The sequence below is a fragment of the Ammospiza nelsoni genome, chromosome 32, assembly GCF_027579445.1.
Source record: "Ammospiza nelsoni isolate bAmmNel1 chromosome 32, bAmmNel1.pri, whole genome shotgun sequence".
Classification (NCBI taxonomy): domain Eukaryota; kingdom Metazoa; phylum Chordata; class Aves; order Passeriformes; family Passerellidae; genus Ammospiza; species Ammospiza nelsoni.
In genome coordinates, this window is record NC_080664.1 from 522668 (window position 1) to 658501 (window position 135834).

Here is a 135834-nt window from a genome sequence, read left to right on the forward strand (position 1 = left end):
GGGACAGAACAGGGACAGGCTGTCCCCAAGCCCCTTCGGGTGCGGGGGCGAGGCTGCGGGGCCTTCCCGGGCTGCGGGGCGGGAATTGGGCCGAAAACACCGGGAAATGGCAAGGTCACGGACGGGGGGGGGGCGGTTCTGACGCTGGAAAGCGAAACGAACGCCACTGCGTGTCCCTTGCTGTCCCCTCCCTGGAGTGTCGCTGGCCGCGGTCCCCGTTCGCCCCCAAACCGCTTGTTTTGATGTGAAATGAAGGATTTGGCCCCAAACCCGCAAATCCCGCAACGCCCCCAAACTCCCCAAGCCGCGTTCCCGGGGCAAGGGCGGTCCGAGCTCCTCGCTGTGGCGCCCGCCGTGGCGGGACAGGGCTGGGCGATGTCGTGACAGGCTCTGGGGTGTTCACACAGCGCCGCGGACCCGCGAGGACGTGTCGCACCACCATGGCGGCTGTCGTGACACGGCCGAGCCGGCTTGCGGCATGGAGCGGGGACTCAGGGAGGGAAGAGGCCGCACGTAACCCGCGGTACCGAGGCCGAGGGGAGCCCCGGGAGTGCCCGGGGGAGCCCGGCCGGCTCGGAGGGAGTCGAACGCAACATGGCGCCGGCTCCGCCATTCGCCGCGCCGTCCCCCCAAGGGCGCAGCCCGGCCGCTGGCCCCGCCTCCCCGCGGCGCCCATTGGCTCGTTTGAGACCGACCGGCGCGCTGATTGGCACCGAGCCGCGCCGCGGCTGCCGCCTCCGCACTGGGATTAGTCGGCGCTACCATCAATATCCGCTCCTCTCCCGCCCCGCGGCGCGGCCCGCGCTGCCGGTTGGTGCTGGGCGCTGCCAGTTTCCGCCACGCCCCGCCTCCCGCGCTCCATTGGCGGCGGCGCACGTTCATCACGCCGCGGCCCGCGCCGCCGCGGCCGCGCCCATACGGGGTCTCCCTGCGAGCCCGCGCGGGCGCCGATTGGCTGAGCCGCCGCCCGCCCCCTCCCCCCCGCGCCCCCATTGGCCACCGCCCCGCCGCGCTCCCCCTCCCCCACGGGGCGGGGCGCCGGGGGCGGGGCCCGCCCGCCTTCCTCTCCCCCCGCGCCGCGCCGCCCTCTCTTCCTATTGGCCGCGCTGCCCGTCGCTCCGCGGCCCGCGCGGCTCCCATTGGCTGCGGGGGCGGAGGGGGCGGGGCGCGGGGCTGCGGCCGCGGCGCGCGGCCCCTCCCTCGGCAGCCCCTCGGCGGCACCGGCGGGTTCGGCCGCTCGCCCGCCCGCGCCCCCGCCCCGCCCCGCGCGCCCGGCCCGGCCCCGGCACCATGAGCGGTAAGGACGGGGCCGGGGCCGAGCGCCGCGCGGGGCTCCGGGCACACGCAGAGGCGGCGGCGCCCGCCCGCTCGGAGGGGCCAGAGGCGGCCCCGCCCCGCCGGGCCGGGCCCCGCCGGGCCGGGCCTCGCCGCGCCGCGCCGGGGGGACCTGCCGGGGGAGGGACCCGGGGGAGGGGGGAAGGCCTCGGGGGAGGGACCGGCGGCCGCGCCGGGCAGGGCTGGAGCGGAGGAGGGGGCGGCGGGGAGTGATGGGGAGGCCCCGGGAATCGGGGCTGGGGGCGGCGGGGGGGGGGGCGAGCTCCCGGGGGATCGGGCACGGAGATGGCGGGGGAGGCCGGGGGGGTGCGCGGCTGCGAGCGCAGGCACCGGGGGGCTTTCCCCCGTTCCCGGGCACGGCGCCCTGCGGGGGCGGATGCGGGGCCCGGGAGCGGAGGGGGCCGTGCGAAGGAGCGAGCGGGCGGGGGGCGCTCCGCGTCCCCTGCCCGGGGCAGCCCCCGGCCCGGTGCGGGGCGCTGGGGGCGAGGGCAGGAGCGTGGGGCGCTGCCCCGTTGGCCGGCGGAGGATGAGGAGGCTCCTGAGCGCTGGGAGAGGAAGGACTCGGTGGGAGCGGGGACCCCCGCGCCGGGGGTGGCGGGAGGGGCAGCCCCGGGCAGGGCGTCCCGCGGGCCGGACCCGCGCGGGGGAATCCCGGGGTGGATCCGCGGGAGGTGCGTGCCCCGGGCCGCGGGCAGGGCGAGGGGGAGGCCCGGGGAGCGCCTCGGCGGGGGCCAGGGAGTGTCCCGGGCGGCCGGGGAGGAGCCGCGCCTGGAGCAGGGCCGGGTCCTGCCGCCCTGTCCCGCTGCCAGTTCCTCCTTGGCAGCTCCCCGCTCCTCGCAGCCCCTTCCCGGCCGCGCCAGCAGCGCACGGGCCCCCCGGAGCCAGCCCGCCGTGTCCCCTCCGGGCCTGCCGAGCCTCGTGCCGCTGCCCTGCCCCAAAATGTCCCTAACCGGTGCTGTCACTTCCCTCCCGCGCAGACCAAGAGAGCACCGAGGAGATGTCGGCTGTGAAGCCCGACAAGGGCGAAGGCGACGCCAGCAGCACGAGCAGCGCCGGCGGTGGGGAGGCCCAGGTGAGCGGGAGAAGGATCGGCCCCGCTGGCCCCTGGGATCCCGTGGCAAAGTCCAGGCCCGGGCCGAGCTGTTTGCTGGGCCCAGGCAAGCGTTTCAGCAGGGCAGGAAGAGGAGGGTGAGCGCTGCCAAGCAGCGCCCGTGGCTTCCCCGGCTCTCCTCGGAAACACGCAGTTCGCCTGCTCCCCTGACACCACGGGCCCCTGGCCCTCCTCCAGCTCGGGGAGCCCAGGAATGAGCCTCCTTCCTGGGGGTTTGTCCTGCCTCAAGGGGATTCCCCGCCTTGGGGGTGGAGGAGGCCTCTTCTCTCTTGGCTTTCCCAGGCAGGCTGCCTCCCAAAACACTTTTCCGTGTGGGTTCAGGCTGTCCCGGCCTGACAGCCTTGTGCCTGGCAGTTGTATTTTTCCGGCTGTGGGTGGGTTTGTTCAGGAAGGAGTGTTTATCTTTTCCGAGTACGCTCCTCCCTGTTTTCTCTTATTAAGTTATTCTTTTTTTTTTGTTTGTTTCCCCGTTTGGTTTTTTTTTTTTTTTTCACTCCGGGCCTGCCCCTCGGGCCTCCTCCCACCTCCGTAACTCCTCCTCTCTCGTCCCCAGGAGTCACAGCCGTCCCCGCTGGCCCTGCTGGCAGCCACCTGCAGCCGCATCGAGTCTCCCAATGAGAACTCCAACAGCTCCCAGGGCCAGCAGGGCGGGAGTGGCGAGCTGGACCTGAACGCGGCCGCCGCCCAGCTCACCCAGTCGGCCAACGGCTGGCAGATCATCTCGGCGGGCTCCAGCACCCCCACGGGCTCCAAGGAGCCGGGCAGCAACGGCAGCAACGGCGGCGACGCCTCCAAGAGCCGCCCGGTCAGCACCGGGCCCTACGTGGTCACCTCGGCGTCCGGCCTGCAGAACCAGCAGGTGCTGACGGGCCTGCCGGGCGTCATCCCCAACATCCAGTACCAGGTGATCCCCCAGTTTCAGACCATCGATGGGCAGCAGCTGCAGTTTGCCACCACCCCGGCGCAGGTGAACGTGCAGCAGGATGCCTCGGGGCAGCTGCAGATCATCCCCGGCTCCAACCAGCAGATCATCACCAGCCGCGCGGGCGGCAGCAACCTCATCGCCATGCCCAACCTGCTGCAGCAGGCCGTGCCCATCCAGGGCGTGGGGCTGGCCAACAACAGCCTCTCCGGGCAGACCCAGTACGTGGCCAACGTGCCCGTGGCCCTGAACGGCAACATCACCCTGCTGCCGGTCAACAGCGTGGCTGCCAGCCTGGCCCCCACGTCCCAGACGGGCACCCTGAGCAGCTCGGGCTCGCCGGACAGCAGCTCCCAGCCGGCCACCTCGGGGGCTGCCAGCAGCTCGGCCAGCACGGCCACGTCCCAGGCCAGCTCGGGCGCCTTCTTCACCAACGCCAACAGCTACTCCACCACCACCACCACCAGTAACGTGGGCGTCATGAATTTCTCCACCAGCGCCACGGTGGGCACCAACGTGCAGGCGCAGACCCCCCAGAGGGCCAGCAGCGTCCCCAGCTCGGACTCTCTGCAGACCCCGGTGTCGGGGGTGGCCCTGCAGCCGGGCCAGCAGAAGGAGGGCGATCAGAGTCAGCAGTCACAGCAGCAGCAGCAGCAGCAGCAGCAGCAGATCCTGATCCAGCCACAGCTGGTCCAAGGAGGGCAGACAATCCAAGCCCTCCAGACCACCCCGCTGTCCGGCCAGACCTTTGCCACTCAAGCCATCTCCCAAGACACCTTGCAGAACCTGCAGCTCCAAGCCGTGCCCAACTCCGGGCCCATCATCATCCGCACGCCCACGGTGGGCCCCAACGGGCAGGTGAGCTGGCAGACCATCCAGCTGCAGAACCTGCAGGTGCAGAACCCGCAGGCGCAGACAATCACGCTGGCCCCCATGCAGGGCGTGTCGCTGGGCCAGACGGGCAGCACCAGCACCACGCTGACCCCCATCGCCTCCCTGCCCAGCGGCACCGTCACCGTCAACGCCGCCCAGCTCTCCTCCGTGCCGGGCCTCCAGACTATTAACCTCAGTGCCTTGGGAGCGTCCGGGATCCAGGTGCACCAGCTGCAGGGGCTGCCCCTGACCATCGCCAACGCCCCCGGTGAGTGCTCGGCTGCCCTCCAAGGAGAAACGCTGGACTCGGCCCGGCCGGGCTGGGCGTGGTTGGTGTCAAATGGTGTTGGTGGCCGGGGTGGGGCTTCTGCTGGCCCTGGGGATGGAGTATGTCGATCACCAGGAGACACTAAAGGCCTTTTTGGGGAGTTTAAGTATTGGAAATAAAGGGAGGAGGTGGCAGTGGGGGCAAAGTGGAGAAGAAAGGGGAAAGAACATCCTGGTTCTGTGCCACTGTCCTGCTCTGGAGGCCACCCAGGAGCCTCGGGTCAGGGCTGGGCTGAGGACCCGAGTGCAGCTCGGCTCCTTGGCTGAGCCTGCAGGGAGTCATGGCCATAAAACACAGTGATTAACTGAAAAGCCCGAGAAAACAAACACAGTCACGGAGCCGGAGCCGCGGGGAATTTCCTCCCAGGGGCGGAAGAAAGGGCTCATTAAGTGTCTGGGTGCGGGACAGCGTGACCTCAGCGTGGCCCAGCCGGTCCCGTGGGCACGGGCACCCTGCTCGGATCCCCAGGGATCCACCCCACCGTGTCCCACACCTGGGAAAAGCAGGATATGGAGTGTGGGAGCTGAGCTGGAGCCTGCTCGGCCGCTGCCGCAGAAGGGATTGGCTCTGGGAACGCTCTCCACTTGCCTTTCCACTGTTTTCCTTGGGGGTTTTTTTCCGGGTTTTTTTTGTGTTCTGGCTCTGGCTAAAAGGGGCTGTTGCTGGATTTAGTCACAGTTGAGAGGCAGCAGAAAATGTTGCTCAATCCAGCCCGAGCTTCCCTCTCGCGAGAGGCGGCTGCTGCTCCCCCGGGCTTGTTTTGCAGCATTATTTTGGGCTGTTGCTACAGCAGCTTGGCTCGCAGGCAGGCCACGGGTCACTCTAGCCTGGGGATTAGCCTGATCCTTGGATTTCCCGGAGCGCAGGGACCCGCGGGGGCTCCCACAGGCGGGGCTGGCACCGGGGGGACACACGGGTGACCTGTAGGGTCCCCTCGGTGCCATCCCCGCACCAGGGGCGGCTCCTGCCCGGCCGGGGCTCGTTCCTCGGGGCTCCCGGGCTCCTTCCTTGTTTTGAAGGTGCTGCAGAAAGGCATGGGCGAGCCCAGTTCCTGTATTCGTGCCTGGCTCTGCCCTCGGAGGTGGAACAGGGAGGAACGTTCTAGAGACCACCCATGCAACCGCCTCCTCCTCCTCCTCTTTCTCCTCCTCCTTCTTCTCTCCTTTTTTTTTAGCTCAGCAGCTCTCAGCCCTTGATCTGCCGTGGAGAATTCCCCAGCAGCAGCAGCAGCAGCAGCAGGGCCTCGTGGCTCTGTCCCCAGCCCCGAGTGGCACTGGCACTGTCGCTGTGACATGGGGACGTTTTTAAAGAAAAGCCCGAGCAGGGTTCAGAGCGGTTGTTTGGGGAGCCCCAGCTCGGTGGGATGGTCCAGGAGGCTCCTGGGTTGGAATGGGGAGAGCTGAGGCCAGCACGGAGTGTCCTGGCGCCCGTCCAGGGGCAGGGTTTGCCTCCAGCTTTTCCCTGGCCGTGTCCCTCAGACGTGGCAATGGGTCCCTTTGTCCCCCAGGCACCACCAGCCCCTCTCCAGGGGGTGCTGAGCCCCCCAGGCCTGAGTCCCTCCGTATCCGAGCTCTGCCATGGGAATTTGAGGGAGGGATTTGTTCCCAACGCTCCCCAAATCTCTGAGAGCTTTCCAAGCCTCCATGTGCGCTGGAATTTTCTGCTCCAGGCAAGAAGTTGGGAAGGGTTTTTGGAGCAGGAAAAGCTCCTCTGCTTCCGGGGGAGGCAGATGGAAAATGAGCCCTGGCTGGGGAGGGACTGGGGCTGCTTTTCCTTGGGTTTGTGCTCCTGGGGAAGGAGGAGGTGCCCAGGCAGTGCCATCTGGGCTGGCAGCACTGCGTGTCCTGCCCCTTCCAGAGGGTTCTGTGTCCCCTCCTGAGCCCCAGGGATGGGGGGCTGTGCCTCCCAGCCCCTCAGCTCTGTTGCCAATGAGGTTTTCTCCTGGTTTTTGACAGGGGAAAAATCCCTCAGGAAGAAAACAACACCTGAAAAGGTCTTTAAAGCTCGGATTTTTTTCTTCCTTGGTGGGATGCAGAGCCCAGCTCTGTGCAGGTGTGACTCTGTGTTAATGGGGTGGCTCAGGGGCTGTTTCCTCCTCCTCCCTGGCCGGGCTGGGAAGGAGCAGAGGCAGGGGCAGGTCTGTGGCCGCCAGCGGTGGCATGTGGGCAAACAGGCTCTGCCTCCACTGGCTGTGCCCCTGGGGAGGGCACCCAGAGCCAGGCAGGGGGGATTTCCTCAGCTGGCAGCACCCCAAAACCCTCCTGGGGTGGGATGGGGTCTGGGGCTCAGCCAGGGGCTGGGACACCTCAGAGGGGTCCAAGAGCCACCTCAGTGTCACCCCAGCCCGCCCAGGGAGGGGACATCCTGTGTGAGGGGGATGATGGTGGCGACTTTGTGACATCGCAGTTTCTCTTCCTCTTTTGCCCTAGGGAGGGGCTGTTCTGAGCTCGGTGTCCTTATAGTGGCTCTGTCCCCATGTCCTTGTCCCTGGCAGAGCCCTGCTGTCCCCACGTCCCTGTCCCAGCCCTACCTGGCTGAGGAATGTGCTGTGTAAACAGGTGACCACCAGGGGGGTCAGCACTGGAATTAAACCCCCTTGTTTTGGGGGCACTCAAGGGATATCCCTCCTTTTGGGATGTTTGATTCCAGGGCTGGATGAAGCTGTTGGGTGGGGTTGGGATTTTCTGGGCAGCACGAGCTCCCTTCCAGCTCCTTGGGTGAGGATGTGGGGGAGTTGGGCCGTCAGGACCATCCCTGGTGGGCACAGGAGCCCTCGGCAGCGTGTGCCACGATCCCCTCGTGGCTCCCTGCTCCAGGGCCCTTCCCACAAAGCCCCGATTGTGTGCTGTTTGCTGGTTTTTAAGGGCAGCCTTGTGGCAGGGCCTGGGTGAGGCATCGCCATGGCACGGGGAGGGGAGGAGGGAGCCGAGCCTGCCGTGACGCGCGGCCCTTGTTGGTCTCACCGCAGCCGTGACATCACGGCACAAACCGGCGCATTGTGAAACTTCCTGCTCTGAATCCCGGCCAGGCTGGACTTTACATCCCCTCTGGCTTCCTGGGCTGACCGCCATCCGTGTCCTTCCCTGGGGGCTGACACGAACCCCCAGAGAGCCCCGGGTTTGCGTGGGAGGAAGGGGAGCGCTCCCGGCAGAGCTTGCCTTGTGCCGGCTTTGTCTGGCTGAGGTTGTGCCCCACACACGGGCCCCATGGAGGGGGACAGCCTGTGGGTGCTGTGCCCCATGGGGCAGCCCTGCTGCTGCTCCTTTTGCTGTCCCTGCTGCTGCTCCGGGCCCGGCTCGGCGGGGCTGGGAAGGGCTGGCGGCCGCGCCGGCCGGTCGGACGGGTCGGGCGTGCGGCACCCACCCCGTGACTCCTCCCGGGAGAGGTCCCGGCTCCAGGCCCGTCTGCTGGGCCCTGATCTGCCTTTTCCTTTTATCCGGGCCAGCCCCAGCCCTGCTGGAGCCCCGTGCTTATCGCCCCACACAGCAGGCCCGGCCTGGCTCCCGGCTTTGGGGGAGTTTCCGCGTGGCTCCTCGCCAGAGCGTGGGCTCCCACCTCAGCCCGGCCGGCAGCCTCCAGACGGCTCCTCATCCCCTCCCACCCCGTCCCGGCAGGCCTGGGTTAGATCCTGGGGCTGATACAGGCGTCAGTTCCTCCTTGGGATCAAAAACTTGGGATTTGTGGCCCAGGAAAGCTCCCACTCCTGGTTGCTGTGAGGGAGAGGTGCACAGAGGCTCGGGTGAGGTGGGAGCCGCCTGCTGGGGTTCCCCACCTGGGGAATTACCTTTGCCTTGGAAATTAATTGGAATTACCTTGGAAAAAGCCATGCATTTTCCTCCTGCCACAGGGATTTCTGCCTGGCTGGCAGGGGTGCTGTGGTGGGAGCTGCCTGTGCTGCAGGGTGAGCTGCTCTGGGTGCTTTCAGCCCAGCCAAGGCAGGACTGGAGGCTTCATCCCAGTTTTGTGACCATTCGGGCAGGGATTTGAAGGACAGAGGGGCTCTGTCTGTCAGTCTGCAGCACAACAGAGGCATTTGGCAAATCCCGGGGGGTTCAGGGATCTGGCAAGGTGGATGATGAGGTGATTCCCTGCCTCAGCTCTGTCCCCTCCCTCACTCCATCGGCTCCATCCCAATTTATCCCCTCTCCAAAGGAAGGGTCGCTCATGCTGATGCACAGAAACCTCCAGCAATTACAGGAGCTGCCCAAGGAGTGGCCTCTGGAGTCATCAGAGTCCAAATTAAAGCCCAATTACTCACTGGGCTGCAGCTTCCAGCCTGCCCCATCCCCTGGTTCCCTCTCCACGGCCCCGATCTCCAAGGAATTGCTGAGCTGGAGCTGGGCTCATTTACATGGATGAGCTCCTGGTGCAGGTTAACTCGTTTGGCAAACCAGGGAGGGAATCAGATGGGAAAAAACCAAGGGGACATCGTTCCAAAGCCACTTTGTCCCTTTGTGCAGCTCTTTGGTGTGTCTGGAGCAGCTGGGGTTTGTTCTGGGCAGGGCAGTGACCCCAAAAACCAGGCAGGAAATGGGGAGAACTCGAGTTGTGAGCTAGAAAATGTGGATTTTGGAGGTGTTTTCAGGAACACACCCGTAGAGGTTGGGGCTACGTGTCCCCGGGTTTTGCTTTTCTTTATTTTCACCCGAAAACTTCCTCGTGCCAGGAAGCCATGTCGTGCCTGGTGCCAGCTCTCCCCCCTCGCCCTCTGCCCAGGCACAGCTGCCAGAGGTGCACAGTTTGCACAATCAGCCCCGGTCTGTCGGTTTTGGGTTTTATTTCCTGCTCTTCCCCTAAAAATGAACACGGGGTCTGTTCCCCTGCCTGAGGCTGGCCGGGGTGGGTGTGAGAGCTGCTCCCTCCTCCCTGCCGGGCATTTCTCACCTCCTGGTAGTTTGCTAAATAAAGCAAACAAGCCCCAGCTTTTTCCTGCACAAGGAGCACTTTGTCTGCAGAGAATCCCCCAGCCAAGATTCCGGGGTTTGGGGTTTTTTAGTGGGACACCAGAAACTGCCCCGTTCCTGGGGGGTCTCAGAGGTGGAGCTGGGCCAGGGGCAGCTCCCCTCGCCTGCCTTCCCAAAATCCCTCTTTTTCTCCAGGCTTTTTCCAGGGATTAAACCTCCTCTTGCTCTATTAATAATGTATTTTTGAGGGCTTTGCTGACCCGAGTGTGGAGCCTCCGGGGAAGCTTTAGTCTTAGTAGGGATGTGCATTAGGGGGGATAATAAACGTGAATTATCCTCTCTGCCCACTTTTCCCCTGAACCTGTCGTATCCCAGGGATTTCAGAGCTCCTGCTTGGGGTGGGATGATCCCTGCAGGTCCAGGATTTGCTGCCCTGGGTTTATGCCTCACTGAGAGGCAGCCACAGATCTCCAGCAGCACGATTTGGGTTTGTTCTGGCCAAAAGGCCAGAAAACACCATGTAGGCTTTTGCCTCTTGGAGGATTGAAGCCATTCCAAGGCATCCTAGCTGGGTTCTCCCCTGCTGTATTTTTGGGGAAAGAACTTGTGTTTCTCCTGGTTTGGGATTATTGCGGGGGAGAGAAGTTGTGGGGTTTTTTTTTTTTTTTTCCTTTTATTTTTTCTTGCTTTTATTTTTTTTTAATTTCCCCAGCAGCTCTTCCCATCCAGGGAAGTCTCTAATCCGTGGCTGGAGCACAAAGCTGTCGGTGCTGGCTTAGGGAGCTTACAAACCCCTCCCAGGCCGGCTGCGTGCAGGGCTGTGCCTGCAGACACGTCACGGAGCTGCAGGGAGGGCCTGGGGAGCTCCTGGGATCCTGGGGAGCGTGGCACCGAGGGCCAGCCTTCAAGCCGTGTCACCTTTGCAGGGGACATTTCCTGCCCAGCACTGCCGTGCTGCCCGGGCTGAGGGCAGGGCCCAGGGGCTGGGTGAAGGGACAGTCCTGGGGATGCCTGGGCTGTATGTGCCAGGCGACATCCTGGCCGCTCCTGCCCTTCCCCGGTGTGTGACAGGGCCGGGCTCTGCTCCTGGGGCTCTTTGGAGCTCTGGGTGTCCCCGGCAGGCCAGCTCTGCCTTTCCCAGGGCATCCGGACCCCTGCGGGCTGGGGGCAGCCAACCTCCCACTGCCTCTTCTCCCCGGTGATGGAGGAGCCTCAGGCTGTGCTGGGAAGCTTCAGCTTGGATTTTAGGGAAGGTTTCTTCACTTTCCTGGTGGCTCCTGTCCCTCCTGAGCCCCAGGGACCTGTTCTGGTGGCTCCTGAGCCCCAGGGACCTGTTCTGGTGGCTCCTGAGCCCCGGGGACCTGTTCTGGTGGCTCCTGAGCCCCAGGGACCCGTTCTGGTGGCTCCTGAGCCCCGCGGATCTGCTCTGGTGGCTCCTGAGCCCCAGGGACCCGTTCTGGTGGCTCCTGAGCCCCGCGGATCTGCTCTGGTGGCTCCTGAGCCCCAGGGACCCGTTCTGGTGGCTCCTGAGCCCCAGGGACCCGTTCTGGTGGCTGCTGAGCCCCGGGGATCTGCTCTGGTGGCTGCTGAGCCCCAGGGACCCGTTCTGGTGGCTGCTGAGCCCCGGGGATCTGCTCTGGTGGCTCCTGAGCCCCAGGGACCCGTTCTGGTGGCTCCTGTCCCTCGTGGAGCTTTGCCCAGGCGCCACCAACGCCTGCTGGCACTGGCACCAGCAGGGACTGGGGAGGTTGCTCCTGCCAGGAATTCTTTCTCATTCCCAGCGCTGTCTCTGGGTTGTGAAACTCCCTCCTGGCACCTCCAGGCGTGCCCAGCCTGTGCCTCATGGGGCATTTCAAATTTGTCCCTCTCCAACCCCCCTGGGCTCCTGCCTTGGAGCTCCTGTGGGGAAAACCAGGATGGTAAAGGAAATTTCCCTGCCTGGCCGAGGTGCTGCTCCCAGCAGGGCTGCCCAGAAGGATCGTGGGCTGGGGTTTGGGAGTGCCAGCTTTGGAAAGGGCAGCGAGTGACCAGCAGCCCCAGGACAGCCCCACTGGCCTTCCTGCCGCCTCCTCCTCACTGAGCTGCTGGACACAGCACCAGGAAAAGCCCCAGATGGGATTTTTGGGAATAATTCCTGCCTGGAGCTTCATTTCCCGGCCTTGGGAGAGCAACCCTGGAATGAGATAAAACCCCAGGTGTGCTTGTCTCAAACCTGCCACGTTCAGTGACAGCATGTCCTTCCTGTGAGGAAATTGGGGTGAAAAAGGTGGATTTGGGGCTGGAATCACAGCCCCTGGAAATAAATTGAAGACCTGGGCCAAAATGGGGGAAATGCAGAGGTCCAGGGGAGGCCAGGGAGAGCCCCAGGCCGGGGAATGTCAGGAAAGCCGAGGGAAAAGGGTGGGATTCACCTTTGGCAGAGGAGAGCCTGGTTCCCAGTGAGGAGCTGCTGTAACGTGCCTGTCCCTTGCCTTGCAGGTGAGCACGGGGCCCAGCTGGGGCTGCACGGCGGCAGCGGGGACGGGCTGGGCGACGAGAGCACGGCCGTGGAGGAGGGCGAGACCAGCCCCGACCCCCAGCCCCAGCAGGGCCGCAAAACGCGGAGGGAAGCCTGCACCTGTCCCTACTGCAAGGAAGGAGAGGGCAGGTGAGGCTGTGCCACCAGGAGCGCCCCATCCGCCCCGAAGGGCCTCGTTTTATGGGGTTATTTGTGTTGGGAAGGGTCCCTCAGATCATCAGCTCCAGCTGTTCCCCCAGCCCTGGCAAGGCCACCCGTGTCCCCAAGTGCCACATGCACGTGGCCTTCTGGCTCCCTCAGGTCCTTTCCCAGCTTTCCAGCCCCAATTCCCCGTGTCCCATGGGGCTGTTGTCAGCCAAGGACAGCACCTGGCTCTCCCCAAACCCATCAGTCCCACAGGTCTGATCCTAGTCCAGCAGCTCCACCCCGTATCCCTTGAAATTCCCCCAGGTTTAACCTTTCCCTTCCCGCAGGAGCTCTGGGGATCCAGGCAAGAAGAAGCAGCACATCTGCCACGTGCCGGGCTGTGGGAAGGTGTACGGCAAGACGTCTCACCTGCGGGCGCACCTGCGGTGGCACACAGGGGAGAGGCCCTTCATCTGCACGTGGGTGCTGTGCGGGAAGCGCTTCACCCGCTCCGACGAGCTGCAGCGGCACAAGCGCACGCACACAGGTGGGGCGGGGGGCTCTGGGGGGCTGGGCTGGCTGCTCTGGCTCGTGGGGCAGCCTCAGGGATCTGTGGAGCTGAAATTGCCGTGTTGGCCTTGAGCTCTTGGGGCTGAGCCCCTCCAGAGCCTGAGCATTCTCACAGGGAGGAACTTTTTCTCAAGGTCCCAGCCTTTTCCCAAAATTTCAACATCCTGGAGTGTTGGCTTTGATCTCTTGGGGCTGAGAGCCCCTCCAAAGCCTGAGCATTCTTGTGGGGAGGAATCTTTTCCCAAAATTCGAGCATCCTGCAGCGTTGTCCTTCATGTCTTCACTCCGGGGCCTGACCCCTCTCTCAGAGGGCAGGACCCCCTCCCCAATCCCAACCTTTTCCCAAAATTCGAGCGTCCTGTAGCGTTGTCCTTCATGTCTTCGCTCCGGGGCCTGACCCCTCTCTCAGAGGGCAGGACCCCCTCCCCAGTCCCAGCCTTCTCCCCTCCGTCCCTCACGGCGCTGTCCCTCCCCGCAGGAGAGAAGAAGTTTGCCTGCCCAGAGTGCCCCAAACGCTTCATGCGCAGCGACCACCTCTCCAAGCACATCAAGACCCACCAGAACAAGAAGGGAGGCGCCGCCAGCGTGGCCATGAACGTCTCGGCCGTCCCCATGGACACGGCAGCCTCGGCCGAGGGCAACGGCGGCGCCACGCCCTCGGCGCTGATCGCCACCAACATGGTGGCCATGGAGGCCATCTGCCCCGAGGGCATCGCCCGCCTGGCCAGCAGCGGCATCAACGTCATGCAGGTGGCCGACCTGCAGTCCATCAACATCAGCGGCAACGGCTTCTGAGGCTTCTGAGCGGCACCTCCAGCACTGCCCGGCCGCCTCCTCCACCTGAAGGCCAGAGCTATATATATATTTTTTTTTAATTTTGGCTTGATTTCCCCCCCCTTTTTTTGTCCCTTTTTCCTCCCCTCCTCCTGCCTCTCCCCCCAACCCGAGGTCCCTTGGTGTCATCATGCCTTGGTCCTTTTAGCAAAAAAAAACAAAAAAAAAGCAAACAAAAAAAGAACCCAACGACAGAAATACCAACAAAACAATACAAAAAAAAAAAAAAAACAAACACAAAAAAAAAACCAAAAAAGAAAAAAAAAAAAAAAGAAGAGAAAAGATTCTATATTATTATTATATATATAAAAATATAAAATGTGTTCGTTTGAGAGAGGAGAGATGTTGCTGTGACCATGGCGTGGTCCCTTTGATGCCTTATCCTGGAGCAGGTCGGCCCCTCTGGGGCGCGCCGGGCGAGCCCGAGCTCCCCTTCCCTCCCCGACCCCCTTTCCCACCAGAGCCCCCGACCCCTCCCGGGCTGTCGGCGCTTTGCTTTGAGGTGACTCTGTAATTCCTTTGGCATTCTCGGGGGGAGATCCCGCTGGATGTTTCGCCCTTGGACTCCCACTGCCCTCCCCTGCCTTGGCAGGTGTTGTTTTATTTTTTTTCTTGGATCTTGGTTTTTTCCAGCCGTTTTCTTGGCAAGGCTCCCTGTCCCGTGGGAGTGGAGTTGCTCCATGGGAAGGTCGTGCACAGAGGGGCTGGGACGCAGCCCTGGGGGGACAACTGGAGCCTCCTCGGGGGAGAAAAGTTGATTTTTTTTATTACAGCCAGCATTGGAATTAATAATAATTATAGTAATAATCGGGAAAAAGGAGCGTCTGCGGAGCTCAGCCGGTCTGGAGCGAGGGGGAAGCACCGCAGGGACACGAGGGACACTCGAGGGTTTTGTTGTGGCACCGCTGGAGGTGGCTCCTGACAAAAAAAAAGGGAGCTGGAAACAGGGACAGTTTGGAGAAAAACCCCCAAAAAGGGTTTTGCAGGATCCTGCTCCTCCCGCCGGGGGAGGGCTCGGTCCTTTCCGTTCTTCCTCCCACACCCTCCTCTTCCTGCCCCAGCCCCGTCCCGGCTGCCCTGCCCGGGCTCGTCCCCAGCGGGGCTGTGGGTGCAGGGGTGGATCCCCAAAAGGAAATCTGGGATTGTTCCCAGCAGCAGCTCTGGGGCGAGCCCAGCAGGGCCTGAGCGGGGCAGGGGCCCAGGAGGGGACCCACAACTTCCCTGCTCCTGTTTTGGGGTCGGGGCAGAGGGGAGCCCCCGGCATGGAGCTGGTCCATGAATGCCACCTGCCCGGGCCATCCATCCCCACCTGCCCGGGCTGTTCTCACCTGCCCGGGCCATCCATCCCCACCTGCCCCGGGCTGTTCTCGCCCGTCCCCCCAGGGCAGGTGCAGAGCAGCCACCCCATGCCCCCTCGGTGCTTCCCAGCCCGGCCCGTGTCCCGCTGCCCACGGCTGTCCCGGGAGAAGCTCCAGCCGTGCCAGGAGCCCGGGGAGGAGCCGCGGTCCCTCGGGACAGCAGGAGCTGCCCCATCTCCATCCCGAGCTTCGCTCCGCTCGCTCGGCAGCTCCGGGAGCCGGCGGGAAGCAGGAATCTTGTTTTGATTTGGGGTTGTTTTTTTTTTGTAAAAAACACGCAAAAAAAGGAAAGGCAGCAGAAGCTCCCCGGGGAGGGGGCGCAGGGCCCGGCCCCCCCAGCCCCCCCCGGCTCTCTCTCTTGATATCTATTTTTGCATTTGTATATTTTTATATAGGAAACTTTAAGCATTTGTATTTTAATAACCCTGTGAAGCACTATGAGCTCCCCCCGACCCCCCCAGCCCGAAATCCACAAAGGATTGAGACAAACAACAGGAGGTTTCTTAATTTAATGGTCAATTTGGTGATTTTACCGCCACCCCGATGCCCCTCGAGCCCAGCTCTGTCCCGGAGGGGATCAGGTGCCAAAGCCCAGCCCGGCTCCGGCGCTGGGATGTCCCGGGTGGTGTCCCCGGTGTCCCCTCCCTCCCCGTGGACTGTTCCCAAGGAGCTCGGCTGTCCTATGGAAAGGGACCCCGGGGAGGGAGGGGGCCCCAGGGACCCCCGGGGGGCCCTCTCAGAGCCTGGGCTGCTGCCCTGCGGTTTTTGGGGGGATCAGAGCATTTTGGTGGGGGGGGGGGGGGGTCCACACCACCAGCGCTGCTCCCAGTGCCGGGGGGTGGGGGGGCAGCTGGATCCCACCGCCCCCATTTTGGCTCTGTTGGCACGGGGTCCCCTCCCTGCTCCCGGCACCCCAAAGCCCCCAGCAGCCCCCAGACCCCCCCAGCCATTCCCGGGACACAAAACACAAACGTGCCTTGACAAGGGGGTGTCAGGCTGGGGTGAGCCCCCCCTGCTCCGCTCCCACGCCCTTCAGAGGGGCTGGGGGGCTCTGGGGGCTGCCCCCTCCCCCAGCTTTAATCCACTGTCACCCCTTCATTCCGGGGGGCCGGGGCCGGTTCTCTATGCAGCGGGGGGGTCCTGGGGGGTCCAGCCCCCCCAAACTGGCAATAATTCTCTCCCTGTTTGATCTCGTCCCGTCTCTGTTGTTTTAATTTGGGGAAGGGGAGGGGCGGGGGGGTTGGTTTTCACAAATCCGGTGGCTGATGTCATAAACCTGCCCCCCAAAAGGCGATTTTTTTTGGGGGGAGGGGGTGGTGGATGATTTTTTTTTTTGGGTCCCAAAGTGCTATTTTTTTGTACAAAAAGACTTAGATGAAACTGTTAGTTTTGGGGGGCTCCTTTGTAAATGGGGAACGACGAGTTCTTTTTGTAATAAACACGAGTCGCTGGCGTTGTCTGGAAATCTGAGGGGGTCCCTTGGTGGGCACGGCCGATTTTGGGGGTGGCAGGGGGTACAGGGGACACGGAGCTCCGTTTGGGTGATGCAGGGCAGGGGGCCAGGCCTGGCTGCCCCCTCCCCAGACACCCTGGCTCTCTCCTCCCTGATGCGGGGGCAGCACCTTCCTCCTCCTCCTCCTCCTCCTCCTCCTTCTCCTTTTCTTCCTCCTCCTCCTCCTCCTCCTCCTGCTGCTCCCGCTCGCTCCTCTTCCCACCGGCCCCGCGGAGGCTCCCATGGGGCGCCCAGGTGGGTGCTGGGGGGCTCAGCCGGGGCTGGGGGTCCCTTTTGGGGGTTCAGAGCCCCCCCTGGTGCGAGGTGTCCCCTGGCAGGTCCCCAGAACCTGACCTGCGTGTCCTACAAGCACCCGAGCGTGCGGGGCGCGCTGGGGGACGCGGGGGGGGCGGCGGCCGGAGCCGTGCGCTGCCCCCCCGGGCAGTGCTGCGTGGGCATCTGGAACCGCAGCCACGCTCTGGTGCAGGGTGAGACCCCCGGGACCCCCGGCCTGGGCAGGGGAAAGGGGGAGACCCCCGGGACCCCCGCTCAGGGCAGGGGGAAAGGGGGAGACCCCCGGGACCCCTGGCCTGGGCAGGGGGAAAGGTGGCTGCGCTTTGAGCCTGCTCCGGGAGGGGTTGGAGGGGCAGAAGGGGATGGGGGAGGCTGGAGGGGCTGGTCCTGCCCCAGGGGGGGATTTGAAGGGATAGAAGGGGCTGGGGCAGGACCGAGGGCTTTGGTGCTGCCCTGGGGGGGTCTTGGGGAGGCAAAAGGGGTCCGACCCGGGCCGGGCAGGAGCGGGGGCTGCTCCGGGCCGGGGGGATTGGGGAGGTTCTGGTCCCTGCCAGCGGCTCCCTTGGCCTTGGCCTTGAGCAGCGGCTGCGGCGGCGCTGGGGAGGAGCCGCTGGGGGGGGGACCCGCACGGGGGTCCCACCTGTCCCCCGCCCCCCCCCGGGGGTCCCACGGGGGTCCCACCTGTCCCCCGCCCCCCCCCCGGGGGTCCCACGGGGGTCCCACCTGTCCCCTGCCCCGCACGGGGGTCCCACCTGTCCCCTGGCCCGGGTGACCGTGCCGCTGTCCCCAGGCTGCTGGGGGGGCCGGGGAGACGCCTGTCCCTCGGCCACCTGCGCCCCCAGCCCCGCGGGCCACCCGGGCAGCTCCGTGCTGCTGTGCCTGTGCCACGGCCACCTCTGCAACGGCAACGCCACCGGCACCGCGGCGACCACCGGCGGGCTGGAGGGGCCCCGCCAGGGCCCAGGTACGGGGCTGGGGGGCACTCGGGGCTGGGGACACACAGGGGACACACAGGGGACCACAGGGCACCCTGGCACCTTCGGGGGACCCACGGGGGATCCTGAGACCTTTAGGGGACCCACGGGGGATCCTGAGACCTTTAGGGGACCCACGGGGCACCCCGGCACCTTCAGGGGACCCACGGGGGATCCTGAGACCTTTAGGGGACCCACGGGGGCACCCCGGCACCTTCAGGGGACCCATGGCGGGGTGGGGCGGGTGTTGCCGCCGCTGGGGCCCCGGCGTCCCGGCTCGAGCACGGCTCGGTGGCAGCAGCCCTGCCCCACGGACCGAGCACACGCACACACCAATGTGCTGGACGGGGAAATGGCGTTTATCAGCGGCGGAACAGGGTGATTTATAACGGGGGGTAACGGTACGGTACCGGTAAGAGGAGAAGGGTTCTGCCTGAGCGTAACATCGCGATATCTTGAGCGTGACATCGCGATATCTCCCCGCAGGGGGATCCATGGGGGAGCCGGGGGTTCTGAGGGCGCTGTGGGGGAAGCTGCAGGGGAAGCTGCAGGGTCCCCTAAAGCTGCAGGATCCCCTAAAGCTGCAGGGGAAGCTGCAGGGTCCCCTAAAGCTGTAGGGTCCCCTAAAGCTGCAGGGTCCCCCTGAAGCTGCAGGATCCCCTAAAGCTGCAGGGTCCCTAAAGCTGCAGGATCCCCTAAAGCTGCAGGATCCCCTAAAGCTGCAGGGTCCCTAAAGCTGCAGGATCCCCTAAAGCTGCAGGATCCCCTAAAGCTGCAGGGTCCCCTGAAGCTGCAGGATCCCCTAAAGCTGCAGGGTCCCTAAAGCTGCAGGGTCCCTAAAGCTGCAGGATCCCCTAAAGCTGCAGGATCCCCTAAAGCTGCAGGATCCCCTAAAGCTGCAGGGTCCCTAAAGCTGCAGGATCCCCTAAAGCTGCAGGATCCCCTAAAGCTGTAGGGTCCCCTAAAGCTGCAGGGTCCCCTAAAGCTGTAGGGTCCCCTAAAGCTGCAGGGTCCCCTGAAGCTGCAGGGTCCCCTAAAGCTGCAGGGTCCCTAAAGCTGTAGGGGAAGCTGCAGGATCCCCTGAAGCTGCAGGGTCCCCTAAAGCTGCAGGATCCCCTAAAGCTGCGGGATCCCCTAAAGCTGCGGGGTCCCCTGAAGCTGCAGGATCCCCCAAAGTGTCCCCCACCACCACCCCGGACACCCGGGGGTCGAGGGGCTTTGTGTCACCTCGGTCTCTGTCCCCAGTGCCCGGCCGGGGCGGGTCCTCGGGGACCCTGTGGCTGCTGGGTGCCAGCCCCCTCCTCATCCTCCTCATCTGTCTCGGTGTCCTCGGTAGGGACGGGGACACGGGGGGACCCCCGGGCACAGCCAGCCCCTACCCCATGTCCCCTGGGTGTCCCCAAAGGCCACATCTCTGGTGTTCCCAGAGTGGGTGAAGGTGGGGGGGACTGCAGGTGTGGTGTCACACACTGTCCCTGGGGCGGGGGGTCCCCGGTGTCCTTGTGACTCCCTTGGGGGGGGTGTCCCGGGTGGGGTGTCCCGGGTGCGGTGTCCCGGGTGCGGTGTCCCGGGTGGGGTGTCCCGGGTGCGGTGTCCCGGGTGGGGTGTCCCGGGTGCATGTCCCGGGTGGGATGTCCCGGGTGGGATGTCCCGGGTGGGGTGTCCCGGCTGGGATGTCCCGGGAGGGGTGTCCCGGCTGGGATGTCCCGGGTGGGGTGTCCCGGGTGGGGTGTCCCGGGTGGGGTGTCCCGGCTGGGATGTCCCGGGTGGGATGTCCCGGGAGGGGTGTCCCGGGTGGGGTGTCCCGGGTGGGATGTCCCGGGTGGGGTGTCCCGGCTGGGATGTCCCGGGTGGGATGTCCCGGGTGGGGTGTCCCGGCTGGGATGTCCCGGGAGGGGTGTCCCGGCTGGGATGTCCCGGGTGGGGTGTCCCGGGTGGGGTGTCCCGGGTGGGGTGTCCCGGCTGGGATGTCCCGGGTGGGGTGTCCCGGGTGGGGTGTCCCCCGGGGACCCCGGGATGCCACATTCCCCACATCCCCTCCCTGGCGAGGCGACGGGGGGCTGTTGGTCCCTGGTGCCCCCCGGTGCTGTGTCCCTGATTTGGGGGGTTCCTGTGGGGGGGTCCCCGGATCGGGGTGTCCTTGGTGTCCCCCATCCAGGACTGCGCTGGACGAGGGCCCGCACGGGGCAGCCACCGCGGGGGGGGGCGCAGAATCGGGGTCCCCCCGCCGGAGCCCCCCAGCCCGGACCTGCCTGCGCTGCGCTTCCTGCAGGTGCGGGGCACCCCGGGGCGGGGCACAGCCATAGAGGGACCCCCACGGGAGGAGGGACACCCATAGAGGGACACCCATGGGGTGAGTGACACCCATGGGCCAAAGGACACCCAACTGGGCAAGGGACACCCAACGGGGGCACCCAAGTGGGAGGGCAGGGAAGGAGGCGATGCTGGGAGGGGATGTGGGGACACCCACGGCAGAGGGGGCATCAGTCCGGGGGGCACACAGCGCTGAGGGACCCCCAGAGGTGGTCCCCGTGTGGGGGTGCCGGGTGCTGGGGACGCCCGGTGCCAGCCGCGTCCCCCGTGTGTCCCCGCCGCGGGGCAGGTGCTGCAGTCCGGGCGCTTCTCGGCCGTGTGGCGGGGCACGCTGCGCCAGCGGCCCGTGGCCATCAAGGCGTTCGCGGCCGGGGCCCGCCGGAGGTTCGCGGCCGAGCGCGCCGTGCACTCGCTGCCGCTGATGGAGCACGAGAACGTGGCCAGGCTGCTGCACACCCGGGCGGCCGCGCCCCGGGCCCGCGGGGGGCTCCTGGTGCTGCAGCTCTACCCCGGCCGTGCGTCACCCCGGGGGCTGGGGGGGACTGGGGAGGGGGTTTGGGGGGTACTGGGGGAGGATAACAGGATTTTGCGGGGCTCGGGAGATATAGGGGGCAACGGGGGTGGTGTAACAGGAGTTTGGGGGGCTTGGGGGGTACTGGGCCGGGGGGGGGATAACAGGAGTTTGGGGGGCTCGAGGGGTACTGGAGTAGTGGGGGCTCAGGGGCCTCGGTTGTAACGGGGGTTTGGGGGGCTCAGGGTGTGTGCAAGGGATTGAGGGGGCTCGGGGGGTGCGTGGGACGGTCGGGGAGCACAGCGGTGGGGACGGGGGCCCGGTGGGGGGACATGTGCGGGAGATTCTGGGGGGCGTCCCACGTCCCCTCCCGTGTCCCTCGCTGTCCCCAGGGCTCCCTGCGCCACTTCCTGGGGCAGCACGTGGGCACCTGGGCGGGCAGCGTGCGCCTGGCGCTGTCCCTGGCCCGCGGGCTGGCCTTCCTGCACCAGGAGCTGTGGCGTGACGGTGAGGGTGGCACCCCTGCTGTCCCCTGTCCCCCTGCCCGGGGCTCCCCTGCACTGTCCCACTCTGGGCTCTGCTCTGGGTTCCCCCTGCCCTGTCCCTGCCCCGTGCCCCCGTGACCCCCGGTGTCCCCAGGGCTGTACAAGCCCAGTGTGGTGCACCGGGACCTGAGCAGCCAGAACGTGCTGGTGCGGGAGGACGGCACCTGTGCCATCGGCGACTTCGGGCTGGCGCTGGCGCTGCCACCGCGTGCCCAGGACAGCGCCGGGAGCCGGCACAGCGTGGCCATCCGCAAGGTGACAGGGGGGACATGGATGGGATGGGATGGGATGGGATGGGATGGGATGGGATGGGATGGGGAGGTGACAGCCCTGGGTTGGGGATGGCACGCACCCTAGATGTCACTGGCAGTGTGGGCTGTGGCTGCCAGCTGAGCCCGTCCCTGGCCCTGGTGGCCCCGGTGGCCCCGGTGGCCCCGAGCCCCACGCTCAGGGCCCGGTGTGGCGCAGGCGGGCACCCAGCGGTACCTGGCACCCGAGATCCTGGACGAGAGCCTGGACCTGCGGGCCTGGGGCCGGGCGCTGCGCCAGGCCGACGTCTACGCGCTGGGGCTGCTGCTCTGGGAGATCCTGTCCCGCTGCCAGGCCCTGAGCCCCGGTGAGCCCCGCGCTGCCCCCGCGCTGCCCCCCGCGCTGCCCGCGGCCCCCCGGCCCCGCTGACCCCTCTGGCCGCCCCGTCCCGCCCCGCAGGAGCCCCGGTGCCGCCGTTCCGCCTGGCCTACGAGGCCGAGCTGGGCTCCAGCCCCAGCGGGGCTCAGCTGCGCCGCTTGGCCGCGGACGAGAGGCGGCGGCCGCTCATTCCCCCGGCCTGGCACCGCACCCCGCAGGTCAGAGCCCCGCGACCCCGGCACCCCCCCGGGTGGGCGCGGGCAGGGGTGACCCCCGGGGGACGGGGGGTCCGAGGGGGGGGTCCCAGCCTGGGTGCCCGGGGATGCTGAGGGTGCCCGGGGTGCCGTGCCCGTGCTTTGGGTGTCACCGCGGGGGTCTCAGGGGGGTGCGGAGTGGTTCAGGACACCCGAGGGGGGTCCCAGGGGTGTTTGGGGGGGGGTCCCTGCCCTGGGGTCCCCTCCCCGCTGGAGCGATGGTGCCGAGGGCACCGGGGGCTGTCCCCCTTCGGGGGTGACATCCCCGGGTGACCCGGGGTCGTTGGGGTCCCACAGGCCGGGGGGGCTCTGCCGGAGCTGCTGGAGGATTGCTGGGACCCGGACCCCGAGGCGCGGCTCTCGGCCGAGCGGGCGCTGCAGCGGCTCCAGCGCTTGGCCGCGGGGCCCGCACCGGCCCCGGGGGACCCCGGCCCGGGGGCCGCCCCCCGCCAGGTGCGTGCGGGGAAACTGAGGCACGGGCAGGGCAGGGGGACACCGGGAACCCACCGGGGATCTGCGGGGAAACTGAGGCACGGGCAGGGCAGGGGGACACCGGGAACCCATCGGGGATCTGCGGGGAAACTGAGGCATGAGCAGGGCAGGGGGACACGGGGAACGGGGCTGGAGGGGGCAGGACGAGACTCCGCCCCTGGGAGGAGCCCGAGCCAAGCCCCGCCCCTGGTGAAGCCCCGCCCTCCTTCCTTCCGGGAGGGGCCGCGGCCGGAGCGAAGGTGGGAGCGAAGTCCCAGGACCCCCCCCCGCACCCCAAACCCCAAATCCCCCCCGCACCCCAAACCCTCCGACTCCCGCGCAGCCCCCCCGCCGCCCGGCCCCATGCAGTCCCGGGGGGCGCCCCAAAAACCCTGACTCAGTTTCCCCTGGGTGCCGGCGGGGTTCGGGGGGTCCCCGCTCACCGCCCGTGCCCCCCCTCAGGTCCTGGAGTCTCCCCCCATGTGGAACCCTGGTGCAGGTACGGGGGGACACCCCAAACTGGGGGGGGCTGCCTTGACCCCTCCGGGGTCAGACTCCCCCCTCAATCTCCTCCTTTTCCCCCCCAGGACAGCCGCCCCCCCCCAACCCCGCGTACCCCCCGAACCCCACGTACCCCCCCCAGGTCCCACCCCCCAACCCCGTGTACCCCCCGCCCGCGGCGCCTCCCACCCCGCTGGGGGGGCCGGGGCAGCCCCCGTACCCCGCTGGGCCCCCCCCGTACCCCCCGGGGCCGCCTCTGGCCCTCTCGGGCCCCCCCTTGGGTCCCCCCCTGCCGCAGCCCCCCCACCCGGGGGTGCTCCCGCACCCGGGGGTGCTCCCCTCGCTCCCCCCCGGGCTGGACAAGAAGGCGGCCAAGAAGATGAAGAAGAGGATGAAGAAGGCTCACAAGAGGCACAAGGTGGGGGGACCCGGGGGGGGGCACGGGGGGTCACCCCCAGACCCTCGGTGCAGAGCTCATGGCTCTGCTGTCCCCCCCAGCGCTCTTCGTCCTCGTCCTCCTCCTCCTCGTCCAGCAGCTCCGACTGAGGCACCCCCAGGACCCCCCAGGACCCCCCAGAATCACCTGGGACCCGCCAGGACCTCCTGGAACCTCTGGGACCACCAGGAACCGCCTGGGACCACTTGGGGACCCCCATCCTGTCCCCATGTCCCCCATCCCCTGCTGCCGAGGGGGTCCCGGGGTGTCCCCGCTGTCCCCCAATAAAGCTCTGGGACACCCCAATGTGCGTCAGCGTCTCCTTCGCGCCGAGGGGGGCTGGGCTTGGGGGGGTCACAAACCCCAATGCTCCCAGGGAGGGGGGCTGCCCTGTGCCCCCTGTGCCCCTATTGCCCCCAGCCCTTCCTATTGCCCCCCGTTGCCCCATGTCTCCCATACACAATTCTATCACACCTTTATTCGCTCACCTTTACCCTCATTTCCCCCAGAGCTGCCCCAGTGCCCCCATTACTCCCTCATTGCCCCCCATTGCCCCCCCAGTTCTCCCCCAGCGCCCCCAGTCCGCTCCCGGACCTCCCCGCCGCCAGGGGGCGCTGTGTGGGGCGGCGGCCGCTCCGTCCCGCCCCGCACGCGCGGTGCGTTTCCGGGTCGGGGCGGGTGTAAATCGGGCCGCGCCCGCCGCCCCCTCCCAGACCCGCGGCCGCCGCAGTCGGAGCAGCCGCGCCCGCGCCGCCGCCGCCGCCATCCCGCGCGCCCGCCCGCCGCGCTCCCTCCCCGCCTCCCCCCCCCCTCCCTCCCGCCCTCCCTCCTCCCGCTCCGCCCGGAGCGCCCTTCGCCCAACGCCGTTACCGGCGCCGACACAGGTAGGCCCGACCCCCTGCCCCCCCCCCCCCCCCATCGCCCCCCCACCGCCGCCCCCCGGCCCTCCCCGCGGGCCCCCCGCGCCCCCCCCGGCCGCCATCCGGGTCCGATCCCCCCCGGGCCGGGCCCTCAGCGCGGCCCCCCCACCGCCCCCCCGCCGGCCGCGCCCTCACGGCGCCCGCGGCCTGCGCGGCCTGTGCGGCCTGTGCGGCCCGCGCGCCCCGCGCCGCCGGCCGGGGGCACAAACGGCCCCGGGGGGCTCGGGGGCCGCCGCTGCCGCCTCCCGCCGGCCCCCCCCGGCTCCCCCCCCCGGCGGAACCGGGCCGGGGGGGTTCGGGGCGCCGCGTGCGTCACATGGCGCCGCCGCCCCCCGCCCGGGCCGGCTGCGGGGGGGCCCGAGGGGCGTGGGGAGATTTTTTTTTTCTTTATTTCTACTCCGCTTTTTTGGAGTTTAATTTTTTTTTTTTTTTTTTTTTTTTTTAATTCCGGTAGTTTTTCTTTTCCCGCCCGGGCCCGGTTTTTCCGCCATCCCGCGCTGTTGTTTTTCCCCCGCCGGAGCGGGAAGAGGGCGCACGGCCGGGCCCGCGCGGGGCCGCCGCCCCCCCCGGGGGATCCGGGAGCTTCCACCCGGGCCTGCCCGGAGCCGAACGGTGATCCCCGGTCTAGAGTGGGTTCGGAGCCCCGGGCCGGTGCCTCCCGACCCGGGATCCCCCTCACCCGCCTTGTGATCGGGCCCCTCCGGGCGCTCCATCGCGCCTCGGGGTCGCTCCGGGACAGCCGCTCCGCTCCCCCCGGCCCAGCTCGGAGCCGGGACCCCCGGCCCGGTTCCCCTCCCCCCCGTCCCTCCCGCAGGGCTGAGCTGGCTCTGGTGCCGCGTCCCCGCCTCAGGGACGGGCTCGTTTCAGAACCGCGTCCCCGCCGCAGCAGCCGCGGCCCCGGCTTTGGGACGCAGCTCCCGGGGACGGCGGGATCCGGCGCGGCGCCGAGCTCGGGGAAGTTTCCCTGCGGAAGGGCCTCACCGGGAGCGCGGCCCGGGCCCGCCTCACCCCCGGCGGGGCCGCTCGGCCCCTTTTTCCCCGGAACGGGCCGCGGCGGGCGGGCTCGGGGCCCGTCCTGCCCTCGCCCCGCGGCCGGGGCTGCGATCCCGGGCTCCGCTCCCCGGACCGGGTTGGTTGCGGGGGGGAGGCCGGACCGGGCTCACGGAGGCCGCGGCAGAGCCCTCCGGTGCCAGCGAGGCAGCGCGGCCCCGGGCCTGCCTCGGCCGTGGTTAAACTTTGATGGGGCACAAGCGGGGGCCGAAATGGGAGTTTATTTACCGGATTCCTATGAAAAGCTCGGCTGAGGCCGGGCGGGCTGTTTTGCAACGCTGCCGACTCAGGTGGTTTGAAACCTGATCGTGCGCTCATGTGGCCTTATCTGGGTCTGAGGGAATCGCCTCGGAACCTGCTCCGAGGGGCCCCGCGCGGGCTCGGGAACGCCGATGCCGTTTATTTTCTCCACAATCCCGGCTGCCCAGAGGGCCAAACCCCCGCGACTGGGGTGCCCGCTCCCATCGGGCAGCTGCAGGAAGACTTGGGCTGGGAAAAGCGTGGGGCTCGCGGGGAGTGGTGGCTTCCCCGGACCTGTAGGGACCACGATTAGTCCTCAGTGCCCCCTCGGCATCCCTGGTTGTGTCCAGGAACCGTTTGTGTCCCCAGTGCTACCGGGGGTCACCCTGGGGTATTCAGCTGTCCCTCAGAGAAGGCCCTGCAAGGAGCAGGGCTGGGACGAGGCAGGGGCTGAGCAGGACCCTCATGACCGCAAGAGTTGCTGGATCCAGGTGGGATTGGGCCAGTTCAGCACTGGACATTCATAGGAATGGAGCCAAACCACCACGGATCATCCCAACGTTTCAGGGGGCGATTTGAGGGGTGAAGCAGCTCAGGGAGGCTGGAATCCTGCCTGGACAGGCTGGGGGGATTGGCAGAGCCCCTCAGGTAACAGCCCCCCTCTGACGCAGCCCCTCTCCCCCCAGCCGAGGCCCGAGCGCTGCCACAGCCTGAGCCGACCCCGCGCTCCCACCATGGACACCGGAGTCATCGAAGGGGGTCTCAATGTCACGCTCACCATCCGGCTACTCATGCACGGCAAGGTTCGTGTCCCCAGCCCCCTGCCTGGAGCCCTGGCCTGGCACGGGGTGGGCTGGAAGCTTCCGTGGGGTCTCCTGAAGCTGCTGTGGGGCCAGGAATGTGCTGCTGGTGCCTGGGCAGATCCTGGGGTGCAGCCAGCAAAGGAAATCATTATTGGGGTGGAGCAGAATGTCCCGATGGGAGTTTAGGTGGGAACAAGATCAGCACAATTGGGATAAACCCCAGTTATCTGAGGGGCAGAGCTTAAGTGCTCCGGAGCTTGTTTTGACTGTGAAAAGAGCCGAGTTTAGGCTTGGGGCTCCAGGAGTTTTTAAAACGCTGACTAACGGTGCTTTTGTTTCCATCCCAGGAGGTGGGAAGCATCATTGGGAAGGTAAGTGAGGAACAAACTCCCCTAGCCCTCCCTTTCCCCTTGTCCCCGTCCCCCTCCCTCCCTGCCTGCCACCGCGGCGCTGACGCCTCTCTCCCTTCTCTGTTCCACACAGAAAGGGGAGTCTGTGAAGAAGATGCGTGAGGAGGTGAGTGCAGGGAGCGGGGTAGGATCAGGATGGCGGGGAGCGGGGCAGGGCGGCGAGGAGCAGGGCAGGATGGCGGGGAGCAGGGCAGGATGGCGGGCCTGGCGCGGCTCCGCAGGCAGCGCGGCGGCGGCATGGCGCGGGGAATGCCGGGAGCTGTGGGCAGGCGCGGCAGGAAGCCGAGGAGGAGAAGATGGCTGCCCGAGCCGAGGGAGGGGAGGAGGAGGAGGAGGAGGAGGGAGGGCTCTGTCCCCGGCGGGGGATCCGCAGGAATCCCGGAGCACTGAGGTGGCGTTTGCCTCCCTGCAGAGCGGAGCTCGCATCAACATCTCGGAAGGGAACTGCCCCGAGCGGATCATCACCCTGGCGGGACCCACCAACGCCATCTTCAAAGCTTTTGCGATGATCATTGACAAACTGGAAGAGGTGTGTCCGTGGCCCCCTGCAGTCGCTGCTCTGGTTGTCCTTTCTCTCTGGCAGAGCTGACCCCGGGACAGGCCCCTGGGGGCCCAGGGCCGCTGTTCCGCACGGGCAGCCGGCGTCTCCCTGCCTGGACCCGATGTTTGTCCAGTGCTGTGCTGGGGCAAGGTCCAGGCACTGCTGGAGCTGGGGCCCCACGGGGACTTCCTGCCCACAGCGTGGGGCAGAGCAGGGCTTGGAATCCCCCTGACTCTGCTGGTGCTGGTGTCACTTCCCCCCAGCACACCCCAGGGCTCAACTCCCCCCAGCCCTGCCAAGGAGGAAATGGGGCTGGAGGAGCTGCATTGTGTCCCTGGTCCTGTAAATCAGTAACTTCCAGGGCAGATTTTGCCGCTACATGACGTAGATCTTGTAGGTGTTAGAGCCTGCTCTTGAGCTGCGGTGTTGATATTTCTGCATTGGAGGTAGCAGGAGTTGGGAGTGCTCCTCACCTGCTGTGGGGCAGAGCTCTGTGGCCCTCACCCTGCCTGTGGGGGCACAAATTGTATTGCCCTTTAGATTTGGGACACTACTCAGGGAGAAACAAGCCTGTGCTGGCAGCTCTGACCCAAACTCCCCTGCCCTCACTGCAGTGTTAAAGGCTGCAGGGCTTGGAGCTGTTTGTGCCGAATGCAGGGAGCCGGAGTCCTCCCCGGGCTCTGCAGCGCTCTGGGCACCGGCCTTGGAGCTGAAGCTTTGCTTTTAGTAGGTCAGTTGAGCCCTGGCCTTGTGCCTCCCCTCCCCCTGCCAGCACATGACCGCTGTAATCGGCGCCGGGATTGTTTTTCCCGGAGCTGCTGCCTTGATCCCTGGTGCAGTGGGAGGCTCCGCACTGACCCTGGAGCCGCGGCGTCCCCGAGCCCCCCTGTCCCGTCCTTGTCCCCCTCCAGCGCCGGTTCCTGCTTGGCTGAGGTGACACCCAGCCTGGGCCGGTACCTAAACCCATTTCCAGTGAGGCAGCAGAGTTTGGCTGCTGCTTCCCCAAAATACATCTGTGTTTTATCTGGGCTGCTGAGGAAGTCCTGGGAAAGCCCCGAGGTCACCTTGGCCTTGGCCACCGGTGCCAGCGTCACCTCCCTGTCCCTGTGCCGGGCACGGCCCCAGCGCGTGCCGTCCCAGCAGGGCTGAGCCCTCAACACCTCCTCTTCCTCGCAGGACATCAGCAGCTCCATGACCAACAGCACAGCTGCCAGCCGGCCCCCGGTCACCCTCCGGCTCGTGGTGCCCGCCAGCCAGTGCGGGTCCCTCATTGGCAAAGGAGGCTGCAAGATCAAGGAGATCCGAGAGGTGCGTGCTGCCCAGCCCAGGGGACCCACGGGGGGTTCAGGTGGCCCCAAGGACAAATCCCTGTGTTGTCCCTGCCCTAGGGATGTGGCATCACTGGGAGGTTTTGGTGCTCCCTGTATTTTAGTGCTTGGCACACTGAGACTCAGGCCAGACCCTTCTCTGCCTGCTGCTGTCTCTCACAGCCTGGGTTCCTGCTCCCCCCTTTCCATGGCTCCTGATCGCCCTCTCCCCAGCCTTTCCCAGATTTTGGAGAGGGAGATGGGCTCCAGGCCAGCACTGCCCTTGGCCATGCCATTTAGCACTGGGTGCTGTTGGATTAACTCTGCTGGCATGGAGACTGGCTTGGCTTGGGTTACAGGGACAGGCTGAGGCCAGGTCCCCTCTGCTGCCTCAGGCTCCTGGTGACTGAATTGTATCCAGCTGGGATTAAAGGACTTTATTTTGGGGGACAGGAGGAGCTGGGGGGGCAGGTTTGGCTCTGTATAACCATGCACGGCGTTCATCGCTGAGGTCTCAGCCCTGCCCGGGGTCTGACGGGCTATTTTTACCCCTCGACTTGGCAGAGCACGGGGGCACAGGTCCAGGTGGCAGGGGACATGCTGCCCAACTCGACTGAGCGAGCCATCACCATCGCTGGGATCCCACAGTCCATCATCGAGTGCGTCAAACAGATCTGCGTCGTCATGCTTGAGGTAGGGCCCCTCCCTGGGCCCGTGCCCGGGGACACGGGTGCTGCAGTGGATCCCGCTGCCCTTGGAGGGGTGGAAGTGCTGAGGAGGGACGAGAAGGGAGCTGCTGGGGGATAAAGGGATAGCTGGGGATTACAGCCTCATCCAGGTGAGGCTCGGAGCGGCTTAAAGCCAGGGTCGAGCAGGGCCTCGAGAGCAGCTCATGGTGTCACCCATGGCCCTGCCGTGCTGCTGGGTGTCCTCCCTCGGCCCTGTGCCCAGGGTGAGGAACAAGTCGCGCTGCCCTGGCTCACCAGAGGGCCAGCTGGAAGTGCAGAGCAGGGCCCCGGGGCTGTGGGCTGTGGGGAGGGGGCTGTCGGTGCCAGCGGCCTCGGTGTTGACCTGTCCTCCCTGCCTGTCACAGTCTCCCCCGAAGGGTGTCACCATCCCGTACCGACCCAAGCCATCCAGCTCTCCCGTCATCTTTGCAGGCGGCCAGGTAAGGCCTCTCCTCTGCTCCTGGGGTGCGGGGTGGGCAGGGAGGGCGGGCAGGGTCGTTCCGAGCTGCCAGCGCGCCCCGGCCGCTCCGCGTGCCCGTCACCCACGCTGTGCCCTCGGCCCCTCCCCTGCTGAGGGACGGCAGCAGGGAACAGAAAACGGCTGATTTGGGAGGAGAGGGTGTTGGAAAACACTCCTGGAATTTACCAGCCAAAAAAAATCGGTTTGGCAGTGTGGTGGCGGCAGTGGGGGTTTGAACGGGGCCGAGCTGCCTAACCCAGGCTCTGCCCCCCTGCCTCGGGCTGGCTCCAAGGACTCGCCGTGACCTCTGTGGGTGACTGGCCCGGAGGCTGGCGGTTCTCTGCTCTCTGCCACCGGTTCTCGGGGTGCAAAGGCTCAGCCTGTGCCGTGGGTAGGGTTGGGGTGCGCAAAGGCTTCGTCTCTCAGGAGGGGAGGGTGCCAGATAGGAGTAGTGCCAGGTGACTGGGCTTTAGTCCCTCCTGCGCTGAGCTGGGCAGTGGCCCGAGCCCTGCCCCGAGCCACCTTACGGGGGACGGGTGTCCCTTGGGATCCTGTCCCGCCCTAACGGGCCCGGGTGCGGGTCAGCTGCTCCCGCCCTGCGCCCCCGGGGCTGCCCCAACGCTCGGAGAGACCATGGCGACAACGCATCCGCTGCCTTCCTGCTGCCAGGGACGCCCCTCGGGGTGGGCAGGGCCTGGCTTTGTCAGTGGGGGCCTCAGTAGGCAGGGAAAGGGGGTCAGGGAAGGGCTGTAGCTGCCGCCGGCCTCCCCGAGAGCCAGGCCTGACTCTGCTCTGCCCCCTCCCAGCCCCGCCACGCTTGTTGTGGGGACGGACCTGCCGCCGTCCCCTTCCTCCCCGCCCCTGCCCCGCTCCCTGCCTCTTCCTCCCCGCCTGAACCCGGTCAGCCCCCCCTCCCGCCTCCCCGACAGCTTCTCCCGCCGCTCTGCTCCCGGGGCAGCGCAAGGCCCACCGGGGCGGGAGCCGGCCGCCTTCCCCGTTAGAGCAGTGAGGAGCAGGCTTCCACAGCCACGCATCTCTTCCCTCCCCTTGCCCCTCTTCTCCCCTCCCTTCCTTCTTTCCGCCCCCGGCCCCGGCCCAGGCCCGCAGCAGCCCCCGGGCCCCGCTCCCGGTGGGCCTTGCGCTCTCTGTCTGCAGCTCAGAGTCACGCGTAGAGCAGGGCGAGCCCTCGATCAGCACTGAGCTAATGTGGATGTTGAGTTTGGTGTTAGCGAAAGGTTTCGGATTGACAGCCCTGGAGACTGAAGTCCTCTAATTTATCCACAGGACAGGTACAGCAGCGGCAGTGCGAGCTACCCCCACACCGCCCCATCCATGTGCCTCAACTCTGACTTGGAGGGACCACCTCAGGAGGTGAGAGGGGAGTTCAGTCTCCACGGCCCGTTCAATCCTTGGCCTCTCTGAGACTGCCAACAAGGGTGGCATCCCTGTCCCCGTCCCCCAAAACCGACAACGGTGGCTTTTTGTGCTGTGGACTCCTGTCCACTGGGAACTGGACTCTGAGCCCACCAACCTCTCCTCACGCAGGCCACCCGGCAGCCACTGCATGGCAACGAACTTGGGCCAATTCCAGCCTGGGCTGCAGTTCTTCCGGTGACCTGGAAGTGAGGCTGTGTACCCCCCTCTCCCCCTCCTCTCCCACCCGCCCCCACCTGCCCGGCCCCCCCAGACCTTCCCGAACCTTAGCCAGCCAGGCCCCAGCCAGTGCCTCGCCCTTCCTGGGTAGCTTCAGGAGGAGTCTGAAGTGTGTGGCTGTCCCCTGTAACCTGGGGACACGGAGTTGTGGCAGGTCAGGCCCTCGCCTCGTTCCCCTCCGAGCACTGGGCCGTGTGAGCAGTGGTAGCCAGCGCCAGCACTGACCTGTAGCTTGCCCGGCGACGTTGTCCTAGGCGTGTGGAGTGACGAGAGGACTCGAAACGGGGCAAAACTTTTTTTTGGGGGATGGGAGGGGAGGCGGGGGAGCTGCCGGGCCGGGGCAGAGAGGGGCCAGGAGCAGCAGCAGGGCCGGCGGGGGCGTTGGATCCTCCCTGCCTGCGCGGGGGCGCAGGGATAGCAGCATTGTCGGACTCACCACACCATAACATCTTCATCAAGATCCCAGCCGTTCTCTTGTTGGTTTTTATTTTTTTCCTTTTTTATTAATTTTTTTTTCCTTATTTTTTGTCTGCCACCTTTTTTTTTTGGGGGGGGGACGGCACCGATTCTGCCCACCCCCTCCCCGTACCCGCCACGTCAGGCCAATTCGAGTAACCGCCAGCCTAGAAACTGCTTGTGACAGCATTTATCCGTCCCCGCCTCTCCTGCCCCACTTCCCTCGCCCCGGAGAACTCTCCACCTTGGCTCTCTGACTTCCTGGCTAGTTGAAATCTGTCTGTCCCTGGGTGGCTGTCCGATGGTTGTTAATAGGACTGTTTTCCTCCTTTTGTAGGCCTATACCATTCAAGGACAGTATGCCATTCCACAGCCAGATGTAAGTTTTTATTTACAACTTCTTGTCTTGAAATCCACCCTTTTCCTCCCCCACCTTCCAAAAAATTTTCTCCGTGCTTTCTCCACTCGAGCTGGCTCAGCTTGGGGCTGAATACTCGATCTGATCTGAGCTCCCCAGAACCTCCCCCCCCAAAAAAAAACCACTCACCCCCCTCAGCTGGCCCTCCTGCAGCCAGCTCCATCCGGCCTCAGATCTCTCCTTGGATCCTCCCCCACTCCTCTCTGGCACTTCCCTCCTCCTTATATTATATTATATTTTTTTTCCAAACCCACCTCTCCCTGGCTTGGCATTTCACACCAGCTCTGGCTTTTCCTTTGCCCCCCCGCCCCCCCCTCAATTTGGCACGAGAACGCCCCCCCCCAGCCAGCACACGGCGGCGGTGTCACCGCGGCGGCTCTCCCGGGGCAGGGGACAGCTGGCCCGGCGGGCGGGCGCAGGTGGCAGTCGGGGAGGGGGGCTGGCCCCGGCCCAGCCCGGGAGCGGAGGGGCCATCCCGGCAGCGGCCGGCGCCGTCGGACACCTCCATCCTCTGGCACCCATCCTCATCCCGTAGGGGCTGCTCTCTGCTCCTGGCACCCGTAGGGCAGCGAGGGGGGTCCGGCGCGGGGGTCGGGGGCTCCGCGGCGGCCGGGCCGGCGCGGCAGAGCCGAGCACGCTCCGTGCCCGGGCCCTGCGCTCCCCGCCGTGCCACGGGCACCTGCTCCCTCCTCCCGCTCCTCTCTGCTTCTGTTCCTGCGCTGCTCCAGCCCTCGCTGCACCGGGGGGGTGGGCACAGCCCCCAGCCCGCGGTGGCCGGGCCGGAGGGGCCGGGGCGGGCGCGGGGCCGCGTCCGTGCGGGTGCGCGCGGCCAGTGCTGCCCCCGGCCCCGGGAAATGGCTAACGCCAGCCTCTCTCTCTCTCTCTCTCTTTCTCCCTCTCCCTGTCTTCCCCTGTCCCTCCTTTAGCTGACCAAGCTGCACCAGTTGGCAATGCAACAGTCACACTTTCCAATGTCTCATGGCAACACTGGATTCAGTGGTATGGAAACTCCTCCTCTCCGTGTGCGTTCGCGCGCGGCCGCAGCCCAGCCCCGCGTGGGGCCGAGCTCACACAAACCTAACCCCAAACGCTGCCCGGGCCCGGCCAGGTAACCTCTGCTCTTGGGACGTGTCTGGGGCCGCAGGGACAGGGCTCCGTCCGTCTGCCCACCCACGCTGCTGCCCTCCCTCCCTCCCTGCCTGGTGCCCGCAGCACCCGCTCTCTCCCCTCCGGCTGCTCCAGGCCCACTGCAGGCCACCGCTGACTGTACCAAATTCACTGCAGATTTCCTAAGATGGCTGGAAAAAAACCAAGCCACCTAAAAAAAAAAAAAAAAAAAGAAAATCAAAATTACCCATTTGGGGCTCTAAACTAAACTTGAGACAGCCAAACTCATTGTGACTTGTATCTTAACAGGCGTTGACTCCAGCTCTGCAGAGGTGAAAGGCTATTGGGGTAATGATCCAAACACACCATCTGTAGTTACTCTGTTGTGTATTGATGCTGCCCGGGGTCTCATTCTCCCTGATAGATGCTGCCCGGATGGGGGGAAGGAAAGGGGGTTGAGGGGAGCCCAGAAAGACGGGCTGGAGGTGCAGCCTGGCTCAGCTGCCTGGCCCTGGAGCACAGCTGGATAGTGGAGAGCAGCAGGACTGGGTGGAGGCTCGGCTGTCCCAGCGAGCTGTGGGCCCCGAGCTGTGACCCCCACACCCAAAAACCACACAGAGGGGAGCAGCCCCTGGCCCAGGAGGTGCTGGAGCTGCCCCAGGAGTTTGGGGACAGCCCTGGGTGTGTCCCCCTGCCACAGCCCCGGTGTGAGGGCTCGAGGCCACCACCGCTGCTCCCTCTGACAGGGAGCGAGCTGGGGAAGGGGGGAGAGCTGGAAAGGTGTGTTCAGAACGCCCCAGGCACACGAGCTCAGCCCCGTGTGGGGTGTGAGCAGCCTCCCAGCCAGTGCCTGCCTTAGCACAGCCCTGCAGGGTGGCAGGGAGGAGGAGGAGGATGAGGGGAGCTGTGGCCTTTGGAAGCTGGGCCCGGAGTGGGAGTGGAGGCGAGTGCCCGGCTGGAGCCCCCCGGTGCCAGCCCCTGCTCTGGGGCTGTCCCGCCGTGAGGGGGGACGCAGGGAGAGCCCTGGGGTGACGGAGGGAGGCAGGGCAGGGCAGGGGAGCAGCGGGGGCTGGAGAGCCCTCCCAGCCTGCTGTGCCCCCCGCCGGCTCGGAGCCCTCCCAGGCACCTGACCCTGGCAGCACTTGGGGTGCTGCACCCCCTGGCCGCCCCCGCCTCACCTGGGCCCCTCTCTCTGTCTCCGAGCAGGTTTGGATGCCTCTGCCCAAACCACCTCCCATGAACTCACCATTCCAAACGATGTGAGTATCCCGGGCCGTGGGCTGGGGGGTGGCTGCCCCCAGGCTCTGCCCCCACTGTCCTTCCCTTTGAGGCTGTGCTGGGCTCGTGGCTGCGTCCCAAACCCCCTCCTCAGGCCGCTCTGGCTGCCGCCACGTCCCTTGTCCCCATTCCAGTGATCTTCAAGGCAAAAAAGCCTTTTTTCAATCCCTTAACTCCCTCTTTGCCAACTAACACCCCACTCCCAGGAATCCCATAATCCTGGAGCTGTCAAGGTTGGAGGAGGCCTTCAAGGCCACCAAGTCCAGCTGTCCCCCACCACTGACCTGTGTCCCCAAGGGGATGTCCCCAGGGGCCACATCCTCACCATTCCTTTTGGACACCTCCAAGGACGGTGTCGTCCCCCCCTGCCCTGGGCAGCCTGTGGGGCCGGGACAGCAATTTCCCCAGTGTCCCCCGGAGGTGGCAGGGCAGGATGAGGCCGAGCTGACGTGGTTTGCTGTCCCTCCCCAGCTGATTGGCTGCATCATCGGGCGTCAGGGCGCCAAGATCAACGAGATCCGCCAGATGTCCGGGGCTCAGATCAAGATTGCCAACCCCGTGGAAGGCTCTACTGACAGGCAGGTGACCATAACTGGATCTGCAGCGAGCATCAGCCTGGCCCAGTATCTAATTAATGTCAGGTGAGTCCCGCTGCTCTTGCCGTGCCCTCCCTCCCTCCCTGCCCGTGCCCCGCATGAGGGGAACGCCTGTCCCCTCTCCCTCCCTGTGCCCTCCCTGTCCCCTCCCCTGCCTGCTGTCCCCTCCCCGCTCCTCCCAGGGGTGCTGCAGGGTGAGGAAGGGGCTGGGGGGAGCCTGGCTCTGCTGTGCCACCCTCAGGGGTGCCAGGAGGGGCTGCCCAGCCCTGTCCCCGCTGCCGTCCCAGAGCTGCTGGTGCTGCTGGCAGCGCCTGCTCCGCTCTGCTCTGGGCTGTCCTGTTGGTGTCCCCTGTCCCTGCTCCCTGCCTGGAGCCGGCAGCGGCATCTCCTGCCTGTTGGGCTTGGGGCTCCCTGGGCTGTGTCCCCGCTCCCTCAGCAGCAGCAGCTGCTGGAGGTTCCTCTGCACTTTGGCTCCTTCCTGGGGGATCCTCTGGGGGGTGTGGGGGTCCCGTGTGCAGCTGGGCCAGGCCTGGCAGCGCCATCCCTTCCTCCCTGCCTCCTTCCCTCCCTCCTCCTCCTCCCCAGCTCGGCTCCTGCGCCGTTTTTGCTGTTTGTCCTGTGCTTTTTTTTCGCATTTTGTGCTGTTCCTTCCCTCCCACCCACACCCGTGTTTTGTTTTTTTTTTTTTTTCTTTTTTATTTTTCTTTTTTTTCTTTTTTTTTGTTGTTGTTTTTCCTTTTCTCCTCTGTTACAGTTTAGAAAGCGCTAAACCCTCCTCCCAGGCAGCCTCCGTCACGATCCCTGACCACCTCAGCATCAACCTCTCTCAACCCTCCACCCCTTCTTCTTCTTCCTCCTCCACCACCACCCCCTCGCTCGCCACCGCGGGGGCCTCCGACGCGCCCTCCAGCCTCCCCAACCCTCTTCCGACCGCCCCTTGTGTCTCCAGTCTGCTTGGCATGAAACCTGTCCCTCTCCTGGCGCTAAATGTCGTGTCTGCGGCCAAAGGCGCCGCGGCGCCCGCCGTGCCCTGTGTCACTAACAAACTCAAAGCCGAGAAGCAAAGGTTTTCCCCGTACTGAGCCTGCTCCAGGGGGTGGCAGCACCAGGACCCCGGAGAGGAGACTTGGAACACCAGTTTTTTCCTCTTTTTTCCTTTTTTTTTTTTAATTCTTTTTGGGGTTTTTTTAGTTTTCCTTTGTACCGAGCTCGCGCTGCTGTGGCAGCAGCAGAGCTGTTCTTGCCGGCCGAGAGACTGTGTCCCCTTGTCCTGTGAGCGGTCACAACTCCTTCTCTGCCTGCCTCCAGTTGTTGCTTGTTATTTTTTAAATTTTTTTTTTTTCCATTTCTCCTCCTTTTCCCATTTTTTCTTTTTTGAGTAGTTTGGGTGCAGCTGTGGGGTTTGGGGTGGGATAGGGGGTGGAGGGAGGGAAGGGACTCTGTGATTTTTTTTGGGGGAGGGGGAACTGCATCCCCGGTGCCCTGGGGGCCTCACCTGTCCTCTCTTAACTGTCTGTACCTGTAATAAAGTTGCCACGGTGAGAATCTGCTCTGGTAGATGTGTGCCGCAGCGGGGCCCGGCCCGGGGGTCCCCTCTGCCCGCCCGGGGGTCTCCACCCCCACCCACGCCCCCATTAAACCTCAGCGAGGGCCGAGCCCACGGCAGGGCTGGGGGGTGGGCTGCCCCGGGGGTCCCTGCTGGCCCAGGGACCCCGCGCAGTGTCTGTGTGTCCCCTGCACCCCGCCCGCCCGGGGGTCCCTGCTGGAGGTGCTCCCCCTTTCCCTGCACCCCCCTCCTGTGCTGCCTCCTCCCTGCCCCGCCCGGGGGGTCCCGTGGATCTCCCCCTCCCCAGCCCTCGCAGCAGAGCCCACCACGCTCGGCCCAGACCCCCAGGACCCCCCAGACCGTTCCAGGGCGGGGGGCTCCTCCCTTCCCCGGCTGCTTCTGCGACCCCCCCGGAGCCCTCGCGAGGGGGTCCCCGTGGGCCCCTCCTGCCCCCCGAGGGCGTCCCTCCCGCCCCGTCTCGGAGCTGGGGGGTCCCTCTGACGCCCTTTTCTCGTTGCAGGCTCTCCTCGGAGACCGGGGGCATGGGCAGCAGTTAGGGGGGCCCCGGACCCCCCCGCCTCGCCATCCATCTGCGGCCCCTTAGCACCGACCCAGGTTTTAAACTAGTTTGTACATTTTCGGTTCCTCCAGCCTCGCGCCACTCACCAGGTTCAGTTTGTTTCGATTTTTTTGTTTTTTCGTTTTTGTTCTGTTTTTCGGGGTTATAATTTTTTTCCCCCCTTCTCAAATTAAAAGCATTTTAATTCCTTCGTTCAGCTCTTAAAATTGCTGAACCCCAAATCTTAGTTTTATAAAGCTTCTCTCTCTCCTCTCCCCACCCCTCCTGGCACCTTCTCCCCTCCTTTCCCCGTTTTTTCGGCTCATGAAGTTTCTGTTTTTGTCATGACATGTAAGAGTGGAAGAAAAACGAAAAAAAAGCAAAAAAAAACCAAAAACAAAAAAAAAAAAAAAACATTTCAGTTTAGTTCTGTAACGTCAGGAAATTTTTCAAAAAAAAAACTGAATAAAAAGATGGACTGGAGCTTTTCCTTGTGAATAGAACCTGCAGGATATTTTGGTTAATGGATCTGCCTGTCTCAGTCTTTATTTGAAATCCCCCTGGCTCTTCCCAGTGCTCCCAGTATGGTCCAGTTTGGTTCTGGAGAGGGACGAACCACCCCAGCTGGTGTTTGGGATCCTTCCCGAGGGTGGAGGACCAACCCAGTGCTCCCAGTATGGCCCAGTTGGGTCTTGGAGTCCCACTGGACTGGGACAAACCAGTCCTGGGGAGGGAGCTCTGCCCCTCCAGGTGAATTTTTGGGGGATCTTTCCCATTTCCCTCCAGACTGGTTTGAAATGGGAACCTGCTGTTGGTTCTGTTCCCTCTCTGCTCTTCCCCCCAACTCCCCTGGCACCTCCAGGAGTGTCAAACCCCCCTCCCCATTTTCCCCAGTCTGAACTGGGGCAACTCCAGTAGGGCCTGCACAGATGGGGGGCTCCAGGACCCCCCTGCCCCTCTCCCCCGTTCCCCCAAGGCAGCAGCCGCAGTAGAGAGCGATAGATATTTATATAAATATTTGGGGCTGTACAAGTGAGGAGGGGGAGTGCAGGGGGGGCTGTGGGGGCACGCAGGTCACAGGCCGGGGGGGGCTGTGGGCCGGGGGGGCCCCTCGCCGCTGCCTGAGTGATCGAGCTCCGCGCTGTCGCAGTCCGAGTCCTCGGAGACCTGGGGACACATGGCAGGGGACAGCCTGGGGACAGGGACCCCGACCCACCCCATGGGGGCCACGCCTGGGGACAGGGACCCTGACCCACCCCACGGGGGCCATGCCTGGGGACAGGGACCCTGACCCACCCCACGGGGGCCATGCCTGGGGACAGGGACCCTGACCCACCCCACGGGGGCCATGCCTGGGGACAGGGACCCTGACCCACCCCACGGGGGCCATGCCTGGGGACAGGGACCCTGACCCACCCCACGGGGGCCATGCCTGGGGACAGGGACCCTGACCCACTCCACGGGGGCCATGCCTGGGGACAGGGACCCTGACCCACCCCACGGGGGCCATGCCTGGGGACAGGGACCCTGACCCATCCCACGGGGGCCATGCCTGGGGACAGGGACCCCCAACCCACCCCATGGGGGCCACGCGTGGGGACAGGGACCCCCAACCCACCCCACGGGGGCCATGCCTGGGGACAGGGACCCTGACCCATCCCACGGGGGCCACGCGTGGGGACAGGGACCCTGACCCATCCCACCGGGGCCATGCCTGGGGACAGGGACCCTGACCCACTCCACGGGGGCCACGCCTGGGGACAGGGACCCTGACCCATCCCACCGGGGCCACGCCTGGGGACAGGGACCCCCAACCCACCCCATGGGGGCCACGCGTGGGGACAGGGACCCCCAACCCATCCCACCGGGGCCATGCCTGAGGCAGAGGTACCCCCAACCCACCCCACCGGGGCCATGCCTGGGGACAGGGACCCCCCACCCATGGGGGCCATTGCTGGGAGGCCCTACAGACCCCCTTCTCTTTGCCAATCCCACCCCATAGGGTCCATTCCTGGGGGAGAGGGGTCCCCCCTTCCCTTTGCCAATCCCACCCCACAGGGGCCATTCCGGGGCGAACAGGGACCTCCTTCCCTTTGCCACCCCACTGTGGGGGCTTGGGGACCCCCACCCCATGGGCACCATTCCTGGGGCCCTGTGGATCCTCTTCCCCTTGCCAGCCCCATCTGGGGCGCTCAGGGGACCCCCACCCCATGGGGATCATTCTCGTGGGAAAGGGACCTCCTTCCCTTTGCCACCCCACCCCATAGGGTCCATTCTTGGGGGCCCTGTGGACCCCCTTCCCTTCGCCAACCCCATCTGGGGGGCTCGGGGGACTCCCACTCCCCGGTGCCCGCCCCTGGGTGGGGGTCTCACCTTGGTGGGGCTGAGCCCCCCGTGCCGGCGGCCGGGCCCGTCGGGCGGGGCCGCGTCCAGCGGGATCTCGGAGCCCTGGGACAGCAGATCCTCGGAGCGGTCATCGGGGCGCTCGTCCGTGTTGGTGCTGCCCACGTCGGGCGTGGCGCTGTGCGACGGCTCGCTCGTGTGGCCCTCGTCGCCGTCGCCGTCCGAGAAGTTCTCCGAGCTGAAGGTGGACAGCGACTGGCGCTTGCTCATCCCCGGGGGCCACCTGGGCAGGGGGCGGGCGGTGAGCGCGGGGGGCTCCAGCGCCCGCAGCGCTCCCCGTGTGCCCGGGCGGGGGTCGCACCCACCTCTGCCGCAGCGGCAGCTCCACCTCGCTGTCCACCTCGCCCTCCTCTTCCTCCGACGAGACCCCCCGTTTCTGGGGGCGCAGGGAGGGGGTCCTGGGGTCCTCCTGAGGCCCCTCGGGAAGGACCCCCAATCCTGACCCGCCCCCACCCCGCCAGGGACCCGGCAGTGCTGACGCCCCCTCCCCCAAGGATCCATCCCCCCTCCCACTTTGGGACGGCCCTGGGGTCTCCTCGCCCCCCCCCCAAAAGGGCCGCGGGGTCGGGGGTCTCACCTGCCCGCGGGTGACGGCCGCCCGGTACAGCAGGGCCGCGGGGGTCAGGTGCTGCCCGGCCGCGCCTCTGCCCCCCCGGCCGGCGCCGCTCTCCCGCTCGGGCTCCCCGGGCGTGGGGGGCTGCGCCGGGGGCGACCCCTGGCTGCCCGAGGCGCCCTCGGGCCCCGCGTCGGGCTCGGCGGCCGGGGGCGCGCCCGCGGCCTCCAGGGTGCCCCCGAGGATGTCGGGGCTGGCGGCGGCGGCGGGGGCGCCCCGCGGGGTCCCGGCCTCGGGCCCCGGCTCCGCGCAGCCCCCCCGCGGCCCCGCCTTGCGGTGGCGGCCCTTGGCGCGGCGGCTGCGCCCGGGGGACGGGGGGCCCTTGGGACACCCCGGCAGCGCCACCTGCGCCATGGCCGCGTCCAGCTTGGGCAGCAGCACCTCCGGCTTGAGGATGTCGGGGCTGGCACGGGAGGGACAGGGGCGAGGCTGTGGGAGGGGATCCAGCACCGCCGCCCCGGGACAGCCGCGGCCCCGCAGAGCCCCCCTCCCTCCCCGGGACACCGGGGTCTGCAGGACCGGAGCTCCCCCAAAGGACCCCGACCCCCACTCCGAGGTCCCAAATGCGCACCCGGAGCATTTCTCCCCTCAAGAACCCAGACACCCCCAGTCCCCTAAACGACCCCAAATCCAGATTTCCCAACATCTGCACACCCAGAGCATCTCCCCCCTCCCCAAAGAGCCCACACACCCCCACCCCAAAGAACGCCGTCCTCCCAGTCCCCTCAACGACCCCACAGCCAGGTCCCCAGACCCCCCCCACCTGCTGGACCCACACATCCGTGCCCCCCAACCCAAATCCCCGGCACCCCCATTTACCCCCATCTCCCCCCGCCCCAAACGCCCCAAGGTGCCCCCCCGAGGGACCCCCGCCCCCGCTCACCGCTTGCCGTGGGGCGAGAGCTTCTGGGGGACGTTTCGCTTCTTGATGAGGGTCTCGACAGCGTTGCCGTGCAGGAGCCCCCGCGGCACCCGCGGCTTGAAGAGCCCGGGGTAGCGCTTCTCCAGCGCCTGCTCCCGCCTGCACGGGCCACGCGTGGGCACCCGCGCCCCTGCCCGGGGCAAGCGGGGCCCGGGGGGCGGCCACGGCCGGGGGGGAGCGGCCACGGGGTACGGGATCGCCGTGGGGGGCACAAAGAGCTGGCCATGGGCGGGGAGTGACCACGGCATGGGCACAGAGGGTGCTGAGGGTGCCGTTTGGGGGTGTCATTTGTGGAGGGTTATGATTGGGGGTGTCATTTCAGGGATTCTGTTTGGGGGTGTTCTTTGGGAGGAGTGAAGTTTGGGGCTGTTATTTAGGGGAGTTTCTGTTTGGGGGTGTTCTTTGGGGGTGTTCTTTGGGAGGAGTGAAGTTTGGGGCTGTTGTCTGTGGGGGCAGCTGTTTGGGGGGGCTGTTCGGGCGCTGCCCACCCACCTGAGCAGCTCCTTCTCCTTGAGCTCCAGCTGCAGCATGAGGGCGCTCAGCTCCATGTACAGGTTGTTGGCGCGCTCCAGTTTCCGCTCGTAGTGCTCCCGGATGTCCAGAGCGTGCCTGGGGACACGCGTGGCGTCAGCACCGCGAGGGGGACAGGGACAGCAGGGACAGGGACAGCAGGGACAGGGACAGCGACCCAGCGCCCTCCCTGTGCCCCGCCAGCCCCTGCTGCCCCCGGTCCCTTCCCAGCGCTCCCAGCACGGCCCCACCGCAGCTCCTCGCGCCGGCGGTTGATCAGCTCCTCCTCCAGCCGGTGCAGACACGTCCCCTCCGACTTGATCTTCTCGAAGTGCAGCTTCACCTCCTCCCGCCACTCGGCCTGCGGCACAGGGACAGCGCCGCCGTGACACCGGGCTGCGGCCACACCGGGCTGCGGCCACACCGGGCTCTGGTCACCACCGGGCTCTGGTCACCACCAGGCTCCGGCCACACCGGGCTGCGGCCACACCGGGCTCTGGCCACACCGGGCTGCGGCCACACCGGGCTCTGGCCACACCGGGCTCTGGTCACCACCGGGCTCTGGTCAACACCGGGCTGCGGCCACACCGGGCTGCGGCCACACCGGGCTGCGGCCACACCGGGCTCCGGCCACACCGGGCTCTGGTCAACACCGGGCTGCGGCCACACCGGGCTCTGGCCACACCGGGCTGCGGCCACACCGGGCTCTGGCCACACCGGGCTCTGGTCACCACCGGGCTCTGGTCACCACCGGGCTCTGGTCAACACCGGGCTGCGGCCACACCGGGCTCCGGCCACACCGGGCTCCGGCCACCCCGCACATCCAGGGCGGCGGGCACTGCGGGCACTGCGGGCACTGCCCAGCCGGAGGAAGGGGGTCCATGCTGCCGGGGTCGGTACCTGGGATTTGAAGTAGGTCTCCTGCGGGGTGGAGAGGACGTCGGCCGAGGCGATGTCGAGGTGCAGCAGGATCTGGCGGAAGGATGGGCGGTTCCGGGGTTTGCTGTTCCTGGGGGGAGGACACGGCGCTCAGGGGGGCTGGGGGGTCTCGGGGGGGTTCTGGGGGTGCTGAAGGTTTTGGGGACCAGGGGCAGAGAAGGGTGCACAGGGGTCCCCCCCTGCCCTGCCCACCCTGTCTGTGGCGGGGTCCCCAGTGGCACGGGTGCCCACAGAGGTGCCCAGGGTGTCCCTCGGGGTGGCCCCGCGGGCACTCACCAGCACTGGCGCAGCAGCACCTTGAAGCCGTCGGGGCAGCTGGAGGGCACGGGCAGGTGCAGGCTGTTGCTGCCCACGCCCCAGATGATGGCCGACGAGTCCACGTCCTTGTAGGGGATCTCGCCCGTCAGCAGCTCCCACAGCACCACCCCGAAGGACCTGTGGGCACCCGCGGCCCCCGTCACCCACGGAGGCCTCCTGCTGTCCCCTCACCTCTTCCCCCTCTGGTGTCCCCAGCGTCCCCACTCCTGCAGTCCCTGATGTCCCCTGGCCCTGCCACGTCACTCCCATTGTCCCGTGTCCCAATCTCTGCCCCCCCATGTTCCCTGGTGTCCCTCAGTGTCCCCAGTGTGCCTCAGTGTCCCTCAGTGTCCCCGGTGTCCCTCAGTGTCCCCAGTGTCCCTGGTGTCCCTCAGTGTCCCTGGTGTCCCTCAGTGTCCCCAGTGTGCCTCAGTGTCCCCAGTGTCCCCGGTGTCCCTCAGTGTCCCTCAGTGTCCCCAGTGTCCCCAGTGTGCCTCAGTGTCCCTAGTGTCCCTCAGTGTCCCCAGTGTGCCTCAGTGTCCCTCAGTGTCCCCGGTGTCCCTCAGTGTCCCCAGTGTCCCTGGTGTCCCTCAGTGTCCCTGGTGTCCCTCAGTGTCCCCAGTGTGCCTCAGTGTCCCCAGTGTCCCTGGTGTCCCTCAGTGTCCCCAGTGTGCCTCAGTGTCCCCAGTGTCCCCGGTGTCCCTCAGTGTCCCCAGTGTCCCCAGTGTCCCCAGGGTCCCCAGTGTCCCCGGTGTCCCTCAGTGTCCCCAGTGTCCCTGGTGTCCCCGGTGTCCCCGTGGCCTCACCAGATGTCCACCTTCTCGGAGACGGGCTCGTTGCGGATGACCTCGGGGGCCATCCAGGCCACGGTGCCGGCGAAGGACATCTTGGTGCTCTTGTCAATGAGCTCCTTGGAGGTGCCGAAGTCCGAGATCTTCACCACGTCGTCGTAGGTGATGAGCATGCTGGGGACACGCGCTCAGCGCCACGCCAATGACACGCCAATGACACGCCAACGGCACGGGCACGGCGCCGCCGCGGGCATGCAACTGCTGCGGGCGCCAGCGGGTCACGGCACGGCGGGCACGGGCAGGGCAGGGGATGGCAGGCATGGACAGGGGACAGCCAGCATGGGCAGGGACAGCGGTGACATAGACAGGGGACAGCACGGACACAGACACAGAACGGGACAACACCCACACGGACACGGCACTAGCGTGGGAAACCAATCAGATGGAACAATGCCACCATGGACGTGGCACCAGCACGGATGTGATTCCAAAACGGACATGGCACTACCATGGGCACAATGCCAGCATGGACACTGCCCCACCACGGGCACGGGTCTGTCCCATGCCAGCACCGCTGTGCCATGCACCCACCCCACGCGCAGCCCCACGCCCGGGGGTGCCCGGGTGCCCCTTTCCCTGTCCCCGGCTCACTTGGGCGATTTGAGGTCGCGGTGGATGATCTTGTGCAGGTGCAGGTAGTTCATGCCGCCGGCGATGCCCATGGACCAGTCGACCAGCAGCGAGGGGGTGACCTTGCGGCCGGCGCGCAGCACCTCGTAGAGCTGGCCCTGGGCGCAGAACTCCATGATGATGCAGTAGCAGGGCGCCTGGGTGCACACGCCCCTGCGGGCACAGCGCCGCCTCAGCGCCCGCGGGGCCACCGGGGCCACCGGGGCCACCGGGGTCACAGGGGACACCCAGCGCCGTGCCCCAGGCCGCGGTGGCCGTGACTTCTGTGGCCGTGCCCATGCTGGGCACCGTGTCCATGCCGTGCCCATTCCATGTGCATGCCATGCCTGTGCCATGTGCATTCCATGTCCATGCCGCGTCCATTCCATGTCCATGCCATGTCCATGCCGTGTCCATGCTGTGTCCATGCCATGTGTATGCTGTGTCCATGCCATGTGCATTCCATGTCCATGCCGTGTCCATTCCATGCCTGTTCCATGTCCATGCCGTGCCCATGCCGTGCCCATTCCATGTCCACGCCATATCCATGCTGTGCCCATTCCATGTCCATGCAGTGCCCATGCTGTGCCCATGCCCTGTCCATGCCACGTCCATTCCATGCCCATGCCATGCCCATGCCATGCCCATGTTCTAGCGTGCTCCGTGCCCCATGCCATGCCCATGTCCCATTCCTGCAGTGTCCCCCTGCCCATGCTGTCCCTTCCCTTGCTGTCCCCCTGCCCGCAGTGTCCCCGTGCCCACGGTGTCCCCCTGCCCATGCCGTCCCCGTGCCACGGTGCCAGCAGCCCCTCTCACTTGAAGGTGATGATGTTGGGGTGCTTGAGCTTGCGCAGGTGTTTGATGTCGGTCTCCTTGAGGTCCCGCACCTTCTTCACGGCCACCTCCTCGCCGTGGAAGCGGCCCAGGAACACGGCGCCCTGCGCGCCGCTGCCCACCCACTGCAGGTCCAGGATCTCCTCGAACGGCACCTCCCAGGGGTCTGCGGGCACGGGGGGCAGGCACCCACAGCTCAGCAGGACCCCCACCATGGCACCCACGGGTCAGCACATGGCACCCACGGCTCAGCGCATGGCACCCACAGCCCCCTGGAAGCCCCACACATGGCACCCACAGCTCTGCACATGGCACCCCCACCATGGCACCCAGAGCCCCCCGGTACCCCCCGCCCTGGCACCCCCACACCCACACCCCTCCTTTGCCCCCCACACCCCTGGTTTTGCCCTTCACCCCCTCTTTTCTCCTCACACCCTCCCTTTGCCCCCTTGGGCCCTGCTTTGAAGCTCCTTTGCCCCCTCACCCCCGTTTACCCCTTTCCCCCATTCTTTACCCGTTTAGCCCTTTCTCCCGGTGCCCCCGGTGCCCCCGGTGCCCCTCGGTGCCCCCTGCTCTCCCGGTGCCCCGGCGCTCACCCTCGGGCGGGTGCTTGTGCTCGGCCGCGTACGCTTTGCCGATCATGGTCCACACGGGCTTGAGGCAGCCGAAGAGCCCCTCGAGGAAGCCGCCCCCGGCCTGGCAGCGCAGGTGGGCGGCGTCGGCCGCCAGCGGCCCCGCGGCCTCGGGGCCGAGCTCGGGGCCCCGGGCGCCCCCCCGGCGGGGCCAGGCCTCGGGGGGCGCGCTGGGCGCCGGCAGCACATCCCGCAGCACGCACTGCGTGGGGGTCAGCTCCTGCTCGGGGGTCCCGTCCGACGGCAGCGCCAGCGACGGCGACGGGGTGCGGGTCTCGTGCAGGCAGGCCATGGGGCTGGGGGCGAGGGGCGGCGGGGATGGAGACCCCCAAATTGGGGCGAGCGGGCAGCGGGGACGGGGCAGGCAGGCCATGGGGCTGGGGGCGAGGGGCGGCGGGGATGGAGACCCCCAAATTGGGGCGAGCGGGCAGCGGGGACGGGGCAGGCAGGCCATGGGGCTGGGGGCGAGGGGCGGCGGGGATGGAGACCCCCAAATTGGGGCGAGCGGGCAGCGGGGACGGGGCAGGCAGGCCATGGGGCTGGGGGCGAGGGGGCAGCGGGGCACCCCCAGAATTGGGGCCCTGGGCACCCCCGGAAATGGCGGTGACCCCCACACGCGCGTGTGACCCCCCCCGTGCCCACGGGACCCCCAAACACGCGTGTGACCCCTCTGCCCCCCCCACCGCCCCTCCCGCCGGGTCACCCCCGGGCACGCTCGGGGTAAACTGAGGCACGAGGGGTCCCCGGGGGGGGAGGGGGAGACGGTCGCCATGGCAACAGCGCGGCCGGCGATGATGTCATCACTGGAATTGGGGGGGTTGGGGCGGGGGAGGGGCCGAGCGTCACCCCGAGGGACCCGCGGGGGAGGGGGCGCCTCCCGCCCCTCCAGGTGTCGCGCGTGTCCCCCCGCGGTGACATCACGTCACACGGTGACGTCATCCCGGTAAGGGATGGGGCCTCCCCCCTCCCCACCCCGGGGAAACTGAGGCAGGAGCGGGGGGCGCGACCCGGGGGGGGCCGGGACAGAGCGGGGGGGGCGGCACTGGCGACAGGCGACAGCGCCGGGCCCGTGTCGCGACAGCGCAGCGCGGGAGGAGGGAGCGGGGGCGGAACAGCGCCCCCGCCGGCGCGTCGTGTCGGGACATGGCGCCCTGTCGCGACATGGGGGGGGGGGTGACAGGGGCAGGGGGGGCTGGGGGGGGCACGCGCGTGCACAGGGGGGTTGCGCGCTCCGGGGGAACCCGCGGGCACGCGCAGGGCCCGGCGGGCGCGCGCACACGCACCTCCGCCGTTTGCACGCGCGCGTGCAAGGGGTCACGAGCGCGCGCACGGCCGGGGGGGGGATGGGAATGGGGGGGGGGGGTCAGGCGCGTGCACGCGCGCGTGCAAGGGGGGGTCACGCGCGTGCAAGAGGCCGCGCGCATCCCCTCCCCCCCCCCCCCCCCCCGGTCCCCCCAGCCCCCCCGCGCCCAGGGGGGAGGGGAGGGCGCGGCCCCCCCGGCCTGGGGGGGTCCCGGTGATTGATGGGGGGGTCCCGAGCGCCCCCCGAGCCCCCCCGGCCCCGCCGCCCCCTCCCCATCCCGCGCATCCCGGCCCTGCCCCCTCCCCATCCCGGTACCTGGGGGGCTCCGGGCCCTGCCCGGGGGCGCCGCTGCTGCCGGGGGTCCCGGCGGGTCCCGGGGCCGGGGGGGCCCGGCGCTGCCGGTGCTGCGGGGCTGGGCCCGGCGGGCGGGGCCGGTACCGGGGCCGGGGCCGCGGTCGGGGCGAGCGGCGAGAACGGCCCCGCCCGACGGGAACGGCCCCGCCCCGGCCCCGCCCCGCGCACCGGAGAGACCGGCACGGGCACCGGGAGCCCCCCCGGCTGCGCCCCGGCACCGCGATGCTGCACCGGGACCCGGCCGGGACCGCACCGGAACCCCGGTACCGCCCCGGGAACCGCCGCAGCGGAGAGACCGGCACCGGGACCCCGATACCGCACCGGGACCCGGATACCGAACCGGGACCCGGATACCGAACTAGGCCGAGATACTGAGCGGGACCTGCGCTCTGACACCGGCATCGCTCCCGGGCCTGCACCGGCACCGGCACCTCCCGGCGTCAGCACCGGGACTCCAGCCCCGGCCCTGCCGGTGCCGCCGTGACCCCGCCGGTACCGACACCAGCACCGGGCACAGCAGCGCACGGGGCACCGGGGCCAGCCCAGTGCTCCCAGTGCGGTGTCCCAGTGCTCCCAGTGCGGTGTCCCAGTGCTCCCAGTGCCGTGTCCCAGTGCTGCCAGTGCCAGCCCAGTGCTCCCAGTGCCGTGTCCCAGTGCTGCCAGTGCCAGCCCAGTGCTCCCAGTGCCAGCCCAGTGCTGCCAGTGCCAGCCCAGTGCTGCCAGTGCCGTGTCCCTCCACCCCCAGCGCTCCCGGTGTGATCTCAGCGCTCCCACTCTGACCCGTGCCACCTCTGCCCCACTGTCCCCACTGTCCCCATGTCCCAACTGTCCCCCATGGTCCTCATTGTCCCCATTATCCCCCACTGTCTCCACTGTTCGCACTGTCCCCATTGTCCCCATTACCCCCACTGTCCCCATTATCCCCCATTACCCCCATTATCCCCCACTGTCTCCACTGTTCGCACTGTCCTCATTGTCCCCACAGTCCCCACTGCCTCCATTGTCCCCATTATCCCCCACTGTCCCTCACTGTCCCCATTATCCCCCACTGTTTCCACCGTCCCCATTGTCCCCTGACCCCTCTCGGGGGAAACTGAGGCACGGCCCCCTTCCCGCCCCTCCAGCACCACGTGATCCCGCTTCCCGCCTCCTCCGCGCTCCCGCCCTCCCCTTGGCGCGGGGGGTTATGGGAAGCGTAGTCCTCCGGCGGGTTGACGGGGGCTGAGCGCGCTGCGGGCGGACTACAGTTCCCATCGGCCCCCGCGCGGCGCGGCGCTCCCGTGATGCCGCGCGCCCCCTGGCGGCGCGGGCGGCGGCCGGAGCGGCGGGGATGAGCGAGGAGGGGGCGGGCGGGGCCCGGCGGAGCGGCGGCGCCTTCCCCAGGTAGCGGGACCCCCGGGGCGGCCCGGGGCCCTGCGGCACCGCCCGGCACCGCCGGGGCCCTCCGGGGCTGCCCGGCACCGCCCGGGCCCCGCGCTGGCGGCGGCGGGCGGGGGGCGGCGGCGGCCTAGGCCGGGCTCGGGCGGGGAAGGGAGAGGGAGGGGGGACAGGGCTGTCCCGGCGGTGTGGGACGGTGCCACCCCTGCCCGTGTCCCCGCGGTGTGTGAGAGGGCCATCCCCTGCCCGTGTCCCCGCGGTGTGTGAGAGGGCCATCCCTGTCCCCGTGTCCCCGCGGTGTGTGGTACTGCCATCCCCTGCCCGTGTCCCGGCCGTGTGGGACGGTGCCATCCCTTTCCCCGTGTCCCCGCGGTGTGTGGCACTGCCATCCCTGTCCCCGTGTCCCCGCGGTGTGTGGCACTGCCATCCCTGTCCCCGTGTCCCCGCGGTGTGTGGCACTGCCATCCCTGTCCCCGTGTCCCCGCGGTGTGTGGCACTGCCATCCCCTGCCCGTGTCCCCGCGGTGTGTGGCACTGCCATCCCTTTCCCCGTGTCCCCGCGGTGTGTGGCACTGCCATCCCTGTCCCCGTGTCCCCGCGGTGTGTGGCACTGCCATCCCTTTCCCCGTGTCCCCGCGGTGTGTGGCACTGCCATCCCTGTCCCCGTGTCCCCGCGGTGTGTGGCACTGCCATCCCCTGCCCGTGTCCCCGCGGTGTGTGGCACTGCCATCCCCTGCCCGTGTCCCGGCCGTGGCTCGCGTGTGTCCCAGCTGGCAGTGCCACACCCCGACGCCGTGCCGGGGTTCCATCCGTGTCCCTGTGTCCCCAGGCTGTGTGGCAGTGCCACCGCTTCCCCTCACACTGCTGGGGCTCCATCCCCGTCCCCGTGTCACCGCATCACGCACAAATGCCACCCCAGTCGCCCCTGTGTCCGTGTCCCCGCCGTGCCCCCGTGCCCCCGTGCCCGTGCCCCCGTGCCCGTGTCGCTGACGGCGCGGTGTCCCCGCAGCCTGGAGCAGATGGTGGCGGCCAGCCCCGGCAAGACGCCCATCAGCCTCCTGCAGGAGTATGGCACTCGCCTAGGCCGCACCCCGGGCTACGACCTGCTCAAGGCCGAGGGCCAGGCGCACCAGCCCAACTTCACCTTCCGCGTCACGCTCGGGGACATCAGCTGCACCGGTGGGACCCCCGGGACCCCGCAGACACCCTGTCCCTGCTGTCCCCTCCCTGTCCCTCTTGTCCCCTCGGGGACATCACCAGTGGGTCCCTTGACCCACAGGACACTTGGGGGGCCCCCACAACTGTCCTGGGCCTCCCTGTCCCTCTTGTCCCCTTGGGGACATCACTGTGCCACTGACCCCAAACCTCCCAGTGTCCCCTGTGTGTCCCTGCTGTCCCTGAGTGTCCCCAGTGTCCCCTGTGTGTCCCTGATGTCCCCGTGTCCCCTGAGTGTCCCCAGTGTCCCTGCTGTCCCCAGTGTCCCCAGTGTCCCCTGCTGTCCCTGCTGTCCCTGATGTCCCCGTGTCCACTGAGTGTCCCCAGTGTCCCCTGCTGTCCCTGATGTCCCCTGAGTGTCCCCAGTGTCCCCAGTGTCCCCTGCTGTCCCTGATGTCCCCTGAGTGTCCCCAGTGTCCCTGCTGTCCCTGATGTCCCCTGTGTGTCCCCCAGGGCAGGGTCCCAGCAAGAAGGCGGCCAAGCACAAGGCGGCCGAGGTGGCCCTGAGGCTGCTCAGAGGGGGGGGGGGCCATGCTGGAGCCCCTGGAGCACAGGTGGGGCTGGGGGCGCTGGGGGGGGCACTGGGGGGCTCTGGGGGTACCCGGGTTTGGGGGCTCTGTGGGGAGGGGGTACCCAAAGGGGGCTGGGGGGGGGATCCTGCGGGGTGTGAGGGCTCTGCTGAGCTCGGGGGGGGCTGGGGGCTCCCAGGGGAGTCCGGGGGGGTCTGGGCAGTCTGGGGGTTATGGGGGGTCCGAGGAATTTGGGGTTCCGGGGGGTCTGGGGGCTCCCAGGGGAGTTTGGGGGTCCCTGGAGGGGTCTGGGCAGTCTGGCGGTGCCTGGGGGGCTCTGGGGGGGTCCCCGCAATGCCTGGGGGGGTCTCTGGGTTCCCAATGGGGCTGGGGGTCCCTGCAGTGCCTGGGGGGGTCTCTGGGTTCCAGGGGGGGCTGGGGGTGTCCCCATAATGCCTGGGGGGGGTCTCTGGGTTCCGGGGGGGGCTGGGGGTGTCCCCATAATGCCTGGGGGGGTCTCTGGGTTCCAGGGGGGGCTGGGGGGGTCCCCATAATGCCTGGGGGGGGTCTCTGGGTTCCGGGGGGGGCTGGGGGGGTCCCCGCAGTGCCTGGGGGTGTCTCTGACCCCTGCCCCCCCCAGCTCTCCGTTCCCCCTGGAGCCCCCCGCAGAGCCCGGCCCCGCCGCGCCCCCCCGGCCCCCGCCGCGCCCCCGCCCGCGCCCAGGTAAGGGGGGCCCCATGTGCCCCCCCCCCAGTGCCCCCTGACCCCCCAGTGCCCCCAATGGGGCCGTGGGTGCCCCCTGACCCCCCAGTGCCCCCAATGGGGCCGTGGGTGCCCCCTGACCCCCCTGTGCCCCCAATGGGGCCGTGGGTGCCCCCTGACCCCCCTGTGCCCCCAATGGGGCCGTGGGTGCCCCCTGACCCCCCTGTGCCCCCAATGGGGCCGTGGGTGCCCCCTGACCCCCCTGTGCCCCCAATGGGGCCGTGGGTGCCCCTGACCCCCCAGTGCCCCCAATGGGGCCGTGGGTGCCCCCTGACCCCTCTGTGCCCATAATGGGGCCGTGGGTGCCCCCTGTGCCCCCTGTGCCCCCCCAATGGGGCCGTGGGTGCCCCCTGACCCCTCTGTGCCCCCTGTGCCCCCCACAGGGGTCGTGGGTGCCCCCGGACCCCCCTGTGCCCCCCCCAATGGGGCCGTGGGTGCCCCCTGTGCCCCCTGACCCCCCTGTGCCCCACAGGGGCCCCCCCCTGGAGATGAAGCCGCCGGTGTCCCCCCCCCAGGCCGAGTGTAACCCTGTGGGGGCTCTGCAGGTGGGTGCCACCCCCGGGAGGGGACGCAGGGGACACAGGGGACACCAACCCGCCCCCCTGCACCTGGCCGGGGTGGGGGGACACGGCCCTGGGGGGGACCTCCCCCATTGTGGGGTGGGGGGAACACGATGGGCTTTGGGGACGTTGTTCCTGTTGTGGGGACGGTCGCCTCCTTTTTGGGGCCAATTGTCCCCTTTTAGGGACAGTCATTCCATTTAGGGGCTGATTATCCCCATTTAGGGACAGTCATTCCTGCTCTGGGTGGGTTATCCCTCTTTTGGGGACAGTTATGCCTGTTTTGGGGCTGATTATCCCCATTTTGAGGACAGTTATCCCCTTTTGGAGCCATTATTCCATTTTGGGCCGGTTATCCCCTTTTGGAGACATTATTCCCATCTTGGGGCCGGTTATCCCCGTGTTGGGGCCGGTTATCCCCGTTTGGGGCCGGTTATCCCCGTTTGGGGCCGGTTATCCCCTTTTGGGGCCGGTTATCCCCGTGTTGGGGCCGGTTATCCCCATTTTGGGCCGGTTATCCCCATGTTGGGCCGGTTATCCCCTTTTGGGGCCGGTTATCCCCGTGTTGGGGCCGGTTATCCCCGTTTGGGGCCGGTTATCCCCGTTTGGGGCCGGTTATCCCCTTTTGGGGCCATTATCCCCTTTTGGGGCCATTATCCCCATTTTGGGGCCATTATCCCCGTGTTGGGCCGGCTGTCTCAGGTTTGGAGCGCATTGCCCGGCCGCTGGTGGCTCGGGGCTGTCCCCTGGTGGCGCGGCCGTGTCCCCAGGGCCGGCCCTGTGCCCGTGTCCCCTCAGGAGCTGGTGGTGCAGAAGGGCTGGCGCCTGCCCGAGTACACGGTGACGCAGGAGTCGGGGCCGGCGCACCGCAAGGAGTTCACCATGACGTGCCGGGTGGAGCGCTTCGTGGAGATCGGTGAGGGCAGCGCAGGGGCCCGGGGGTCCCGGGCAGGGCTCCGGGGGTCCCGGCTCACCCCCGGCCCCTCGCAGGCAGCGGCACCTCCAAGAAGCTGGCCAAGCGCAACGCGGGCCGCCAAGATGCTGGTGAGGATCCACAACGTGCCCATGGAGCCGCGCGACGGCAGCGAGGCTGAGGGCGAGGAGGACCAGTTCAATGTGGTACTGGGGGCACTGGGGGGGAAACGGCCACCCAGAGACACCCCTGGGTCACCCAGAGACACCCAGAGACACCCAGAGACACCCAGAGCCACCCCAGAGACACCCTGGGTCACCCAGAGACACCCAGAGACACCCAGAGACACCCAGAGCCACCCCAGAGACACCCAGAGACACCCTGGGTCACCCAGAGACACCCCAGAGACACCCTGGGTCACCCAGAGACACCCAGAGACACCCTGGGTCACCCAGAGACACCCAGAGTCACCCAGAGACACCCTGGGTCACCCAGAGTCCCCAGAGTCCCCTCTGCCCCCCTGCTCCAGGCCGTGGGGAGGGCACCCCCTGTGTTTGGGTTCCGGGTGGTTCTGGGGGTGTCCCGCCGTTCCCGGGGGGTTCCCACACCTCGGGGGGCTCGGGACAGAGCCCGGGGCTGGGCGGGTCCCCGAGCCCCCCGTGCCCCTCCCCAGACGTGCCCGCGGCTGGAGGGGCTGCGGGGCCGCGCCCCCGGCTGCACGTGGGACGCGCTGCGCAACTCGGCGGGCGAGAAGCTGGGCCAGCTGCGGGGCCGGGGCGGCGGCACCGCCACCGCGGGGGGCGCCTGCGCGCTGCTGCAGGAGCTCTCGGAGGAGCAGAGCTTCGCCATCAGCTACCTGGACATCGGTGAGCCCCGGAGCCCCTCAGCCCTGCCCGGTGCCCCTCAGCCCAGCCTGGTGCCCCTCAGCCCTGCCCTGTGCCCCTCAGCCCTGCCCTGGCCCCTCCAGCCCTGCCCTGGCCCCTCCAGCCCAGCCCGGTGCCCCTCAGCCCAGCCCGGTGCCCCTCCAGCCCTGCCCTGTGCCCCTCCAGCCCTGCCCTGTGCCCCTCAGCCCTGCCCTGTGCCCCTCCAGCCCAGCCTGGTGCCCCTCAGCCCAGCCCGGTGCCCCTCAGCCCTGCCCTGGCCCCTCCAGCCCAGCCCGGTGCCCCTCAGCCCAGCCCGGTGCCCCTCCAGCCCTGCCCTGTGCCCCTCCAGCCCTGCCCTGTGCCCCTCAGCCCTGCCCGGTTCTCTCCAGCTCCACCCTGGCCCCTCAGCCCTGCCCGGTGCCCCTCCAGCCCTGCCCTGGCCCCTCCAGCCCCGCCCTGGCCCCTCCAGCCCTGCCCTGGCCCCTCCAGCCCTGCCCTGTGCCCCTCCAGCCCTGCCCGGTGCCCCTCAGCCCTGCCCTGTGCCCCTCAGCCCTGCCCCCTGCCCCTCAGCCCAGCCCGGTGCCCCTCAGCCCTGCCCCCTGCCCCTCCAGCCCCACCCTGGCCCCTCCAGCCCTGCCCGGTGCCCTCCAGCCCTGCCCGGTGCCCCTCCAGCCCCACCCTTGCCCCTCCAGCCCTGCCCGGTGCCCTCCAGCCCTGCCCGGTGCCCCGCGGGTGCCCTGGGGTGACCCCCTGTGCCCCCAGACGCGCTGAGCCTCAGCGGGCTGCACCAGTGCCTGGTGGAGCTCTCCACGCAGCCGACCACGGTGTGCCACGGCTCGGCCCCGTCCCGCGACGGCGCCCGCGCCCAGGCGGCCCGGAACGCGCTGCAGTACCTGCGCATCATGGCCGGGGGCAAGTGAGCCCCGCCGGGGGCAGCGAGTGCTGCCCGGGGCAGTCCAGCCCTGCCCGGGGCAATCGAGCCCCGCCGGGCCCGGGCACTGCCCCCGGAGCCGCCCCCGGGCAGCGCTCGGACCCCCGGACTCCGTCCCACCCGCGGCCACCGCCCCGACCCCGCTGCGGGTGCACGGACAGACGGACAGACAGACGGACAGACGGACCTCAGGGCCCGGGGCCCCCCTCCGTCCTGGCCCCCCGTTCTGGAGGGCCCCGGGTGCCATCGGCCCCCCAGAATAAAGCTGGGGGGGTTTGTACGCCCCGTGTCGGTGTCTGCTTGGGGCCGGGGGGCCCAGGGAGGGGCAGAAACAGAGCGAGGGCTCGGGTGGGGGCACGAATCCTTTATTGGGGAGCGGATGGAGCCCCCGAGGGCTCGGGTGGGGGCACGAATCCTTTATTGGGGAGCGGATGGAGCCCCCGAGGGCTCGGGTGGGGGCACGAATCCTTTATTGGGGGGCAGACGGAGCCCCCGCGGGGCCGGGCCGGGGTCGGGCTCAGCGGCGGCGGCCGAAGCGCTGCGGGGTCGCCATGGTCCAGAACGGGGCCGCCGGGGGGTCCCAGCTGCGGGGGCTGAGCCGGGCCTGGGGACCCCCCTGCAGCCCCCAGCCCCACCTGCCGGGGGACACGGCACCGTTCATCGGCACCGGGGACCCCAAACCCCCCCGGTCCCTCCCCACCTCCCGCTGTCCCCCGGACCCCCCGACCGGGCCCCGTCCCCGCTCACCTCGGCCGGGGGGCCTCGGGGGCGCGGCCGGGGCGCCGCAGGGACCGGAGCAGCGCTCCCAGGGCGGCGGCGGCGGCGGCGGCGGGGGGCGGCCCCGGGGCGGCGGCGGCGGCGGCCTGAGGCGGGGGAGCAGCGGGGCTCACAGCGGCCCTGGAACCGCGCAGCGACCCCCGACCCAGCCCCGAGCACCCCCCACAAACCGGAGCCGGCGGCGCGGCCGGGCCGGGGCTCACCGGGGCCGGGCCGGGGGTCCCGGGACAGGCGCGGGCGGAGCGCGGGGTCCCCGCCAGCAGCAGCAGCAGCAGCAGCAGCAGCAGCACCGGGCGCCCCGCCATCGCCATCGCCATCGCCCCCGCCCCGCCGCCGCCGCCGCCGCCGCCTCTTATAGCCGGGCCGGGGGTCCCGGGGGAGCGGGGGGCGGCGGGAGCGGCCCCGGCCCCGCCGCCGTTAATGAAACCCATTTAGCAGCCGCGACAGCCGCCGCCGGGGACGGACGGCCGGACGGATGGATGGGCGGACGGGGGAGCCCCGCACCTCCCGCCCCGCCCGGGCCCCGCAACCGGCACCGCCGCGGCTGCGGAGCGAGACCCCCGGGACCCCCGACCTGCCAGGAGCCCCTGAGACGGGGGCGCCTCCCCTGCTCCCCACCCAGCCCATCGCTCCCAGACCGGGACCCCCCTCCCCTGTCCCCCAATCACCCCCAGACCGGGACCCCCCCCGGTTCCCCACCACCCCCCGACTCCCCCCGGGTCCCCCCGCGCCCCCCGCCCTCGGCCCGGCCTCGCTGCCGCCCCCCGGTGGCCGCTGCGCGCTCCTGCAGCCCCGACGGCGCGGCCGCGGCTCCGCCGACCCCAAACCAGCCGAAATCGCCCCAAAAACGCACCCGAGGGCGCCCCGGGACACTGCGCTGTCCCCGCAAGCAGCTCCCCCGCGGCAGGGTGACAGTCCCACGCCGTCCCGGGTCCAGCCGGTGTCACCCTCGGTCCGGTGCCACCCACACCACGAACCCCGGGGACACCAGGGGTGTCCGAGGGACAGAGTGAGTGACCCCGGGGTGTCCGAGGGACAGAGTGAGTGACCCCGGGATGTCCGAGGGACAGAGTGACCCCGGGGGTGTCCGAGGGACAGAGTGAGTGACCCCGGGATGTCCGAGGGACAGAGTGACCCCGAGGTTGTCCGAGGGACAGAGTGAGTGACCCCGGGGTGTCCGAGGGACAGAGTGACCCCGGGGGTGTCCGAGGGACAGAGTGAGTGACCCCGGGGTGTCCGAGGGACAGAGTGACCCCGGGGGTGACCGAGGGACAGAGTGAGTGACCCCGGGGTGTCCGAGGGACAGAGTGACCCCGGGGGTGTCCCCCGCCCGCCCCCCCACAACGGGCAGCAGCCGGCGGCTCCTGGGTAATATTTAATGTTATATTTGCAGCATAAATAAAAGGCACGTTACATGTTTGGTACGACACGGCCGAGGGCGGGCGGGCTGGGACGCGCCCCCGGTGCCCCCGCGGCCCCGGGCCCCGCGGGGCTGTGAGGACCCGCTCACAGGAGCCCGGGCGGGCCGGGGGTCCCTCGGGGGCGGCGGGGGTCGGGGCAGACCCGCGGCGGCCGCTCTACGATACATGGGTGCGTATACGCGTCGATATGGACTGGTAAGATACTACACAGGTACTCGGGGTCCTTTTTGGCTTCTTCCATTATTGATCGTCAAAGCTCGTGGCACAAAGCAGCTGGGGGGTGGGGGGCGCGCCCAGGACCCTCCTGCCGTGTCCCTTCGGCACCTCCGGGCTCGTTCTGGGGCCAACAGAGCGGGAACGGGTCCAGGAGCCCCAAAATGTCACAATTCCCAGCCGGGCCAAGAATCCCGGACCAAACACCGGGGCGGGGGGAAACGGGACCAACTCTTCCCGATCCGCGGGGTTTGGAGGCTGAAGAGGGAGGAGGAGGAAGGAGGGAGCAGCAGCTGCCCCGCCGCGGGGCTCCCCGGGGTCTGCAGGCATCCGTTCCTATTCCGTAACCCCGGTAAAATCCACAAAGCCCGGACCCCGCAGCCGATCCCGCCCCAGCCCGGAGCCCTTCGCAGGGAGGGGACAGGAGAGGGGACAGGAGAGGGGACAGGAGAGGGGACAGGAGGAAGGGACAGGAGGAAGGCTCGGCCCCCCGGGATTCCCGGAGCCCGGGCAGAGCACAGTGCAGGCGCCCGGCGCTGCCACCCCTCGGCTCTGAGCAGAATCGGGGGGGTTTGCCCCAAAACCGGTCACAAAGCGAGGAGGGGCTGCTGCTTTTGGGGTGAAACACACGGGGAATGGGCACGGGAAGCTCCAACGCTGCGAGTGACCCAGGCACAGCCGAGCCCGGACTCCGCTCGCTCCCGCCCGTCCCTGAGCCCCTTTGGCGCTCTCCTTTTCCGGGTCTGCAGAATTCTCAAGGCACTGGCGATGGGGATGCGGGCACGGGGAGCTCGGGGCATGGAGGGGGAGCGGCTCCTGCCCCCCATCCCGAGGGGCCAGGAGGGCTCCGGGGAAGAGCAGCGAGGCACAACAAGCCCGTCAGACCGAACCCAGCGCCCCGAGGGGCAAATGAGGGGCTGGGGGAGCTGCTGCCCCCCAGCCAAACTCTGCCCCGCATTTTCCAGCCTCTGCTCGTTCCTGGCGCTGCCAGCGAGGCCCCAGAGCAAAGGGGGAACCAGAGGGAACCAGAGCTCAGCTCCCCCTCCCCTGCCCCGGATGGGCACCGCGGCTCCCCCACAGCACAGGAGGAGCTGCAGGACCCCCAGGGATCCCCCAAAAGGGCCCCGAGCCCTCCCCGGCCTCACCTGGGCCCTCCCTGGTCGGGACGGGGAGTGCTGGAGACACCCGGGAGCCCCGGCTGGGCTTTAGGGACAGCTTTAGGGGGGAAAAGGGGTCTGGGGGATCTGAGGGACCCCAACAAGAGACCCCCGAGGCTGCAGCACGGAGAGGAGCTGGGATGAGCAAGAGGAAAAAGGGGAGAGCAGGAGCAGCAACACAAACCCACCCTGACCCGGCCCCAGGTGAGGAAGAGCTGCACAGCGGGGAGGGAGGGGAGAAGCTGAATTCCATGGCTGGGAAAACCCCAAACCTCAGCACTTCCCATCAGTGCCGAGATCCCAGGCCCTGCTCAGCCCTGGCTTTGGGTTTCGCTGTCCCTGGGAACCTTCCAAGGACGGAGGAACCGACCAAAATCACCTGGACCGACCAACCAACCTGGCTCCAAAGTGGCGAGTGCGACCTGAGGGGGGCTTGGCTGAGGAGGGACTGAGGGGCAGCAGTTCCAGGGGCTGGAGCAGGGCCATGGACCGGGACAAGGTTCCTTCCACATCCCAAAAACGCACAGCAGCCCTTCCCATTCCCATTCCCCATTCCTCATTATTCCCCATTCCCCATTTCCCATCCCCATTCCCCATTCCCCATTCCCATCCCCATGTCCCATTCCCCATTATTTCCCATTCCCAGCTCCATCTGCAGCACTGCAGAAGCTCCGGAGCCCCCAGGCACACACGGGACAGAGCCCCGTGCCCACCCAGCAGGACAGGGACCCGACCCCAGCTCCTCCTCTGTCTGCTCCGGCCGGGCCCCGAACCCCGGCCCCGTTCTGCTCCCATCCTCGGGACAATCCCATCATTTAAGGCCATTTCTGAGGGCATCGGGGTCCCTGAGGGGCAGCTGCTCCCGGGGCTGGGGCTGGGTTTGGGGAGCCAGGGCTGGGTTTGCCCAGGGAGGAGCCCTCGGTGCCAGAGCTCAGAGCTCCGGGAGGCTCCTGGTGAAGGTGCAACGATTTGGGGAGTGGGAACAAACCTGGGAGCAGCACGGGGACAGCAGGGAGCGTCACCGGAGGGTCACAGCCCCCAGCCCAGGGACAGCAGGGAGTGTCACAGCCCCCAGCCGGGGCACAGGGCCACCACTGGGGCTCCCCAGATTTAGTGTTTGCCACAGGAGCCCCTGAACCCGCTCTCCCTGGGGGCTCCATTGAGGGGAAAGCGCCAGAGCCGCCCTTAAACCAAACCAGAACAAGAAGAACGAAACCCCAGAAGGGACAGGGAAGGTCCCACACCCCCCAGAACAGACCCCAGGCAGGACAGGGAGGGTCCCGGCGGTGCTCAGAACTCGCTCCAGAAGGGACAGGGAGGGCCCGGCGCCCCGCGGCCGGGCGGGCTGCGCTCAGTCCATGCAGGTGCCCCGGCCCGGGGCCATCATCTGCCCGCAGAGTGTCCCTGTGGGGCCATGATGACGGGCGCGGCCGCGGGCACGGCCAGCTCTGTCCTTTGCCCGGCCATGTGGGCCAGCACCGAGCTGGCCACGGCCTCGGCGGCCGAGCGGAGCCCGTTGGGGGCGGCCGAGGCCGAGCTGTGCTGGATGACGGGCGCGGGCGAGCCCGAGGGCTCCGAGCTCTCCTTGGGGCTCTCTGCGGGACAGGAGCGGGACAGAGCGGGTCAGGGACGGGGGCAGCACCGGGGGGAACGGGGCTGGTTTGGGGGGAACGGGGCTGGTTTGGATTTGGGAACACTGCTGACCCATGTGGGAACGGGGCTGGTTTGGGGGGGAACGGGGCTGGTTTGGGAATGGGGCTGGTTTGGGTTTGGGAACGGGGCTGGTTTGGGTTTGGGAACGGGGCTGGTTTGGGTTTGGGAACGGGGCTGGTTTGGGTTTGGGAACGGGGCTGGCCCAGAGGGGGATCAGGGAGCAGCAGGAACGGGCTGGGCACTCAGCCTGGAGCAGCGAGAAGCCAAGCCCAGGGAATGTGGAACCCCCTCCCCTTGGGCAGGACACGGGGACCCTCCCCACCGCTGCCCCCTCCCCAGAGCAGCAGACCCTGCTGATCCTGCCCAGTTCCAGCCCAGCTTCCCGAGGAGGGCAGCACTGGCACAGCCTCCAGCCCACGCTCATTCCCAGCCCATCCATCCCTCATTAGCAGGAGTTAATGAATTTCCCCCAGGTCCTGGAGCCGAGGCTGAGCAGCCCCTTCCCCACCTGCCAGCGGGAGGAGATGCCCTGGAGCTGCGATTTGGGGGGGTTTTATCCCTAAATCACCTGCTCTGCTCTTTACTGCTCCCCCGCCACTGAAATCAATCAGAGCCCATCACGAGGCTCTGCCTGCTCGGGTTTTGGGGAATTTGCAGCCCCAGACAAAGGCAGAGCCTCCTTCCCTTCGTTCTTCGGGAATTTGGGGAATTTGGCAGAGCTCAGAGCTCCTGAGCCTGGCGATCACCTGGGAGCCCTCAGGTACCCCAGAGGCGCCGGCAGGGAATTCCATCTCCCTTTGCAGGGGCAAACAAGGGCACAGCTGGGCACAGGAAACCCCAATAAAAACCCAGAACCCCAGCGCCCAGGGCTCTGCACCCAGAGGTGCCGGCAGGGAATTCCATCTCCCTTTGCAGGGGCAAACAAGGGCACAGCTGGGATGTTTGTGGCACAGGAAACCCCAACAAAGGTCAGGTGTGGGGCTCAGCCCCTCGCTGGGCTCCCTGTCCTGGCTGGGGAGGTCGAGCAGAGCCGTCCCCGCCCCGCACCCCAAGGCTGCAGACTCACAATAACGCTCCCAATGAAGCCCAGAGCAGCTGCAATGCCCTCGGGGACCCGGGCTCTGCGCAGGACCTGCCTGGCCGCAAATCCCGGCCATAAAAGGGGCACAGGGGAGGGGAGAATCTCATTTTCAGCCTTCAGATGTGCAATGAATTCCTGCTGCTGCTGAGGGGGATTGGGATGAGCAGGGACGAGCGGGGATTTGGGGATTTGGGGACATCTGAGGGGCTCGGAGCCACCCAGGGGTGGCAGCGGCTGTGCCAGGCCCCTCGAGCTCATCCCTGTGCCCCACCAGGCAGGGCAGAACCCCACAGACCCTGACAAGGCACAAGGCACAGCCTTGAACACCGAATTTTCTTTTTTTAGGTATTTTTTCCAGGGGTGCCAGGATCCCTGTGCCCCACCAGGCAAGGCAGAACCCCACAGACCCTGACAAGGCACAAGGCACAGCCTTGAACACCGAATTTTCATTTTTAGGTATTTTTTCCCCTTTTTCTGCCCGTGTTCCTGCTCTCTCAGCCCGTGCTCCCGTTTTTCCAAGGAACACTAGAGGACTCCAGCGTCCTCCCAAAGCCTCTCAGCAGCCTGAACTGCACTGCAGGCAGGGCAGCAGGACCCAGATCCCGCCAGCTCCCGGCTCGGTGATAATGAAACAGCCAGCATTAAAAAAAGAAAATTATGGGAAGAAAAGGAGATAAAACCCAGCCTTTTCCTTTTTTTTTTTTTTTGGTTTAACTGCCAAGCCGAGGGAATGGCAAAGAATGAGCAATGGAGCTCCAGGATGTCATGGGGGGGGTCTGGCCTTGGCGTGGGGCAGCAAATTTGGAATTTCCAAGGGACATGGGGGGCACAGGGACCCTGCCCTGGGGGCACAGGGGTGCACGGGGACACCCACCCTGCCCTGGCACTGCCCTCGTGCCAGCAGGTGCCACCCCAAGGTCACAGGGACACTCGGGGATGCCCCTCAGTGGCATGGGCAGGAATGTCCTGGGGGGCTCCGAGGGGATGTTGGGGTGTCCTGGGCCCGGCCCGGGCGCTCTGCACTCCCTGCTGGCGCTGCGCTGTGCCAGCCCTGCCCTGCAGGGACCCCGAGGGACAGCGGGGGCACAGAGGTGACAGGGGGTGACAGGCACGGCCTGAGGGGACAGTCCCCTCCCGCCCAGCCCAGCCCGGCCCACGTGTGCCATCACTCACCCAGGTAGCCCTGGCTCTTCTTCTGCAGGGCCGTGACGGGACAGTCCTTGTGGGCCAGCAGCAGCTGCTTCAGCTGCGCCACCTCGTTCCTGAGCAGCGTCACCTCGTTCTGAGGGGACACAGGCACACCTGAGTCACTCCGCAGAGCGTCCCAAAACCCTCGGTGTCACAAAAACCCTCAGAGTGTCCCAAAAACCCCTCAGAGCTTCCCAAAAACCTTCAGAGCTTCCCCAAAACCCTCAGTGTCCCAAAAACCCCTCAGAGCGTCCCAAAAACTCCTCGGAGCTTCCAAAAAACCCAGGGCCATGCCAGGGCCACACCAGGGCTGCACCAGGACTGTGCCAGCCCGTGCCACACTCACGCTGAGCTGGATGTTCTGGCTGGTGAGCTCCTCGGCTTTCTTCTCCAGCGAGGACACCCAGAGCTTGCGTTTCTGCCGGCAGCGCGAGGCGGCCGCGCGGTTCCGCTCCAGGAAGCGCTGCCGGCGCTCGTCCGGGTCCTCGTCAGCCGCGCGCCGGCGCCGGCCCCCGGAGCTGGGCGTGGGCTGGGCCGGGGACACCTGCGGGGACAGCGACAGGGACATGGCACACCTGGGGACAGGGACGTGGCACACCTGGGGACAGGGACAGGGACATGGGCACACCTGGGGACAGCGACAGGGACATGGGCACACCTGGGGACAGGGACAGGGACGTGGCACACCTGGGGACAGTGACAGGGACATGGGCACACCTGGCGACAGGGACATGGCACACCTGGGGACAGGGACAGGGACATGGGCACACCTGGGGACAGGGACATGGGCACACCTGGGGACAGGGACATGGCACACCTGGGGACAGCGACATGGGCACACCTGGGGACAGGGAGAGATGGGCACACCTGGGGATAGGGACAGGGACATGGCACACCTGGGGACAGCGACATGGCACACCTGGGGACAGCGACAGGGACATGGGCACACCTGGGGACAGCGACATGGCACACCTGGGGACAGCGACAGGGACATGGGCACACCTGGGGATAGGGACATGGACATGGGCACACCTGGGGACAGGGACATGGGCACACCTGGGGACAGGGAGAGATGGGCACACCTGGGGACAGCGACAGGGAGAGATGGGTGTGGGCTGCACCGGGGACACCTGCGGGGACAGGGACAGGGACAGGGGACAGGGACAGGGACAGGGACAGGGACAGGCTCAGCAGCGGCTCTGGGACAGGCAGGACACGGCGCTGGCAGCGCAGAGTGAGCGGAGCTCGGTCCTGCTGCCACTGCCAGGCACGGCCACTGCTCAGGGCACCAGATAATCCCGGCTTTCAAGAATGCAATTTGCTTTAAAAATTAATTTTCCCCTCAAAACCTGCAGCCAAACAAGCCCTGGGAGGCGACAGGGAACGGGAGGGTTTGTAGGGCCTTGGTTTTATTGGGGAGAAAAAGGGAGAGCAGCCAGGGCTGGCAGCAGAGCAGCTCCAGCCCCACACAATGAGGGGCCGGCCCAGCCCCAGTGCAGCGTTTGGAGATCAAACCCTGCACAGCCGCTGAGCGAGCAGGTGGCCACGCTGATGGAGCTGCTGCAGAGCCAGCCCGGCTGATTGCCCGAGCGGGGAGCGTTTAACCCGGATTGGGCAGGGACAGGAGGGGAAATGCTCCTTGCCAGCCCACGCCGGGGCTGCCAGGCAGGTGAAGCAGGGCTGGAGCCCCTGCCTGGTGCGCTGGGGGTGCCTCAGTGCTGAGCAGCCCTGGAACGGACAGGGTTTAACCCCTTCTGCAGTGTGGGGGGGGCGCTGGGAGGGTTTGTGCTCCTTGCCAAGGCCTGGGAGCCCCAGTGCAGCAGGAGCAGCCCCAGGGCAGCCCCAGCTGCAGCTCCAGTGCAGCATTACCAGCAGCCGCAGCAGCACACACACACACACACACACACACACACACACACCTGTGGCTGGGCCGGGGACGGCGTGTCGGGGTGCTGTCCCCCCTGGCTCTGCTCCGGCCGCGCGGTCACCAGGGTGCTGGCCGAGCCCACGGCCAGGCTGCTGCCGTTCAGCGAGGAGGAGGCTGCCAGGCTGGCCTTCAGCCTCTGGGAGGGGCACAAAGGGACATCAGAGGAGCTGCCAGGGCCCCGGCAGCCCCTGCCACACTGCAGCCACCCTGCAGCCACCCTGCAGCCACCCTGCAGCCACCCCGCTGGACACGGCCACCAGCTGTGTCCAGTCCAGCCCAGCGGGCAGTGCCCAGCCCAGCCCTGCCCAGGGGCCGGGCAGGCTGCAGGGCCCAGGTGTCCCCGAGTGCCCACAGCGGGATCTGAGGGTGCAGAGCGACCCAGGGGTGCCCAGTGACGATGGCGCCCAATCCCCTCCCTGGCTCTGTGGGGAGGGGAGCAGCCCCTGAGGGACCCAGGGGTGACAATGGTGACAACGGCGCCCAGTCCCCTCCCTGGGCAGGGGAGCTGCCCCAGCCAGGAGCTGCTGGAGCCTGGGGACCCCCTGACAGTGCCACCACTCACCAGTTTGGCTTCCGAGTGCACCGGGAGTGCTGAGGGCGACAGGGACCCGCTGCTGCTGCTGCTGCTGCTGCTGCCGGGGGGCCCGGGGATGCCAGGGATGTTGGGCACCATGGCCACGGGCCGGGCCAGCTGCGGGCAGCGGGACAGAGGCATTGGCACCGGAGCAGCTCCTGACAGGGCAGGGCTGCCAACCCTGACAGAGTGCCACAATCACCCAGCACGGAGCACAGGGCAGGGCTGCCAGTCCTGCTCAGCCCCTGCCACCCCGAGTGCCACAATCACCCAGCACGGAGCACAGGGCAGGTTCTGGAAGGTTCTCTCACCGAGATGACAGACGGCATCTGCACGGGGGGCCCGGGCAGCACGGGCACGGTCTGGCCGTTGGCGAGCTGCACGACGAGAGGGAGGGAGGAGCTGGGAGAGCTGGAAAACACAATGACAGCAGCCCTGCAAAACTGCAAAACACAACAACAGCCCTGAAAAACTGCCCTGGGAGAGCCGCAAAATAACCCTGCACCACTGCACCACTGCACCACTGCCCTATGAAAGCTGCAAAACACAACAGCAGCAGCTCTGCACCACTGCAAAACACAACAGCAGCAGCTCTGCAAAACTGCCCTGGGAGAGCTGCAAAACACAACAGCAGCCCTGCACCACTGCCTGGGCCATGGCAGCGCCAGCCGTGCCAGCTGTGCCAGCCGTGCCAGCTGTGCCAGCCCAGCAGCCCCACTGTGGCAGCTCCCCCTGGCTCCCAGGGAATTCCCGGATGGAATTCCTGCCCCTGGATCTCTCCCTGCCATACTCACCCAGCTGTCTGTCAGTCTGTCTGTCTGTCTGTCAGTCACAATCCCTGCCCATACTCACCCGAGGTGCCGGCTGGCGGGCGGTGCCCGTACTCACCCAGCTGTGTCTGTCAGTCTGTCTGTCAGTCAGTCAGTCTGTCAGTCAGTCAGTCTGTCAGTCAGTCTGTCAGAATGCCCTGGACACTCACCCGTGGTGCCGGCTGGCAGGCGGTGCCCGTACTCACCCAGCTGTGTCTGTCAGTCTGTCAGTATGTCAGTCTGTCAGTCTGTCAGAATCCCCTGGACACTCACCCCAGGTGCCGGCTGGCGGGCGGTGCCCGTACTCACCCAGCTGTGTCAGTCAGTCAGTCTGTCAGTCAGTCAGTCAGTCTGTCAGTCTGTCAGAATGCCCTGGACACTCACCCCAGGTGCCGGCTGGCGGGCGGTGCCTGCGTGATGACCGAGGTTGGCGAGGGCAGCGTGGCCGCGGCGTGCAGGCTGTCGTAGCCCAGGTGCAGCGGCAGCGAGCCCGGCCGCACGATGGTGGGCGTGGGGGTGGACAGGACCACGGCCTTGGGGGGGCCCGCCTGGGGGGCAGAGAGCACAAACAGGGGCTGCTCAATGCCAGATCCTCAGCCTCCAGAAACCCCCATCACAGAAACCCAGGGGAATGCATCACCCACACGGTGAGGGGCGCGAAGCTCCAGCCACTGGACTCGGCGTGTTTGGGAGGGAGCTGAAACTCCAGCCCCTCCATTCAGGATGTTTTAGAAGCTCAAGCCCCTCCATTTGGGGTGTTTGGGATGGAGATGAAGTTTCAGCCCCCCAGTATTCAGGATGTTTTAGAAGTTCCAGCCCCTCACTATTCAGGACGTTTTAGGAGCTCCAGCCCCTCCATTTGGGGTGCTTTAGGAAGGGGTGAATCTCCAGCCCCTCTGTCCCTTCAGAGGCCCAACTCAGGCCCCAGAAAAGCCCAAATCCGGCCCTGAGGAGCCCAGCCGGGTTCCCAGGGCACAGCCGCACCTTGTCCCTGTCCCTGTCCCTGTCCCGGTCCCTGTCCCGGTCCCGCTGGGGCGAGCGGGGCCGCGCCGCCGCGGGGCTCTCGGGCGGGGACGAGTCCACGTCCAGCGGCTCCTCCTCCTTGATCCGCACGTCCGGCGTGGAGGGCAGCGACATGTCCAGGGCGCCCGAGCCCTGCGGGGAGGAGGGATGGTCAGACTGGCAGCGACAGACAGACAGATCTAGGGCAGACAGACAGACTGGGAGCGACAGACAGACAGATCTAGGGCAGACAGACAGACTGGGAGCGACAGACAGACAGATCTAGGGCAGACAGCCTGGGGAGGGACAGCTTGGCAGGGACAGACAGCCTGGGAGCGACAGCCTGGGACGGACAGACAGCTCTGTAAGGACAGACAGCTCTGGGAGGGACAGACAGCTCTGGGAGGACAGACAGACACCCTGGAAGGACAGACACCCAGGAAGGAGCCCCCAATTCGCACTGCCTGCGAAACGCTCTCTGCTCCCCGAGTTGGAGGCTCAGGCCCCCAGCCTTGCCCATTTATTATCATTATCATCATCATTATTATTATTACAATTGTTATTTATTTGCACTGCAGCAGCCCCTGTGAGCGCGTGGGGCGGCTCCAGCCCGGCCCAGAGGGAGCTGCAGCCCCAGCAGCCCCCGATGGCAGCACCGTGTGGGGCCCCGTGACAGACAGCACTGCCCCACGGGCTGTTATGGGGATTTTCAGCATGAAAAGGGCCCTGCGAAGGAGAACAGGCACCCCAGCCAAACGCCTGTGAGTTACAGGAGGCGCTTTCACTCACACAACAGCTGTAAAACATTGTATAAATCAGCCTGAATTATTTTATTACCCGATTATCAAAAGCAAACAAAGGGCCATGCAAGTTATTAAATATCTATGAGCGCCCCATTAAAATAAAACCCAACCATATGCCTGGAGTTGGCCCCTTGCCACCACCCTGGGATCCAGCAGAGCCACGTGGCCCGGAGGAACCAGCCAGGGACGTGCAGGGGACACCAGGGCCAGGGCTCAGCTGAATTCGGGGTCCCAGACCTGCAGGGAGGCCGTGGCAGGGCAGGGATGCTGCTCCAGGGCTGGCAAATCACCTGGGCCCTGCTCCTGCCCGGGCAGGGGAAACTGTCCCTAAAGCAGCCCTGGCTTTGTCCAGCCTGTGCTCCGCCCCTGCCTGCTCCCTGTCCGTCTGTCTGTCTGTCCATCCATCCATCCATCCCTCCCTCCATCCCTGCTCCATCCGTCCATCCATCCATCCATCCATCCATCCATCCATCCCTCCCTCCCTCCCTCCATCCCTGCTCCATCCGTCCATCCATCCATCCATCCATCCATCCATCCATCCATCATCCATCCATCCATCATCCATCCATCCCTCCCTCCCTCCCTCCATCCCTGCTCCATCCATCCATCCATCCATCCATCCATCCATCCATCCATCCATCCATCCATCCCTCCATCCCTGCTCCATCCATCCGTCCGTCCATCCATCCATCCATCCATCCATCCATCCATCCATCCATCATCCATCCAGCCCCTCATTTTGGGGTGTTTTAGGGGGGGACACAGCTCCAGCCCCTTGGTTTGGGCTATTTTAGAGCTCCAGCCCCTCCTTTTGGGGTATTTCACAGAGGACACAGCTCCAGTCCCCTGGGCAGCTCCCCTGGGCGGTTCTGCCCGCGGTAGGTGCAGCAATAACCAAACTGCCTGCCCTTATACGCATTCACCTGCCCTTATACCCATTTACCTGCCCTTACAACCATGTTTTTCCTGCCCTTTCAGAGCCCAGCCCCGCCGCAGGTGCAGCAGTTCGCGTTTCCCGGCCCGCCCGGGGGATCACACAGAGCCGGGACTGACGCCCAGCCTCGCTCGAGCCGCTCCCCGGGGACGCGCCCGCCGCGCCCGCGGTTCGATCAGCGGCGCTGGAGCGGCACCGCCGCGCAAGGGGAGGGCAAGCACGAACCGGGATGGACGCGGGGAGCGCGGCCCGGCCCCGGAGCCACCACTGGCCTGGCCGGACAGGGCCTGGGCAGGGACAACCCCTCCCTAAAACCCCAGCTCCGTGCGGGGAATAGTTCGGAATCGTTTCTCAGGAGTGTTTAGGTTGATCCCCGCCTGTTCCTGCCCCCCATCCTGGGCTGTTCCTGCCCCCCATCCTGGGCTGTTCCTGCCCCCCATCTCTGCCTGTTCCTGCCCCCCATCCCTGCCCGTTCCTGCCCCCCATCCCTGCCTGTTCCTGCCCCCCATCCCTGCCTGTTTCTGCCCCCCATCCTGGGCTGTTCCTGCCCCCCATCTCTGCCTGTTCCTGCCCCCCATCTCTGCCTGTTCCTGCCCCCCATCTCTGCCTGTTCCTGCCCCCCATCCCTGCCCGTTCCTGCCCCCCATCCTGGGCTGTTCCTGCCCCCCATCCCCGCCTGTTCCTGCCCCCCATCTCTGCCCATTTCTGCCCCCCATCCTGGGCTGTTCCTGCCCCCCATCCCCGCCTGTTCCTGCCCCCCATCCCCAGGTGTTCCTGCCCTCCATCCCTGTCCCCATTCCCTGCCTGTTCCTGCCTCCCTTCCCCGCTCCAGAACAAAGGGCAGGAGCCTTTGCCGCAGCCGCATACCAATGAGAGAGATCAATTTCGGTTTAAAGAGCCTGTTATTGGCGAGCGGGGGGAGCGGCTGGGAAGGCAGGTTTCAGTTTTAATTCTGAATTCCTCCGTTCCCCATCTCGGCAAGATTTACGCGGCTCGGCTCCCGCAGTTTATTTCCGAGCAGCGCCGCTGACTGCGAGCGTATGCGCGGCCATACATCAATTTAGTAAATGTATGTGCCAGGCTGCGCGCCCGGCACGCATCTGCTGCCGCTCCCGCCCGGCCGGCGGGCGGGGCGGGGGCTGCAAATGTCCTTAATTAGCTGCTTTCTGATGAGATCCCCGCGTCCTTCAGCCGCCGGCGCTCGCCGGGCTGCGGGGGCAGCCGGGATCGATGGCGCTGGCGGAGCGCGGAGCTCTTTGTTAGCGAATCTGCTCCTTCCCACCGAGCTGCGACGGAGCCCCGGTGCCCCCATCCCATCCATGCCAGCCCCTCCAAGGCGCCATCCCGCCGGGCCTCGGCCCCGAGGGCGTTCTGCTCCCAACCCGGGCCCTGCAGCTCCTTCCCTGTCGTTATTATGGGTACTCCCCCTCTCCATTTCTGCAGCTCCTTCCCTGTCGTTATTATGGGTACTCCCCCTCTCCATTTCTGCAGCTCCTTCCCTGTCATTATTTTGGATATCCCCCCTCTCTGTTTCTGCAGTTCCTTCCCTGTCAGGTGTTTTGGGCTCTCCCCCTCTCTATTTCCCCCCTTTTTCCGAAGTGCAAAGCCAAAGGAATAATAAGCCATTAAATCAGCTCTCGGCAGGCCAGGATCGGTGGGAACGGCGCCAAAGTCACCCGAGTGACACCAACAAGGCCCCACACGGCAGCAGATCCCGCCAGGGCCGTGCCTCGCACAGGAGCCGCCCCAGTCCCTCCCAGTGCTCCCAGTCCCTCCCAGTGCTCCCAGTGCTCCCAGTGCCCCCAGTGCCCCCCAGTGCCCCCCAGTACCTCCCAGTGCCCCCAGTGCTCCCAGTGCCCCCAGTGCTCCCAGTGCCCCCAGTGCCCCCCAGTACCTCCCAGTGCTCCCAGTCCCTCCCAGTGCTCCCAGTCCCTCCAGCGCTCCCAGTGCCCCCAGTCCCTCCAGTGCTCCCAGTGCCCCCAGTCCCTCCCAGTGCTCTCAGTGCCCCCAGTCCCTCCCAGTGCTCCCAGTGCCCCCAGTCCCTCCCAGTGCTCCCAGTGCCCCCAGTCCCTCCCAGTGCTCCCAGTGCTCCCAGTCCCTCCCAGTGCCCCCAGTCCCTCCCAGTCCCTCCCAGTGCCCCCAGTCCCTCCCAGTGCTCCCAGTGCCCCCAGTGCTCCCAGTGCTCCCAGTGCTCCCAGTGCTCCCAGTCCCTCCCAGTGCCCCCAGTCCCTCCCAGTGCTCCCAGTGCCCCCAGTCCCTCCAGTGCCCCCAGTCCCTCCCAGTGCCCCCAGTGCCCCTCTTGCCTTTTTCTCGTCATCCTCGGCCGCTTTCTTGAACTCGTGCTCGAAGGAGCTGGCCAGCTCGTTGAACAGCCCCACCTCCTCACAGTTCTTCAGGAACCGCGTCGGGGTCGGGGTCTGATCTGGGTCGGAACACCGGGAATTGGTCAGGGAGAGCAAAACCAAAAATCCCCATTTTACCACCCCAGTCCCTCAATGGGAGCCCCGGCACCGTGGGTGTCACCCCGGGGACAGCCAGTGACACTCCGGAACGGGGACAGTCATTGTGAGCTGGGTTTGTTTCTCTGGTGTTTAGTTTTGTTTTGTTTTGTTTTCCCCAAAACCCCTCCAGGGTGTCCCCTCTGTCACCCAGCAGGGACACAGAGGGACAGGAGGGACCCTGGGGTCTCTCTGCTCTGAGATTTGTGGGGTTTGGGTTCCCCCATTTTACAGAGGCTGTGGGAGCTCTGGCTGGGGCTCTGCAGAGCTCGTGGGGCTCTAATTTATTTTATTTATTTAATTTATTAACTGCAGGTTCCTAAAAGCTCAGGGAAAACTGACACCTGGGCTGAGAGGGGAAGCTGCTCTGTCAGGGCTGGCTCATCGTGCTCAAAGCACACGCAGAGACGTGAAAGCCCTTCTGGCCATAAATCCTCCAGCCTTTAATAAAAAACGGCGAGAACTTAAAAAAAAAATTAAAAAAAAAAAAACCAACCCAAACCCCACAAAACCTGATACCACCATAAAAAATAAAGGAAAAACGTGGAAGGCTGATGAAATGCAGATCAGGGGTTTATGGGGCGCAGCTGTGCCTGGCGCCCAGCCCGCCGTACCTGCGATGATGACGGAGTCGGTGCGAGCGGGGCCGAACTTGAGCGTCAGCTCGTGCTTGTGCTTGTGCACGGCCAGGTGGTCCTCGTTGGTGAACCTCTGCAAGGGAACGGGCACAGGGCGGGCGATCAATGCTCGGGGTATGGGCACAGGACGGGCACAGGACGGGCGATCAGCGCTCGGGGTATGGGCACAGGACGGGCACAGGGCGGCGATAAACGCTCGGGGTATGGGCACAGGACGGGCACAGGGCGGGCGATCAATGCTCGGGGTATGGGCACAGAATGGGCAATGAATGCTCGGGGTCATGGGCTCGTCCTATGGAGGGGGAGAGGGGCTGGAGACAATGGAGGGGGGATCTGGGGCTGTGGGAGAAGGGACAGAGGGGGACAGGGGGTGGGACAAGGGGACAGAAGGGGACAGGCTGTGGGAGCAGGGTAAGGGTTAGGGGTAAATGCAAGCAAATTCTGAACTCCAAAATGCCCACTCTGTTGCTGGCTGAGGAAGAGGCGAATTTGGCGCAATTTGGGCAACTTTTCCTGCATGGGGTGAGGGCAGAGCCGGGCCCTGCCTGCAGGTTCAGCTCCTGAGGTTTTATGGAGTGAGGGCGGGGCAGCATGTGCCCCCACCCGAACCCCAACGCCGGGGGGAGCTGCAGGATGGACCCCATCTTCAGGGAGGGCAAAACCCCATGGAGCGCTGTGGGGCTGGCTGTGGGGCCGGCTGTGGGGCTGGCTGTGGGGCAGGCTGTGGTCCGGCTGTGGGGCCGGCTCTGGGCCCGGCTCTGGGCCCGGCTCTGGGCCCGGCTGTGGGGCTGGCTCTGGGGCCGGCTCTGGGGCCGGCTCTGGGGCCGGCTGTGGGGCTGGCTGTGGTCCGGCTGTGGGGCCGGCTGTGGGGCCGGCTGTGGGGCTGGCTGTGGGGCAGGCTGTGGGGCCGGCTGTGGGGCCGGCTGTGGGGCAGGCTCTGGGCCCGGCTCTGTGGCCGGCTCTGGGCCCGGCTCTGGGCCCGGCTGTGGGGCCGGCTGTGGGGCCGGCTGTGGGGCTGGCTGTGGGGCCGGCTGTGGGGCCGGCTGTGGGGCCGGCTGTGGGGCCGGCTCTGGGGCCGGCTGTGGGGCCGGCTGTGGGGCTGGCTGTGGGGCAGGCTCTGGGGCCGGCTGTGGGGCCGGCTCTGGGCCCGGCTGTGGGGCTGGCTGTGGGGCAGGCTCTGGGCCCGGCTCTGGGCCCGGCTGTGGGGCAGGCTGTGGGGCCGGCTGTGGGGCCGGCTGTGGGGCCGGCTGTGGGGCCGGCTGTGGGGCTGCAGAGGCAGACAAAGGCTGAGCAGGGGAGCTCGGCGCGGACGGGGTTAAAGCGCAGCCCCGTAAGGCGCAGGATGGATTGCAGCTCTCCGAACAGACTGCGACAAAGCCAACGCGCCCTCCGCGCTCCGCAGCGCCCCGCGCACCGCAACAAACGTGCAGCAAACAAACGTGCAGCAGCAGAGCAGCAGCAGCAGAGCAGCAGCAGCAAAGCAGCAGCAAAGCAGCAGCAGAGCAGCAGCAGAGCAGCAACAAAGCAGCAGCACATTCCTCCCTTTCCCCTTCCCTCCCTCCCAGGCATCCCAGTCCCACCCAGAGCCACCTGCTCCTGGGGGGCTGCCCCACGGGGACACCCACCGCGGGCCTGTCCATGGCTTTATTTATGGCTCTGAGCAAATAAATCTGGGTTTTGAGCTGAGCACAGGGGGGACAATCCCTCGGTGACAGGGGACAATCCATTGGTTGCACGGGACAATCCTGTCCCTCGATGGCAGGGGACAATCCCTCGGTGACAGGGAACAATCCTGCCCCTCAATGGCAGGGGACAATTCTGCCCCTCGATAGGAGGGGACAATCCCTCAATGGCAGAGGACAATTCCTTGATGGCATGGGACACCCAGACCTTGGGGACACCCAGACTTTGGGGACACCCAGCCCTTGGGGACACCCAGACCTGGGGACACCCAGACCTGGGGACACCCAGCCCTTGGGGACACCCAGACCGTGGGGACACCCATACCTGGGGACACCCAGCCCTTGGGGACACCCAGACCGTGGGGACAGCCAGCCCTGGGCCCAGCCCCTGTCCCCAAGCTCAAGGACAAGGGGTCACACACACGCACACCGCGCGTCCTCCGGAGCTCTCCAGGTGCTCTGCCGGCCGCCCGCGATTTGGGCTCAGATTCAGAGAAATCGGAGCTGGTGGCAGAAGCGCCAGGAGGTTTTTGCCAGGCTCAGAGCCCCTCCATCTCCCCTGGCTCTGTTCCGTAACCCAACCCTAAATAAACCCCGAATCAAATTCTCGGCAGCTCGGCCAAAATCTGCCTGATCTGGGCTTGTTTTCCCTCCCCGCTGCTCTGCCCCAGCCTCCCACAAACGCTTTTTGTCCGAGCAGATTTCACGGATCCCCGAAACCTCCGAACAAAGGAGCAGGAGAGGGGGGATGCGGGAATTATTCCAGAATTCAGTAATTCGGGAACTCGGGAATCGCCCTGCCGAGGGGCCCTGCAGGGGAAGGGACACCCACGTTTCTCCGTGGTTTTGGCCCCAAAATCCCCCGGTTTTATGGAATTTGGCTGGGACGGGGCGAAGGGAGGGAAATGAACCCGGCTTTTGTGCGGGGCTGGGATGAATATTTGAATACTGAGCGGGCGGGCGGCCTCGGAAACCCGAGCACCTGAGCCGGGGGCGGGGGGAAATGAAAAAGAAGAAAATCCCCAATTCTGCCGCTCCGCTTTGCGCTGAATAAATGTGATTTTCGGGCCAGGGAGGGAAGCGCGGGAGGCGCAGCGCGGGGTTGTGTCTCCCCCAGCAGCCCCAGCCCGGCCTCGCCAACGCCAGGTTTATTTTAATCTTTCATTTTCCTTCATTGCCGGATTTTTTTTTTTTTCCCTAATTTTTTTTTTTTTTCCCCGGCACTTTGGGTGCGCCGGGCGCGTGTTACAGCTCTATTTAACATCTTTATGTGGGCTCGCAGCTCGGGAGCTCTCTCCTTCCCTGCGCAGAAATGCTCACAGACACAATATATCTTCCCGCACGCATTTCCAAACGCCCAACGCCAGAGGCTGAGTCTGGCGCTCGGGCTCTAAATCATGTCATTTTACACAGAGAGGGGGAGAGCAGGGGGGGAACGAGGGGAAAAAAATGGAATGAGTTAAAGCCACAGCGCTGGCTTTAATATTTAATCTCCTTCCATCAGCAGCTGACATGCAGCAGGGTTATTTCAGCTGCTATTTTGCGGGTGTCGGAATTAAAAAGAAGATGTTGGCTGTAAAGTCTTTGGGGCGAGGGACAGCAGCAGGGCGAGCGCTGCCAGCGGCCCTCGGGCTTTCCTGCAGCCCCAAATTCGGCGTTTTCCGCACGGAAAATGGACGGAACCGGGCCGGGCCGGGCGGGACGAACCCGCGGCGCCCCCGGGCTGTGACAGCTCCGGGATGGACGCGCTGGTCCCGAGCCGGGCCGAGCCGGGCCGAGCCGTGTGTAGCACAATGCGGGAGGGATTTGCGCCGCCGTTTAACGAGCGCGACACGAGCGACAAGGGCTCGCTCGGCTGCTCGGGGCCTTCCTGCCTTCCGAGAGCCGGGGCTGTGCGGGGCACCGGGGCATGGGGGAGCCGGGGCAGGGCTTGGCCTCGCCGGGCCCGCTCCGAGCGGATCCAGGGCCGCAATTCCCGGTGGAACCCGGCGGTACCGGGCCGCAGTTCCCGGTGGAACCCGGCGGTACCGGGCTCGGCAGGGCCAGGGAGCTGCGGGGCCGCTCAGGGCGGAATTAACGGGATTAATTAACGAGCTGTCAGCGGCGCGGGGAGGCCGAGCCCTGCTCCGAGCGTGACTCGGCGCTGGAGCCACCCTGGCCACGGGCATGGGTGACAGGGTGACACTGCCATGGTGACAGCACTGGGGCCACCCTGGTGACAACACTGAAGCCACCCCGGCCACGGGGATGGGGCTGCCATGGTGACACGGCTGGGGCCACCACCCTGGTGACAGGGCTGGGGCCACTGTGGAGACAGCGCTGGAGCCACCGCGGCCATAGGGCTGAAGCCACCCTGGTGACAGGGCTGGGGCCACTACCGTGGTGACAGGGCTGGAGCCACTGTGCTCACAGCCCCGGGGCCACCCTGGTGACAGCGCTGGGGCCGCCGAGCCCTTGGGGACACGGCCCTGAGCCACCCGAGCACGGAGGGACGGCGGGCAGCAGCGGCAGCGGAGACTGCACTGCGGAGCGGGAGGGAAACGATGCAGGGCGAGCGCGGGCTGAGCTCAAAGTCACCGCCTGGAAACGCCGCCACCCTCTGCGCTCGGGGCTGCACAGACGCTCCTGCTCATTGCCATTCCGGGCGCACGGTGGGGTCAGGGTGACCCCATGGGCAAGGGGGCCCCGCGTGGCTGTCCCGGGTGTGCTGTGACCCCGCGTGGCTGTCCCGGGTGTGCCGTGGCCAGGATGACAGTCCCGGGTGTGCCGTGACCCCGGCTCCATCTCCCATCTCCCATCTGAGCAATGCCCGGTAATTCCCTCCTCCCCGGCCGCGCGGATTAATGAATTAATTCACTAATGTGCCCCAAGTGCCCCAATCTCGGTGATTCACGGCAGGGGGGACAGCGGCAATCCCCGAGCCTCGTTCCACCGGAGGGAAGGAGCACGGCAATGACCGAGCCCCGTTCCACCGGAGGGAAGGAGCACGGCAATGACCGAGCCCCGTTCCACCGGAGGGAAGGAGCACGGCAGTCACCGAGCCCCGTTCCACCGGAGGGAAGGAGGTGTCGGTGCGGGGCCAGCGCCGCGCACACGCTCGGCACGGTACAGCCCAGCCCCGCACGGACAAACGGAGCCGTCTGTCCGTCTGCCTCTTCCAAAGGGACCCAACCTCACAAGGACAAACGGAGCCGTCTGTCCGTCTGCCTTTTCCAACCGGACCCGTGCCGCCGCCCACAGAGGCTCCGATTTTGGGGGCCGGGGGTGCTCGGGGCCGCTCCCCACGGCCGGAGCAGGGACGGGAAGCGGCTCCGATCCCGGTGCTGCCGGGGGATGGAGGAGCAGGAGGAGGAGGAGGGAGGAAGGAGCAGCTCAGGAAGGAAAACCAGGCCGGGAAAGGCGCGGGGAGAGCTCGGGCTCCACGGCGGGGCCGCGTTTTTCCAGGGAAAAGCGGGAGGGGAGGAAGAGCCGGGGCCATGGAAGGGAGGAAGAGCCGGGTCCATGGGGAGCAGAAAGGGAGGAAGAGCCGGGTCCATGGAGAGCGGGAGGGGAGGAAGAGCCGGGTCCATGGGGAGCAGAAAGGGAGGAAGAGCCAGGTCCATGGAGAGCGGGAGGGGAGGAAGAGCCGGGGCCATGGAAGGGAGGAAGAGCCGGGTCCATGGAGAGCGGAAAGGGAGGAAGAGCCGGGTCCATGGGGAGCAGAAAGGGAGGAAGAGCCGGGTCCATGGAGAGCGGGAAGGCTCCAGCAGCTCCCGGGGTGCATTTGGAGCCATTCCCACCCTGCAGCTGCCCCCAGCTAAAACCGCAGCGAGATTTAAACCCTGAGATGGCGATTTTGGCTCTGGCGGCTCCAGGGACGCTGCTGTGTCTCTGCCTTTCCCTTTAAAACGCTGCTCCCTCCTGCCCCGTGATTGATGCCGGGTCCTTCCTTGTGCGGAAAAAAAAAGAGAGGAATAACAATAATAATCACGCTGTGGGCAGCGCTGGGTGAGGAATCCCCGGCCCAGCAGCCCCACGGAGCATTGTGCAAAGCACCACAATTGAGATTTTCCCCCTTTTTTCCCCTGTTTGTTCAAATATTTTTTTTTTTCCTTTTTTCGGTAGGTTACTGCCCAAAGTTCCCCGCAATTTCACACAAAGAGCCGAGCGGGTTCCGGAGCCCACCCCATCCCACCGCCATCCTCCTTGGCCAGAAGGGCAGAGCGTTTAGCGGGGAGGAGGTAAATAATTTAATTTACATTTCTATGGCTTCGCTCATCCCCAAGGGCTCCTCCGGCACGGCCCCCTCCTGGATGCAGGTGTTGGGCAGGGGGAGGAAGCATCTGGCGCGGTGCGTGAGGAGCCAAGGACGGCCGGGGCGAAATCCTCCGCCCGCTCCGCACCCCGCGCCCTTCTCCCTTCTCATTCTCCCCCTGAATTTCAGCGGGATCGCCCCGGGCAGAGCCGGGCGCAGGGAGCGGAGCCGGGACGGGGCACGGGGCGATGCCGAGGGACCCCTCACACCAAACCCAGGGAACCTCCGGGCTTTGGGGAGGAGCGGATGGGCGGGCTGGGCTGGGGAGCACCTGGGCAGGAGCAGCGCCGTGGTTCGCACACCTGGGCACAGCTGGGCACAGCTGGGCACAGCTGGCCCCACGGAGCGGATCCCCAAAACCCCACTGGATGGGTTATTTTAAATCCCCAAATCCCCGCGGGATGGGGATTTTTGGATTCCTAAAACCTCACGCATTGGGGTTTTTAAATCCCCCAAACCTCACGGATTGGGTTTTTTTGTACCCCCAAAACCCTTCGGGATTGGGGTTTTTTGTACACCCAAACCCCGCGCGATGGGATTTTTTAAATCCCCAAAACCCTTCGCGATTGGGGATTTTTGTACCCCAAAACCCCGCGCGATAGGATTTTTTAAATCCCCAAAACCCTTCAGGACTGGGGTTTTTTTGTACCCCAAACCCCGCGGGCACGCCGCGCTGCCCGAGCCCGGCGGAGCGCTCTGAGGCGCCGCTCTCCCGTCCGCCCGAGCGCGGTGATTAACAGATTAACCGCCGGTTGTTAATTACGGCAGCCCCGAGCCGGGGGAGCGGGCCCGTGCGCACCGGGCTGAGCCGGGCTGAGCCGGGCCCGCTCCCCCGGGAGCCGCTCGGGTGTGAATGGCGGGGCCGCGGGGAGCGCCGGCACCGGGGAGGCCCCGGGCGACCTCGGGGGAGCCGTGGATCCCCGGGTGGGTGCGGAGGGCCCCGGGGAGGGGGCTCGGACCCCCAGCGCCCCGGCGGCTGCGGGGCCGCGCGCGGAACCAGGCGGGGAACAAAGGGAACTTTGTCACGGCCCGGTAACAAAGGCACTCACGGCCCCTTCCCCAAGCGTCGGCTCCACGACCCCAAAATGAATTTTAACCCAAATGACGACGCCAAAACAAACCCTAAGCCAAACAAACCCTAACCCAGACAAACCCTGACCCAAATGTGGGCTCTGCGACCCCAAAACAACCCCTAACCCAAATGCCATGGCCCCAAAACAACCCCTAACCCAAACAACCCCTAACCCAAATGTGGGCTCCATGACCCCAAACGAGCCCCTAACCCAAACCAACCCCTAACCCAAACCGGGCTCCATGACCCCAAAGGAGCCCCTGACCCAAACGTGGGCTCCGCGGGCCCGGCCGTGCCCGAGCACCGCCGTGGCTCAGCCCCGACCTTGGCACTCTCCCCGAGCACCCGGAGCACGCCCGGCCCCGTTCGGCTTTCCAGGCCCTGCGATGGCGATTTCCTTCAATTGAGAGCGACATTGGGAATGCGCCCACCCATTCACGGCGCGCAGCCGCCGCTGCTGATGGCTTTATGGCCTGGAAAGGGTTTGTGCGGGGATTTGTGTGGGGATTTATCTCCTGGGGAAGCTGCAGCACAGCAGCAGCTGCCTGGGAAGGGCAGCGGGTCAGACACAAAGAGAATTCCAGTCACTCAGGGCTTCGGGGTTTGTCCCCTCTAAAGGAGTTTCCATTCCTGTACAAACCTCACTTCTGCGCCTCCATTCCTGTACAAACCTCACTTTTGTGCCTCCATTCCTGTACAAACCTCACTTTTGTGCCTCCATTCCTGTATAAACCCTCGTTTTTGTGCCTCAACTCCTGTATATAACCTCATTTTTGTGCCTCCATTCCTGTATAAACCTCATTTTTGTGCCTCCATTCCTGTATGAAAACCCATGTTGTGCCTCCATTCTTGTATAAAATCTCGTTTTTGTGCCTCTGTTCCTGTACAAACCCTCGTTTTTGTGCCTTTTCCTGGCTGTTCTGGCCATCCCGCAGCTCCCCTCCCTGCCGCTGTTCCCATCCCGCCGCATTCCCGGCCCGGAGCTCAGCGCTGCGGTAATTAACGCTTTAGAAAGGAGATGGGCAGCAGCAGCAGAGCAGCAGCAGCAGCATCAAACCCCGGCGCTCGCTCCTGTGCCTCTCGGAGGAGCCACCTGTTCTGCGGAGCGGGGATTTATGGGCCATTACCGCGGAGCTGCTGCTGCCTCCCTGATGAGGCTCTCGGTGACCTCCTCTCCCCGCAGATTTACGGTTTATCCCGGCACACGGCTCCATCCTGCAGCTCCCGACCCCTCTTTATTCCCCAAAACTGTTTGTTTCCAGGAGGTGCTGGGTGTTCCCGGCCAGGGCTCACGTTTTCCTTGCCTTTCGGGGCTCTCGGTGGCCTCCTCTCCCCACAGATCTACGGTTCAGCTCCCCGACCCCTCTTTATTCCCCAAAACCGTCTGTGCTCAGGAGGCGCTGGGTGTTCCAGGTTTTCCTTGCCTTTCGGGGCTCTCGGTGACCTCCTCTCCCCGCAGATTCACGGTTCCTCCGGCACCCTCCCGTGCCTGCCTCCATCCTGCAGCTCCCAGCCCCTCTTTATTCCCCAAAACTGTCTGTTTTCAGGAGGTGCTGCGTGTTCCCGGCTTCCCTTGCCTTTCTCCATTCCCCCACCAGGAGGGCTGAGCCCACAATTGCTTGTTTCAGCAAACCCCGACCCGATCCCGCACCATTCCCATTCCCATTCCCTCCCGGCTGCTCTCGGCTCCCCAGTCACGTCCCGGCCGCCCCAAGCCCTCCCTCCTGCCGCAGACACAGCCCCGAACCCTCCCCGCAGCTTCCCCCGCAGCCACGGCGAGGAGCCGCCGGTGCAGCCGTGCGGAAACACAAAGCCAAGGTCAGCAGAGCCACCCCTGGGGAGCCCGAGCCGCTCCCGCTGCCCCCGCTCGGGCTGCAGGCAGCGAAACCTCGCAGGAGCGCTGCAACTGCGCTCGGCAGCGCTGCAACTGCGCTGGGATGGGAGCTGCACACACCCAGGCTGGGCAGGGAGCGCTGGAATTGTGCTGGGATGGGAGCTGCACACCCGGGCTGGGCAGGGAGCGCTGCAACTGTGCTGGGATGGGAGCTGCACACCCAGGCTGGGCAGGGAGCGCTGCAACTGTGCTGGGATGGGAGCTCTGACACCCAGGCTGGGCAGGGAGCGCTGCAACTGTGCTGGGATGGGAGCTGCACACCCGGGCTGGGTAGGGAGCGCTGGAATTGTGCTGGGATGGGAGCTGCACACACCCAGGCTGGGCAGGGAGCGCTGGAATTGTGCTGGGATGGGAGCTGCACACCCGGGCTGGGCAGGGAGCGCTGCAACTGCGCTCTGGAGCTCGGCGGATGGGAGCTCTGACACCCAGGCTGGGCAGGAGGAACTGCAGGGGTGCTGCAGGGCAGGGAGAGCTCAGGGCTGAGCCCTGGGCACTGCAGGGCATCGGGAAAGGCTCATTCCTGAATTCTGAGCACTGCAGGGCACTGGGATAAACCGAATTACCAAATTCCCGGCGCTGCAGGACACAGGGAAAGGCTCACCCTGAATTCCCAGCACTGCAGGGAAAGGCTCACCCCGAATTGCCGGCACCGGGAAAGGCTCATTCCCGAATTGCCGGCACCGGGAAAGGCTCACCCCGAATTGCCGGCACCGGGAAAGGCTCATTCCCGAATTGCCGGCACCGGGATCACCTCCGGGTGACTCCGCAGGCTCTCTGGAAGGGCCGGAGCCGCACAACAAAAGGGACGGGGAGGGAAAAGCGCTCGCGGAGCCACCGCAGCAGCGCTGCCCTCCAAGCAAGCCTGGCTGGGGCCTCATTCCCTCCTCATTCCCTCCAACCAAGCCGGGATGCGGCTTCATTCCCCAAACGAGGGGGTTGAGACCTGGCTCTGTCCCCTTGTCTGTAGCCGGGGGATGCTCTGGTGACCACCAAACCCTCCCTGCCTGCAGACATTCCGGCTCACAAACACCCCCAGGACAAACACCCCAAACCCCAAACCCTTGCAGACATTCCCTTTTACAAATACCCCCAGGAAAAACACCCCAATCCCCTCCCGGCTCCTTGTGCACTGCCACAAAACCAGCCCAGCCCAGCCCAGCCCAGCTCCTCTCGCACAAATCTTTATTGTCTGCATCTCTATTCCCTGCGGGGATTTTAGGACTGTAATGTTTTTATTGTTTTAATCCGGCATATAAAAATTAAAAAAAAAGAAAACCGCTCGAGCGGAGCAGCTGGGCCGGGCGCGGGCAGGGCGGCCGCGGCGCTGCAGCATCAAGCAGGTGTCGGTGCTAAAGTGGCGCTGGGGCTCGGGCTCTGGGCAGGATCAGGGCTTTGGGCAGGATCGGGGCTGCAGCATCGAGCAGGTGTCGGTGCTAAAGTGGCGCTGGGGCTCGGGCTTTGGGCAGGATCAGTGCTGGAGCATCGAGCAGGTCTTTGTTAGAGCGGCGCTGGGGCTCGGGGCTCTGGGCAGGATCGGGGCTGCAGCATCGAGCAGGTGTCGGTGCTAAAGTGGCGCTGGGGCTCGGGCTCTGGGCAGGATCAGGGCTTTGGGCAGGATCGGGGCAGGATCGGGGCTGCAGCATCAAGCAGGTGTCGGCGCTAAAGTGGCGCTGGGGCTCGGGGCTCTGGGCAGGATCGGGGCTCTGGGCAGGATCGGGGCTCCGGCATCAAGCAGGTGTTTGTTAGAGCGGCGCTGGGCTTGGGGCTCTGGGCAGGATCAGGGCTTTGGGCAGGATCGGGGCTCTGGGCAGGATCGGGGCTCCGGCATCAAGCAGGTGTTTGTTAGAGCGGCACTGGGCTTGGGGCTCTGGGCAGCACTGAGGGCCAAAGCCCAGCCCGGGGCAGCGCTGGAGCCCGGCCCGGACTCTGGCCTTCAGGAAAAACCCCAAATGTGGGTTTGGTTCCTCTGCTGAGCCCCCCATGCACAGCCCTTTGTGCGGACGGGAGGACGCGGAGCCAGCCCCGAGCGCCCGCCCCGCTCCTGCCGCACTTCAGCCCCATTTACGGATCCTAAAGCGCTTTATGGACCCCGAACCCCCTTTGTGGATCCTAAAGCCCTTTACTGACCCCAAACCCCCTTCTTGGACCTAGAACCCCCTTTATGGACCCTGAACCCCTTTACGGACCCCAAATCTCCTTTACTGACCCCAAACCCAACCTCAAGAAAAGCTCTCACACACAGCAGCAAGAAACTGAGGGCGACAACGTCAGCAATAAAAACCCCAGAAAGTAAAAACCACCCGAGTGAAAGCCCCACGTGTTTCTGTAGAAACACAGGAATTCAAGGGGCTTTTTCACCCTGTGCCGACAGTTCTGCACCCTGGTGCTCAGGACACGCCATGTCCTGTCTGCCTGCACTCCGGTGCTCCCAGTACTCCCAGTAATCCCAGTGTCCCCAGTGCTCCCAGTGTCCCCCAGTACTCCCAGTGTCCCCAGTGTCCCCCAGTACTCCCAGTGTCCCCAGTATCCCCAGTATCCCCAGTGTTCCCAGTGTCCCCAGTGTCCCCCAGTATCCCCAGTGTCTCCAGTGTCCCCAGTATCCCCAGCGCTCCCAGTGTCCCCAGTATCCCCAGTGTTCCCAGTGTCCCCCAGTATCCCCCAGTGTCCCCAGTGTCCCCCAGTGTTCCCAGTGTCCCCCAGTATCCCCAGTACTCCCAGTGTCCCCCCGTGTCCCCAGTGCTCCCAGTGCCCCCAGTGTCCCCCAGTATCCCCAGTGTCCCCCAGTATCCCCAGTGTCCCCAGTATCCCCAGTATCCCCAGTGTCCCCAGTATCCCCAGTGTCCCCCAGTATCCCCAGTGTCCCCCAGTATCCCCAGTGTCCCCCAGTATCCCCAGTGTCCCCAGTATCCCCAGTATCCCCAGTGTCCCCAGTATCCCCAGTGTCCCCCAGTGTCCCCAGTATCCCCAGTGTCCCCAGTATCCCCAGTGTCCCCCAGTGTCCCCAGTATCCCCAGTGTCCCCCAGTATCCCCAGTGTCCCCAGTGTCCCCAGCGCTCCCGCTGCCGCATGGATCCCGCGGCTGCCGCAGAGGGGCGGAGCGGCCTCCGCAGCCAACAAAGCGTCCTTGGGAGAAAAAAGAGCGGATTTGGGGCTGGCGGCGAGCGGGGCAGCGGCTCGGGAGCCCAGCGCCGATCGTTTGGGTGTTTCAGTAACAGCAGGGCACGGGAAAAGCCGCCGGTCCCTCCTGCAGCCGCGGAACCACCGCGGGGAAGGAACCGAGCCCCGGGGAAGGGACAGAGCCCCGGGGAAGGGACAGAGCCCCGGCAAATTCCCCATTCCTCCCTCAGACTGGGCTTTAAACCGCGAAGTGACAGCTTGGCTGGGCTTTGGACACGGAGTTTACAGAAAATCCTGCGAACCCGGCAGGTTTTTGAGGCTGGATAAATCCTGTCCCCCCAGCGCCAGCCCTGCTGATGCCGGGATATCCGCGATGCCGATAACGAGCTCTTTGTCAGCGCTGCTGCTGCTCCCAGCAATCGGTGATTTGTTCTCACAGTAAAATAAAAAGGATTTACGGTTGTCTCAGAGCAGCAGGCTTCGAAACCAAACAGCCTTGACTCCAAAACGCTGGGTTTAACGCCGGGAAATATTGCACTTGCCAGGAAAACACCCAGGGCTGGCGAGGGGGAGGAAAAGCTCAGAGCCGAGGGCTCGGCAGCTCCGGCTGCGCTCCGAGACCCTCCCTGCCCGGCCAGGCAGCCACAGCCCCATTTCCGAGGGTTTTGGGGACAAACAGCACGCAGGATTTGCAGCTCCCGAGAGAAACCCAGCCCAGGCCCAGCTCTGAGCCGGGCGCAGGCTCCGGCTTTGGTTCAGAGCAGCTCTGTGCTCCCCCTGAGCCCAGGAGCAGCAGGAATGCTGAGCCTGGCTCAGCCCAAACCGGGCTGAGCCACCTGGGGCCAGTGTCACCTGGGGCCAGTGCCAACCTGAACCCAGTGCCAACCTGAACCCAGTGCCAACCCGCTCAATGTCACCCTGAACCCAGTGCCACCCCGGGCCAGTGCCACCCTGGGTCAGTGTCACCAACCTGCTCAATGTCACCCTGAAGCCAGTGCCACCCCGGGCCGTGCACCCCTCAGAAGGGAGCAGGCAGAAGCCTGGCCGGGCTCTGCAGCAGAAATCCTTCCCTGCAAGGACACTGCGGCACCGCAGCGAGCTCCAGCCTCATCCCGGCTCGTTCCCAAACTCATTCCCAAACTCATTCCCAGCACATTCCCGGCTCGTTCCCAGCACATTCCCAAACTCATTCCCAAACGCGTTCCCAGCACACTCCCGGCTCACCCCGGTGTTCCCAGGAGCCCGGCAGGGCTGGGGACTCTCCCAGGGCACGATCCGGGGCTGGTGCCCCTCGGAGCCTCAGGAAACCGGGGCTGGCCCCGGCTCCGGGACGGAATTTGGGACACTGCCCGGCCCCATGTCCAGCCCCATGTCCAGCCCCAGTGTCCAGCCAGAATTCAGGACACTGCCTGGCCCAACTGTCCAGCCCCACTGTTGTGTCCAGCCCCATGCCCAGCCCCAGCCCCACTGCCCAGCCCCACTGCCCAACCCAGCCCCATTGTCCAGTCCCAGCCCCATGCCCAGCCCCATTGCCCAGCCCCATTGTCCAGTCCCAGCCCCATGCCCAGCCCCATTGCCCAGCCCCAGCCCCATGTCCAGCCCCAGCCCCATTGCCCAGTCCCAGCCCCATGCCCAGCCCCATTGCCCAGCCCCAGCCCCATGCCCAGCCCCATTGCCCAGCCCCATGCCCAGCCCCATTGCCCAGCCCCAGCCCCATGCCCAGCCCCATGCCCAGCCCCACTGTTGTGTCCAGCCCCACTGTTGTGTCCAGCCCCATTGCCCCATGCCCAGCCCCAGCCCCATGCCCAGCCCCATGCCCAGCCCCAGCCCTCCCCGTGCCACCCGGGGCCGTGTCCCGCCCGCGCTCCCGCCACAGAAACGCTTCCAAGAAGTGCCAAGGAATCCCGGCCAGAGGAATGATAAAGATTTTAACTTACAGGAAATGCTGCTATTAAATAATATTTAAGTCTTAATTATATTTTAAACCGGCCATTTTAGAAAAAAAGAAGTTCTATTACGGCGCTTTTGTAGTTAAAGGTCTGTCAACATTTCCATTTTAAACCTTCATTTCTAGGGGGTTTATAATTTGGCCATAAAAATTCATTCTAGGCTGGAACTTGGCAAACAGGGGCTCAGCCTAGGAGCAATATTTTTTATTATCCAATTTGGTTTAAATTGGTTTGGCCGTTTTTAAGTTATAGGAGTGTAAAAAATAAACGTTTACTGGTTTCAGATGCCTTCCCAAGCTTATTATTATTCAAAATTAGCCTTCCCCCTGCCCACCTCCAAAAACACCTTGGGCGAGAGGCGGGGGAGCCGGCCGGGCTGTGCTGGCAGCCCCGAGATACGGCCCAAATTCAGCCAATTCCTGCTTCTCCTGCCAGGAGCGCCTCCGGAGCTCCTGCAGCCGCCCCGCTGCCCTGCAGGGATGCAGCAGCTGCCACCGTGCAGGGCCTGCAGCTCCTGCAGCTCCCACCCCTGCAGCTCAATGCAGCTGCTGCCACCGTGCAGGGCCTGCAGCTGCTGCCACAGGAGCCGCTCCCAGTCTGCACACTGCAGGTCCCACACTGGAACTCTCAAACTGGAAACTCCACACTGGGAACCCCAAACTGGGAACGCCAAACTGGGAACGCCAAACTGAAAACCCCAAACTGGGAATCCCAAACTGGAAACGCCAAACTGGAAACTCCAAACCGGACACCCCAAACTGGGAACACCAAACCTGGAACGCCAAACTGGAAACCCCAAACCGGACACCCCAAACTTGGAACGCCAAACCGGGAATGCCAAACTGGGAACCCCACACTGGGAACGCCAAACTGGGAACCCCAAGTTGGAAACCCCACACTGGGAACTCCGAACTGGACACCCCACACTGGGAACCTCAAACTGGGAATCCCACACTTGGAATCCCACACAGGACACCCCAAACTGGACACCCCACACAGGACAGCCCGGAGCAGCCAAGGCCGGGGGGCACGGTGCCACCCCACAGCAGTGCCAGGGTGAGCTCCCCGCTGCCTGGCAAGGGGAAAGGGCTGCTCTCCCCTGTCAGGCCCCAAAATTCAGGGGTGAATAAAGGGGACAACGCTCACGGTCTGGGCTCTCCCCTCTCAGACCCCATAAAGGGAATAACCCTCACGGTCTGGGCTGCTCTCCCCTCTCAGACCCGATAAAGGGAACGATCCACACAGTTTGGGATGTTGTCCCCTCTCCAGACCCCACAAAAGGAATAACCCACACGTTTTGGGCTGTTCTCCCCTCTCCAGACCCCGTACAGGAAATAACCCACATGTTTCGGGCTGTGCAGCGGCTCTGCCCCTCTCCAGACCCCACAAAAGGAATAACCCACACGTTCTGGGCTGCTCTCCCCTCTGCAGACCCCACAAAGGGAACGACCCACACAGTTTGGGATGTTCTCCCCTCTCCAGACCCCATAAAGGAAATAACCCACACGTTTTGGGCTGCACAGCCCCTCTGCCCCTCTCCAGACCCCACAAAGGGAACGACCCACACGTTTTGGGCTGCTCTCTCCTCTCCAGACCCCACAAAGGGAACGACCCACACAGTTTGGGATGCTGTCCCCTCTCCAGACCCCATAAAGGAAATAACCCACACGTTCTGGGCCGCGCAGCCCCTCAGCCCAGCCCAGGCAATGGCAGCAGCAGCCCGGGCCCCATCCATTACCGGGCAATAGAGATTTAAGGGATAATGGCCATGGCAGCAGAGTATACAAAGCAATAAACTGCTTTTGAGCTTGGTTAAATGCCAAGCGATGCCGAGGCTCCACGCCATAAACATTATTTCTATTATATGACAAGATAAGAGGATACAATAAACCGGCAAGAAGGGAGAGGGGAAAAAAATAAAAAATCATTTTCTGGCCTGGTGAAAAGTTCTGGGCTCGGCGTTTCCTGGACGCTGCACAAAGCAGCACCTCCGAGCAAGGGTTTGGGGGAATAAATTGGCAAATTAAGGGGGGTTTAAAAAGCAAACTACTGTCTGAGGAAATGGCCTGGATAACTGGAGCTCTGCAATTGGGGCTGCAGGATGATTTGTGTGCCCTGCAAAGGGAAACGCTGTGGAGGGCAGGGCTGGGGAAGCCGTGCTCCCTGCTCAGGATATTCAGTATATTCTGCATATTCTGTATACTCAGTATATTCAATATATTCAGTATATTCAATATATTCAGTATATTCGGTATATTCTGTATATTCTATACATTTGGTATATTCTGTATATTCAATATATTTAGTATATTCAGTATATTCTGTATATTCAATATATTCAGTATATTCAGTATATACAGTATATTCAATATATTCAGTATATACAGTATATTCAATATATTTAGTATATTCAGTATATTCCATATATCCAGTATATTCCATATATTCAGTATATTCTATATATTCAGTATATTCTGTATATTCAATATAGTCAATATATTCGGTATTTTCAATATATTCCATATATCCAATATATTCAGTGTATTCTGTATATTCAGCATATTCCATACATTCAGTATATTCCATATATTCAGTATATGGAATATATTCAGTACATTCCATACATTCAGCATATTCCATACATTCAGTATATTCTATATATTCAGTATATTCCATACATTCAGTATATTCCATATATTTGGTATATGGAATATATTCAGTATATTCCATATATTCAGCATATGCCATATATTGCGCACACTCGGTTCCAGGCCCTGGCGCTGCCCCGGGCAGCAGGAGTGGCGGCGCAGGTTCACTGAGAGGGAAGCTCCTGCAGGAGGATGCCCAGGAGAGCCTGGAGCCCCCAGCCTGGCCCCTGCTGGGTTCCTGGGGGGCTCTGGGGCCGGTTTACGAGGGGGGAGACGGAGCCGCACGTGGGGAAAGCTCCCGAGGCAGCCCCAGCTCCAGAGCTGTGCTCTGGGTGCCTTAATGAGCCAGACCAAGGTTTAATGTCCTGATTAATGAGGTGGAGCTGTCCCACTGCACAGAGCTGGGAACAGCTCCCAGCACCAACACCAGTGCCCCAATTCCCCCTAACCTGAACGTTTAATTCCCATCTCCCCCAAACCCGAGGGTTTAATTACCAAATTCCCCCTAACCTGAACGTTTAATTCCCATCTCCCCCAAACCTGAGGGTTTAATTCCCAAATTCCCCCTAACCTGAACGTTTAATTCCCATCTCCCCCAAACCCGAGGGTTTAATTACCAAATTCCCCCTAACCTGAACGTTTAATTCCCATCTCCCCCAAACCTGAGGGTTTAATTCCCAAATTCCCCCTAACCTGAACGTTTAATTCCCATCTCCCCCAAACCTGAGGGTTTAATTCCCAAATTCCCCCTAACCTGAAGGTTTAATTCCCAATTCCCCCAAACTTGAAAGTTTCATTCCCCAGTTTTCCCCAAACCTGAAGGTTTAATTCCCAATTCCCCCTAAGCTGAAGGTTTAATTCTGAGCTCCCAATTCCAACAGCAGACCACAAATCCGCCCTAACCTGAAGGTTTAATTCCCCCAGACCTCAAGGTTTAATTCCCCAATCTCCCCAAACCTGAACATTTAATTCCCTAACTAACGAGGTGGAGCTGGTGGAACAGCCCCAGTCTCAGCTCTCAGCCCCCGGAGTGGCTGGAATTGAGAGCCTTGGGGTGATCAGCAGCACCCAGAACTGAGAGCTCTGGGGTGACAGCACTGGGAATTCAGAGATTTGAGGCGATCGGCAGAATCGAGAGGTTTGGGGGTGACAGAGAGCGCCTGGATTGATCTCAGCAGGGAATCCCGGCTGCCAGGGCCGTTCTGGGGGCAGGCACAGCCGCAGCTCCCGCTGCCCCGCTGCCGGCCCGTTCCCAGCCCGGCCCGGGGAATCTCTGTCCGCCCGTCCCCGCGGCGGCCCCGGGCACCCGAGCCGGCGGGAGCCGCGGCCGCGCCAGCCCGGCTCGGAGCGGGAGAGCCCCCGGACAGAAACATCCATCCCCCCGCAGCCCTGGCCACGCAAACGGGTTTGCAGCCCCGCCGAGCCCGCGGCGCGCACGGAGCTGCCCGGGGATGGAGGGGCTGCCCTGCCCGGCGGCTGATCCTGCGCGGCAACGGGAACGGGAAATGGGCGGAAAATGGGGGAAAATGGGGGGGAAAACGGGGGGGGAAAACGGGGGGGGGAAGGGGGGGAAATGGGGAAAAGGGGGGGGGGGGAAATGGGGAGGGGGAAAGGGGAAAAATGGGAGAGAAAAAGGGAAAAATGGGGGGAAAAGGGAAAGAGAAAAGGAGGGGGAAAGGGAGGGAAAAATGGGGGGAAAAAGGAGGGAAAAGGCAGAGGGAAATGGAGGGGGAAAAGGGAGGGAAAAATGGGGGGGAAAAAGGAGGGGGAAATGGGGAGAAAGGGAAAGAAAAAAGGAGGGGGAAATGGGGGGAAAAAGGAGAGGAAAAAGGAGGGAAAAGGGAGGGAAAAATGGGGGGGAAAAAAGAGGAAAAATGGGGGGGAAGGGAAAGAGGAAAGGAGGGGAAAAGGAGGAGAAAATGGGGAAAAAAAGGGGGGGGGAAAGGAGGAGGGAAAAAGGAGGGAAAAAGGAGAAGAAAGGGAGGAAAAAGGAGGAAAGAAAGTAGGGAAAAAGGAGGAAAAAAAAGAAGAAAAAAGGAGGGAAAATGGAGGAAAAGGGGAGAAAAAGGGGGGAAATAGAGAAGGAAAAAAGAAGGAAAAAGGGAAAAAAGAAAAAAGGGAAGAAAAGAGAGGGGAAAAAACGAGGAAAAAAAGGAGGAAAAAGGAGGGAAAAGGCAGAAAAAATTAAGAAAAAAGGAAGAAAAAAAGGAAAAAAAGTAGGAAAAAAATGGAGGGAAAAAGGGGCTTAGGGCACAAAAGATGGGGCTGGTGTCAGCTACAGAGGGAAGGAAGCAGCTGCGGGGGGAAATCATCAAGTCACCCCAGGACATTCCCCGATCCCATCCCAGCCCTGCTGTCCCATGCCATGCCATGCCATGCCATGCCGTCCCTGGATGCCCAATTCCATCCCAGCCCAGCCCTGCCCTGCTCTGAAGGACGTCCTGGGAGCAGCAGCCCCGAGGTCAGGCTGGATCCCCATGAATCACCCGCTCGGAATTGCCAGGATTCCAGCATTTCCATATTCACATGAGGAATTGTCGGAATTACCCATAAGCAGCAGGCTGGAACAGCCAGAGGAGGAAGCAGCCACCTTTATATGTCATTTGTGGGAGATTGTGGGAGATTAAATTTAAATACATTGTTGTTTGCCTTAATTGCTTGTTTGAAGCCGATTTTAGGGCTGCGTGATTGAAGGGCTCACACCATTAAGTGCTCAAACACAGCTAATACATTTTATAAATGGCCTGCGCAATTTCACAGGCAAAGAAGTTTCAGATAAAAAGCAGCCTCCCAAAAAAAAAAAAAAAAAAAAAAGGCAAAAGGAGGAAGTTCACCTGCAAGGGGGAATCTGGGTGAGGCTCGTGCCACAATGAGCAGAAAGCTGGGAAACCTTAAATATGTGATTTTAAACCAGTAGGAATTCCACGATCCCCCAGTGTCCAGCAGGAATCCCATTAAACCAGCAGGAATTCAATCATGCCCCAGTGTCCAGCAGATCCCATTAAACCAGCAGCAATTCCACGATCCCCCAGTATCCAGCAGGAATCCCATTAAACCAGCAGCAATTCCATCATCCCCCAGTTCCCCCAGTACCAACTGCCAGGGACCCCTGAGCTCAGCTTTGGGACATTTTCCCCATAAACAGAAGGAAAAGGGGATGGAGCAGAGTTTTCCCCAGACATGGAAGGAAAAGGGGATGGGAAGGAGAGGCTGGAGGAGGAGCAGGAATTCCCGCAGGGCACGGAAGGAGCCCATCCCAAAATAGCGTTCTGGGGACCAGCTCCGTCACCTGTCACATTCCCAGCTGCTCCAGAGGGGAACGGGGAGGCTCCGGCCCTGCAGGGCCCTGGGTTTATCCCTGGGAGCAGGACGGGGCCACAGCAACAGCCCCAGCTGAGCCACGAGGACCCCCCGTTCCCAAAGCAGGATTTAACTGATCCCCCCGTTCCCAAAGCTGGATTTAACCGATCCCACCTTTCCCAAAGGAGGATTTAAGTGATCCCCCCGTTCCCAAAGCGGGATCCAGCTGATCCTGGAGGATCCCCCTGTTTGCACCCCGCAGATCCCGGGGCTGCTTTTCCCCTGGGATCCCCTGGAGCAGCAGCTCGGAGCGCTCTGGCTCAGGGATGAACCCGCCACAGTCCCGTTAAACCAAAATCCCATTAAATCCCAAAGCCAAACCAGCCAAAATCCCACGGGACCAAACCCTGACCCCAAAGACAAAACAGCCAAAATTCCACTAGACCAAATCCTGACCCCAAAGCAGCCAAAATCCCATGAGACCAAATCCCAAAGCAGCCAAAATCCCCTGAGACTAAACCCCAGAGCAGCCACAATCCCACCGAGCAGCCCCCAGACCCCAGAGCAGCCCCCAGGGCCGTACCTGTCCGCAGCCCGGGGCGCTGCACACGAAGGGCCGGTCGTCACCCATCCTGCACGGCCTGGGGAGCAGAGAAGGGACAGAAATCTTTAAATGGCCCCAGAAAGCCCCACAGCACCCACGGGAGCCGCCCCTCTGCTGGGACGGAATTATCCTGGCCCGGGTTTAGGATTTGGGAGGGACGGGGTGGGTTTTTGGGATTTTACAGCTGGAAGGGAACCTGGGAAGGTGTGGGAGCTTCCCTGGGCGCCTGCAGCACCCATGGGTGTCACCTCCCGAGGTGGGGACAGCAGCACAGCCCCCCCAGCACGGCCCCACCCGTCCCCGCTCCTTTTCCCCACAAACAGAAGGAAAAAGGGATGGGAGCAGAGTTTTCCCCACAAACAGAAGGAAAAAGGGATGGGAGCAGAGTTTTCCTCACAAACAGAAGGAGAAGGGGATGGGAGCAGAGTTTTCCCCACAAACAGAAGGCAAAGGGATGTTCTGGGGTGAGGGAACACCCTGGGACCCCCATGGAATCTCAGAGCCAGCCCAGGGGTCCCCCCAGCACAAACAAACCAGCAGGGACAGAGAAAATGCACAGAAAACAAAGTGCGAGCGAACAGCCGTCCAATAAATCCACGGCCTCTCTCTGCACCGGTTATATTTTCAATGGGAGAGAACTAAAATTTGTCATTTAATTAATTAAGGGATTATAGGAGTGGTGCTCCGTTTTACAAGGCAATAATCGGGCTCCCCAGTGGGTAAACTACAAGGCTGATGGCAGGGGCAGTTTATCACGGATTACAGCCAAGGATAACAAAACACTCTCTCCTATTATGCTACAAGTGAAGCTGCTCTCATTAATAAAAAATAAGAGTAAATAAAGCAAAACCCTCCCCCCCAGACTCAAACTGGGGAAGGACGGCTCCCTCCTCCACACACCGATGTTTTAGAGCAGGATTTCAGAGAGATGCGATAAAGCAATGCTGTTTGCTCGGGGCTGGGCTGGGGCCGCAGGGCTTGCACTGGCAGCCCCCAGGGTCGGTATTTTTAGGAGCTGTGCGAGAAAGGAGCTCCAGGAATGCGGCGGGGACAGCGGGAAGGGATCAGCGAGCTGCTGGAAACGAACAGAGCCGCCGATTCCCTGCTGCAGGAGGGGAATCCCTCCCCACAGCCACGGCACGGTGGGGAGAGGAGCTGTGACCCCACCAGGCAGGGACGCTGGGCTGGCTCTGGGGCTGCATTTACCGAGCTGAGATCCCACAAGGCAGAGCCCCAGAGCTGGGCTGGGTTCGGGGCTGGGTTTGGGGCTGGGTTTGGGGCTGGGTTTACACACCCAAACCAACACGGCAGGATGGGACAGGAGCTGTGATTCCCCCAGAGCTGGGCTGGGTTTGGGGCTGGGTTTGGGGCTGGGTTTGGGGCTGGGTTTGGGGCTGGATTTGGGGCTGGATTTACACACCCAAACCAACACAGCAGGCTGAGGAGAGGAGCTGTGATTTCCCAGAGCTGGGCTGGGTTTGGGGCTGGGTTTGGGGCTGGGTTTGGGGCTGGGTTTGGGGCTGGATTTGGGGCTGGATTTACACACCCAAACCAACACAGCAGGCTGAGGAGAGGAGCTGTGATTTCCCAGAGCTGGGCTGGGTTTGGGGCTGGGTCTGGGACTGGGTTTGGGGCTGGGTTTGGGGCTGGGTTTGGGGCTGGATTTACACACCCAAACCAACACGGCAGGATGGGACAGGAGCTGTGATTTCCCAGAGCTGGGCTGGGTTTGGGGCTGGGTTTACACAGCCAGACCCCGGGCGCTGTGCGGACAGCAATGGGGATAAATGTCCCTGTCACTGACGGCGATGGGGATGGATGTCCCTGTCACCGGCAGCAATGGGGATGAATGTCCCTGTCACCAGGGGCTGGCAGCCAGAGCCCGGCCCAGGGGGAACAAAGGCACCCAAACACAGCAACGGGCCCAGGAATCCCGAAAGGGACACGGCAGATGGCAGAGCAGGGACAGCAGCAAGGACAAACCCTGCCCAGGCCGGGAGGGGACACCGGAGCTGTGCATGGATCCGGCTGATCCCGGAGGATCCCCCGCTCCCAAATGATGCCACCATTCCCAAAGCAGGATTTAACTGATCCCACCGTTCCCAAAGCAGGATTTAACTGATCCCCCCATTCCCAAAGCAGGATTTAACTGATCCCACCGTTCCCAAAGCAGGATTTAACTGATCCCACCATTCCCAAAGCTGGATCCAGCTGATCCCCCCGTTCCCAAACCAGGATTTAACTGATCCCACCATTCCCAAAGCAGGATTTAACTGATCCCACCATTCCCAAAGCTGGATCCAGCTGATCCCCCCGTTCCCAAACCAGGATTTAACTGATCCCACCGTTCCCAAAGCAGGATTTAATTGATCCCACCGTTCCCAAAACTGGATTTAACTGATCTCCCAATCCCCAAAGCAGGATTTAACTGATCCTCCCGTTCCCAAAGCTGGATCCAGCTGATCCCACCGTTCCCAAAGGAGGATTTAACTGATCCTGGAGGATCCCCCATTCCCAAAGCAGGACCCAGCTGCCTCAGGAGGATCCCTCCTGTTCCCAAAGCAGGATTTAACTGATCCCACCGTTCCCAAAGCAGGATTTAACTGATCCTCCCGTTCCCAAAGCAGAATCCAGCTGATCCCCCCGTTCCAAAGCAGGACCCAGCCGCCCCTGGCTGCGCAGCACGCACAGGACACACACACACACACACACGCGTGCTCAGATTTATGTCACGTTTAGCTGGGATAAATTCCCTCCATAAATCCTGTGCTCGCGAAGAGGCCGAGGCAGGAGCTGGCAGGGGCTGGGAGCTCTCTCCTGGCAGCCCTGGCATGGCATTGGCACTGCTGGGGTGGCATTGGCATGCTCTGGGAACAGGGAAAGGCAGATCAGTCTGGGGGAGCTCCAGGGGGATGTTTTTCTCCCTAAGGATTTGGGGTTTCTCCCAAGAAATTGGGGATTTCTCCCCAGGGATTTGGGGATTTCTCCCCCAGGGATTTGGGGATTTCTCCCCCAGGATTTGGGGTTTCTCACCCAGGGATTTAGGGATTTCTCCCCCAGGAATTTGGGGATTTCTCCTTCACTGCAAACCACGCTGTGGCTGCTGCAGCGCCTCGATCCCCGTGAGAAACGCCACCAAACAGCGAAAATCACCTTTCCTTCACCCTCAGCCTGGGACACAAGGAACTCCCTGGAGCTCGGCCCTGCTGAATGCCGGCACGGAGCTGGAAATGCTCTAAAAATAAAGTTCTATTGTTGTCCTGGCACGTGACATTCCCGCTGTGGGAATGCTGGTGCCCAGGGATTGCAGCTGGGCACTGCGGGATGGGCAGGAGCCGCTGGGAACGAGCTGGGATTGAGCTGGGATTGAGCTGGGAATGAGCTGGGATTGAGCTGGGATTGAGCTGGGAATGAGCTGGGAACGAGCTGGGATTGTACTGGGAATTGTACTGGAAATGCACTGGGAATTGAGCTGGGAATTGCACTAGGAATGCAACAGAATTGCACTAGGATTGTACTGGGAATGAGCTGGGAATGCACTGGGAATTGCACTGGGAGTGCTGCAGGCCCCAAAAAATACTCGGGGGGATGCAGGCACTGTTCTGAGCCAGCAGGGATCCCTCTCCAGCACAGCTCTGGGCTATGCCCGTAAACCACGAGAATAAACTCCACATTAACGTGACCACACAATCAAAGCTGAGGGCTGCACCAACCATGAACCAAACCCAGCAGGGCTGCGAGAGCCGCCTCCCAAAAACGGGCTGGGCCTGAGGAGGCACAAAACGGGCTGGGTTAATTATCAGAGTCCAGGAGCGCCAGCCCAGCTCCATGGGGTTAACTCGGAGCCCACTGAGTGCCAGGCCAGCCCAGCTTGGTGGGGTTAACTCTTGGCCAGGGCAGCCCCGCTCCATGGGGTGAATTCACCCCCAGCTCCATGGAGTTAACTCTTGGCCAGCCCAGCCCAGCTCCATGGGGCTAATTCATCCCCAGCTCCATGGGGTTAACTCTTGGCCAGCCCAGCCCAGCTCCATGGGGTTAATTCATCCCCAGCTCCATGGGGTTAACTCTTGGCCAGCCCAGCCCAGCTCCATGGGGCTAATTCATCCCCAGCTCCATGGGGTTAACTCTTGGCCAGCCCAGCCCAGCTCCATGGGGCTAATTCATCCCCAGCTCCATGGGGTTAACTCTTGGCCAGCCCAGCCCAGCTCGGTGGGGTTAATTCATCCCCAGCTCCATGGGGTTAACTCTTGGCCCAGCCCCGCTCCTCTCCTCAGGGCGGCCGTGCCAGCCCGGGAGCCGTGCCAGCAGCACAAACAAACCCATTCAAACACAAACGGCGCTCCGGGCACCGGCCCAGCCCCGAGCACGGCCAGGGGGAGAGCACCGAGAGCCACAATAAACCGGATTATTATGGATGGCTGCGGCTCGGCGCTGGAGCGGCCTCCGGGAGAACACACAAACCCCAGGGCCAGCCCTGGATCGCGCTGGGGGAGCAGCGGCGAGGGGAGGCGGCCCGGCTGCCATTAACAGCCCGCGAGGAGGAAGCGCAGGGCTGTGTCCCAAGCTGTGTCCCAGGCTGTGCCCTCGGGCTGTGTCCCCCAGTCTGTGCCCCTGGACTGCCCCCAACACTGTCCCCAAGCTGTGCCCTCGGGCTGTGTCCCCCGGGCTGTGCCCCTGGACTGCCCCCAACACTGTCCCCAGGCTGTGCCCCCGGTGTGTGCCCCCAGGCTGTGCCCCTGGCCTGTCCCTGTCCCCTGGCTCTCCAGAAGCTCGGAGGTTTCCCCTGAACGCTCGAGGCAGGAAGCAGAGTGCTCCGAGGCCGGTCAGGAAAGGCTCTCGTGGTTTTCCTGAGGGCAGTCGTGGCCAGCGCTGAGCTTCCCGAGGCTGGGACGGGCTGGGGTCAGCAGGGCCTCCTGAGAGGGCAGGGACAGGGCCCGGTGTCCCCATCCCCAGCCTGAGGGTGACTGTGAGCACCGTGACCCACCCTCACGTGAGGGAACAACAACAGCTCCAGCTGTTCCTGCAGAAAACCGAGGGAAAAGCGGGAGTGGGGTCCCACCTGCTTTGGGAGGCCAGGCTGGCACCTCATCCTCATCCTCCATCCTCATCCTCATCCTCATCCCTGCTGCTGTGAGACCTCGGGACGAGCCGGAGCTGTGGGCACCGGCCCAGGGCTGCTCCCGCCCCTCAGAACAATCAGAACAATCTCGAGTTCCACACACCGGGCCCAGGGCTGCTCCTGCTCCTGTCCCTGCCCACACCGGGCCCAGGGCTGCTCCTGCCCCTGCCCACACCCGGCCAGGGCTGCTCCTGCCCCTCAGAACAATCAGAACAATCCCGAGTTCCACACACCGGGCCCAGGGCTGCTCCTGCCCCTCAGAACAATTCCAAGTTCCACACACCGGGCCCGAGGCCGCTCCTGCTCCTGCCCACACCCGGCCAGGGCCGCTCCTGCCCCTCGGGGCGCCCGCAGCTCTCGCTGCCTCTCCCCGCCCGGATCCACCCATGGAAATTGCGAAACCCTTTCAGTTTTGCAGGGAGAGGCCCCCCCAGGGCGGCTCTTGGGCCCAAACTCCGACTCTGGAACTATTTTGGGGTGTGAGGGAAGGAGGGAGAGTGTTTGCTTTGCAACCAGAAAGCTGCGAGAGCTTAAAACTGTCGGGTGGGAAAGCAGGCCAAGAGCCCGGGCCTAAAACCTGCTCTGGAGGCACAACACCCTCACGCTTCGCGGGCCTGACAAAGCAAAGCAAACCCAACTGTATAAACTGGAATATTGGCAGGGAACCCGCTGGAAACCAATGCCCCCCAGCCACAGCGTGTTTAACCAGAAACCTCAGCCAAGCCCCAGCACTCCCTCGGGCTGGGCCTTTCTGGGTGTTCAGGCCCCGAGAGCATCCCCAAAAAGCCAAAACCCCATTGCCTCAGGATGTCGGGGATGTGCAAACCCTCATTGCTGGCTGGGAAGTGCCTCAGAACAGCTTGGGGCAGCCCATTGCTGTCAGAGGTCTCACCTGGCCCTCAGGTGAGCCCACGGAGGGTCCCGGAGCTCCCCAGGAGCAGAGGGTCTGATGTGGGGAGGGACAGGGGCATTGTCACCATGCTGTCACCCCAAAGCAAAGCCAGACACCGACCTGGCCTCGGCCAGAGCACCTGGACAGGGATTAGGGAGCGTCTGGGCCCTGTCTGGGGGCAGCGGGTGGCTCTGGGGCCTGCGGAGCCAAAGGGAGTCCCTGAGGCTGGAGCGGCCTCCAGGAGCTCCGAGTGCCTGCCAGGAGCTCCGAGCCACCTCTGGGAGCTCCGAGACACCTCCAGGAGCTCTGAACCACCTCCGGGAGCTCTGAGACACCTCCGGGAGCTCTGAGCCACCTCCAGGAGCTCTGAGACACCTCCGGGAGCTCTGAGACACCTCCGGGAGCTCCAAGACACCTCTGGGAGCTCTGAGCCACCTCCGGGAGCTCGGAGACACCTCCGGGAGCTCCCAGCCCTGTCAGACCCGGAGCTCCGGCTGTCCCCAGGGCAGGCCCTCTGCCTGACCCCGGCACAACGCACACCCACAGCCCAGACTGCTGCAGGAGAAGGAAGGTTTCCTCCCCAAATTGCCACAGGAGAAGGTTTGCTCCCCAAATTGCCGCAGGAGAAGGAAGGTTTCCTCCCCAAATTGCCAAAGGAGAAGGTTTCCTCCCCAAATTGCCGCAGGAGAAGGAAGGTTTCCTCCCCAGATTAGCGCAGGAGAATGAAGGTTTCCTCCCCACATTGCAGGAGAAGGTTTCCTCCCCACATTGCAGGAGAATGAAGGTTTCCTCCCCACATTGCAGGAGAAGGTTTCCTCCCCACATTGCAGGAGAATGAAGGTTTCCTCCCCACATTGCAGGAGAAGGTTTCCTCCCCAGACTGCTGCAGGAGAAGGACGGTTTCCTCCCCACATTGCAGGAGAAGGTTTCCTCCCCACATTGCAGGAGAAGGTTTCCTCCCCGAGCAGCGATTCGTTTCCCGGCAGGATCCGGGGTGGCCTCGGCGCGGGCGATCCATCTCGGCGCTGCTGAGATCTACGGCAGCGCGGGGCAATAATTCAGCTTTAGGGCAGGAAGGGGAGGCCCGGCAGAGCGCGGCTCCCGCCCGGCCCCGCAATTACAGCGCGGCCTCGCACGGAGCAGTATTTTACCTCGGAAATGCCTGAGTGACCCAGAAACCCGAGTCCCATTTCCTGAAATTATTTCACCACTTCAGAGCCCTTGTTTCAATGAAAGCTGCTGCAAACGAGGCACGAGAGCCCCGAGCTGAGCTGGAACAGATTTTCCCTGCCCGACGTGCATGTGGGGATGGTTTGAAGGGAAGAGCAAAGTCAGGGCTGGTGAGAATGAGCACCTGGATAAGAACCCTGCCATGAACCCCAGTAACGGAGCCAGGGCACACAGGGAGCCCAAAATGACACAAAAACCCTGCCATGAACCCCAATAACGGAGCCAGGGCACACAGGGAGCCCAAAATGACACAAAAACCCTGCCATGAACCCCAGTAATGGAGCCAGGGCACACAGGGAGCCCCCAAAGTGACTAAAATATTCTGTCCCCCCTGTTATTATCCCATCCCACCTGGGCACTTCCCTCTATTCGGCTTTTGGAGGCTTTCAGGGTGCCAATGTTTGATGCACGAGCCCTGAAAATCCGAGGGGAGACAGAAACGCTCCAGGCAGAAGGGATTGCAGAAAAGGGGCTTGCAGAAAAGGGGCTTGCAGAGGGGTCTGCAGAAAGCCCAGGTGCTGCATCCATGGCTTGAGCTGTGCTCTGGTGGGCAGCAAAGCCCCCGTTCCCCCACAGAATCTCACAACTCCAAGTGAACTTTATGGGATGGAGCACCAGCACCCTAAAGGAGTCCTGAGCGTTTTGGGGACAGGGAGACGCCAGAAAAAAAGAGAAAATAAAGGAAAGGTGAGGGACAAGGATGGGGAGCACCCCTTGGGAATCCCTCAGCACCTCCAAGCTGTCCTGGCTGCAGCACAGCTCGTGCTGAACAAGGGGGGAAAAGCAGTTTGGGAAATCTGGCCTCGATGCGCAGGGCCAGGAATGGGAACAGAAGGGGAAAGAAACAGAAAGGGAAAGAAAAAGAAGGGGAGAGAAAGAGAAGGGGAGAGAAAGAGAAGGGGGGAGAAAGAGAAGGGGAGAGAAAGAGAAGGGAAGGAAAGAGAAGGGAAGGAGAAAGAAGGGAAGGAAAGAGAAGGGAAGGAAAGAGAAGGGAAGGAGATAGAAGGGAAGGAAAGAGAAGGCCCCAAGCAAGTGCGAGGATAAATAAACCCAAAGAGGCGCAGCAGCCTCGCGTGGGACGCGGCAGAAAGGAGCCCACAGCCAGAGCGAGGCAGAGCTGCTGCCCTGACACACAGAGCCACACGCGGGCACCTGCCCAGGTGTGCTCAGCGCCCCGGCAGCACCTGGCCCGGCACAGGGACCTGCCGGGAAACGGGGAGAGCCCCGGGAATGAGGAACCCCGAGAAAGCAGAAACAAAACAGAAACAAAGCGCGTCAGAGAGCCCGGGCACAGCGAAAGAGGAATCTCAGAGGGAGTCTGGCATCCCCAGAGTTTGTGAGAGCCTGCTCCTGCTCCCAGAGACCCCAGGGCTCCGGGCACGGCCCAGGGATGCAGGAAAACACACACAAATCCCGGGAAAAGGCTGGAATTCCTGGTGGACACAACCCACTGGGGATCTCCACAGCTCAGGACCTTCAGGGCACCCGAATTCACAGGAAAAGAGGTGGTTTTGGGTTCCCAAAGCAGGCAGGGCTGTGGGAGAGCGCCTGCCCAGTGAAACCCCATCCAACCCAGAGCAGCAGGACCAAAACCCTTCCCTGAGCGGTGCTGAGCCCGCTGGGGATGGAGCTGGCGCAGGGCTGGGCCCAGGAGCTGAAACGAGCAGGGATGGGACCCCTCCTCAGGGAAGGGACCCCTCCTCAGGGATGGGAACACTCCTCAGATATGGGACCCCTTTTCAGATAGCAGGGATGGGACCCTCCTCAGGGATGGGACCCCTCCTCAGGGAAGGGACCCCTTTTCAGATAGCAGGGATGGGACCCTCCTCCGGGATGGGACCCCGCTGCCCTGAGCCCCCTGCCCACCCTGCACCTGTAGTTCACTGGCGTGCAGGTGAGCCCCCAGCCCAGCCCTCAATCCCCCCGATGGAGAACAAGCTCCTCAACCCCCAATTGCTGATATGGAGGAAGAGCCCCCAGCCCCTGCTGCTGCTGCTCCCTTCCCCAGCGCCAGGGCAGGCACCGACCGCAGCTGCCCAAACACTGCCCGGCCCCTCCCCATTCCCCGGGAGGATGGAGCCCCGATGCTGCCCTCAGCCCCTCACAGACCCTGCCCCATTCTCTCAGCCCGGTGCCCCCTCCCCATTCCGGGGCTCCCCCCGGCACCGCCCGGGCCCCTCGCTGCTCCTCGGCCCCGCCCCAGAGGCGGGGCTTGGCCGCATAGCGGCGCCCCCCTCGCCCGCCATTGGCCGCCGCTCCCGCCGCTCAGGGGCGGCGCGCGTTGCGATTGGCCGCGGCGCGCTGCCACTCAGCGCGGGGGCGGGGCGGGCGGAGCCGCCGCCGCACGAAAACTCGGGGAGAGTTGTGGGGGGAGGGGCCGGCCGGGGCTCCCGCCGCCCCCGGAGCTGCCCCGGCGCCGCCGCCGCCGCCGCGGAAGCGCTCGGTACGGCCCCGCTCCCGCCGGGCCGGCGCCGCCGTTACCTGAGGGAGCCGGGCCGGGTCCTCGCGCTGGCGCCGCTCGCGCTGGGGCTCCCCCCGCCCCGCGCGCCAGGCTCTCGCGAGACCCGCGCGGGGGTAACGGCGCGGCGGCCAATGGGACGCGCCGGGGGCGGGGTCTCGGCGGGGAAGGGGCGTGGTTCTCACACACGGTGGGCGTGGCCAGCGATAGGCCCCGCCCTGGAGGCCCCGCGGGGACCGCGACACGTGGGGAGAGGGGACAGACCCGGGACAGAGCCGGGACAGAGCCGGGATAGCCTGGGACAGACCGGGACAGAGCCACGACAGAGCCGGGATAGCCTGGGACAGACCGGGACAGAGCCGGGATACAGCCGGGACAGACCCGGGACAGACCAGGATAGCCTGGGACAGACCGGGACAGAGCCGGGATAGCCTGGGACAGACCGGGACAGAGCCGGGACAGACCCGGGATAGCCTGGGACAGACCGGGACAGACCCGGGATACAGCCGGGACAGACCCGGGACAGACCGGGATAGACCCGGGACAGACCGGGATAGCCTGGGACAGACCGGGACAGAGCCGGGATAGCCTGGGACAGACCGGGACAGACCCGGGATACAGCCGGGACAGACCGGGATAGCCTGGGACAGACCGGGATAGACCCGGGACAGACCCGGGACAGACCGGGATAGCCTGGGACAGACCGGGACAGACCCGGGACACCCCGGGTCACAGGCACCCCCCGAATCCCGGGCCCGGGCCTCTGGCACACCCCAAAGCCCGGAGGACACGGCTGGCACTGTCCCCCCAGCACCGGGGACACCCCAAAGGCAGGACAGGGCTGGCAGAGAGGTGACACTGCCAGGGCCACCAAGGAGACACGAGCAGCTCCGACTGTCACCGAACCGTGTTTATTTATTGCCGTCCGTGCCGCTGTCACATGGCGAGGAGGATGAGGAAGGCCACCGTGAGGCAGAAGAGCCCCGTGGCCTCGGACAGGCCGAAGCCCAGGATGGCGCAGGAGAAGAGCTGCTGCTTCAGAGAGGGGTTCCTGGGGGGCACGGCCACCTCGGTCCCTGTCACCTCACAGGGACCTGTCACCCCCAGAGCCCTCGTCCCCTTCATAACCCCCCGTCCGTCCCCACCCACGGGGCCGAGGCTCGGGGGTCACGCAGGGCGGGGCACACACGGGAGGGCCAGGGCGTGCCGCTGCCAACCAAGGGTCCCCTCACGGCGGCGGCACCGCGGGCACAGGGACGGAGGCGCCGCTGCAGGTGTCACCCGCGGTGGGGCAGCGGAGCTCCCGGGCCGAGACGGGCCCCGGGGGTGTCGGGCACACCTGGGGGGCTCTCGGTGTCCCGGGGGCTCTCGGTGTCCCCTCACGCTCTGTCCCCGCCCCTCTCCGTCGCCCCCGCTCTCACCGGGCTCCGCCGGGCATGTCGCGGCCTCTCCGTGTGCGCATGCGCGGCCGGCGGTATGGTGCGGCGCCCCCTGCCGGACGGGAGGAATCGGAGCGGCGCGGGGGAGGCGGGGCCTGGAGCGGGGTGGGCGGGGCCAGGCCGCGCGCGCCCTCTGGCGGGGAAAACGGGGGAGCGCAGGTGTGCGCACCTGGGGAGACACGTGACACGTGACACGTGAGCGGCTGTGTGTGACACCTGTGTGTGTGTGTGTGTGTGTGTGTGTGTGTGTGCGTGTGTGACACCGTGTCCCCTCCGTGTCCCCCCCGTGTCACCGGGGTGACACAGGCAGGTGAACAGTGTCACCCCCGGGTGCTGCGTCCCCCTCCTGGGCGCAGTGTCCCCCCTCAGGTCTATGTCCCCCCCATATGGTGTGTCCCCCGCCTTGGGGACACTGCCACCCCCCTGTCCTGTGTCACCCCCCCTTGGGGACACTGTCACCCCCTTCTGGGGGACCCTGGCACCCCCTCCCTCCGCCTTGGGGACACTGCCACCCCCGCCTTGGGGACACTGCCACCCCCCCCGTCCTGTGTCACCCCCCCTTGGGGACCCCGCCACCCCCCCGTCCGCGGCTCTCTGTGGCGCTGCTGCCGTCACGGCCGTTAATTAAAGCCGGGCGATAATTAACGGCCACGAGCGGGAAATCGATGCGGAGGAGCCGCTGCTGGGGGGGCTCCGGCTCCGGCGGGGGGGGACCCCGAACCCCGACCCGGCCCGGGCCCCGCGGGCAGCGATCGGAGCCAACGCTGCTCCGGGGGGACCGGGGGGACATCGACCGGGGCCGCGGGAGCCGCGGCGCTTTGGGGCAATTTCGGGGGTTTTGGGTTCGGGGCGGAGCAGCAGAGCCGGGCTGTGAAAACGGCCAGAAACGGCCCCAAAAAGGAGTCAGAACTGCCGGGAATGGGGAGGCTGATCCCAAAATGGGGGTTCTGATCCAATAATGGGGGTTCTGATCCCAAAATGGGGGCTCTGATCCCAACATGGGGGTTCTGATCTCAGAATTTGGGTTCTGATCCCAAAATGGGGGTTCTGATCCAATAATGGGTGTTCTGGTCCCAAAATGGGGGCTCTGATCCCAAAATGGGGGTTCTGATCCCAAAATAGGGGCGCTGATCCCAAAATGGGGGTTCTGATCTCAGAATTGGGGTTCTGATCCCAAAATGGTGGTTCTGGTCCCAAAATGGGGGTTCTGATCCTGGGAATGGGGGTTTCACTGCAGAAATTGGGGTTTCTCCCCCAGGATTGGGGTTTCTCACTCAGGATTTGGGGCTCCTCCCCCAGGATTTGGGATTTATCCCTCAGAATTGGGATTTTTCACCCAGGATTTGGGGTTCCTCCCGCAGAATTGGGGTTTCTCACTCAGGATTTCGGTCTGGGGTCCCTTTTGGGGCGGGCTGTGCTCACTGGCCCCGCTCAGCTCTGCCCGCCCCAGTTCGGGATTTGCTTTTCCGGCATTTTTTTTCCCCTTTTTATATTTTTTAAAATTTTTTTTTTTTTTTTTACATGCTCTTTTACGACAAACTTTCCTTTCCGCCTGACATTTAAAGGCTGATCAGGTCTTCCCTGCAGGACGGGGGGCGGGGGAAATGGGGAAATTTATGGGGAAATTTAATGGGAAATTTATTGGGGCCAGAGATTGACTCCGACAGTGCCGGGAGCGGGGCAGGGACAGCAGGAATTATTTGGGAATTTGGGATTTTGGGAATTTGGGATTTTGGGAATTCTGGGCCGGGAGCGGGGCAGGGACAGCGGGAATTATTTGGGAATTTGGGATTTTGGGAATTCTGGGCCGGGAGCGGGGCAGGGACAGCGGGAATTATTTGGGAGAATAAAACCCGGGAATGGCTCGGGGACAGCTGGAAAGGGAAAGGTCACCCCGGGCCTTGGGGACAGGCGGGGCCCTGATGGCACTGCCACCAACCTGCAGCGCCGAGGCTGATTCCCAACCCTGAATCCCCAATTCCCAATTCCCAACCCCGAATCCCCAATTCCCAACCCCGAATCCCCGTCCTAAATCCCCAATTCCCAAATTCCCAACTCTCAAACCCCAAGCCTAAATCCCCAATTCCCAACCCCAAATTCCTGACCCCGAATCCCCAAATTCCAATTCCCAACCCCAAATTCCCAACCCTAAATTCCCAATTCCCAATCATCAATTCCCAACCCCAAAATTCCCAACCCCCGAATCCCCAATTTCCAATTCCCAACCCCAAATTCCCAACCCCAAATTCCAAACCCCAAATTCCCAATTCCCAACCCCAAATTCCCGGTTCCCAGTCCTAAATCCTCAATTCCCAATTCCCAACCCCGAATCTCCAATCCCCAATTCCCAACCCCGAATTCCTAGCCCTAAATCCCCAATTTCCAATTCCCAACCCCAAAATTCCCAATTCCCAGCCCCGAATCCCCAATTAACAATTCCCAGTTCCCAACCCTGAATTCCCAACCCCAAATTCCCAGTTCCCAGTCCTAAATCCTCAATTCCCAGTTCCCAACCCCGAATTCCTAGCCCTGAATCCCCAATTTCCAATTCCCAACCCCGAAATTCCCAACCCTGAATCCCCAACAATTCCCAGTCCCCAATTCCCAGCCCCAAATTCCCCCCAGTGCCCCAAAACCCCCCAAAATTCCCCCAAATCCCCCCAAACTCCCCCAATCCCCCCCGTTTGTCCCCCGGGAGGGGGCAGCGCAGCCCGGCAAGGTTTCCATGGCAACGGGCGGGAAAAAAAAAAATCAGAAATATGGGAAAAAAAAAAAAAAAAAAAGAAAACGGCGTCAGGGGCGGCGCGAGCGGCTCGGGGCCATTTGTATGCAGCGAGAAAAACCCAAACTGCGGAAAATTCACCGGCGGGGGAGGGGAACCAGGGCCATGGGGACACCGAGAGGCAGAAATCCCTTTTCCCCCTGTTTTTCCCTCTTTTACCCCTTTCCCCCCCCATTTTTTCCCTGTTCTTCCTCTATTTTTTTCCTCTATTTCCCCCATTTTTTCTCTTTTTTTTTTATTCTTTTTTTTTCCTTTTTTTCTCTATTTTTTCCTTATTTTTTTCCTTATTTTTTCCTTATTTTTTCCTTATTTTTTCTCTTTTTTTTCTTATTTTTTCTCTATTTTTCCCTTATTTTTTCTTTATTTTTTCCTTATTTTTTCTCTATTTTTCCTTATTTTTTTCTTTATTTTTTCCTTATTTTTTCTCTATTTTTTCCTTATTTTTTCTCTATTTTTTCCTTATTTTTTCTTTCTTTCCTTCCTTCCTTTCTTCCTTCCTTCCTATCCCCCCAAAATCCCAGTTTCTCCCCCAAAATCCCAATTTCTCCCCCAAAATCCCAATTTTTCCCCCCAAAGTCCCAATTTTCTCCCCAGAGTCCCGATTTTCCCCCCCAAAATCCCAATTTTTCCCCCCAAAATCCCGTTTTTCCCCCCAAACTGGAATTTTTCTCGCTCCTTTTCTCCCGGCTCAGGAGGTGAAGCCTCCGCCGAGCCCGGTCCTCCCGCCCCTCTCGTTTTTCATTTTTATTTCCTGCTGGAAGTGACAAATTGCTCCCGATTTTACACCCAGGCACGGGGGGGGGGGGGGGGGGGGGGGCTGCGGATGCGATTTTTTTTTTTTTTTTTTTCCATTTTTTTCCCTTTTTTTTTCCCCCCGTTTCTACCTCGGAAAGAAAAGAGAAAAAACCAAAATAAAAGCCATAAAAGGCAATAATAAAATAAAAAATCCCCGTTAAACAACCCGAAAGCAGCTCGGCGCTGGTAATGAGCACCGCAGAGAGGCTCCATAAACAGAATTTCCCCCGCCCCAAAATCCCCTTTTATTGCCTCAAAATCGCCGGGGGGAAATTCTGCCTCCCCCAGCAGGTGCAGACACCCCAAAATCCCTTAAATTCCCCCAAAGTAGCGCTTAAAAAGGAAAATAATGGTGATTTTCTTTAAAAATCTGATTTTTTGTCTGTTTTCCTCGTGCAGAGGTTGGGTTTTTCTGCTGAAAATGCCCAATTCCAGCGGGATTTGAATGGTCTTGGAAAAGGTCAGGAAATGTTCATTCCCCCGGGTTCCAGCCCAATTTATTTATTAATCCCTCCCGGGAGGAGCCGGCGCTGCAAATCCGCTGCTTTGGGGGGAAAAAAAACCATAAAATTCAAAAGAAAAGGGAAAACGATCAATAAAATTAAAAAAAAAAAAAAAGGGAAAAATCCATAAAATTCAAAAGAAACGGGAAAAAAAATAAAGTTCAAAAGAAATGGGGAAAGAATCAATAAAATTCAAAAATATGGGGGGAAAAAATCCATAAAATTAAAAAGAAATGGGGGGGGAAAAAAAATCAATAAAATTCAAAAGAAATGGGGGGGAAAATCCGATTTCCCCCCTTTTTCCCTGTTCCGAAATCCCCCGTGGCTCCCTGCGCTGGTCTGGGTCCTTTTGCCCCAAATCCTGGGATTTTGCCCCATTTTCTGCCCCTTTTTGGGGTCATTCATGGTATGGGCTCGGCCTCCACTCACTGGGGTCTCCTTTTGGGGGACATTCGCTCTTTTTGGGGAAAATTAGTATTTTTTGTGGGGAAATTGGCCTTTTTGGGGAGGGAAATTGGCCCTTTTGAGGGAAATTTGGCCCATTTTGGGTGGGACACTGCAGGAATAGAGAATTTGGTGGCCACAGCTCCGCTCTCGGCAGCCCCAAAAGCCCCCCAGACTGTGAGGGATTTTTGTGGGATTTTATGGGATTTTGAGGGATTTTATGGGATTTTTGTGGGATTTTATGGGATTTTTGTGCGATTTTTGCCCCTTCCCGGCTTCTCAAATCCCCGGGCTGCAAACAGGGCCGGGAGCCGCAGGCGGATCGAGCACTGAAAATGGGGAATTTCGGGGAAAATGGGGGAATTTGGGGGAAAATGGGGGAATTTTGGGATAACTCTGCGGGATTTCTCCCCATCCCGCCGGGGGAGGTCGCTGAATTTTGGGGCCAAACCATCAATTAACGGGGAAACCGGCGATCAGGGATGAAATGGGGGAAAAGAACGCGGAAAAACCCCAAAAACCTGGGAGGGGTTTGAGGGCGAACAGGTTCGGGTGGGTTCGGGGAGATTCGGGACGGTTCGGAAGGGTTCGGGGGGTTCTGGGGGGTCCGGGAAGGTCCGGGAAGGTTCGGGGAGGTTCGGAAGGGTTCGGCAAGGTTCGGGGAGGTTCGGACAGGCTCGGGACCGGCCGAGCCCGCGCTGGGTGCAATGCGCGGAGCGGCCGCCAGGGGGGGAGATGGCAGCGCCGAGCGGCGGCCGCGGCTGCAGCGGAGCGGCCCAAAGTGCCCAAAATGGCCCAAAATGGCCCAAAATCCCCCCAAACGGGCGTCCCCGGCCGCAGCCAGAGCCAGCGGGAGTTGCGGTGGAAGGGGAGATAAAAAGGGAACGGGGCTGCTGGAGGAGGAACCGGGAGAGGCCCCCGGGAATGGGGCGGGGCTCAGGGGTCTCAGGGGGGATTTGGGGTCTCAGGGGGGATTTGGGGTCTCACAGAGGGATTTGGGGTCTCAGGGGGGATTTGGGACGGCCCCAAACCCAACTTTGCCCAAACCTGGCATTGCACGGGGGTTTAGGGGCTAAAACCGAGCCCTGAAGGACAAACCTGGGATCTAAAGGGTAAAACCGAGCCCGAAAGGGTGAAAGTGAGATCTAACGGGTAAAACCGAGCCCTAAGGGGTTAAAACCGGGCCTGGGATCACTGATAAGAATCCTGATAAGCCTCAGTGATACGGATCAGTGACAAGGATCAGTGACATCCACAGATAAGGCTCAGTGACAAGGATCGCTGATAAGAATCAGTAACAAGGATCGCTGATAAGGATCGCTGATAAGGATCGCTGATAAGGATCCCCTTAAGGCTGACTGATAAGGGCTGGCCCGAGATAATACAACCCCGCGTGATTAATTAAATCCCGGCTCCAAAGCCCGGGGCCCTTTTCCATAGCCCACAATTAATTTTTCACCGTTCCCATCCCTGACCCGCCAGAACCGGAGCGGGGCCCAAAAAAAACCCCAAAAAAAGGGAAAACCCAAAATCCCAAAAACCCCAAATGGCAGGAGAGCCCGCGATTAACGCCCGGCCCGGCCCAGCCCAATTAAGGCATCGGTAATTGGGAATTGGGGCCGGGACCGCGTCCCTTGCGCAAGCGTTAATTGGCAGCGCGTGAGCGTTAATTGGCGCCGCCGCCGGTGACGCAGCGGCGGATTTGGGGTTAATCCCGCGGGAATCGGGCCAGGGCGGCTCCCGGGGGAGGGAAAACCTCCCCGGCTCTTTTTGGCCTTTTCCTTTCCTTTTTCTCCCTAAATCCGTGAAATGTTGGAGGTTTGGGCAGCATTTCTTAGCCGAGGGCTCCAGCTTGGACGGTTTGGGGTGAAACCACCAAAAAAAAAAAAAAAAAAAAAAACCAAAAATGGTGTAAAACCCCCATTTCCCACCCCTTTGTTTCCCCTTTTAAAATAAACGGCATCAGAGCCTCCCCTTAAAAAAATAAATTTAAAACAAAAAACAAAAAACAAAAAAAAAAAAAAAGAAAAAGTTCCAAACCCTTCCTCCCCTCCTGCTGCTCTTCCAGAATTCCTAAAAAAAAAAAAAAAAAAAAAAAAAAAAAAAGAAAAAAGGAAATGGGGCCTGGTTTCCAAAGCCGCAGCTGGAACGGGGCCGCGCTCGCTGCTCTTGGCAGGGAAATGGGGCAAAACCTGGCGGATTTGGGTCCCTGCTGCGCGGGGGGGAGGCCCGGAGCCCAAAGTGCTGGGGAGGGGAATTTGGGAAGGGAATTATTGAATGAGTTTGGGAAATGAATGGTTTTGGGAGGGGGATTTGGGAACAGGATGATTTTGGGAGGGGGATTTGGGAACAGGATGATTTTGGGAGGGGGATTTGTTTTGGGAGGGGGTTTTGGGAGGAGGATTATTTTGGGAGGGGAATTGGGGCAGGAGATTTTGGGAGGGGGATTTGGGAAAAGAATGATTTTCGGAGGTGGTTTTGGGAAGGGGGTTGTGGGCAGGAGATTTTGGGAAACGAATGATTTTGGCAGGGGGATTATTTTGGGAGGGGGTTTTGGGAAATGAATGATTTTGGCAGGGAAATTATTTTGGGAGGGGGATTATTTTGGAGGGGTTTCAGGCCGGCGTCTGGCGCTGGAATGCGGCTCCTTCCCTCCCTCCCTCCCTCCTGGCTGACAGGCTGACAGGAATTACGGCCGGACAGAAAATGGGGAATCTTCTCCTCCCCCTGCCAGGCGGGGTCCCGATGTTTGCACAACGGGAAACGCTCCCGGGGGTCCCCAAACACCCCCGGCCCCGATTTCAGCCCCCAGCCCCAATCCCAGCCCCCTTTCCCCTTTCCCCCTCGAATTCCTCCATTTCACATCACAAAGCAGCCCCAGAATGGCAGAAATTCAGGGTTTTTCCCTTAAAAATCCGAATTTTGGTGCTGCCTGCCCTGCCCTGGGCAGCCCACCCGAACTGGGGGCACTGGGATGGGGCTGGGGGCTTCTGTGGGGCCTTGGGGGCTTCTGTGGGGTCGGGGTTGGGTTTTTCCCCTCTCTCATGGATTAAAGGTGGATTTTGGGCCTGGAGAAGGATTAAAGGTGAATTTTGGGGCTGGGCCGGGGCTTGGGGAGGTTTTTCCCTGGGGGGGGGGGGGGGGGGGGGGAAAACATCTGGGAATGGAAAAGAGGGGTGAAAAAAAGGAGATAAAATCCCATTTAAAAAATTAGAGGGATCTCGGGGATCACAGGAATCATTTTCCCCTTCCCATCGCCCATTTATTTTCATTTTCTCCTTCCCAGCTCCATTTTATTTATATTTTCCTCTCTCCAGCCGCAGACCCGGGGCTGGGCCGGCCTTGGGAAGGGCAGAATTCCCCAAGAATTTCCCCCAAAATTCCCCTGGGGAGCTCCAGAATTCCTTCTTGGGAATCTTTCCAGAATCATTTTCCCGTAATGTTTTCTGGAATTGCCTTTTTTTTTTTTTTTTTTTTTTTTTTTTAGATGTTTTCTGGAATTGTTTCTCGGGAATGTTTTCCAGAATTGTTTTTCTTGGGGAGCGCGGCTGGAACGGGAACGGCTCTTCCAGGTTATCCGGCACTTCTTGGGATGAGGAATTTTTTGGGATGAGGAATTTTGGGATGAGGAATTTTTTGGGATGAGGAATATTTTGGGATGAAGATTTTTTTGGGATAAGTTTTTTTTGCCAGCTCCAGTGCCGTTTTTCACTCGTCTCTCCAAAATCCCGAATAATCCCGAATAAACCCAAACAAGCCCAAATAAACCTGTTTTTCCCGCAGTCCCCCGGACCAGCACGGTGTAATTACGGTAATTGGCTGCCGCTAATTACGCTGCTGCTGTAATCAGCAATCACGCAAACAACGCGCGGTGACGTCACCGGTAAGGGGCGGGAGGTGCCCACGTTCGAATTTTGGGGTTTTTGGGGTTTGGTGGAGCTGGGGGAGGGTCCATCCCCCCCAAATCCCATCCCTAACCTGGAATCCTGTCCCAAATCTCATCCAAAACCCAGAATCCCATCCTAAATCTCATCCAAACCCAGAATCCCATCCCAAACCTGGAATCCCATCCCGAATCCCATCCAAACCCAGAATCCCATCCCAAATCCCATCCCAAACCCGGAATCCTGTCCCAAATCTCATCTCAAGCCCAGAATCCCATCCTAAATCTCATCCAAACCTGGAATCCCCTCCCAAATCCCCTCCCAAACCCAGAATCCCGTCCCAAACCCAGAATCCCATCCCAAACCCAATCTCACACAATCCCATCCCAAACCCAGAATCCCATCCCAAATCTCACCCAAATCCCAGAATTCCATCCCAAATCCCATTCCCAAACCCAATCTCACCCAATCCCAATCCCATCCCAAATCCCACCCAAACCCAGGCCCTGGCGAGGCCTCGCCCTTTTCCCTCCGCGGGCTGGGATCTGATGGAATTTATCCCAAATCTCCCTTTCCCGCCTTCAGCCCCTCCTGAATTTCACCTTTCCCACCTTCACTCCATCCCCGTCCCTCATTTTCCACGGAATTCACCAAACCCAGCTGTTTCCCCCTGTTTTTATTTTATTTTCCGCGTGTTCCTCCTGGCTCCTGATGGGCCCCTGGAGCCGCTCCCCGCGCAGGTTGATGCATTTTTAAATGGCTCTGATTTTATCGCTCTGCTTAATGATTTGTGCCGTTATTTATTAGGCACGGACATCTCCGCGGGGACCCGGCGCGTTAACGGGTAAATAATGGGGGAAATGGTTCAATAGGGCCGTAAAAAAATGGGGGTTTGGGAATAAACTGACCCCGGGTGCTCCGTGCGCTGGATGGGAACTGGGGGGAAATGATGGGGATAAACTGCGGGGAAAATGGGGAAATCGAGGGAAATGTCCCCAAAATGTCCCCCTGGGGGTTGGGGATAAACTGCGGGGAAAATGGGGAAATCGAGGGAAATGTCCCCAAAATATCCCCCTGGGGGCTGGGGATAAACTGCACTGAAATAAAGGGAAATAGCCCCAAAATATCCCCCTGGGGGTTTGGGATAAACTGCGGGGAAAATGGGGAAATCGAGGGAAATGTCCCCAAAATCCCAAAGCAGCCCCAAATTGTACAGCCCGGCCTCAGGATGTGCCAAAACCCAGGGAAACCACCCCAAAACCCCGTGCGGGAATTCGGGGCGGTTTTTTTGGGGTTTTTTTGGGGGTTTGTTTTTTTTGGTTTTTTTTTGGGGGGGGGGGTTCCCCAGCGCAGCATCCGCGCCCATCCCGGAGCGGGAAATTCGGGAAATTCGGGAAATTCGGGAAATTCGGGGATTTTCCGCCGTCCCCTCTTTGTTCCCGCGCGCACCTGAGGGCATCCCGGCGCGTTGCCATGGCGACGGGAATGTCGCGTTGCCATGGCGACGGGATTGTCGCGTTGCCATGGCGACGGGAGTGTCGCATTCCCGCGGGAGGCGCCTCGCGAGCGATCCCATAAAAAACCCGAAACGGGGAGAAATAAACGGGAAAAACAAACCGGGATGGGAAGGGCTCGTATGCAAATGAGCTGCGGATTAATTAATTGCGGGTTTTAATCGGGGCGGCGGGGGGGGGACCAGGGAGCGGGGAGGGCATTGAGCAAAATCCCCATTTTTGACCATTAGCAAAAACCATTTCTAACCCCAAAATCCCCATTTCTGACCCCAAAAATCCCCACTTGTGGGGTCGGTGGGAATTGTAGGATGCAGGGATTGGTGCGATCGGGCAGATTTGTGGGATCGGCGGGATGCACTGGGATGCAGGGGGAGGATTTGGGGGGATTTATGGGAGTTTTGGGATTCAGGGATTGGTGGGATTGGTGGGCGGAGCCGTGAGGTGGCGGCGCGGGATTGGTGGGGAGAGGAGCTGGCAGAGCGGGATTGGCTGCGGGGATGGGAATGGGGATGGGATGGGAATGGGCTCATTCCCAGATGTTTGCCTGGATTTGTTTGTCATTCCCAGAAATCGCCCCCCGGATTTGGGGTCATTCCCCGAAATTCCCCCCGGGATTTGGGATCTTCCCATGGATTTGGGGCCATTCCCAAAAATCCCCCTGGATTTGGGGTAATTTCCAGATATTTGCCCGGATTTGGGGTCATTCCCCGAAATCCCCCCCAGATTTGGGGTCACTCCGAGATCTCCCCTCTGGATTTGGGGCCATTCCCAGAAATTCCCCCCTCCGGATTTGGGGCCATTCCCCGAAATTCCCCATGGATTTGGGGTCCCAGCCCCGTTTCTGCCCCAATTCTCACCGCCCCCCCCACGCCGGGCAGGCCGGGGCTCGCTCGGAGCCTTCATCCCGAGGCAGACAAGGCTCCCTTTGTGCCGGGCCCCCCCGGGCCGGGACGTTAATTACGGTAATTACGGTAATTAACACCGCGGCCGCTGCCGCCCCGCCCCCCGCGCCGGGACGCTCCGCACCCTGGCATTTGCGCGGCCTTCCTCCTCCTCCTCCTCCTCCTCCTCCTCCTCCTCCTCCTCCTCCTCCTCCTCCTCCTCCCACGGCCCCGGGGCAGCACCCCGACCCCGGCGCGGCCCCAAACCCGCGGCCCGGGCTGGGACGGGGCCTTTGGGGAGTTTTTGGGAGCTTTTGGGAGTTTTTGGGAATTTTTGAGGAATTTTTGGGAGCTCTGTGAGAGTTTTTCAGGAGCTCTTTGGGAGTTTTTTTGAGAATTTTTTGGAATTTTTTGGGAGCTCTTTGGGAGCTTTTCAGAACCTTTTCTTGGGAGCTCTTTGAGCTCTTCTGGGGACCTTTCTGGAAGCTCTTTGGGAGTTTTTTGGCGGTTTTCGGGCACTCTTTGGGGCCTCTTCAGGCGCTCCTTGGGAGCATTTGGGGATTTATTCGGGAGCTCTTTGTGAGCTTTTCTGGAGCTCTTTGGGATCTTTTTGGCACCTCTTGGGGGGCATTTTTGGCGCTCTTTGGGAGCTCCTTGGGAGCATTTTGGGCCCTTTCTGGGCGCTCTCTGGGAGCTCTTTGGCGCCTCTTTGGGAGCATTTCGGGCGCTCTTTGGCCCCTCTTTTGGAGCTCTCTGGGAGCCCTTTGAGCGCTCCTGGGCAGCGCTGGCGTGCGAGCGGTGCCCGCGCGGCTCCGGGCACGCCCTCGGCGCCGCCCCACGCCCGGCACCGCCCGAGCGCCGCTTTGGAGGCGCCGCCGCCGCTCCGGGAGCTCCTGGCCCCGCTCCCGGCGGATCCTGGCCCCGGTCCCGCTCCTGGCCCCGCTCCGGCTCCTGGCATCGGTCCCGGCTGCTCCTGGCCCCGTTCCTGCCCCGCTCCCTGCCCGGCATCGCCCGCGCGGCGCCCCCGGCCAGGGCAGGGCTCGGCTGTGCCCCCGTGCCGGGAGAATTCCGGCCGGGAACGGGAATGGAATCCTTTGGAGCCGGGAATGGCTCGGGTTTGTGCCCCAAGTCAGGAGAATTCCAGCCGGGAATGGCTCGGGTTTGTGGCCCCGTGCCGGGAGAATTCCAGCCGGGAATGGGCTGGGAATGGGATCCTTTGGAGCCGGGAATGGCTCGGGTTTGTGCCCCAAGTCAGGAGAATTCCAGCCGGGAATGGGATCCTTTGGAGCCGGGAATGGCTGCGAGTTTGTGCCCTTTTCCAGAGGAATTCCAGCTGGGAATGGGCCCGGCCTGTGCCCCTTTTCCAGAAGAATTCCAGCCGGGAATGGGCTGGGAATGGGCCTGGGTTTGTGCCCTTTTACAGGAAAATTCCAGCCGGGAACGGGCCCGGGTTTGTGCCCCTTTTCCAGGAGAATTCCCCCAAACCTTGCAGGGTTGATAATCCACGATCCCGACCCTCCGTCCTTGCCAGAAGGGCTGGCAGGGACGGGAACCCCGGGATGGAGGCCTGGGGATGTTTCCCCCAAATATGAGTGACCCCAAAAACACCAGGAGGGGTTTCCTGGGACTCCCCAAACCCGCCCGCTGGTGAATCCCAGACCTGGGATTTTCGGGGATATTTCTGGGGTATTTGGGGCTCTCAGAGGGAACCCCAAATCTGGGATTTTCTGGGATATTTGGGTCTCTCAAAGGAATCCCAAATCTGGGATTTTCCAGGATATTTGTGTCTCTCCGAGGGCTGGCACAGCCATGATTTTCTGGAATATTTGGGGTCCCAGGAACTGGGATTTTCCGGCATTTTTGGGCTCTCGGAGGAACCCCAAATCTGGGATTTTCTGGGACATTTGGAGACCCCAAATCTGGGATTTTCTGGGACATTTGGGGCTCTCAGTAACTGGAGTTTTCCAGGATATCTGGGGCTCTCCAAGGAACCCCAAACCTGGGATTTTCCGGGATATTTGGTGCTCTCAGAAGAACCCCAAATCCAGGATTTTCTGGGGTTTTTGTGGCACAGCCAGGAGGGGCCGCAGCTCTGTCCCTGTCCCTGTCCCTGTGCCCGGCAGTGGCTCGGGTGACACTCGGGTGACACCGAGGTGTGACCCCGCCCGGGATCGTCGCCCCATTCCGGCCCGGCCCAGCCCGGAATTCTCACCCGGCCCAGCCCGGCCTGCCCGGGCAGGACCCGCCTGAGTCACCCCGAGCCCGGATCCAAACCTGGAGCCCCGCACAGAGCGGGGAACGGCCTGGAGCTCACAGAAAAATACATATAAAAACAAAATTAAACATTGGGAAATGGGGGGGAAAGGGAAAGGAAGGGGAAATAGAAGGGAAAAAAAGGATAAAAGGGGAAGAATGGGGAAATAAAAGGGGAAGAAAAGAATAAAAGAAAGAGAAATGGAGGAAAGGAAAGTAAGAGGAAATAAAAGGGAAAGAAAGGGGAAATAAAAGGGGAATAAAGGACTAAAAGGGGAAAAATGGGGAAATAAAAGGGAAAGAAAGGAATAATAGAAAGAGAAATGGGGGAAGGGAAAGGAATGGGAAATTAAAGGGATAAAAAGGAAAGGAAGGGGAATAAAAGGGGAAAAAAGAATAAGAGGGGAAGAATGGGGAAATAAAAGGGCAAGAAAGGAATAAAAGAAAGAGAAATGAGAGAAGGGAAAGGAATGGGAAATTAAAGGGAAAAAAAGGATAAAAAGGAAAGGAAGGGGAAATAAAAGGGAAAAAATAAAAGCGGGAAGAAAGGGGAAATAAAAGGGAGATAAATGGGATAAGGGAAAGGAATGGGAAATTAAAGGGGGGAAAAGGGGAATAAAGGGGAAAATAAGGGAAAGAAATGGAAAGAAAAGGGGAAAAAACCAGGGAAAGAAAGGGGAGAAGGGAAGAGAAATCAGGAATAAAACCCGAAGCGTGAGGGAGGAGCCGGAGCCAGGCAGTGCCAGGATTCCCACAGTGGGACAGAGGGGAAAGGGCCCAATCCCGGGAATTCCGGGACATTTCCAGCGGGAATGGAGCGGAACGGAACGGGAGGGAGCGGGGGAGGATCCCGGCCTTATCTCAGATCGCTGAATCATCCCCAGCCTTATCTCGGCATCGGTGAATCATCCCCGAGCAGGTGGATCCTGCCCACCCACCTGGAGCATAACGGGGCCTCGGGAATGCCGCGGTTTGCCAGGGAATGCTGGGATTTATCTGGGAATCTGGAATTCTCTGCGGGAATCTCGGAATTCACTGCAGGAATCTCAGAATTTATCTGGGAATCTCGGAATTTATTGTGCAAATCCCAGCCTTCTCCATGGGAATCTTGGAATTTTATTTATGTGGGAATCCGCCCTAAAATCCCCACAGAAAATTCCCAGATTTCCCCCTAAGGGCCTCCTGGAGAATTCCCGGTTTTCCATTAAAATCCCCCCCAGAATATTCCCGGTTTTCCATTAAAATCCCCCCCCTGAAAATTCCCGGTTTTCCCCCAAAATCCCCCCGGAGCTGCTGCCGGTCCCGGGTGGGAGAATCCCAAATCCCAGCTGGAATTGGAGCATCCCTGCAGAATCCTAAATCCCATCAATCCCCCTCCTTCATCCCAACATTCCCGCCTGCCCATGGCTCCCAAAATCCAAAATTTTGGTGCTGCAGGGCCTGGATTTGAGGGACAAAACTCCCCCGCAGGATCCCCCAAATCCCAAATCCCAGCCCTTCCCAAATCCCCCCCATCCTCCCCCACCCCACCATTCCCAGCCTGGGCCCCTCTGAACTCCGAACTCCTTTATTTTATTTTATTTTATTTTATTTTATTTATTTTATTTTATTTTATTTTATTTTATTTATCTATTTATTTATTTATATATACTTTTCCTGGTTTATTTAGGGTTTGCGCTGATTTCCGGGGCGCTGCGGGGCTGCACAGACGGATTTACGATTCCCCAGGATTGATTTATTCCCCTCGGGCTCCCCCGCCCCTCTCCCGTTGAAAGGTTTAAGGTTCGCCCCCAGACAGGCTCCAAAATTTCGGGAAAAACACAAAAACAAAAAAAAAAACCAACAAAAAAAAGGGATTTTCCTGCCCGGAGCATGGAGCTGCGGCTGTAATTACCCACCCCATAATCAGCACCCAGTCCTGCAGAACCTTCCAGAAATCCTGCAGAGACAGGGAAAAGCTGCTTTATAGGGACAAAAAAACTGCTTTATAGGGGAAAAAACCTGTTTTATTGGGGGAAAAAAAACTGCTGTATAGGGGAAAAGAAATCCTGTTTTATAGGGGAAAAATACTGGTTTATAGGGAAAAATAATCCTGTTTTTTAGGGAAAACCCCCCTGGATTTTAGGGGGAAAACCCCCCTGTTTTTTAGGGGAGAAATCCTATTTTATAGGGGAAAAAATCCTTAGGTTTTAGGGGAAAAAGACCCTGTGCTTTATAGGGAAAACATCCTGGTTTTTAGGGGAAAAATTCTGCTTTATAGGGAAAATCTGGGTACGTCGCCCTCCTTCCCCGGGGCTTTGGGAAAAGGGAAATTTGGGAATTTTCTGCTGTTTGGGGTGCGGAGCTGCTGCTCCCAAACCCGGGGTTCCGCTCTCCGTCCCCGTTTTCCCGGGATTTGCCCCCAGAATTGCCAGGGACGGGGCTGGATTGGCCAAACGGGGATTTCCCGGCGCTCTGCGAGGCCCAGATTCCCACAATCCCCGGGGATTCCCACAATCCCCCGCGATTCCCACAATCCCCATGATTCCCACAATCCCCCGCGATTCCCACAATTCCCAGGGATTCCCACAATCCCCCGCGATTCCCACAATCCCCATGATTCCCACAATCCCCGGGGATTCCCACAATCCCCAGGGATTCCCATCATTCACGTAGATTCCCAGAATTCCCAATAATTCCCAGAATTCCCAATAATTCCCACAGTTCCCAGGGATCCCAAATCGCGAAATTGCCGCGGGAGAAACTTCCGGGGATTGGCTGGGGAGAGGGAAATCCCACTGGGGATCATTTTGGGATAATTTGAGGGTAATTTTGGGGTCACTCGGGATAATACCGGGGTAACTTTTGGGGATAACTTTGGGAACCCTTTGGGATCGCTCTGGGATGAAGCTTTGGGGTCACTCTGGGATAATTTGGGGTATAACTTTGGGGGTAATTTTGGGATCACTTCGGGATAATTTTGGGCCTAAATTTGGGGATCACTTTGGGGTCTCTTTGGGGATAATTTGGAGGATCACTCTGGGATCACTCTGGGATCACTCTGGGATAATTTTTGGGATCACTCTGGAATTACTTTGGGGACATTTTTGGGATAATTTTGGAGATAACTTTGGGATCACTTAAGGATCGCTCCAGGACCATTTTCTGGATCCCTTTGGGATCACTCTGGGCTCACTCTGGGATAATTTTTGGGATCACTCTGGAATTACTTTGGGAACATTTTAGGGATAATTTTGGGGATAACTTTGGGATCACTCTGGCCTCAATTTGGGATAGAACCGAATCTTTGTGGGACGCCTTGGGGGCGATCCCGGGTTTGGCAGCGGGAAGTTCGGGATCAGGGAACGGCTGAGCCGGGGCTGAGTCACGGGGCCGGGGCCGCGCCCGCACGGAAAATTCCGGATCGGCCGAGGGCGAAGGGCTCGTCCTGCCAGAGCTGCTGCGGCGCCCGGGAGCCACAGCTCTGCACGGGAATCCCAACTCCTGCCCAGAAATCCCAGTTTTCACCCCAAAATCCCATTTTCCCACCCTAAAATCCCATTTTTCCACCCAGAAATCCCACTTCCCATCCAGAAATCCCAATTCCTGCCGGAAATCCAATTTTTTACCCAAAAATCCCATTTTTCCACCTACAGATCCCAATTCCCGCCCACAAATCCCTTTTTTCCACCAAGGAATCCCAATCCCTGCCCACAAATCCCATTTCTTTCCCAAAATTCCCATGTTTTCCACCCGGAATTCGGGTTTTCCCTCCCTCTCCGGGCCCCAGCCGGAGCTGGGGGTGGATGAAGAGGAAGAGGAGCAGAATTCCCAGGGTTTGTCACCAGGAATTCCGGCGCTGCCGACGCTCCCGGGCGGCTCCGGGAATGCCGAAGCCAAGCGTGGCCCAAATCCCAGAGCGGCCTGACCGGTTTGGGAATGCGGGAATGAGGGACGGATCCCAAACACATCCCAAACCCCAAATCCATCCCAAATCCATCCCAAATCCATCCCAACCCCTTCCCAAATTCCAAACACATCCCAAATCCCGCATCCCAAACCCTAAATCCATCCCAAATCCCAAACCCATCCCAAATCCATCCCAAGCCTGTCTCAAACACATCCCAGATCCCTACCACACCCAAATCCCAAAATCCTCCTAAATCCCAAATCCCAAACATACCCCAAATCCAAAACACGTCCCAAATCCCAAACCCGTAATCCCATCCCAAATCCCATCCCCATCCCAAAATCCATCCCAAATTCCATCCCAAATCCCAAACACCAATCCCAAATCCATCCTAAACAATCCCAAATCCACCCCAACCCCGTGCCAACCCCATCCCAAATCCCAAAACCGTCCCTAATCCATCCCAAACCCATCCCAAAATTCCATCCCCATCCCAGAATCTATCCCAAATCCACCCCAATCCTGTCCTAAATCCCAAATCCTCACCCTGTCCCAAACCCACCCCAGATCCCAGATCCCAGATCCCAACCCCTTCCCTGGAGCAGCAGGGACGGGAATTTTCCCGCAGGAATTTTTGGGATTTCCCGGAGGGGGAAATTTGGGATTGGGGGATCGGTCCCGATGCTCCAGGGTCCTTCTGCTGCTCCCGCGGGCAAATCCCGAAATTTCCGAGTCTGGAATTCCCGAGTCTGGAATTCCCACAGGGAATCAGCCCGAGAGGGTCCTCGATGGGATTGGGGAGGGAAAAAATGGGGAAAAAAATGGGGGGAAATGGAAAAAAATGGGGGAAAAATGGAAAAAAATGGAGGAAAAATGGGGAAAGAATGGGGAAAGGGAATAGGGACAGGGAAAAAGGGAAAAGGGGAATATTTATCCCAAAATCCTCCCCCGGGAATGGTTAACCCCAAGAATGCCGTGGGGATGGCAGGAGGGGCTGGGGCAGTTCCCGGCTGGAATTTTCGGGAATCCGGGGAAAAGCCGCGCCCGGATCCAACGGAATTGGGGAGTTCAAAAAAGAGACCGGGAAACAGCAAAAATCCAAAAAAAATAAACCCCCAAAAAAACCCCAAAACACCCGAGTGGGGATCTCGGAAGGGACTTGGGGATTTTCCAGGGTTTTTTTAAGGAAAAAATCTTCGATTCCTCCGAAATTTTCCCGACAAATGTGGGGAGGGAAGAGGGAAAATCCGGGAAGGGGAAAAACCGGGAAGGGAAATTCGGGAATTGGGGAGGGAGGGAGGGAAGGATTGAGGACGATCCCGGAGCCTCCCAGCAGCCAAACCCGGCGTTTTTCCAGGGAAAAAGAGGAATTCTCCCAGAAAAAAAAAAGAGGAATTTTCCCAGGAAAAACGAGGAATTCCGGGGCTCGGAAATGCCTCTGGAACTCTTCCCATTCCTGCCCCTTTATCCCGAATTTTTCCTTTTTTTTTTTGCATTCTCATCCCGAGTTTCCCCTCCTAGGAAAGCCCCGGGAGGATCCGGGATCGGCTTTTCCCCAAAAAAAACAATTTAAAATAAAAAGATTTAAAAAGCCTGGGAAAAGGAGAGGGAAACGGAAAACCAGAATGAAGCCTGGAGGGAAAAATTCCCTTCCCTAAACAAATTATCCTTAAATAAACCGTCCCTAAATAAACCATGCCTAAAGAAATTATCTCTTAAAGAAATTATCCCTAAAGAAATTAAATTATTCCCTAAAATAAACTATCCCGAGAGAAAATATCCTTAAAAAATTGAATTATCCCAAAATAAATTGGATAATCCCTAAATAAACTGGATTATGCCCAAATAAATTGGATTACTGCCGAATAAATTGGATTATTCTCAAATGAATTGGATTGTTCCCAAATAAATTGGATAATTCTCGAATAAATTGGATTATCCCCAAATAAACGGTCCCTGCTCCAAGCTGAGAAGGAAAGAAATTCCTGAAATTAATTGGGGTTTCGGGGAGCTGGGAATGGACCCGTCCTCACGGAAAATTCACAATTTTTGGCTGTTCCAGGGGTTTTTCGAGCGGAATTTTTAATTTTTGGGGTTTTTTCCGCCTCCTTCCGATGCTTTTCCATGGGTTTTTATCGGGGAAAAATGGGATTTTTAATTTTCCCCTTCCCGTCTGTCTGCCCACAAAACCCTCCCCAGAATTCCCAAATCCAGGAAAAATCGGGAAAAAATCAGGAAAACCCCAAATCTGGCAAATGAACCCCAATTCCAGGAGGGGAAAATTCCTTTTTTTATCCCCAAAATCGCCCGAAAAAAGAGGAGAAGTCCCCCTGGAATTCCCAGCACGGGGAAATTCCCGGTGGGAACGGGGAGTTCGGGATCTCAGCGAGGAATTTGGGACCAAAATCTTCAGTTTTGGTCAAATTTTCCTTGAAAAAAAAAACAAACCCAAATTTTCCCATTCCAGGCGCTTTTCCATGAGGAAAAATCCCTTTGGAAATTCCCCGAGCGGGGCGGGGAAAATATCAGGAATTTTTGGGGTGGGATTTGGGGAGGAATTTGTAAAAATGGAATTTTTTAATGGGGAAAAAAAGGGAAATTTAGCGGGGAAAAAAATGGGGAAAAGGGGAGTGGCTCCGGGAGACCCCAGAATTTCATTTTTATATTAAAAATAATCAAACTTTGATTCCCGGGCCAATTCCCGCATTTTTCTCGCGGAATTCCCGAGCCACGGGAGCCGCCGCGGAAATGCGGGAATGAACCGAAAATTGCGGAATTCCGCCCAAAATCCGCGCGGGTTCTTAATTAGCGGGGTGGATAATTAATCCCCGGGGTCATTAATTGCCGGGGGTCATTAATTACCGGGATTAATTAACGAATTCCTTCCTTTTCCCGGGATTTGCGGCTTTCCCAGGCACATTTCGGGAGTGGAAATTCCCCTGAAATTCGGATTTTTCTCCCTCTTCCCCCCCTCGGTCCCTCCCATCAATAATTTAAATTTATTTAATATTTAAAACCCCAAATTTGGCAATTCGGGATTGTGTCGGGCCATCCTCTACCCCTGGAAAATTCCAATTTTCGGTGTTTTTCCCTAAAAATGGGAATGAATTGGGGAATCCCTCCCAGGACTGAAATATTTGGGTATAAAGGGGGAAAATTGGAATTTTTGGGGAGAAAGCGCCTGGAATATTCCGGACTCTGCATAAAGATTTTGGGGCAAAAAAGGGAATTTTTGGCCGCTGGCCTGGGAGGAGAAAACATTCCAAAAAACCCCAACAGCAACAGCGGGAATAAATCCCATTTCATTAACAAATAAATTCAATTTAATTAACAAATAAATTCGGTTTGAATCAGAAAGAAACTCAGTTCAAATCAGAAAGAAATCCGGCTCAAATAAAAAAGGAACTCAATTAAAATTAAAAATAAAGGAGGTTTAAATAAGAAATAAATTCAATTTAAAATCAGAAAGAAATTCAGTTTAAATAGAAAATAAATTCAACTTAAAATCAGAAAGAAAATCAGTTTAAAATTTTTTTAAAATTCAATTTAAGCAAGAAATAAATGCGTGTTAAACAAGAAATAAATGCAAGTTAAATTAGAATTAAATTAAATTAAATTAAAAAATTTAAAAAAATCAATTTAAACCAGAAATAAATCCAGTTTAAATAAGAAATAAATGAGATTTAAATTAAAAATAAATTCAATTTCAGTCAGAAATAATTTATGCAAGAAATAAAATTAAATTTAAATAAGAATGAAATTAAATTAAATTTTTTTTTTAATCAGTTTACACCCGGAATAAACGGAGTTTTGGGAATAAATTCGCGGTCCGGGAGCGCCGGGGCCGCTCCGGGCTCACCTTGGATTTGAACTTGGACTCGAGCGGCGCCGCCGGAATTTCCTTTGTCTGCAGCGGCCCCGGAAAACGCCGCGAAAGGGCAAAAAACCAGCGGGGAGGGATCGGGGCTGCGGGCACGGGAAATGGGGAAAAATCGGGAAAAAATGGGGAAAAATGGGGAAAAAATTGAATAAAAAGGGGAATAAAAAGGAAATAGAGAGAGGGGGAAAAGGGAATTTAAAAAGGGAATAAAAGGGAATAAAAATGGGGGGAAGGGGAGAAAAAGGGGACTAAAAAGGGAACAGGAAGGGGGGGGAAAGGAGATTAAAAAGGGAATAAAAATGGGGGGAAAGGGGAAAAAAAGGGGGAATAAAAAGGGAATAGAAAGTAAATAAAAGGGGAATAAACATAGGGTAAAAGGAGAATAAAAAAAGGAAAAAAAAAAGGGGATTGAAAAGGAACTGAAAAGAGGGAAAAAAGGAGATTAAAAGGCGAGGGAAAGGAGAAAACAGCGGGAGAGAATTGGGGGGAAAAAGGGGGGAAAAGATTAAAAAAAAGGGTAGAAAAGGGAATTAAAGGGAATAAAACCGGGGAGGGGGGAAGGGGGAAAATAGCGGGGGAAAGGGAATAAAAAGGGAATAAAAAAATGAATAAAAAGGGAATAAAAAGTCATTTTTGGCCTCAAAAAGCGGAACCGGTGGGAGAGGAGGAAGAAGAGGATGCGGGAATTCGGGAATTGCTGGGAAATCTCCTTCAGTGGGAACTGATCCCGAATTTCGGCTTTAGGAGGGGATTAAATTGGGGGGGAAATGGAAAAGCGGAGTTTGTTTATTCCCATTTCTACAGGAATAGTTACACTTTTATTTTTATTTATTTATCTCTGTTCAGTCTGAGTTTATCTGGGTAAAGTCCTGGCATTTGCGGAACAACCCTTATTATATATACAGAAATATATTTATATATTTGTGTCTTTATTTGCCACCTTTAGGGGCAGAAAAATGCGGGCAAATCCAAGGAAAACTCCCCCAAAATCCCCCAGATTTAGGGATCAACCCCCCTGAGCCAGGCTGGGAATTCAAAACTGAAAAATCGGGGAAAAGATGGGGAAAATGGAATTTTTGGGATCTGGGGCCAAAGGGCTGCGGGAGTCTGATACCCTGGGAGGGGGGAAAATGATGGAAAATGCAGAAATTGAGGGAAAATCGGAATTTCGGTGGGGTTTGAGCAGGGTTTTTATGGGCAGAAAAAATGGGAATTTATTCTTCTTTTCCCAAGTTTTTCCTGGAATGCCTGAGGCAAAACCGAGCTGGGGCTTGGCCGCAGGAATGAATGAATTCAGCTCGGAGTCGCTTTTTTATCCCTAAAAAAATCAAAATAAGCGCGGGCAAATTGGGGGGAAAAGGTGAGTTCGGGGGTTTTATTTATCCAAACATTTGGGACAAATATTGGGGAAACTCAGCCGAGAATGGGCGGAAAATCCCCCCGAAATTGGGATTTAAGGGGAGAATCCGCTGGAGTTCGGGTTTCCCTCTAAAACAGAATTAAAACCCCGGGTTTTTCCCCCTCCTTCATTCCCCAAATATGAAAATAATGGGAAATAATGGGAAATCCTTTTTTCCCCCATTTCGGGGGATTCTCCCGGCGCTGGAGCCGATTTTCCTTCCCGAAAATTTCCAAATTCGGCGATTTTCCTTGGAATGGGGTGGCGGGAAGAGGCAGAAATTCCCATTTTTCCCGAGGGAAAATCGAGGAGTTTTGGGTATTTTCCTTCATTTTAGGGCCACAATCAAATCGGGAAACAAAGGGAAAAAGAACCCAGGGAATTACCCGGGAATTATTTGATGGAAATTGGAATTTTTCTTTGTTCTCCCGCCGCCGTTTTTAATATTTTTTTTCCCAAAACCTGGGAAATTCCCTTTCCCAGGGAATTACTTTTCCAGGGATGGAAAAGGAAAAAATCGCAGCTCCGGGGATTCGCGATTTTGGGGCAGAATTCCCTTTTTTGGGGCAGAATTCCCTTTTTTGGGGCAGAATTCCCCCTTTTTTTTGCCGCTCTCCCTGGAATCTTTCCCATCCAAATCCGCTTTTCCCAAGGGGAATTTGTGCAAAACCTCAAATCCGCTCCACCTGCGAAAATTTGGCTCAATCCTGAATTTTTGGGGTTTTTCTTAAGGAAAAACCGGGAATAAATTCCTGAATTAAAGGGGAAAATGGGAAAATTCCTCAAATCCCGAGGGGTGAAGCGCTGCAGAGAAAATGTTGGGAGAAGCGGGAGCCAGGAGGAAAAATGGGAATTTTCCTCTTGGACTGGGAGAGAAATCGGATTTTTCTGCCTTTTCTCCTGGCAGGGATAAAAAAGGAGGAAAACGACATTAAAACGTGGATATTCCCCGGATCTGCCTTCAGAAAAAAGGGAAAACCCGGGGATTCGGGAGAGGAAAATTCCGATTTTTCTGTTCGGTAAAAATCAATTTACCAAGAGGGGTCCGCGCGCCCGGGATGAGCAAAAAAAGGGAATTTTCAGGAATTCCTCAATTCCCAAATGGAGCGGGGATTTGGGGGTTCATCCCCGGAATCCCCGGGATCGCAGCTTTTACCCCAAAAATCCCCAAAATCCGGAATTTCCGGCCGGGAGATTTCGCGGGGATTTCCTCCCATTCCCCATTTTTGGCGCCTCCTTTCCCCAGTTTTTTATCCCAGCCCCGAAAATGCCCAAAAACTCCTGGAAATGCCGATTTTTTAAAAATGTATTTTTTTAAATGGAATTCTCATTTTTTCTGCCCAAAATTTCCTTTGTTCGGCTCCTGCGGCTCCCCCGGGAATTCCGGCCCGAAATGCGAATTTTCTGCTGCTTTACCTCCGAAAAATGAGATTTTTTAAACCTCCTTTTCCTCTTTTCTTCTCCTTCCCCCATTTTCCTTCGGTTTTCTCCCATTTCTCCCATTTTTCCCTTTATTTTTTTTCCTTTTTTTCCCCTTTATTTTATCCCTTTTCCCCCCTGATTTCTTCCTCTTTTTTCCCCCTCATTTTTTCCTTTTTCCCCCTCATTTTCCCGCTTTTTTTCCCCTCTTTTCCCCCTTCCCCGACCCCCAAAGCCCCTCAATTCCCACCCCAAATTTTCCCATAAAATTCCCGCGAATTCCGCGCTCCCCAAACCACAAAACTGCGGTTTGAATTGGAATTTTTGGGGCATTTTCGGGGCATTTTGGGCGGCGCCGGGCCCTTCCCGCCGCCGCCGCGCGGCCGCAGCTTTTCCCCATAAATTTCGGGATTTAGGGGCCGTTCCGGACGTGCTGCCCCGTGTTCAGCACTTCATAAAAATTAAAAGCGAACAAAAATCCAAATCCAAGCCGGGGGCGAGGCCGCGTTTGGGTTTAATTTGGGGATTTTGTCCGGGAACTGCCGCGGGCACAAAGGAGCAGAATTCCCCAATTTTCCTGGGTTTTTAAAAATTGTTTCTGGTTTTGCTTATATACATAACCAAAATTATTCTGTTTTATTTCATTTATTGGCGGGTTTTGTTCCCCGCCGGTTTTTATCTTATTCATCCATTTATTTTATTCCACCGCCTTCCATTCCAAGCCTGTTTTCCCCGGTTTAATTCAATTTTTTCTCCCCATTTTATTCCCTTTTTTCCGCATTTAATTCATTTTTCCCCCATTTCAGCCCATCCATCGCCACTTTTCCCCATTTAATTCCATTATTTTCCCTTTTTTTTCCCATTTTTTGCCCATTTTTGCCCTTTTTTCCCTCGTTTTCCCGATTCCCGCCCCCTTTTTTCCCAAACCCGGGAATTTTCCCTTTCCCCTTGAACTTGGCATTCCCGGAATTTGTTTGTTTTGGGTTTTTTTTTCCTTTTCCAGCTTTTTCCCCTTTCGGATGATCTGGGGGTGGGGGCAGAACAACGGGGCGACCCCAAACCAGCGGGATCGGATTTGGGGCGACCCCAAACCAGCGCAAAATTTTGCGCAATTTTGGGCAGTTTGGGGGAATTTTTGGGTTTTAGCGACACACAAACCGTGGGGAGGGTCTGAACTAGGGACGCGCTGAGGACAAAAATCCTAAAAAATCAGATTTTCCCCCATTTTCCCCTCTTGCTCCCGCTTCACTCCTGCAGCCGAAACCCCCGAAATTTTGGGGCGGAATGGGAGAAAATCCGATTTTTTTGGGGGGAAAGACCCGATTTTTCGGGGAAAACCCAATTCCTCGGGAATCCGGTAGGAAGACGCGGGTGGGAAGCAGACGGGATGAAATTTTCCTTATTTTTAAAACGGATTTTCGGGAAGCGGGGAGCGCCTGAAAAAAGGGGGAAAAAAAAAAAAAAAAACAAAAAAATCCCTCGACAGGTCCAAAAAAACAGGAAAAAAAAAATACAAAAAAAATTTGAAGCGTTAAGAATAATTTAGGATTATTGTAAATAATTATAAATTAATGGGGGGGGGGGGTTTATCCCATTGGAATCCGGCGGAAAATCGGGAACTGGGGAGGGGGACGTGGAAAGGGGGGGGACACCAAAGGGGGGGGGGCACGCGGTGGGAGGGGGGGTGAGGGGGCGTGTCCTGGCGGCGCGGGACGAACCAATCAGCGCGCGGCATCCCGCGGGGGGCGTGTCCCCGGGCGCGGTAAAAGGGGCGTGGCCCGCGCGGATTTCTTAATGGAGCGGCGGCGGCGGGCTGGCGGCGCATGCGCGCTCGGCGCGGCGATGGCGGGGGGGTCCCGGGGCGCGGCGCGGAGCTGCCCCCGCCGCCAGCACCGGAGCGGGCGGAGCGGGCGGAGCGGCGGCACCGGCCCCGGCACCGGCACCGGCAGCAGCAGCAGCAGCTCCGAGAGGAGGAGGCGGCAGAGGAAGGGCGGCGGGAGGCGGCGGCAGCGCGGCATGACATGACGGCGCCGCTCGGGCTCCCCCCGCGCTGGCCCGACGCGCTCGGCTGCCGCTGCGAGGACGCGCCGCGGGAGAAGCCGCGCATGGAGAGCCTGGGCCAGTGCCGGGACGGGCTGGGGCACTGCCGGGACGGGCTCGGGCACTGCCGGGACGGGCTGGGGCACTGCCGGGACGGGCTCGGGCACTGCCGGGAGATGCTGCCCCACGCCGCGCTGGGCGCGCCGGGCGGCGGCGGCGGCGGCGGCGGAACGGGCGCGGACGGAGGAGCCGCGTTCGCGGAGCTGGCGGGCGCGGAGCCGGCGCGGCAGTGCCCGTCGGGCTCGCTGGGCTACGGCGCCTACCCGTTCGCGCCGGGCTACTACGGCTGCCGCCTGAACCTGCCGCAGAAGCCCTGCGGGTACCACCCGCCCGACAAATTCGGCGAGGCCGGCGGCGCGCTGGGCGCCGAGGAGCTGCCGCCGGCGCGGGCCAAGGAGTTCCCGTTCTACCCCGGCTTCCCCGGCTCGTACCAGGCCGTGCCGGGCTACTTGGACGTGTCGGTGGTGCCGGCGCTGGCCGAGCCGCGGCACGAGGCTTTGCTTCCCATGGAAGGCTACCAGGGCTGGGCGCTGGCCAACGCCGGCTGGGACGGGCAGGTTTACTGCTCCAAGGAGCAGCCGCAGCCCGCGCACCTCTGGAAGGCGCCGTTCCCAGGTAGGCAGCGGCAGCGGGAGCGGTGCCCGCCGTGCGAGCGGCTCCTCCGCGGGGATTGATCAGGGCAGCCCAGAAATCCCATATCCCGTGCACCCCATCTATTCCGTCTACCCCATATAGCCGGATTGATCCCATCTATCCCGATATTCCATATATCCCGATATATTTATCCCATCTATCCCGTGTATCCCACCTATCCCATCTATTCCATCTACCCCTATAGCCGGATTTATCCCATATATCCCGATGTATTTATTCCATCTATCCCATCTATTCCGTGTATTCCATCTCTCCCATCTATCCCATCTATCCCATATATCCCGATATATTTATCCCATCTATCCCATCTATTCCCTGTATCCCATCTATCCCATCTATCCGGATCTATCCCATATATCCCGATATATCTATCCCATCTATCCCATCTATTCCCTGTATTCCATCTCTCCCATGTATCCGCATTTATCCCATCTATCCCAATATATCTATCCCATCTATCCAATCTATTCCCTGTATTCCATCTCTCCCATATATCCGCATTTATCCCATACATCCCGATGTATTTTATCCCATCTATCCCATCTATTCCCTGTATTCCATCTCTCCCATCTATCCCATACATTCCGATGTATCTATCCCATCTATTCCGTGTATTCCATCTCTCCCATGTATCCGCATTTATCCCATACATCCCGATATATCTATCCCATCTATCCATATATCAGTATATCAGTATATACATTTATTCCATCTATCCCCTATATCCCGTGTATCCCACCTATCCCATCTATCCTCTGTACCCCGTGTATTCCACCTATCCTAGAAATCCCCCGTATTCAGTGTATCCCACACATCCCATCTATCCGGATTTATTCCGTATATCCTGGTGTATTAATCCCATCTATCCATACATTCCACCTGTCCCGGTATATTTATCCCATCTATCCCGTATATTATATTTATCCCGTCTGTCCCACCCATCCCATATATTCCGCGTGTCCCACCTATGCACATAAATTCCATTTATCCCGATATGTTTATCCCACCTACCCCACCTCTCTGGATCTATCCCCAGATATTCCCTGTACCCTGTGTGTCCCGTATATTCCCTCTATCCCATTTATCCCATATATTCCGTGTGTCCCATCTATCCCCTATATTCTGCGTATTCCACTTATTCCCTATATCCCGATCTATTTATCCCTTATATTCCAAATATCCACATGTATTTATCCCACACGTTCCCGATATCTGGATATACGCCATATATTCAATTTATCCCATTTATCCCGTACCCACCTATCCCATCCATTCCATAGAGCCGGGGACATTAATTCCATATATCCCGATATATTCCATATATGATTCCAGCTCTTCCATATACCCCTTATATCCGCATATATTAATTATTAATTCCATATATCCCGGTATATTAATTCCATTTATCCCATATATCCCGATATATTTATCCCATGTATCCGGGTATATTTATTCCATATATCCGGGTACATTTATTTCATATATTCCACATATCCCAATATATTAATTCCATATATCCTATATATCAGGGTATATTTATTCCATGTATCCGGGTATATTAATTCCATATCTCCGGGTACCTTTATTCCATATATCCCATTTATCCTGGTATATTTATTCTATATATTCCATTTATCCGGGTATATTAATTCCCTATATCAGGGTATATTAATTCCCTATGTTCCCTATATCCGGGTACATTTATTCCATTCCTCCGGGTATATTTATTCCCTATATCCGGGTATATTAATTCCATATATTCCCTATATCAGGGTGTATTCATTCCCTACATCCGGGTACATTAATTCCATATATTCCCTATATCCAGGTATATTTATTCCATATATCTGGGTATGTTAATTCCCTATATCAGGGTATATTAATTCCCTATATTCCCTATATCAGGGTATATTAATTCCATATATTCCCTACATCCGGGTACATTAATTCCATATATTCCCTATATCCGGGTATATTAATTCCATATATCTGGGTATGTTAATTCCCTATATCAGGGTATATTAATTCCCTATATTCCCTATATCAGGGTATATTAATTCCATATATTCCCTATAACAGGGTGTATTCATTCCCTATATCCGGGTACATTAATTCCATATATTCCCTATATCCGGGTATATTTATTCCATATATCTGGGTATGTTAATTCCCTATGTCAGGGTGTATTAATTCCCTATATTCCCTATATCAGGGTGTATTTATTCCGTGTATCAGGGCACATTTCCCCCCCATATCCGGCCGTGTTTATTCCGCATATCCGGGTGTGTTCCGCGTTTCCCACCAATTCCGCCCGCTCCGTGTATTCCATGCGCCCGCGGAGCTCGGGCCCGGCTAATTAGAGGGAAGCGGCTCAGGAATGCTCGGAGCGGAGCGGGCAATGTGCACGGGCACGCTCGGCGGGGCGAGGCCAGCGCGGCCCCAAACCCGACTTAATTCCATAATTCTGCCCTTCCCCGGCAGCCGAACCCGGCCCCAAGACACGGAGTTAATGCCATAATTCTGCCCTTTCTCCTGATCCAATCCCGGCCCCAAAACCCGGAGTTAATGCCATAATTCTGCCCTTTCTGCTGACCCAAAACCCGGAGTTAATTCCATAATTCTGCCCTTTCTCCTGATCCCAAACCCGGAGTTAATTCCATAATTCTGCCCTTCCTCCTGATCCCAAACCCGGAGTTAATTCCATAATTCTGCCCTTTCTGCTGGAGTAATCCAATCTCCAAAACCCCGCGGAAATTCCCGAATTCTGCCATTTTTCCGGCAGCAATTCCGGCCCCAAAAATCCGCGGAAATTCCCTAAACCTGCCCTCCTTTCGGAGCCAATCCCGGCCCAATCCAACCCCCAAAATTCCCGAATTCTGCCCTTTCTCCCGATCCAATCCCGGCCCAATCCAACCCCCAAAATTCCCGAATTCTGCCCTTTCTCCCGATCCAATCCCGGCCCAATCCAACCCCCAAAATTCCCGAATTCTGCCCTTTTTCCCGATCCAATCCCGGCCCAATCCAAACCCCAAAATTCCCGAATTCTGCCCTTTCTCCCGATCCAATCCCGGCCCAATCCAACCCCCAAAATTCCCGAATTCTGCCCTTTCTCCCGATCCAATCCCGGCCCAATCCAACCCCCAAAATTCCCGAATTCTGCCCTTTTTCCCGATCCAATCCCGGCCCAATCCAAACCCCAAAATTCCCGAATTCTGCCCTTTCTCCCGATCCAATCTCGCCCAATCCAACCCCCAAAATTCCCCAATAATTCCCGAATTTCGCCTTTCTGCTCCTTCCCCTCCCGCCGCTCCCCCGCGGGCGGAGAGCTCCAAAAAAAGGGGAAAAAAATGAAAAAAAAAATTAATAAAAAAATGAAAATCGCGCTGCAAGCGAATCGCGGAGCGGCTCGGGGGCTGACAGGGGCCGGGCGCTCAATCAGCTCCCAATTAACGCAATTAACGCCGGAGGTGTCAAGTGCCAGCCGGAGCTGTTCGGGGGGAAGGAGGTTATTTCCCCTTTTATCGGCACAAAAAAAAAACCAAATTCGGCTTTTTCCTTCACCTTTTATTTCCCCTTTTATCGGCACGAAAACCCCCAAATTCGCCTTTTCCCTTTACCCTTTAATTCCCTTTTATCAGCCCCAAAAACCCCAAATTCGGCCTTTTCCTTTCCCCTTTATTTCCTTTTATTGGCACAAAAACCTCAATTTCGGCTTTTCCCTTTATTTCTCTTTTATCAGCGCCAAAACCCCCAAATCTGTTTTTACCTTTCCGCTTTATTTTCCTTTTATTAGCACCAAAAACCCCAAAATCGCCTTTTCCCCTTTCCCCTTTATTTCCCCTTTATCAGCACAAAATCCCCCAAATTCGACATTCCCCTTTATTTCCTTTCTATCCGCACCAAAACCCCCAAATTCGGCTTTTCGGGGAATTTTGGGCACCCAGGATTGGGAATTCTGCCGCGCGGCTCCGGCTGCTTTTTATTTTTATTTTTTGGGCATTTTTTGGGGGGGGATTTTTATTTTTGGGGGACCCCTCCCCTCTTTGTGACCCCAAAACCTCCCCAATTAACACGCGGACCGTAATTAGCGCCCGTCCCCATTTTCCTGACCCTTTTGGGGCGCCGGATTTGGGGTTCAGCTCCCCCCAAACCCCAAAATTCCGTTTTTGGGGTTTTTGCCCCCCGTTCCCCGTTCCCCAGCGCCCCCAAAAACCGCTGGAAAAGGGAAAATTTGGGTATTTTGCCCATTCCGAGGGGATTTTTGGGGTTTGGGGCTGCTCAGGGCGGATTTTCCTCTGCGGGAAAGGGGAAAGGGGTGGGAGGACAAAAAGGAAAGGAGGGAAAAGGGGGAAAACGCCGAATTTTGCCCAAATTTGCGGGATTTGAGGCGCCTGAGGGCGGGCGCTGCTCCTTCATCGGCGGCCAAGGCAAACAGGGAATGGAAACAGGGAATTAAAAAAGGGAATTAAAACAGAATTAAAACAGAATTAAAACAGGAATTATCCCCGCTGTGTTTGCATTCCCATTATCCACAACACCATCAGCCATTGGCGCCTCCCCCGCCGCCCTTTTCCTCCTTTTTCCCACTTTTTTTCCCTCTTTTTCCCACCTTTTTTCCCTTTCCCCCCTTTTTTTTCCTCTTCTCCCTTTCCCCACCTTTTCCCACCTTTTTTATCCCTTTTCCCCCCATTTTCCCTCCTCCTTCTTCCTCTCTTTCCCCCTCATTATCCATCGGTTTTTTTCCCTTTTTTCCCCCAATTCTTTTCCCCCTTTCCCACCCCCATTTTACCCCAATTTTCCCTCTCCCTCCCCAAAATCCTCCCCCAACCCCACGGGCCGCAATTCCCCCTTTTTCCCCTCATTTCCTTTCCCAAAATTCCCATTTTTTACCCATTTCCGTTCCCCCCGCTTCTCTCCAAACCAAATCAATTCACGTTATTCCCGGTTTTTACCCATTTCCATTTCACCTTTGTTTTTAACCCCTTTATCCCCATTTTTTCCATGTATACCCATTTCCCGCGTTCTAACCCCATTTTTACCCATTTCCACACTTGTTAGCCCCATTTCCCCCGTTCTAACCCCATTTTTACCCGTTTCCAACTGTTCTGACGCCATTTTTACCCGTTTCCAACTGTTCTAACCCCATTTTTACCCGTTTCCAACTGTTCTGACGCCATTTTTACCCGTTTCCAACTGTTCTAACCCCATTTTTACCCGTTTCCACTTCACCCCGCTTTGCCTTTAACCCTTTTATCACTGTTTTTACCCATTTCCCCTGTTCTAACCCAATTTTTACCCATTTCCCCCCATTCCAACCCAATTTTCACGCATTTCCTGCATCCCAACCCCATTTTCACCCATTTCCACCTCACCCCACTCCGCTTTTTAACCCTTTATCCTCGTTATTCCTATTTTTTACCCATTTCCCCCGTCCCAACTCCATTTTTACACAATTGCCCCCATCCCACCCCCTTTTTTTCCCAATTTCCCCGTTTCTAATCCCATTTTCCCCATCCCAGACGTGGTCCCTCTGCAGGCCGAGCCCAGCCCGTTCTGCCGGGGCCGCACGAAGCGCGTGCCCCACAGTGACCCCCAAAACCCCTTTAACCCTTTGATTAACCCGTTAATTCCCATTTTTACCATTTCCAACCCATTTTTTACCCATTTCCCCCCATTTCCCCCCATTCCAGACGCGGTGCCCCCCCAGGCCGACCCCGGCCCGTTCCGGCGCGGCCGCAAGAATCGCGTGCCACACCCCGAACCCCTTTAACCCCTTTGTCCCCTTTATTAACCTTTTATTAACCCCTTAATAACCTTTCACTAACCCTTTGATTCCCATAACCCGCATTTTTCCCCAATTTCCCCGTTTCTAACCCCATTTTTTCCCTCCATCCCAGACGTGGTGCCTCTCCAGCCGGAGCCCAGCCCGTTCCGGCGCGGCCGCAGGAAGCGCGTGCCCCGCCGCGACCCCTTTATCCCCATTTTTAACCCATTTTTCCCCCACAACTCCCATTCTAACCCCAATTTTCCCCCCATAACTCCCATTCTAATGCCATTTTTTCCCAATTTCCCCGTTTCTAACCCCATTTTTTCCCTCCATAGACGTGGTCCCGCTGCAGCCGGAGCCCAGCCCGTCCTGGCGCGGCCGCAAGAAGCGCGTGCCCCGCCGCGACCCCTTTATTAACCCCTTTATTAACCCTTTAAAGCCCGTGTTTCCCCCATAGCTCCCATTCTAACCCAATTTTTACCATTTTATCCGTTTTTTCCCCCATCCCAGACGTGGTCCCGCTGCAGCCGGA

At 61.6% G+C, this 135834-nt stretch overlaps 7 protein-coding genes across 21 annotated transcripts in view; 5 read left to right on the forward strand and 2 right to left on the reverse strand.

The window, feature by feature from the left end:
• Positions 1-1223: 1223 nt before the first annotated feature.
• On the forward strand, positions 1224-13803 carry SP1 (Sp1 transcription factor). Of its 3 annotated transcripts, XM_059491228.1 has the most exons (7): positions 1224-1297; positions 2313-2407; positions 3000-4226; positions 4308-4509; positions 11952-12120; positions 12465-12664; positions 13166-13803. In XM_059491228.1, the coding sequence occupies exons 1-7, from the start codon at positions 1291-1293 to the stop codon at positions 13480-13482; spliced, it is 2217 nt and encodes a 738-aa protein (XP_059347211.1). In that variant the 5' UTR covers positions 1224-1290; the 3' UTR covers positions 13483-13803. The 3 variants fall into 3 exon arrangements, with proteins under 3 accessions (XP_059347211.1, XP_059347209.1, XP_059347210.1); XM_059491226.1 differs by having other exon boundaries at positions 3000-4509; XM_059491227.1 differs by lacking the exon at positions 1224-1297 and adding an exon at positions 1669-1899 and having other exon boundaries at positions 3000-4509.
• A 2810-nt stretch (positions 13804-16613) lies between these two features.
• On the forward strand, positions 16614-23603 carry LOC132085711 (anti-Muellerian hormone type-2 receptor-like). Its single transcript, XM_059491145.1, is given in 15 exon segments — positions 16614-16626; positions 16710-16859; positions 17456-17629; positions 18885-18971; positions 19798-19859; positions 19861-19911; positions 20242-20469; positions 20856-20970; positions 21103-21263; positions 21477-21624; positions 21717-21853; positions 22187-22342; positions 22823-22859; positions 22948-23279; positions 23360-23603. Coding segments are annotated over 15 exon segments (1899 nt in total). The 3' UTR covers positions 23408-23603.
• A 373-nt stretch (positions 23604-23976) lies between these two features.
• PCBP2 (poly(rC) binding protein 2) lies at positions 23977-37897 on the forward strand. Of its 13 annotated transcripts, none has more exons than XM_059491237.1 (16): positions 23977-24181; positions 26194-26310; positions 26658-26681; positions 26794-26826; positions 27133-27249; positions 28438-28569; positions 29133-29261; positions 29662-29736; positions 31041-31127; positions 31302-31367; positions 32203-32244; positions 33210-33282; positions 33700-33738; positions 34597-34649; positions 35140-35309; positions 37331-37897. In XM_059491237.1, exons 2-16 carry the CDS (start codon positions 26242-26244, stop codon positions 37365-37367), a joined length of 1146 nt encoding a protein of 381 aa, XP_059347220.1. In that variant the 5' UTR covers positions 23977-24181; positions 26194-26241; the 3' UTR covers positions 37368-37897. The 13 variants fall into 13 exon arrangements, 10 of the variants coding, with proteins under 10 accessions (XP_059347220.1, XP_059347214.1, XP_059347221.1 ...); XM_059491231.1 differs by lacking the exon at positions 37331-37897 and adding an exon at positions 36019-36652; XR_009420276.1 differs by lacking the exon at positions 33700-33738 and having other exon boundaries at positions 33210-33391.
• Positions 37898-38395: 498 nt separating this feature from the next.
• MAP3K12 (mitogen-activated protein kinase kinase kinase 12) lies at positions 38396-46271 on the reverse strand. The gene is made up of 13 exons (XM_059491225.1): positions 45944-46271; positions 45330-45513; positions 44496-44687; positions 43860-44018; positions 43033-43191; positions 42718-42826; positions 42069-42178; positions 41800-41916; positions 41269-41406; positions 40350-40788; positions 40078-40148; positions 39743-39995; positions 38396-38536 (listed from the first exon to the last, which is right to left on the reverse strand). The coding sequence occupies exons 1-13, from the start codon at positions 46269-46271 to the stop codon at positions 38444-38446; spliced, it is 2352 nt and encodes a 783-aa protein (XP_059347208.1). The 3' UTR covers positions 38396-38443.
• Positions 46272-48951: 2680 nt separating this feature from the next.
• Positions 48952-55045, forward strand: TARBP2 (TARBP2 subunit of RISC loading complex). Its single transcript, XM_059491242.1, is given in 10 exon segments — positions 48952-49019; positions 50022-50191; positions 50681-50781; positions 51377-51459; positions 51971-52043; positions 52857-52974; positions 53049-53086; positions 53088-53177; positions 53645-53837; positions 54597-55045. Coding segments are annotated over 10 exon segments (1077 nt in total). The 5' UTR covers positions 48952-48966; the 3' UTR covers positions 54755-55045.
• A 3929-nt stretch (positions 55046-58974) lies between these two features.
• LOC132085785 (cyclic AMP-dependent transcription factor ATF-7-like) lies at positions 58975-101776 on the reverse strand. The gene is made up of 12 exons (XM_059491230.1): positions 101723-101776; positions 91980-92037; positions 71417-71513; positions 70608-70726; positions 66550-66720; positions 65950-66113; positions 65068-65167; positions 64745-64873; positions 64175-64318; positions 62602-62799; positions 62241-62349; positions 58975-59928 (listed from the first exon to the last, which is right to left on the reverse strand). Exons 2-12 carry the CDS (start codon positions 92025-92027, stop codon positions 59717-59719), a joined length of 1491 nt encoding a protein of 496 aa, XP_059347213.1. The 5' UTR covers positions 92028-92037; positions 101723-101776; the 3' UTR covers positions 58975-59716.
• A 27026-nt stretch (positions 101777-128802) lies between these two features.
• Positions 128803-135834, forward strand: part of HOXC13 (homeobox C13) — an 8833-nt gene continuing 1801 nt past the window's right edge. Inside the window, exons 1-2 of the mRNA XM_059491322.1 lie at positions 128803-128895; positions 128980-129496. Coding sequence (XP_059347305.1) covers positions 128803-128895; positions 128980-129496 — 610 coding nt within the window. The remainder of the gene's footprint in view (positions 128896-128979; positions 129497-135834) is intronic.

Coding starts and splice junctions, on each gene's coding strand:
- SP1 (XM_059491226.1), top strand. Junction 2,408..2,999: donor CCGGCGGTGGGGAGGCCCAG/GTGAGCGGGAGA, acceptor TCTCGTCCCCAG/GAGTCACAGCCGTCCCCGCT. Junction 4,510..11,951: donor GACCATCGCCAACGCCCCCG/GTGAGTGCTCGG, acceptor CTTGCCTTGCAG/GTGAGCACGGGGCCCAGCTG.
- PCBP2 (XM_059491231.1), top strand. CDS start 26,242: ATGGACACCGGAGTCATCGAAGGGGGTCTCAATGTCACGCTCACCATC. Junction 29,737..31,040: donor TCATCTTTGCAGGCGGCCAG/GTAAGGCCTCTC, acceptor ATTTATCCACAG/GACAGGTACAGCAGCGGCAG. Junction 33,739..34,596: donor AGAGGTGAAAGGCTATTGGG/GTAATGATCCAA, acceptor GTCTCCGAGCAG/GTTTGGATGCCTCTGCCCAA.
- MAP3K12 (XM_059491225.1), bottom strand. CDS start 46,271: ATGGCCTGCCTGCACGAGACCCGCACCCCGTCGCCGTCGCTGGCGCTG. Junction 43,192..43,859: donor TCCGAGAAGGTGGACATCTG/GTGAGGCCACGG, acceptor GGGTGCCCACAG/GTCCTTCGGGGTGGTGCTGT. Junction 40,789..41,268: donor CTCTCGCCCCACGGCAAGCG/GTGAGCGGGGGC, acceptor CTCCCGTGCCAG/CCCCGACATCCTCAAGCCGG.
- LOC132085785 (XM_059491230.1), bottom strand. CDS start 92,027: ATGGGTGACGACCGGCCCTTCGTGTGCAGCGCCCCGGGCTGCGGACAG. Junction 71,514..91,979: donor GCGCCCCGGGCTGCGGACAG/GTACGGCCCTGG, acceptor GTTCCCTTGCAG/AGGTTCACCAACGAGGACCA. Junction 62,800..64,174: donor CGTCCCCGGCCCAGCCACAG/GTGTGTGTGTGT, acceptor CTGTCCCCGCAG/GTGTCCCCGGCCCAGCCCAC.